Source organism: Pipistrellus hanaki (assembly GCF_964339955.1).
Source record: "Pipistrellus hanaki genome assembly, chromosome: 16".
Taxonomy (NCBI): Eukaryota; Metazoa; Chordata; class Mammalia; order Chiroptera; family Vespertilionidae; genus Pipistrellus; species Pipistrellus hanaki.
The window spans coordinates 39,403,193-39,510,324 of NC_140518.1; the positions used below are offsets into that span (position 1 = coordinate 39,403,193).

Consider the following 107,132-nt stretch of genomic DNA (forward strand, 5'->3'; position numbering starts at 1 on the left):
GGCATGTATTTTGGTTGCTGTAACCAGATGGTGTGTCTCTCTCACATGGATGTTTCTCTCTCTGTTTATCTCCCCCTCCATTCCACTATCTCCAAAAGTCAACGGAAAAACATCCTTGGATGAGGATTAACAAAAAACAAACAAACAAACAAAAAAACCACACATACACAAAAAAAGAAAAAAAGAAAAGAAAAGAAAAAAGAGGCCTGAAATATAAATAATTTGCTCTATGCCTCTGCTTCCCGCCCACATGTACTGTTCTGTCCCCTTTTGTGTGACTGGATTCACATTCCATTTTGCATCTTTGTGTTCTTAGGGGTTCTTAGGTCACATGTCTGCCTCGCCCCTCTGGCCATCCACGGTGACTTCTGGGAAAGCAGAGAGGAAGTCCTCATTGCTGTACTCAGCACAGGATAAGAGCACGTTAAGAGAACGCTGGGCCCCTTGGATAAAGTCAATGGGTGAATGGATGAATGGGTGAATGGAGGGAGAGAGGGGTGGAGGGAGAGAGGGGTGGAGGAGGAGGGAGGGAGAGGTTGGGAAGGGTGAGATGAATAAGGACCGAGAACTCAGCCCCCGGGTTCAGGACTGAGCAGAGGCAGGCAGTGTGGCCATTCTTATCAGCGGGGGCCTAACTGAATCGGAAGTCACAAGCCGGTGATGCCTCTGTGGCCGCCCTGCTCCTTATCAGCTGCCGGGTCTGTAACTGCACGGGTGTGGCGGCCACAGAGGGGGCTTGGTGCCTGTCCACACTCCAGAGCTGTCCCCTGCAAGGAGCAGAGGCTCCTGGGCATCGGGAGCTGCTCCTGCAGCTCGGCCTGGGACTGTGAATTACTGATCTTTCCTGGCCCAGCCTCATCCTTCTTCCCAGAGAGCCCCGTCCGGCCCCCCCTATTCAGACAAATATGTCTCAGCTATTTTCTGGACTTTTTTTTTTTTTTCAGTTACAGTTTACTGAACTAAAATTACTAATAATTCAATATCATTCTGCATGAGTGTCAGGTGTACACTCATGCACAGTCATACACTTTACAAAATGGTGTCATCCTCAATATTTCAAGTACCCACCTGGCCTCAGGCATGGTTAGTACAATATTGTGGATTTCATTCCCTGTGCTATACTTTACATTCACCTGACTATTCTGTAACCCCAATTTGTACTTCTTAACCCCTTCACCTTTTACCCAGTCCCCAGATCCCCTCCTCCCTGGAAACCATCAGTCTGTTCTCTGTACCTATGAGTCTGTTTCTGTTTTGCTTGTCATTTATTTTGTTCTTTAGATTCCACATACATGTGACATTCTAGGCCCTAGGGTATTTGTCTTTCTCTGTCTGACTTATTTCACTTAACATAAAACCCTGTTCCATTGCATGTATGTGCCACAACTTTTTTACCCATTCACCTGTTGATGGGCACCTGGGTTGCTTCTATAGCTTGGCTATTGTAAGAAGCTGCAATGAACACAGGGGTGCATGTATTCTTTCAAATTAGCACTCTGGGTTTCTTTAGATATATACACAGAAGTAGAATCACTGGGTCATAAGACAATCCATGTTTAATTTCTTGAGGAATCTCCATACTGTTTTCCATAATGGCTGCATCAGTCTGCATTCCCACCAGCAGGGCAAGAGGGCTCCCTTCCCTCCACATCCTCTCCAACACTGGTTGTTTGTTGGTTCATTGATGGTGTGAGGTGGTATCTGACAGGTGTGAGGTGGTATCTTATCGTGGTTTTAGTTGTCGTTTCTCTGAGGAACCAGTGTCAGATTTGAACTTGGGTTCATTTAGTTGCAGGTCTTGAGAACGGAAAAGGATCATCCACTAGAACTTTGTCTATTTCTGACGAACTCGTAGCTTACAGGGGCTGTTTAAACGTGTAGTTCGGTTACCTATCAGAATACTTACACACGAAATCAGGAGTCAGTTTTTTCTACTGCCCACTGAAACCCTCTGTTTCCACATACGGAGTAAAAGCCAGTGCTATTTGGTATTTTGGATGTAAAATTCTTGTTGTTTGTGGCCCCAGTGCAGTAAATGCTAGTGGTGCTCCCTAGTGGTTGGACGAATGAAATCGCCCCTTACCCCCCAATCCTGTTTCCAAAGGCTGCGGGGACCCCCCCTGGCCGAGCACCAGTCTTCATTTCCTCTGCTTCTCATAGGCTCGGCCTTATTTGTGCATCCACGGTTCTCAGATGTGAAAACTCATGTTTGTGAGATGCGCTACCTTTGAAAACGCCATGGATGTGTGCATAGGCTCTTGTATGAGGAACTGGACTCAATCACTAATATTGAAGAACCTACTGCTCTCAAGAGACTGGATACCAGTTCTGCAGGGTACACATTCTTGGTGAGATTGAGCATGAAAATCACAATGCCAGCCTATCAACCCAACCGTGACTTCACACAAAGAGTGCGAGTGTAGAGAGCCAGAGAGCAGCCAGGCGTGTCCAGTTCAGTGGTTTAAAGTGCATTCATATTGTTGTGCAACCACCACCACCATCCATGTCCAGTCTTTTCATCTTGTAAAACTGAAACTCTGCCCCCATTGAACAATGACACCCCCCATGCCCTTCCCTTTACCCTCGCCCTCCACCAATCTCCTCCCTGTCTCTGTGAATATGACTATTCTAAGTACCTCATATAAGTAGGAACATATAGTATTTATCTTTTTGTGTGTGTGTGATTGGCTTATGTCACTTAGCATAGTGTCCTCAAGGTTCATCCATGCTAAGCCATGTTGCAGAATTTCTTTCCTTTTTAAGGCTGAAAAATAATCTATCTTATGTACATGCCGTATTTTTCTTATCCGTTCATCTGTCAATAGACAGTAAGAACTCTTTATTCTTAATGTTATTCTTAAAACATTAATAACATCACATCTAAAAATTGATAATTCGCCAAAGCCGGTTTGGCTCAGTGGTAGAGCGTCGGTCTGCGGACTGAAAGGTCCCAGGTTCGATTCCGGTCAAGGGCATGTACAGTGGTGCCTCGCATAAAGAACGCCTCGCACAGCGAACGCTGCACACAACGAACTTCATTTCATGATTCATACAACGAACTTCGTTTCACACAACGAAGTCGCCCGAGCTTCCACGACCGCTTTGCCCGAGCTTCCACGATCGCTGCCGATGTATTGCATCCTTCCGCGCAGGCACTGCAGGCAGTCGTTAGTCACTGCGCTTAACTTAAGCACGTATCGCGGCAATCGTTCTTCATTACGAATTAAATCACGCACGTATCACGGCAGTCGTCCTTTTAAGTTAAACTCAATATTTTTTTTATATCATGGCTTCTAAAAAAAGCAGGAAGGTGATTTCTGTTGAAATGAAACAGGAAATAATTAGAAGGAGTGAATGTGGGGTAAAACAGTGTGACCTCGTCAAAGAGTTTGGCCTCAGCAAGACCACCATTTTCACCATTTTGACAAATAAGGATGCAATCAAATCAGCCAAAGTAGCCAAAGGAGTATCAAAACTATTTCATGAAAAACATAGGTCTTCAATCCACGAGGAAATGGAGAGGCTATTAGCGATTTGGATTAAGGACAGGCAGGTGAAAGGTGACGTAACAACCCAAGATATTATCTGTCACAAAGCCAAGAGAATTTATGACGATCTAAAGAAAAACGTCCCTGGAAGTAGCAGCAATCAAGATAATGAAGAAGAATTCAAAGCCAGCAGGGGGTGGTTTTTTAGATTTAAGAAAAGGTGTGGAATCCACAGCATTACTATGCATGGTGAGGCTGGCAGTGCTGACAAGAAAGAAGCAGAAAAGTTCTCTATTAACTTTCAAAAATGTATTAAGGATGAAGGATACTGCCCACAACAAGTGTTCAATGCTGATGAAACGGGTCTTTTCTGGAAAAGAATGCCGAGCAGAACCTTCATTACAAAAGAGGAGAAGAAATTGCCAGGACACAAAGCCATGAAGGACAGACTTACCCTTATGTTTTCGTCTAATGCCAGCGGAGACCTCAAGATCAAACCTCTATTGGTTTATCACTCTGAAAATCCAAGAATTTTCAAGAAAAATAACGTTATAAAGTCCAAACTGCCCGTCCATTGGAAGTCCAATCAAAAAGCCTGGGTGACCCAAGTTATCTTCAACGAATGGATTCTGGAAACCTTTGCTCCTGCCGTGAAGAAATTCTTGCTGGAAAAAGAACTGCCGCTCAAAGCCCTTCTGATACTTGACAATGCCCCTTCTCACCCAAAAGACCTAGCGGAAATATTGCAGGAAAATTATCCTTTTATCAAGGTGCAGTATTTGCCACCAAACACCACATCCATTCTTCAGCCAATGGATCAGCAAGTTATTGCGAACTTTAAAAAACTCTACACTAGAGCCCTCTTTAATAAGGTGTTTGAAGAATGCGAGTTTGGTGGAGACAATATGACTGTCCGAAAGTTTTGGAAGGAGAAATTTGATGTCCTTATGGCAATACGACTTATACAGAAGGCCTGGGAAGAAGTGTCACAAAGGACCCTCATTTCTGCTTGGAAGATGCTTGTGCCTTCGTGGACCCAGGAAGAAGCAGTAGTTGATGACACAGAAGTGGTGAAGGACATCATCACAGTGGCCCAAAGGTTGGAATTAGAGGTAGAGGAAGAGGATGTAGAGGAGCTTATTGAGGAACACGAAGAAGAGCTGACAACTGAAGAGCTCCAAGCACTTCTGGTCCAGCAACAGGACAATGCTCAAAGGGAAGCGTCATCTGATAACGAGGAGCAACAATCAAACAATCAACCAATCCCAACTGCTGACATCAAGAACATCCTGGTCAAATGGAAAGCAGTTCAGGAGTTTACCAATGCCCACTATCCGGATTCAGCTGAAGCAAACAGGATCAACGATCTTTACTCCGATACTCTTGTCCGTTATTTCTGGCAGATGTTGGAGAAAAGAGAAAAACAAACGACTTTGGACAGGTTTTTCATGAAACCATCGGCCAAAAAGCAGAAAATGGATGAAGATGTGCAAGATTCGGTAGACTCTACTTAGTCTGTCTTAAAATTAAAAAAATGTGTGTTTTTTTTTTAAAAAAATTATGTTTTTAGATGTATCTAAATAAAAATAATAACAAAAAATTTATCTTTTTTTATGTCATCTTAGCATATTTTATGCTACAGAACGAATTATTTTTTTTAACATGTATTGTTATGGGAAAACGCATTTCACATAACGAACTTTTCGCATAACAAACTTGCTCCTGGAACGAATTAAGTTCGTTGTGTGAGGCACCACTGTACATTGATTGTGGGCACATCCCTGGTAGGGGGTGTGCAAGAGGCAGCTGGTTGATGTTTCTCTCTCATGGACGTTTCTAGCTCTCTATCCCTCTCCCTTCCTCTCTGTAAAAAATCAATAAAATATATTTATAAATAAATAAATAAATTAATTAATTAATTAATTAATAAAAATTGATAATTCCTCAAAATCAAATACCTTGTCAATGATAAATTTCTCTGTTTGAATCAAGTGTTTTAAACATTTGATTTATTTGAATCGCCATCCAAAATAAAAGCCCATGCATTGCATTTGGTCAATGTTTTATATCTTAGAGTAGGGGTGTCGAACTCAATCAGAGAAGGGGCCAAAATCTAAAATCCAGCCTAAATCGCTGGCCGAATGGTTTACTGAACAGTCATAAACTGACAATGTCATAAACTGACAGCGGAGTGCAGTGATGACAGAGCGGTGCGGGCCACATTGCAAGGCCTGGTGGGCTGGATTTGGCCCGCGGGCCTTGTGTTTGACACATGTGTCTTAGAGCATTTTGAACAAATCTCTGGTCCTATTTTTTTAACTTGATTGTTCAAAGTATTATAAATGTTCCCCTTTTTTCCCAGTTGACCCCTGACACCCCACTCCCACCATCCCTATTTTTATATTTAACACAAATTTAGTATTTTATTTGTTTTGTGTACATCTATGTTTTTATAGTCCTTACAGATCTACTAGTATTAAGATCCTATTCTGATTGTTATCCTATCCTAGTAATGACAGTCTCAAAGAAGACCCTTAGCAGGTAATAAAAACATCCCATCTGTGGCTTCAATTGGAGAAATTGTTCCAAATATTGACTAGCAGGTGATTAAGGTCAGAGCCCTGCCTCCAGCTAGGAGACAGCGCCCACAGGCCAGCACCCCTGTGGTTTCAGCCCAAGTCTCTTCTTATTGCAGTGCTTCTCAGTCTTGGTGGCACCTGCCTTTACACAAACATCTAGGTCAAGGTTTCTCTGTGGAAGTCTCCCGCGGAGAGCCTGGCTGCTCGCCACAGCCGGAGAGGCTGGCACACGACCCCCGTGAGCATGGCCGACGGCTGGCATGACTCTGTGGCCTGTCACCTGTGCTGGAACAGGAAGGGACTGTCTGTGGAATGGCAGTGCTCCTGGGTAGGTTTATTTTCTTAATGCTTTTGCTACCGTCGTGAAGTGATGGCTTGTTTTACTTTGTTGCTGTTATGAGTGCTCTGGGCTGTGTCGGATTCACTTAGGACGGTAGTCACCACGGGAACCCTCCGTTCTGGGTTGCAATGAGATATGAACTTCGCACGCTCAGCACTGTGCACGGGATGTATTTACACGTCGTGGCTTGTTTTGCGCAAATGTAAGTCGTGCAAAACACAATCAGATGGGTGAGCTTTGTCCTGCGGCCCGGTGCACTCCGCAGCTGGGATCTCCAACGTGTGCTAGACCCAGACTGAGGTTCAAGCAGGGTCAGCCCCCACTTCTGAGCAGTTCGTGTCCAGAATGAAGGAGAAACTCCGATAGAATAAACTGATGCCAGCCGTATGAACAGCCCCAGTTATGCTCCTTCCAAAGGTTGATGGTTATTTTTGTTTGGTTAATCCTCACCCAAGGATATTTTTCCATTGATCTTTTAGAGAGTGTGGAAGGCGGGAGTGAGGGGAGATATATAGATGAGTTGCCTCCCACACACATGGGATATGCTCTTGACAGGAATGGAACCTGCAAGCCTTCAGTCCTCAGGCAGACGCTCCATCCACTGAGCCAAGCCTGCTAGACCAGTGGTCGGCAAACTCATTAGTCAACAGAGCCAAATATCAACAGGACGATGATTGAAAATTCTTTGGAGAGCCAAATTTTTTAAACTTCAACTTCTTCTAACGCCACTTCTTCAAAATAGACTCGCCCAGGCCATAGTACTTTGTGGAAGAGCCACACTCAAGGGGCCAAAGAGCCGCATGTGTCTTGTGAGCCGCCATTTGCTGACCACAGTGCTAGGCCAAGGTTGTTGGTTATTTTTAGCAAGTGGTCTCTGATCTTCGTTGCTAGGGTAAACCTATACCAGGTCACACGGGATATCAGGAGTTAAAGGGTCAAGTCAATCTCTGTCGGGTTTGGGTTGAGCAGAACCATGTTTGGAAACAAAGGTGCCTTGTGGGTAGGTTGGGCAGGGGAATTATACAGAAACCAGAGGCCCGATGCACGAAATTTGTGCATGGTTTCATCCAGAAGGTTGTCTGGAAGGCCGTCCGGTCTAATTAGCATATTACACTTTTATTATTATAAATAAGCTTGTTCGTCATAGGGGTGCCATAAATTTCCCTAGTGTGTGCCTTCTCGGGGTTTTTCATGGAAGCTTACCTCATTAATAGGTCTTCGTTTAAGCTGGCACAATGTATTAATACAAATCGGGCTTTTGTGAAAGGCACCTGATTTCAGGTTACACTAGTGCAGGGGTCTTCAAACTACGGCCCGCGAGCCACATGCGGCCCGCAGAGGAGTCTGATCCGGCCCGCCAGGTTTTTTGGGCAGTGAGCGCAGCCGAGGTGTTACAGTAGGAATTAGTAGTTCATATAGTCCGGCCCTCCAGCTCTCTGAGGGACCGTGATCTGGCCCCCACTTTAAAAAGTTTGAGGACCCCTGCCTAGCGGAAGCATTCCATCCACCCCCAGGACGTACCAGACCTATTGGCTTTTTATTAGCCTCCGAGTACCCAGAGTGACAGAAGTTTATCTCCATCAGATTGGGACAGACTTTATGAAATGAAGGGAAGTATTTTAAGCAAAAGCTCTTGCTTAGTTGTCTGTTATTGCTTGTTTTTGGAGAAATCAGCTTTGCGTTTTCTGCTTCCCCGCCCTGGCCCTGCCTTCCCTCACCAAGACCTCCTCCTGCGGAGGCTCTCGGGGGCTCAGGGGTGAGGTGTTATTCCAGGGCTCCTGGTACCTGCTCCCAGCCATCTCTTCCTGTCTGTCTGTCCCACCCCTGCTTCTCCTCGGTGCTCCCTACCCTGTCCTTGTGCGTTGCTTCAGCCCTGAGGGACTGTGCAGGGCCTGGCTGTGCGGCCAGGCCAGCCTCCCGCTGGCGGGAACTGCTACTTGTTTTGTTCTTTCTCTTTGTTCAGATGCATTGCTTCAGCCCTCACAATGCTGAGTCAGTTTTCCTTGCATGGTAAGTGTGAGGCTATGGAACCAAAAAGGTGTCGTTTTAAGGCTTTATCCCGTTCCGACTGCAATCCTGTGGCCATAAGCATGATTTTGGACCCTTGTAGTACAAATCGTTGGCAAATGGAGGCTATGCAATGTTTTAAAGACTAAAATGAGCAAAATGGACTTAAAAAAAAAAAAAAGGTATTTGCGCAGCGGTTGAGTTACATTTCACAGTTTTGCACACAGAGGCCGTTTTGAAGGTGCCATTCGGAAAGTCTGGAAGTGAAGCCTGGGGGTCTAGGCTTGAATCTCACAGACTCCCCTCTTGGGCCAACCTAGCCGTTCTCAGCTCTGCTGGGGAGGGAGGGGCGGAGGGATGCTGCCCCCTAGTGGTGGCACACGGCTCACCTTGCTGACTTGAGTCTGACCTGAGGTTGCTTCCCTCAGGAGGCTGGTCCCCATTTTAGTTTTTCCTCTGTGGGACGCTAACCATTTTGTGCGTCGTGTTAAACAAGTTATTTTTAAGTACGCCGTATTTTCCGGCGTATAAGATGACTTTTGAAACGAAAAAAAGTCAACCGAAAATCGGGGGCAAAAGACCAAAATTGCACAAAAATTACCTGCAGATCTTGACGGCAGAGTAAGTCTTTTCTTTGAAGTCGGTGGCAGTCCTATACAACGAATATAGGCCTAAACCTATGTTTTAACTGTAAAAAAAATATATATATATATATATATATATTAGGGGGTCGTCTTATGCGCCAGAAAATACGGTACCTACAGTCAACTTGACAAGTTTTCAAGTTAGAGGACATTTCCTCTGTGACGCCTATCCTATAATTTAACTTTAGTCCACTCTTGTTTTCTTCCTTTAACTGCTTCATTCTTTCTTCAATTACTTTATTCAGGTATAACTTACACACCACAAAAGATCCACCCATCCCAAGGGTGAAGCTTAATGATTTTTGGTAAATTTAGCGAGTTGTGAAACTATCACTATTCTATGGTTTTACAACTTTCCTGCCACCCCAAGCAGTCCCTTTGGTCCTATTGGAGCCACGCCCCATGCCCACCGCTCGCCAGGGCAGCTTTGGCCTCAGTAGCTTAGCCTGTTCTAGACATTTCGAGTAAATGGGATCATGCTTTTACTTCTGGCTTCCCTCACTCAGCACAGTGTGCTTGCGTTCCATCCATGTTGCAGCTTGCATCAGTAGTTAGTCAGCACCCAGTTCCTCTTTCGTGTTTGTTGAGTAACAGTCCGTTGTCTAGCTGTATCACATTAGTTTCCCCAATCACCAGCTGATGGCCACTTGGATCGGTTCCACTTTGGGGCTATTTTGAGTGACGCTGCTGGAATACTTGCCTATGAGTGCTTGTGTGGATACATCATTTCATTAGGGGAGGAGTGTGTGGGGATAAATACCTAGGAATGGAAATGCTGAATTATATGGCCGATTTGTTTATCTTTTTTTTAAAAAAAGTATATATATATATATATATATATATATATATATATATATATATATTATTTTTTTTATTTTTTATTTTTTTTACAGAGAGGAAGGGAGAGGGACAGAGAGTTAGAAACATGGATGAGAGAGAAACATCGATCAGCTGCCTCCTGCACACCCACTACTGGGGATGTGCCCGCAACCAAGGTACATGTCCTTGACCGGAATCAAACCTGGGACCTTTCAGTCTGCAGGCCAATGTTCTTTTTTTCTTTCTTTTTTTTTTTAATATATTTTATTGATTTTTTACAGAGAAGAAGGGAGAGAGATAGCGCTAGAAACGTCGATGAGAGAGAAACATCAACCAGCTGCCTTTTGCACCCCCCCTACCGGGGATGTGCCCGCAACCAACGTACATGCCCTTGACCGGAATCGAACCTGGGACCTTTCAGTCCGCAGACCGACGCTCTACCGCTGAGCCAAACCGGTTTCGGCTGCAGGCCGATGTTCTATCCACTGAGCCAAACCAGTTTCAGCTTGTTTACCTTTTGAAGAAACTATCAAACTTTCCCAAAGTGGCTGCACCGTTTTACAGTCCCATCAGCAATGTATAAGGTTCCTAGTTTTTCCACACTCACGTCATCACTTGATATTGTCTATTATAGCAATTCCAGGGGCTGTGTACTCATTGTGAAACCTCAGTGAGTACCTCATTGTATGTGTTTTGTTGTTGGTGTTTTTACCTTAGAAAGAGGAAGGGAGGGAGAGAGAAACATCAATGTGAGAGAGAAACATGGATCAGTTGCCTCCCATATGCACCCTACCAGAGGTCAAAACTGCAACCTGGGCATATGCCCTGACTGGAGATCAAACCCATCAACTTGCATATTGGGCCACACTGGTGAGGGGTCTTTGACTATGTTTTTAATTCTACACGAAGTTTTAAAAATATTTAAGATATTCATAAGTCTATTACAGAATCTCAAGCACTTGGCTATCAAATGTGACAGAACAATATTGATGCGTTTCTTTTTTTTCCTTTCTTTTCTTCCTCTTTCTTTCTTTCTTTTTAATTTTTTTTTTTTTTTTTATTAATCCTCACGTGAGGGTATTTTTCCACTGACTTTTTTTAGAGAGAGTGGAAGAGAGAGGGAAAGACAGAGAGAAACATCGATGTGAGAGAAACACATTGATTGGGTGCCTCTTGCACATGCCCTGACCAGGGCCTGCAACCAAGATACGCACCCTTGACTGGAATCCAGCCCGGAAAGCTTTGGTTCACAGGCCAAACTTCTATCCACGGAGCCAAACCGGCTAGGGCATGAATTTCCAATTATCTAAAAATTCATGGACTCTTATCTCCTCCAGGATCTTATATTCAGTTGATCCCCCTCATTTCCTTCCCTTTACTACAGTTGCATTATAAAACAGATGGATTACAGATGGATTACATTTTGTGAAAGCATGTGTCCACTCACATTTGAACCCATCTCTATGCAAGGGAAAAGCAAACACGTTATTTGCTCTTGGCATCATAACATGTCATGTTAACTCAGTCATGTCAGCACTCACTGTACATAAGCCCATCGCTGTCCTGGAAAAAAATCAAATCAGGGTCCTCTTATTAAGGAAGAAGGGGGGTGGAGGAAGGAGGAAGCGGTCAGAATAATCCTAGCACTGTATTCCTGCGCCCCGTTTTCTGTAGGTGTGAGGATTTCTGAAAAGGGTGGCATGCATGCATGTGATACGCTCAATAAATGTGGATAAAATCACGGAGAATTAATGTCGTACGGTGGATAAGAGAGTTGACAAAGAAATAAAACCCAATAGATATTTTTAATGCCCCAAGAATTATGTTTTTCACGTCTTAAAAGCTTTTTGTGTCTGTATCTAAGGATTCAGAGTGAGTGCTAGGCTATTCTGCTTCAGGGTCGTCCTGGCCATGAGGGTCAGTGGGTGTGAATGCCGGCAGGTTCCTGCAGCAAGCAGGGCGTCTGTTGTATGTAGTAGATACTCTCAATGCCCCGGTGTGATTGCCGGATTTGGGCAGAGAAGTGTCCAGGCCAGAGCCACCTGGAGGTGCCTGAGGACTGCGAGGGGTCCTGCCCCTCCTGGGGAAGCTGGTCAAGCTGACCAATGTCAGCGTGGACTGGGACTGCTGGAAGTGCTGCCCGGAGACCGGGGCTGTGTGGCACTCCTTGTCCCATCCTGGAGGGTCAGGCGCCCGGCCAGCCTCGGACACACGCCCGGCTGCAGAACCTGCTGTTTCCACTGCCCCTTTCTCTTCCTCCCCCCACCCAGTGGCTGCCTGAGAACCAGGCGCAGCCCCTGCTCCGCCCCAGACCCAGGACGGCGCCCAGACCATGAGAACATGCTCACCGGCTCTTTGCTGTCCCAGGCCCCCCAACCAGCCTTGAGGACAGGGCAACGGAGCAGCCCATCTGAGGCTGAAGTGACCTCCTGCTCAGCTGAAGCAGAGTCATCAAGTCCTGAAGGCCCCTCAGGCAACAAAGACACGGGGTGGAGGTTCGGGGCCCAGGGGAGGGAAGAGGGGTGGAGGGAGGAGTCAGCTGCCCAGAAGCAGGGCCTGCAGCATCGGCCACACCTCACCCAGCAGCTCAGGCCACCAGCATGGGTGTGGAAGAGCATGGGAGCGAAGCCTGCAGGGTTCGGCCGGGACCTCCAGATGGCGAAGCTGAGCAGCACCGCGGAGCCCTAAGCCGGCCATGCACAGCGGTCCCTGTTCCCCCAAAGCAGAGAGGCAGAGAGGGTGCGCTGGGAGGGTGGCCAGGATGACTCACCGCTCCTTCGGAGCAAGTGCCAGGATGGACGAAGCAAGTGTGGGCCCCTGAAGGGGCTGCCCGAGCCCCCCCACCCCCCACCCACCCCTTGGAAGACCTTGACCCCCAGACCAGCACCTCCCTGACGGCCTGTCCGTAGGTTTTGCTGAGGAGCTGGGGTCCTTGGAACCGTCTCAGAGGTCAGTGGTCGGCAAACCATGGCTTGTGAACCACATGCGGCCCTTTGGCCCCTTGAGTGTGGCTCTTCCACAAAATACCACAGCCCGGGCGAGTCTATTTTTGAAGAAGTGGCATTAGAAGAAGTTTAAGTTTAAGAAATTTGACTCTCTTGCCAAAACCGGTTTGGCTCAGTGGATAGAGCGTCAGCCTGTGGACTGAAAGATCCCGGGTTTGATTCCGGTCAAGGGCATGTACCTTGGTTGCGGGCACATCCCTGTAGGGCGTGTGCAAGAGGCAGTTGATTGATGATTCTCTCTCATCAATGTTTCTAACTCTCTAGCCCTCTCTCTTCCTCTCTGTAAAAAAATCAATAAAATATATATATTTTTAAATGTGGCTGTCAAAAGAAATTTCAATCATTGTGTTGTTGATGTTTGGCTCTTTTGACTAACGAGTTTGCCAACCACTGTCCTAGGCTTTCGCCAGATGCCCCGGGCCCCGGGGAGGTGACACCGCACAGCAGCTGCTGCCCAATGCGGCCAGGACGCTGTGTCCTGGGCCCGGCGCCCTCCTAGAGGGTCGGGGTGCCTCCCCTGACCTTGGGATGGGGCCCTGCCAGCTCCAACACCACCCTCACCCAAGTCTTCTAATTTGGGTGTTAATATTTTAAAGAGATTCCTCAGGAGTTCTGGCCACGGATGAACTGCACCCTCCCCAACCTCTTGGCAAGAGGTAACTAGTGATGTTTGTACAACAAACACTGTTTTGTGGTTTAAGGAGAGTAAAACTGACAACGTTTACCTTCAAAAACAAAAGAAATGCTGCTTGCGTGATTTTGTTCCTACTCGGTGCAGGTCAGGTGTGAAAACCTGATCACGTGCCTCCCAGAGGTGACTTCCGCCTCCCTGTGGGGTCGGGGGGTGGTCTCCTGCCAGCCGAGGCCGGTTCACAGGCGCTCAGACAGGGACCTCAGGTGTGCCCTGCTCCAGGGGACCGCTTCTCAGCAGCAATGTATCCTCTTTAAGAGCATTGTGGTTGCAAGCCCAGCCGCAGTGGCTCAGTGGCTGAGCGTCCACCTATGGACCAGGAGGTCACGGTTCAATGCCCGGTCAGAGCACATGCCCAGGTTGGAGGGTGGGGCAGTAAAGGGTGTGTGTGTGTGTCGGGGGTCATTAGTGGGCATGCAGGAGGCAGCTGACTAACGATTTTCTCTCATCTTTGATGTTTCTATCTCCCTCTCCGTTCCTCTCTGAAACCAATAAAAATATATTGTAAAAAACGTGGTGGATGCCGTCGAGGTGGACTGGAGAGACGTCCTACCGGCGTTGGTGCGTCCACCCCTCTTGCCTAGAGCTTCCCTTGTCTTGACCACTGCTCCCCCACCGGTTAGCCAGGCTCAGCAGGAGGACAGGGGACCTGGGAACCAGGACGCTGTGGGCCCGACACTCAGGGCCTTCTTTCCTGGAAGTGCAGATGGCCTCAAGAGAAACAAAAACTGTGCATTTTCTGGGTCAGTCACTTCTGGAGGGAAAAAACAAAAACAAACAAAACCCCAGATGCTGAGAAAGGTGAGCCTTCCTGGCCGGCTTTCAGAGCCTCCCAGTCCCGGCTTTCGGATGGAGTGAGGACTCATCGTGCAGCGAAAGGAAGTACCTTTCTGGACAAAGACCTGGCGCCATGTTTCTACAGGCAGCTGTGTTCCCTGTAGACAGTCCACGTTGATGTCATGGGGGTGGAGTAGGTGAGCTGACGTGGTGTGATTGTATGCACATGTGTGTGATTGTGTGCACATGTGTGTGATCATATGCACATGTGTGCGTCTTCCCCCTGGAGTTCCATTCCCCTTAAAGAGCAAAATGGCATAAAAAATCCCATCCCCACTGCTTTCAGGGTGGAGCCGTGTCCTCTTTCCGCCCTATTGGGTGCACTGCCATGTCTGCCCTACTGGGTGCACGGCCACGCCTCTCTGCCATTAACCACCAGAGGCACCATCAGATCCCACAAGTTAGGGACCCAGTCCTTTACAAGACTGTCCTTTCTTCAGACACCAGCCACACGTCGGGGGGTGGGGGTGGGGAGTGGGAGGGGGTCCAGGCCTCCCACATTTCCAAAAGCTGGGCTACAAATCCAGGGCCTCCTATGACATCTTGAGCTTGACAGTCACTATGAATGACTCGAAGGACTCAGGGAAGCTCTGTGCTGTTCCAGTGCTATCGCAAGGCTACGCGTAGGCTGAGGTCTGGGAGGGCCTGGGGCAGAGCTTCCATGCCCTCTCCCTGTGGGTCAGGGCACCGTGCCCTCCCAGCACGTAGGGTGGACTCACCAAACAGGAGTCCCCTTAGCTTCCGCGTCCATCATTTTTATGGTTTCCACTCTGTAGGCAGAATTGATGGGAGTCGGTCTCTGTCTGCCTTCCCCTCTCCTGGCCTTTGACCTTGGTTACCTGATGGCAACGTGATCATACCTGTCTGAGCATCTGCACGGGGTACAGCATTTACATAACAGATAAAGCAAGAGTAGCAACATGCATATACCTAGCGTGTGGAGGAGTGAGTGTGGGGTCCATATAGCAGGTTTTTAGTTTAAAAGTACGTCCCAGTATTTGACTCTCAATATCGGTATTATAATTTTACCAACAATGGCAGTGATTGTTAGATCCTATTGCAACGATGGTAGACGGAACCTGAAAAATGAAGGTCGTAGGTCCTGGCGCATTCCTGGAGTTCCTTTTAGTCATCAATAATTAGTGGGTCCGTCATCATAGCGTGTGATGAACATGGCCCCCGGGGCAAGGCCACACAGGTGTGCAGGCTTCACCTGAGGCTCAGGTTCCAGAGGAAGGAATGGTCTCAGCTCCAGCCTCTCCTAAGAGAGCTCAGAGCCTTTTGTGACAAAGATTGGATTTCTCTCTGCGTAACCCGTGGCTTCATTCCTTTACCCTCAGCTGTTAGCTCCCCTTCCCCCCACCCGTACAGCACTAACGGGTGATTTCTACCACTAGGCCATACGGCTACATTCATCATTAACCCCATTTGCGCCAGATGGAGTGAAAGTACAGCCCACACAGTCAGGGCCGCAGGAATTCTGACATAAAAGGTAAAAGCATATTTACAATTTTTAAAAAAATATATATTTTATTGATTTTTTTACAGAGAGGAAGAGAGAGGGATAGAAAGTTAGAAACATCGATGAGAGAGAGACATCGATCAGCTGCCTCTTGCACATCCTCTACTGGGGATGTGCCCACAACCAAGGTACATGCCCTTGACAGGAATCGAACCCGGGACCTTTCAGTTCGCAGACTGACGCTCTATCCACTGAGCCAAACCGGTTTCGGCCGTATTTACAATTTCTTGCCTGCTTCTGACCATTGTAGTTGCAGCCCAGTCCTAGAAGTACTGCCTCAGGTAGGAAAAGGTTGTGATGTGGGGAAGAAAGAAAAATATACAGTCTTCCCTTTGGTGGGAAGAATGGCATAGTCATACCAGCTTCCTTTCCCCCCACCCCTCACCCCCGGATCCATCAGAAAAGCAGAGGGATCTCTCTGGTGGGGGACCTCCCCCCCTCAGCACCCCCATGGTGAGTGTGAGCAAACACTCCTGAGGACATGTATACAAGCCCAGCTGTTTGATGCACGTATATCTCCAGCTGTTTTAATTGCTTGAATTGCCCGGTCCAGTTACCCATGCAACCATTACTCTGGGTATGAGGATGTGTCCCTGGGTCTAAGAAAATGTAACTTGGTGTCTAACTTGGTTCAGGATCTTCTGTGCTGATTCCTTTGCTGTGCTCTGAGCATGCGTATCTACCACCTGGGACACGCCCGAGTCAGTCTATTCCCCTCAGCACCCATGCCTGGCCCTCTGGGGCTGCAACATGGTCTAACGTCCCCCACTCGCCAGTCTTCCCCCACAGCCATCTGCAGTGTCTGTCTCTCTTGTTGGTACAGGACACTTCTTTTTTCATTAATCCTCACCGGAGGATATTTTTCCATTGGTTTTTAGATAGACTGGAAGGGAGGGGGTGATTTCCATTGGTTTTTAGATAGACTGGAAGGGAGGGGGTGAGACAGAGAGAGAAACACCAACATGAGAGAGACACATCGATTAGTTTAGTTGCCTTGCACATGCACCCCGACCAGGGCCAGGATTGAGCCTATAACTGAGGTATGTGCCCTTGACTGGAATCAAACCTGGGACCCTTCGTTCCGCAGGCCGATGCTCTATCTACTGAGCCAAACAGGCTAGGGCAGTGGTCGGCAAACTTCGGCTCGAGAGCCACATGCAGCTCTTTGGCCCCTTGAGTGTGGCTCTTCCACAAAATACCACGGCCTGGGAGAGTCTATTTTGAAGAAGTGGCAATAAAAGAACTTTAAGTTTTAAAAAATTGGCTCCTGCTGAAACTGGTTTGGTTCAGTGGATAGAGCATCAGCCTGCAGACTGAAAGGTCCCAGGTTCGATTCTGGTCAAGGGCATGTACCTTGGTTGCGGGCACATCCCCAGTAGGGGGTGTGCAAGAGGCAGCTGATTGATGTTTCTAACTTTCTATCTCTCTTCCTCTCTGTAAAAAATCAATAAAATATATTAAAAAAATAAAATAAAAAATTTGGCTCTCAAAAGAAATTTCAATCGTTGTAGTGTTGATATTTGGCTCTGTTGACTAATGAGTTTGCTGACCACTGGGCTAGGGCAACAGGACACTTCTTTTTTTTTTTTTTTTTTAATATATTTTATTGGTTTTGTACAGAGAGGAAGGGAGAGAGATAGCTAGAAACATCGATGAGAGAGAGTCATCGATCAGCTGCCTCTTGCACACCCCCTACTGGGGATGTGCCCGCAACCAAGGTACATGCTCTTGACCGGAATCGAACCCGGGTCCCTTCAGTCCCCAATCCGACGCTCTATCCATTGAGCCAAACCGGTTTCGGCAACAGGACACTTCTTACTGGCATTTTGTGCCTCAAGGGCTGCAAGAGGAATGCATCTAGATTCTAGATTGAACCCATTTCTGCCTTATTGCAGCCCATGGACCAAGGAGGCCACCGCAAGCAAACACACTGGTATATACACTCAGCAACGTCCATCACCTCATGAATCTGATTGACATGCCCTACTTTAATGCATTCTTCAAATTTCCCTAGCGACATCCACAGCGCCATGCCCCATTGGAGCATCTTAGTAAGCCAATTTCCCATGGCCCTTCTGCCCGACTCTATGGCCAGGCCCTCGGTCTCTACCCACAAGCCAGTACAAACGCAAACACAGAGGCAAACACCACGCACTTGGGCCCAGGGACCTGATTTGTTTTTACCTTCTTTGTTCAGCGTGGTGGTCTTCTACACAGGAAACTATTCGCTCACCGTGGAGGTCAGCCATCCCAAAGCTAAGCAGGATGGTGTTGGTCAAAGGAAAGCTGTTTATAGCTCACTGGTCACTGTCCATGTGGCAATAAAACCAGGCAGCTCCTGGTGTGGTCCCAGGGTCAGCCAGTAGGGGGAGACGTACCTGCTTAGGAAGATGCCGAGGAGCCCTCTGCACCCCCTCCTGGCATCCCCCTCCTAGCGTGCTCCTGGGCAAGCCTTTTCCATGCTTACTGTGGGATGCTTCTGGGCACTGCCCGTGCCCTCCCACCCCCTGCCCCGTAGACATCAGTTTCGTAGTTATAGTATCTGCAGATACTGTCTTTGCAAGCAGTAGCTGGGTAAGGTGACCAGACTTCCTGCTTCTGGAGGGACAGTCCCGACTTTTAACAATTTGTCCCATGTCCCGCGGCATTTTTAAAAAGTTCAAAAGATTTCAAAGAATCTTTTCAAAAATCGGGACTTTTTTAAAATGCCGTGGGACGCGGGACAAATGGTTAAAAATAGGGACTGTCCCGCCAAAAGCGGGATGTCTGGTCACCTTAAGTTTGGGGCATAGTGCTGCGTTAGGGCCGGTGCGGAAGCTACTGTGCCCTGTTTATCATTCAGGGGGCTAAGACTTGCAAGGCATTTCCTCTGGGATGGCAGCTCCATCTCCATTTATTTTCATTTTACAGTGTCTTCCCAACAGTCATATGTTGAACCCCAAGGCGACGGTACTAAGAGGTAGGACCTCTGAGGGCAACGAGGCTTAGGTGACATCATGAGAGCAGGGCCCCCGTGATGGGACCCGGGTCCCTGTAAGAAGAGGGAGACAGAGCTTCCTCTCCGCACCTTGTGAAGACACGGCGAGAAGGTGGCATCTGCAACCAGGAGGAGAGCTCTCCCCACAGACAGCCTGCCAGCACTTTGGTCTTGGACATGCCAGCCCCCAGGACTGTGAGAATGAATGGCTGCTGGCTAAGCCCTTGCCCACCTGGTACTCTGCTATGGCAACCTGAGTTACGGCCGGGGGCTGTGGTCCAAGCTGGGACACAGGTGTGTGCCTGCTGCACAGAACGGAGAACTGAGGTGACACAGGTGGGGACAGTCTGCCACCTGCCTGTTATCAGCCTCAGTAAAGAGGTAAACGGAGCTGAAACCGGTTTGGCTCAGTGGATAGAGCTTCGGCCTGCGGACTGAAATGTCCCAGTGTTCGATTCCGGTCAAGGGCATGTACCTTGGTTGCGGGCAAATCCCCAATAGGGGGTGTGCAAGAGGCAGCTGATCAATGATTCCCTCTCATCGATGGTTCTAATTCTCTGTCCATCTCTCTTCCTCTCTGTAAAAATCAATAAAATATATATTTTTTTAAAAAGAGGTAAACGGAGACAAGCTCAAGACTAAAAAAGGTGAGTTTATTCTGTGATAGTGAGGAATTGCAATTTGGGCCGTGTGAACTGTAAAGCTACAGGCCAGTCTGCGGAGGGATTGGGGAGGGCGGTATTAGTGAACAGAGAATGGAAGGAGGGAGAGTTCAGGTGGAGCCTGTTAAAATGGAGAACAAATGGAGACCAGCCTTGAAAACTTCCTGCAGACAAACAGAGTTCCATTCAGTGTTTTGTGAGATTAACCCCACCTGGGTGGTGTTTTGTTCACGCCTCTGGAAAACTTAAGCAAAACTTCCCGAGGTTGATGCCAGGCAACCCCTGACCAACTTCCCCTGAGAAAACCCCGGGGTTATCAGTTCCCAACCAGGCATTTATGGGAAACCAGTCTCTCTTGGTCCTTAAGTTCTGTTTTCCTGACTCTGCCTGAGGTTTCCTGTTTCATGCTTCTGGTCCCATTGGAGATGGAGAGTCTGTCGCACTGCCTGGGCCCCCAGGGCGGTGGGGACAGTGCCCTTCCCCGGAGGACCTGATGTAGCGGCAGGGATGAGGGGGGAGGGGAAAATAGAAGGGTTCAGAAAAGGGAAAGGAGGGCGTGGCTTCCTCCTGGAAAAGCGGAAGCCCAGTGCTGGAGGGGTGGGGGTGACAGGGAGGATGGGGGTCTGAGCTCTGGAGAGGCACCCAGCTGCGGGCCCACACCCGTCTCCTGTGCCGGTGAGGCTGCGGGGGCTGGATCCCGCTCTGGTGCCTCCACTCGGAGCAGACAGGGGTGGGGAGGTGCCTCTGGAGGGCTCGTGGAGCCCAGGTCAGGGACTGCAGGGAGGGTCTGAGGAGGCTGACTGACCACGGCACTCTGAGCCCCAGAGGAAGCTCTGAGCTGCCAGAAAAGAACAAATTGCTAAATGGGATGTCATTAAAACAAAGACCATCTGCTTGGCAAAAGGCACTGCTTCGAAAACGAAAAGACAAGCCGCAGACTGGAAGACGTATTAGCAAAACATTTACTGTGTCTGCAAAAGGCCTGGTACCCAAAACACACAAAGAAAACAGGATTTGACATTAAGAAAACAAACAAACTTAAAAATGGGCAAAGCATCTGCACAGACACCTCATGGAAGAAGGCATGCACATGGCAAATACACACACGGGAAGACGCTCAACGCCACAGTCACTGGGCAATCGCAGGTTAAGACCACAAAGGCATCGCTGCACACCCACTGGAAAGGGGGAACCCAAGGTGCTGGCAGCACCAGGCACTGATGACGCTGTGGAGCCACGGGAACTCTCCGCCCCCGGGGAGCGTGCCCAGGGCCATGGCACTGAGGCAGGCAGCCTGGCATTGGTTTTACAGCCAAACATGCTTACACCACGTGGTGGAGTAATTGTGCTTTTTGGCATTTGCCCAAATAAGTTGGAAATACACATCCACATGGAACGCAGTACAACGTTTATAGAGGCTATATTCGTAACTACCAAAAACTGGGAATTTCACCCGTTTTTTCATTAGTATTCTCTTTCTGTTTTCTGAGCCAATCCTTCGTGCCACATTGCATCTCCTACGTCTCCTTTGGTCCTTCCTTGTTTTTTTTTTTATGACACCGACTGTCCGAGGAACTGGCCAGATTATCCTGTAGAATGTCCCACCCGGGTTATCTGACATCTTCTCCGATAGACTAGGGTTGTGGGATTTTGGAAAGAATTGAAGTGAAGTGCTCTTCTCAGGTAGTTTTGTTTTTATTCTGTGTGAGATCTGCTGAGTTAGGAGTTGTTGTGCCTCTTCCCTTTTGGCCAGCTGAATGTCAGGAGGCGATGCTGCGCCAGGCCCAGGCCCAGGCCCAAGGAGGCAGCACCTGTCTCTGCTTCCTGTCTAGTGCGAACATGCCGGCCCCAGGTGCCTGAGAGACCCGCCGAGCAGACCAAAGCCCAGCCTGCAGCCCGAACCCAGCCACGCGGAGCCCATCCTCGGTCCAGGGACCGCTCGATGTCCTATAGATGTACGAGCTAGACTACCGTGTTTCCCCAAAAATAAGACATCCTCCGAAAATAAGACCTACTTAAAGGTTTCCTTCTGAGTGAAATATAAGGCATCCCCCGAAAATAAGTCCCCCACCCCCCCCAGGCTAAACATGAGAGATCTGGTCCACTGATTCTGAAAGAAATGGAGTCACAAGAAATTCACCAGGAAATTCAGGAATTGGATTGTTATGATGATGTTTCAGAAGATGATGACATGATTGTCATTGAATAAATGAGTAAATTCTTGATACTGTAGGATTCAGTTTGTCTGGTTTGTGTTGACAACTACCGTACTACCGTACCGTATACAGGTAATAAATTTCCTTTATTTTCATTTAACAATAAATACGTACCGTATTCTTCTTCATGGAAAAATAAGACATCCCCTGAAAATAAGACCTAGCGCATCTTTGGGAGCAAAAAAGTAATATAAGACACTGTCTTATTTTCGGGGAAACGGTAAATAAGCACAGTTAGTGCACAGAGTATCAGGTGTGCATTACTGTTGGCGATAGCGGGCCGGCGCAGACCCAGAGCAGCTCACGGCTCCTTCTTCCTCCGTGTCCAGCAGCTGGGTTTGGTCCACGTACCTCTCCCAGGTCACGGATGTCCCCCACCATCCCTTTGCCTCCTCTTCTCTCCCTGCCTGTGCCCCAAGACCGAAAACACCCCCAGATCCGGAGGGCCCGCACGGAGCTGACTTTCCTAGCTCTCAGCAGCATGATGAGGCTTAAATGGAACAGTGTCAGGGAAAATGTAAGCACAAATACATTTTCTACAGAGAAGAAAATTCTCCAAGTAAACAAAACAACTCCAAGAATCTTAGATGTAAATGAAATAACTTATGTAAATTGCCCAACTAGCAGTTAGTTGACATACAACAAAAATAATTCCAGGTCTTTAAATACAAGATTAATGTTTTATTTAACAATAATATTAAATTCATTTATTCTTGGATGTCCCTCGCTCATACAGTAGGTCATCCTAGTCACACAATAAAAAAGACTGAAGGTATACAGCCGACCGTCCTCTGGTGCCTGGCGATTCCGGATAGGAGCCGGCTCTGTCCACTTCTCTCCAGTTGTGAACACTCTGGGCGCCTATAGGCTCAGAACCTTTCGATCAGGATGAAGCAGGAGGAGAGGAAGGAGGGGGTCTGTGCACCATACAATTGTCTGCTAGCAAGGTTCCCTTCCCCACCTCCACCAGTTCGAATCCTGGCCCCGGCCCTGCCCTCCACCCTGTCGCCCTAGTCTGTCTTCCTTTCTTCCTTCCTTCCTTCCTTCCTTCCTTCCTTCCTTCCTTCCTTCCTTCCTTCCTTCCTTCTCTTTCTTTCCTTCTTTCCTTCTCTCTCTCTCTCTCTCTCTCTCTCTCTATCTCTATCTCTATCTCTATCTCTCCCTCCCTCCCCCCTTTCCTCTTTCCTTCTCTCCCTTCTTTTCTCCCTCCCTTTCTTTCTCTTTCTTCTCCCTCTTTTCCTTCCTTCCTTCCTTCCTTCCTTCCTTCCTTCCTTCCTTCCTTCCTTCTTTCCCTCCCCTTCCCCTTCCTTCCTTCCTTCCTTCCTTCCTTCCTTCCTTCCTTCCTTCCTTCCTTTCTTTCTTTCTTTCTTTCTTTCTTTCTTTCTCCTCACCTATGGATCTTTTTTCACTGATTTTTAGAGAGTGGAAGAGAGACAGGTAGGGGGAGAGAAAGGGGGGGACAGAGATGGGGGCTAGTCTGAAGGTCAGGAATGAAAAGTCTCATCTCCACTTCTGGAGTCGAGGGGACTGAACTCCAGACACAGAGTTTCCCCGGGCCTTTGGCAAAGGAAGGAGTGGGCGCCCCTGGACCGCAGGTTGGGAGAGGAGGCCGAGCCCAGACCCCAGAGCACAAGGGCCTCCGGACCTTTTTCTAGAAAGGATGCTGACCATGTTGGTGGGCGGGGCTCTCAGAGGTCAGCTCTCCTTCCTGCCTCAGGAACCACAGGGGCTGTGTGGCCAGGCCCCTCTCCGTAAAGCCTGTTTCTGTCCCAAGCAGAGCCCCGAGGCCCCAGAAACCACCGGCACCCTGCCCTGCAGGGCCTCAGCGGGCCCTGACCCAGCGCAGGCCCGTGTGGTTCTCCAGGAACGAGACCTGCACAGCCGACCATCTGGAAAGGCTCGGAAGAGGCTGCTTCTGGTCGTCCGGTCGGGGTGAGCAGGTTGAGGGTGCGGGCTGTGGGCACAGGGCCTCGCTAGGGCAGAGCTCCGCTGAAAGTCATGATGGGCAGGCAGAGGAGGGAGCAGAGATCGGGCGTGGCCTGGGCTGGCGAGTGGGGCGCCCTCTGGGGCTGGGGGCAGGGGCTGCTGCTCTTCTCTGGCTTGTAGCAAGGCGAGACCTCACACCTGCGGGCGGGGCAGGCGCCCGGTCAGGCTCACGTCCCTCCGGCCACACCCGGGCCCCGGGGAAACACACAGACTGACCCCTTCCCTCCCCCTCTCGGCTGGGGCGAGCGGCGCCGCCTACCTGACCACACTCTGCAGGATCTTCCTCTCGTCCTGGTCCAGGCACACGGCGAACGGGCAGCTTTTGGAGCCGATGATCTGCACCTTGTCCACTTTGATCTGCGAGGTGCTGATCTGGAAGGAAGGCCCCGGTCAGTCCCGGGGAAGTGCCCGCTGCCCTGGGGTGGGGTGGGCGTTTGTCTGTCCACGGCTCAGGCCCTGGCTCCGCCCCAGCCCCTGCCCTTTCCTGAGCCTGGAAGAAGCAAGTGCCCTGGAGGAGAAGCTGCATTGTGCTCTGTCCACCACCCTCATCCCCTGCCGTGAGAGCCCTGGGGGTCCCATAGCCCGCAGCCCCCTGCCTCCGGCTTAGGGCAGAACCCTTGCACACCACATATCCTCTCTCAGCACTTCCTCCTAACGCCCCCCAACACTCCACGTGTGTGCACATCCCAAACCTCACCCCTCACCCTGCCCCTCCTCCCACCCACACCCCCGCAGCCTTGGACACCCCTCCTCTCACGCAGCGTGCCCACGTGCACACACACCGGTGCATTAACCCCGCAGTGAGCCTCCTGAGGGTGTGGCTTCGAGGCGAGGGGAGCCCTTACCTGGTTAAAGCCCTTCTTGGATTTGGGGTTTTGCCTCTTCACCACTTCCGTCAGGTTTAGCGTCAGGGACTCGACACCGGAGTCTGAAGGGCAGGGGTGCTCAGGCCCGGCTCAGAGCCCCTCCCTGCCCCCCCCTCCCCCCCGCACGGCCCACCTGACCAACCTAGCTCCTCCTGCTTCCGGCACGCCTTGTTGAGGTTGATGGAGGTGCAGACCTTCTCCATGTTACACCAGCGACTCCGTCCACTGATGGCCCCCTGGAAAGGCAGCGAACCGGGTCCTCCCTCAGCTCGGGGCCCCGTGGCTGCCCCCTTCCCTTCAGAGAGGAGGCCCAGACTGCCAGGGCCTGGAGCAGCCTGTGGTGGGCACACCCAGGGGGCTCTCTCTCATTCACAGGGTCTGCCGGCTCCTTCCCTGAGAGCCCCGGCCCCGTGCAGACCGTGCTGACTCTGGAAAGGGCATCCTGTCGCTGGCTTGGTCCATGGATCAGCCTGTGGCCAGGTCATAGGACACGGGAGCTGAGAGCACCTTAAGGGGTGGCCTTGGTGACCTCCTGCTGAGCCCAGAGTGAGGAAGAGAGGGGCCCGCAGGCCTGGGGCTCCTGGCAGAGTCAGCCTGGCACTCCCTTTCACTGGGACCTCCATGTTGCCAAACCCAAGCGGGTTTCTGGGTCCTTGGTCAATCTCAAGGTCAGCTCACTTGCCCTTGCAGGAGAATTTGCTTCTGTTCACCCCTCTCCTCTCCTGGGCTTTTGCGAGGGGCTCCTGGCTCCCCACCACCGTTCGGCGGGGCCTCTGCTCAGCTCTACACCCTCCTGTGCCTGCGGTCACACAGCACAGGGCTCAGGACCCTCTCTGGGCTCCTCTGCTCTTTGCACTTGTCCGTTCTCTGTTAGGGAACCTCGACGACCTATGCACCCCTCCTCCTATGTCATGTCTGAGTCCAGGGCCATCCATCCGACTGCCTGCTCTGACTTCTTCCTTCTCCCTCTCAAGGGCACTGCAAACTCACGTTCCTGATCTGCTGCTACTGGACCTGGGCTGCTTCTGAGACAACGCACATTAGTTCCAGAAGACTGAAATCCGGGAGTCCGGCCCTTCTTTTCCAACCCACCCCTAAGCCCTGCTGCTCACAGAGTCCACGTATAGCCCCCGTTCCTGTCCATTCCTGTCCATCTCCACCACCACCAGCCTAGCTGGCTGCCACATTTCCCTCCTGGAAAACCACCGGAGCCTCCTATGGGCCTTGCTATGCCCCGTGGGCCCTCCAATCTGTTCTCCACAGAGCTGCCGGAGGGAACTTCTAACCCTCAGATCTGATCATGTCACACACATTCCCAGCTCCTCCCCGAACTTAATACCACTGCTCCTGTGACTGGACAAAACTCCTCTGGCTACAATTAAGGCCCTTGGCATTCTGGCCCCGCCTCTCTCTTTAGCCTCACCTCATCACCTGTGCTGTTGATGCTCTCTTCTACCACAGGGCCTTTGCACATGCTGCCTCCTCTGGGGAATACATCCCTCTCTCTTTTTAGCTTAGCTAACTAACTCCTGTTGCTCCCTCCCCCTAATATTGACCCAATGTGCCTTCTCTAGGAAGCATCTAACTTTCCTGACCGGGTTGAAGAATCCCCTGGAGGTTCTCCCAGTACCATGTACCTCTCCTTCATCTTTGTGTCACAGTTTTGTGGCTCCATCTAACCAATGCCTGTCATCCCCCAGGCTGTAAGCATTTTGTTCACTCCCCCCCCCCAATGTTTTTATTTATTTATATATTTTATTGATTTTTTACAGAGAGGAAGAGAGAGGGATAGAGAGTTAGAAACATCGATGAGAGAGAATCATCAATCAGCTGCCTCTTGCACACCCCCTACTGGGGATGTGCCCACAACCAAGGTACATGCCCTTGACCGGAATCGAACCTGGGACCTTTCAGTCCTCAGGCCGACGCTCTATCCACTGAGCCAAACCGGTTTGGGCTTGTTCACTCTTGACAACACTACCTGTGCCCAGAACAATGCCTGGGACTCGGTAGGCGCTAACAAACACCTGGCACACAGCTCTCAGGGTCAGTCCCGCCTGCCCACCTCCATGGCCACCCAATGTGAATTAGTAGCCCACGATCACCATCCCGTCAGCCCTGTGACTGCCTGTCAGACATCACCGTGGCCATTTCCTTGTTTCCTGTCTGTCTCTCTCTTCTGAAAAAGCCAAGGGCAGGGCCCAGCCCCCCTGCTTACAGCATCCCCCCTCGCCCAGCACAGGGCTGGCAGGAGCTGGTGCTAAATAAATATCTTGTGAATGGTTGAAAGAAGGAAGGAGGGGAAAAAAGGCAGGAGAGGCCCCCATTGGTGAGGTCAGGGCTCTCGTGGCCTGTCCCCCGAAGTGTGACATGCTCAGAGACTCATGCTCACGGGCACCCCTTCCTCTCTTACTTCAGATATCTCTTCACTCCCTCTTCCTCTCATCCCACCCCCCATGCTTCCAGCCTGGCACACGGGCCCCGGACCGTGGCAGCTCCCTCGTGGTGCCTCTGGATGCCCCAGCCCTGCCCCCCTCTCCACCCTCACTCTGCTGCCAGGCCCTGGCACAGCCTGGGAGCCGCTGGCACCTTCAGGAGGGGCGGGGCCCAGGGGAAGGCCTTCTGGGGTCTCCAGCGTGAAAACTGGGGCCCGGAACCGAGTCTGGCTCCGCGTGAGGAGGACGGGGAGCCGACCCCGGAGGGCCGGGCCCGGCGCCGCCTTACCTTGCTGTAGATTATCTGTAGTGTTAGCGGGACGGCCTCCCGGTCCCCATCGATGCCCAGCCTCTTGCTGCCAGGACCTGTGCCACACGCACACAGACGCTTCACTGGGTGCCACGTGCAGCCCTGGGGCTCCATCTCCCGGCCCCCCACCTCTGGCCCTGCTTTCCCGTGACCCTGCCTCCCAGGGCCCTCCCTCCCCAGGGCTCCCCCTCCTGGGCCCCCCTGCCTGCCTCTGGGGACTCAGGCCGCTCTCACCTGAAGCCTTGATGGCTCGCGTGGCAGCGGAGTGGCCCAGCTCCAGGGAGTGGATGAAGATCTCCGTGGCCTGCTCCCCGGTGATGAAGGTCAGCTGCGGAGGGCGAGCCAGGCCTCAGTGAGGCCCCTGCAGGGACCCACCAGGCCCCTCCGGCTCCGGGCTGGGGGCTGCCGTGGGGTGGGGACGGGGCCCAGGCTGGGGCTGTGAGTCTGAGGGGGCAGTGGTTGGGGCGGCGGCGCTCACCTCCGTCTGGTAGACCTGCAGCAGCACCGGCCGAGCGGCGAAGCGGCAGTAGTAGAGCAGCATGTCGGCCAGGATGGGCAGCTGGGCGGGCGAGCCCTCCAGCGGCCGGGAGTCCTCCTTCAGGGACTGCTGCGTCCGGGGAGCCAGAGCCGGGAGGGAAAGGGGAGACGAGAGGAAGAGGCAGAGGAGAAAGCCAGGAGGGGGAGGAGTGGTGAGGCAAAAGCAGGAGACAGAGGCCGGGGGAGCACCCACAGCCGGTCTCCACACCGCTCCCCGGCCTGGCCCGGGGCTCAGGAAGGCCCCTGGCGGAGCTGGGCAGAGTGGCGCTGAGGACGGGGGCGGAAGCCCAGGTCCCCCGGATCCTTCTGAGGAGCCTCCCTCGCCCCCAGAGCCCTGTCCCGCTTCTCGCCTACTCCCTCTGCTCATCCCCAATGCACCCTGGTCCTCCGTGGAGTCCTCGAGCTGGATCCCCCCAAACCAAGGCCTTCTGAGCCAGGCGGGTGGCCCCAGCCCCTGGGCCTTCTCTCCCCTCCCAGGGGCCACCTACCTGGCACAGGACCTCGGGGGGCAGGTGCATGAGGCCCAGCACGTTGCGCTCATACCAGGGGTCGAGCATGCCGAGGTAGTGAGAGATGTCGTTGGTGCTCTCCTCCCACTGGGCGGGGCCCAGCTCCTGAGACAAGGGGCAAGCCAGAGTCATGCCCAGCGACCCAGGAGGCCTGCCAGGGCCCTGGGAAGCCCTGCAGCCCTAATCTGAGCGCCCCCTGCCCCCTGCCCCCTGCCCCCTGCCCTTGGACACGTCTGTGTCACACAGCAAAGCGCCACCCCCCTTTGAGAGCAAGGGCGAGGCGGGAGAGGGCGCCCCACAGTCAGTGATGGCTTTGGTGGCCTCAACCTGCCCTCTCGGACGACTGCCGCCTGCTCACGTCCACCTGCTCCCACTCCCCCCCCGCCCTTGGTGCAGGGCCGGGACGTACTGTGGGGAGGGGGTGCCTCGGGGACTCGGGGGGCAGGGGCGGTGTCTGGCTCCGGGGGGCCTTGCAGGCGGAGCTCCGCTTCATGGGCACGTAGAAGAACTGCAGCTTGAAGAAGCGGGTGAGGAGGGGGCGGTTGCTCTCCAGCAGCCTGGCGACGAGAAGGTGGTGAGAAGGTGCCCCGGGTGGGTCCCCGTGGGACCTAAGCTCAAGCCTGAGATGCCACCACCACCACCACCACCACCACCACCGCCATTGCCACCCGCGGGGACGCGCCCAGCCCCGGCTCTCACCGCAGGTTGCTGTAGGCCCGGGCGACCTTCCCCGAGATCCGGTCGGAGCCGAAGACCACCACGCGGAGGGTGGAGGCCTTGGGGTCCTCGTCCCCGCTGAGGAAGGGGCGGCGGCGCTGGTGGCGCGAGGCGGGCGCCAGGAGCCAGCTGGGCAGCTGGGCGCCGAGCCTGGGCTGCGGCAGCGAGCGGGAGCGCTGGGCGCGGGCGGGGGGCGGCGCCGGGCCGTCCAGGGGGCTGCAGAGGCTGCCGGCCCGCCGCAGGGGCGGGGCCGCATCCCGGCCGCCCTCCAGGCCCCGGGAGTCCCTCCGCAGCACCAGCTGGCTGGTGCTCTTGAACAGTTTGTAGATGCGGTTGAACTTGGGCCCCGGCCTGCGGTAGCCCCGCCGCCCCCGGCCGCCGCCCGGGCTCCGGGGCCACTCGGGGGAGCTCTCCTCGCTGTCATCCACGTAGCCGCTGTCCACGCCGTCCGACAGCCCCGACACGAAGGAGGTCAGCAGCTGGCTGGACAGGGTGGCCCCCGAGGCCTGGGAGGAGGCGAGGCTCAGGGCGGAGTCCCGGGAGGCCTCCGAGCTGGTGGAAAACAGCGAGTCCCTCTGGGCGCACTGCCCGTCCGTTTCCAAGTCCTCCTCCTCCTCCTCTTCCTCCTCCTCCTCTTCCTCCTCCTCCTCCTCCTCCTCCTCCTCCTCCTCCTCCTCCTCCTCCTCCTCTTCCTCCTCGTCGTCCCCCAGGAGCCCGGGCTGCAGCAGCTCCTGTTCCTTGAGCAGCATCTCCGTCAGGACGTCTGTGGGGGGGGGGGGGGCGGGGGGAGATAAGGGAGGTGTCGCTGGGTGTGCGGCCCAGGAGCCCTCTCCCGCTCGCCTTTGGGTGGGGGGGGAGACAGGTTTAGGCAGAAAGGACTTGGGGAGGAGATGGCAGAAGGTGGATCAGGTCCCCCAATGGGACTCAGAGCGCGGCCTCTGCCCTGCCCGGCGCCCGCTCAGGCCGGCGGGCCAGTGGGGAGCGGAGGCTGCGGCCCAGACGGGCGGGGGAGAGAGCCCCGGCCCCCGGGGTGGGCACCGCTGGGGTGGGCACCGCGGGCCCCGGCCGGCTGCTTACCGAAGCTGTCCTGCTTCCAGCTGTAGGTGTAGCACCTGGCGACCGGGATGGGGATGGTGCGGAGCTTGCCGGGGTTCGCCGTATCTGCAAGAACGGGCAGGGCGGCCCAGGTGAGGCCCGGGAGGGAGCCCTGAGCTTGGCCGGCCCTGGGCCCTGGCTTAGGGAAGAGGGCAGAGGTGGAAGAGGGTGGGCCCGGCTGGGAAGCTGGGTGGCCCACGGCTGAGCTGGAGCTGAGAGCTGGGGTCCTGGCGCTCAGCCAGCGGGCACTGTGGGGGTGCCGTGCCCTTTGCATGCTGTGCCAGTGTGGCGGGCACACGCTCTGATTCCCCTTTGACGGGGTCCACACGGGAGAACAGGGCACGCCCCCTCCAGATGCCAGGGCACTGCACCCCTTCTGGGGGAACGGGGCTGTGGAGAGGGAGTTTCCCAGGCTCCTCGGGGTGAGGGGCGGCCATATGACTGAAGTGGGCCCAGGGGAGCTGTGTGGATGTGCTGCGTGCCACTTCCGCATTGTCTTCATGCCAGACGACAGGCCCTTGCCCCTGGTGGGCACACGCTTTTCCTCTTCCCACAGCCCCACACGATGCCCCCGGCCCTGACCCCAGAGGCAGGAGCCGGGCACCAGGCACCAGGGTGAGGACGTGGTGAGGACTGTGTGGAGCAGAGCCTCCTGGCCCACTCACGGTGGGAGCCGGAGCAGCCGGCCCGGAGCCTGGGCCCCGTCCCAGGGCCTCACCTAAGACGCCGGGGAAGCCGGCTTTCTCTCCCACCGCCTTCAGCTTGGTCCTGAGCCACTTCCGGGCCTCGGCGGCGTCCCCAATGCCGGCTGCCAGCTCCTGGGCCTCCGCCGTCTCCGTGTAGACGTCCTCGAGCTCGGCCAGGGTCTTGGCCTGGAACCCCAGGAGGCGGCCGGCTTGGTCCTGCGCCATGGCTGGCTGGTCTCCCCGAGGAGGGCGCAGGGCCCGGGCCCGCCCAGTCTCATCACCCGTCTCCACCCACAGACCCGGAGCCAGGCCCGCCCCTGACCGCCCTCTCAGGACACGGTCACGAGAGAAGGGCCCGGGGCCAGAGGGTCTGTCCAGGGCCACCCAGCTGGCCTGTCCCAGCGCGGGGACCAGACACCAGTCTGCCAGCTTCCGTCTGAATCTCCTTCCCTTGAGGTGGGTGCCACCCACCTGGTAGGGCCCCAGCACCACAGGGAGCCTGTTGGCAAGACCAGCTCTTCAACCCCCGCCCGCCGTGCCCCGGGGTGAGGAGGCCCGCGCACCCTGGAGACTGCAGCCCTAAGGCAGGGCAGACCCAGGTCTGCGAGAAGGGGCAGGGGGACCCCGGGGCAGACCCAGGTCTGCGAGAAGGGGCAGGGGGACCCGGGCCCGGACGCGTACCTGCAGGCGGCCGTGCAGCCCCGCGAGGTCGCAGCGGGCCCCGAAGGAGGCCTGGAAGGCGTGCAGGAGCAGCGTGATGTAGGCGCTGTGGGGTGAGGGCCCGGGCGCGCTCAGCTTGTTGGCCACGGCCAGGAACTCCGCCTGCACCTCCACGGGGTTCAGCAGCAGCACGGTGCTGGGGGCACAGAGGACTGGCTGTGGGCACCGGGGCGCAGCCAGGGCCTCATGCTGGGGTCCTGTGTCCTCCCTCCCCCAGGCCCGGCCTCCTCACAGCCCAGGCAGGGCGGGAGCCACGAGCGTGGGGACTGAGGGTCCCGGTTCTCAGAGGAAAGTGTACGGTCTGCTTTTGAGTATTTCCCTCCCAGTGTTTTCAAAGACCTTTTAAACGCTGAACTCATTTTTAAAAATAAGTTTTACCTTCATTTTTATGTAAACATTTTTTTTTTCTACAAGACATCTGAATGGATATGAGATTACTCAAGAGCAGACTGTGTTTTGGGTGAGGTGGCCGGGAGCCAGGCGGCCGTTTTGGGAAGGGGGAGCGGGCAGGCACACGCCGCGGTGCAGGGGGGCTGAGATTCCACCCTTCGCCCTGCTCCTTGAGCCACGGTTTCGGGGTGGGGTGGCATCTGCCAGGAGGAAGGCGGGCCAAGTCAGGGCTGCATCCGAGTCCTCTGGAAGGGGCAGGGGACCCTTTTCTAGCTGGCCGAGCACCTCACAGCCCACACTCGCCGGGAAGAAGGGGTGTGTGTCCAGCCGCCTCTGCCCCTCTCCCCGCCCCACCCCGGCTCCTCCGCGGGGCCAGTGTGACGCTTGCTCGTTATGAAAATTTCAGACACACAAACGTTGAGAACCGTGAACCCCGCGGTGTCGATTACTCAGGTAACGGTTAACAGCCCAGGACGGTTCTTATTTCTCACTTCACCCACACCGACCCTCGTCGCTGCATCTCCTCGAAGGTGTCTGAGCCATCCCCGGGCCAGTGTGCCCGCCTGAGCCAGCTATAGTGCGGCTCCTTCTTCCCCAAACCCCAGCTGCGAGCTGCGTTCCCACCAGCGCAAAGCAGCACCAGCAGGAGGCGCTCCCCCAGTCCCTGTGGCCTCTGCCCAGAGCGGGGCCTGGGCTCAGGGCCTGCGCTGTCAGAGGTATCATCACGGGGAGGAGCTATGTTTGGTTTCTCTCTTTTAAGAAAAAGGGGGCAGGCTCCCGTAAGCGGCCCCCACTGAGCCCCTCTCCTTCACCCTGGGTGCTGGGCACACGTGGCCTCACTCCTCCGCCCGATGCACGGAGTGCAGGACCAGCCGGCCAGCCTGTGCCTCGCCCCCAGCTCGCCATCTCCGCTGGAAAACCCACCCTCCTTCCCACTCACTGGAAACAGAAGCGAGTTCACCCTTAACCCTGAGACCTTCTGCTCACCCCCGGAGCTCAGTTCCCTGGCCTGAAACCTGCCTCCCCCATAAGGGGAGCATGAGGACTGCCGGGAGCAGCGATGCCCAGAGCTCAGTAAGTGCCCGATGAGGTTGGTGAGCATTCGCCAGTGCCCTGCCCCCTGCCCCCTGCCCCGCCCGGGAGGTAGCTATGTATTTGCTAAGCTAGCATTTACAAATAGGTTTGTACCTCGGTCTCGCTCAAAACCTGCTCTGCCTGGGGATGGGGAGGGCGGTGACTACAATTGCTGCTGCTGGAGCTGCATCTGGGCGCCCAGGTGTGCAGGGGAGAGAGCGCCCTCCACCCGCCCCCCCAACCTCCTCTCCACCTGGGGACCCGCTGGGGGGTCCTCGGGATGGAGGCTTCGCCTTTTGTTTGTGGAACTGCAGACCCAGCCCGAGAGAGGGCAATGCAGTCCACTGGGGAGTCACACCCAGACTGGCCTTTAAATGAGGTGGAATAGAAGGGGACAGAGCTCACCTTAGGGGGTAAGGGTATGTTTCAATTCATGAAACCTGTTTTGGCTGCGTGTGTGTGTGTGTGTGTGTCAGGCTGTCACAGAAAATGAATTCTTTATTGTAGGTTGGTTAAAAAAAAAAAAAAAAAAAAAAAGTTTGGCAAATGCTGCTTTAAAAACCGGCAGAAAGACACTGTGGGAAGAGCACGGGGTCTGGAGGAAGACTGAGCTTCGGGCCCTGGCTCAGCACTCGTAGCTGGGTGAGCTTGGGGAGGCTACCTGGCCTCTCTGACCTTCCGTTTCCTCATCTGAAAAGCGGGGTGACGTGAGGTAATGTGTGCCCAGCACCTGGCGCGATCAACGCAGCTGGTTCTTAACCTTTTGTCCTTTTTAAGTCTCAGACGTGTTTAGGAATCTGATGAAAGACCCCCAGCCAAGAAAGCGGCTCTGTGCACAAATCACCACCGGCAATTCCGGGGTCCCAGGTCTAAGCCTGTCTGCTGGGGGCTTGGGTGGGGTGCAGTGAGGGAGGGATGCAGGGGTGCTGGTGCGGGAATGGTGGAACAGTGAGCGCAGTCCCATCCCGACCCCACCCTACCCTCACCCCCAACCCCACCCCTAACCCCTCCCCCACCCCCACGAGATTTCTTCCTCCCAAGAGCACTCACACAGTGGAGCTGCGGTGATTCCGAATGGACAGGCCCTGCTCAGCCCTCACCAGCCGCTGGTAGGAGATTCCTGTGGCCGAAGGAAAAGAACAGATTCACGCTTTACCTGGTCCATCGGCGCTCGTGCCTGCTCCCCACAGGGGCCGCACCGGACAGTTAGGATGAGAGTTCCCGGATGGGGTTCAGCACCAGGGGCAGACCCCACCTGACGCCAACGGGGCCTCTGACAGGAGGGGCCCCAGGCCCCACCGGGCTCCAGCCACCTGCCAAGCTTTGCTTCTCAGAGGCGGCGGGCAGAGCCCCTGAGAGGAGAACCGAGGCCGGCCTCCTGCTGTCCAGCAGTCCTGGCTCCTGTCACGCTGCCCTCTCTCAGTCCGGGTGTCCTGCAGTGGGCGTGCCGGGCACCCTGGGGCCATCCCCTCAGCCTCAGCCCCTCCCACGCTCTCTCCTTCCTCCAGCCTCTGGGCCTGGCCTCGCACAACTTTTCAAGGACCACAGACCCCCTGCCGGGGTCCCTCCCAGACTGAGCCTCTGCCCCACGCCCCCTCCCAGCCTTCCTCCCTGCCCTGTCCAGCTGTCGGCCTCCTTGACTTCAAAAGTGTGGAGAAAGGAAATGAAGTGTTTCCTGCAACTTGGCTCGGTTCTGCAGCTGGAAACAGACCCTCCGCAGTGTGTCTCCGGGTCTGTGCCACCCTCGGGAGGAGACCAACGCCCAGGTTGCTCTCCTCACTGACAAGGGTGACAGAGCAGAGGCTGGGCCTCGGGGGACAGCGCCCTTGTTGGAGCTTGGAAGTCTTTACGGGGTCCCTGTCTCCCGTCGGGGGCAGGGCCAGCCTGGGCCCGTGGGAGTGGGGAGCGGAAAGGCGATCCACCCGGGAAGCGTTGCAGAAGGCAGGAAGAAAGACCCCGACGTTTGTCTAGCCCAGTGGCTCTCAACCTTCCTCATGCCGCGACCCTTTGATACGGTTCCTCATGCTGTGGTGACCCCCAGCCATAAAATGATTTTCGTTGCCACTTCATAACTGTAATGTTGCTATTGTTACGAATTGTAACGTAAATATATGTGTTTTCCGATGGTCTTAGGCGACCCTGCTAGCGGTTCTCAGCCTGTGGGTCGTAGAGCCTAAGCGACCTTTAGCGGGGGAAGGGGCTGGAGACTGAGGTAATCGTCAATAGCCAAGATTTAGTCCATCATGCCTCCTCAGCAGGATCTCCATGAAACCCCTAACCCAGGTGTCGGCAACCTACGGCTCCAGAGCCGCATGCGGCTCTTTTGAAGCTTTACCGCGGCTCCAACAACTTGCAAGCCTGTGTGAAAATGAAGGTAACGTCTTACAGCCCTGATGTGCAGACACTGTGCACTGAGGTTCAGGAGCAAAAATCCCATTAACCAGGTAAATTAAATATTTTAATTAGCTATTAATTTGCAAAAATATATTTTACATTGTTAAGTAAAAAAGTCCTTTTTTTCTTCAGATTGACAGCTAACTGCACGATCTGGTATATAGCATTAAGGTAAGAAACAATATATGCAGTGTTATATTTGTTTTAAATGTCGCAATGGTTTTGCGGCTCCCAGGTTTTTTTTTCCTTCGGAAACGGGTCCAAGTGGCTCTTTATGTCTTAAAGGTTGCAGACCCCTGCCCTAACCAATGGCGTTCAGAAATCTCCCAGGGTGGGTGCCAGGAGGGCGGGGCACCCCAACGCCACAGGGACAGAAGCTCCTACACTCAGTGAAGAATGGTAGCAGCCACACTTAGGTAAAAACTGCTGTTGGAATGCTAACGCTGCTATTCTGGCTTCTGCACACACGTACTTGCTTTTCCTGTGCCCGAGGACCAGAACCACAGGAGATTGGTTTCCATTGACTCAGTAGCTCCAGGAGTTGAAACTATAGATAACCTTTAGAGATTATTAACTCTGCTTAATTCTGCTTCTGTAAAAACTGCATTGGCAAGATAGGGCCACATTCCAATGTCCAGCAGGATGTGGCTATTCCCAGCATTTAGACTTTAGAATTTATTTATTTTTATTTTTATTATTTTTTAAAATATGTTTTATTATTATTTTTTTTTTACAGAGAGGAAGGGAGAGGGATAGAAGCTAGAAACATCGATGAGAGAGAAACATTGACCAGCTGCCTCCTGCACACCCTCTACTGGGAATGTGCCCACTACCAAGGTACATACCCTTGACCGGAATTGAACCTGGGACCTTTCCATCCACAGACCAACACTCTAACCATTGAGCCAAACCGGTTTTGGCTAGACTTTAGAATTTATAACAAAGGAAATTTTTTTTGTGTGTGTGGTTTAGACCTTTTAAAAGAACTGCTTACACCTGGAGTGGTGTGGTGGTGAGGGTGGACTCCACCTGCGTGTGGTGCTCCCGTGGCCGTCGATGACCAGCTCAATAAATCCTTGCCTGCTTTTTTAATCAATTAGAAGCCTACGGTGGTCTTATTTTTGACTCCAGGGTTCGAACCCACAACATCAGGACCCCTCTAGACCTCACCTCTGAACCCCTTCACCCAGCTGTTCCTCTGTATCCTTCATAGCATCCTTGCTAGTAAACCAGTGAACGTAAGTGAAGTGCTCTCCTGACTTCCAGGAGCTGTTTTAGCAAATTACTGCCCCTGCGGAGGGAGCTCTGGGAAACGCCGATGTGCAGCGAGCTGGTTGCTCAGGCGTAAGGGAGACCTGGGCTCACCCTTAGCATCTGAAGTGCGGGCGGTCTTGCGGGACTGAGCCCTCCGCTGCGGGGTCTGTGCTGGCTCCAGGCGGTTAGTGTCGGAATTGGATTGAATCTGTGGACACGCGGCTGGTGTCTGGGGAGCTGGCACGGGCGAGTGGGGGAAAGACTCCCGTGTACCTGGGGTCGGAGTGTAAACAGCACAGACCCTCTCCTGCTAGTCCGTGTTGGCTGACTGTCCTTTATGAGCCCTAAGCCTTTCCTTCCATAATCAGAGGCAAAAGGTAGAAGATGCGCATGTTTATGATCAGTGGCGTCCCAAGAGAGACGTGTTGCCGCTGAAGAATATTCACCGTCCACCTGCCGCCAGCCGGTAGGCAGCACTGACCCCTCCGGGTTTTTTTCCTGATTGGCAGGCGGCCCAGGGTGGGAGGGCACTAAGCGAAAGGAAAGGGACGGGAGAAACTGCCCGAGGGCAGAAGGTTTCTTTCCCAAAGACCCAAGCCAGGAGCGCCCAGGGCCTGTCAGGCAGGCAGTCCCCGGCCCGGGTCTTTGGAAAGAAACACGGCATTTTGCAATGTGAGAAGGTGGATTTTTTTGACTCAAGCAGACATGGGTTCAAGTGGCAGAGCTCTTGTGAGCTATGTGACCACGGAAAAGCTCCTTAACTGCCTGGCCTTCTGGCCTTCCAGCATCTGAAAGATGGAAATACTAGTAAGTATCCAGGGGGCTGCTCTGAGGATAGATGGGGCGGACGCTTAGCAGTGTTTAGCACTGTAAGCACACAGGTAAGGCAGCCATTGCCACCGCCACCACCACCACCACCATCACCACCAACCACAATTTCAGCCCTGCTTTTGTCAAGGAAAACGTACATAACCTGTCCCCAGGTCACCAGCTAATACGTAACAAAGCAGACGTCTTTGTCATACCAAGGCTCGCATCTCCTCTCTCACACCTGGCTCTATAGCTTGGGCAAGAAGCAAACTTCTCCGAGTCCTGGTTGTGTCATATACCAAATGGGAATAAGAGTGCTCCTCCCTCTGACTTCGTGGGCCGTGGTCTGGGTGAGAGGCAGGCCTGGAGGCTGGGGCACTCTGAGTGACTCACGCCTCGGATGCCCACCGTCACCCCTCAGGATGACAGATAAATGCTTTGCGGGCGAGTATTATGCTGAGCGCAGCCATGTGGCCACGGCGTAAACATCCAACAAACATGTGGCTCAGCCCCGGAGGGAGGCTGCGGTGGGCAGGACCTGGCAGCACCGAGGTGAGGTTTCCTGCCTGCCAGGGCGCAGCCGGTAGGCACCCCGGTGGGGGGTGGAGCCAGGAAGAAGGGGGAGGCCCGGAGCTTCATAACCTGCCCACTTCCTCTGCTACCCAGCCACATCAAAGCGGAGTCAACTGTTTCATTCATCACCAGGGCAACGCGCCCCCTGAGGCTCCCTGGGTGGAGGGTCCCTGGTCATCTTCTTCCTGTGACCTTGCCAGGGCCTCTCTCTTAAGCCAGCACCCCACACACCCTCCTGCCCAAGCCATGTGAAGTCAATGCAGGTCAGCGTTTAGCCTCGCAAACGGCTCTGAGAAAGTGAGAGCCTCCTCCCGTTTTATAGATGGGGAAACTGAGGCCCCCAGAAGTAAAATGTCTTTCCAGCGGCCCCAGAGCCCCAGGATGTGAGACCACGGAGGTCTAATACCGAGGACTGGTCATTGCCAAGAGATTCAGCCTCAGCCTCTCTCCCAGGGCTCATTCCTGGCCTCCATTCCAGGCCCTTCCCCACCCTCCCTCTCACTGCCTCTCTCTGCTGGGCTCACAGGGGTGGGGCCCTCAGCCACAGGCCTCCACAAAGCCACACGGAAGCAGCTTCTAACAAGCCCACTTAAGGCTCCTGCAGATGAGGGTCGTTTTGTTAACTTACTATGTGCTGTTGCTGAGGGCTCAGCTTCTGTGAAATTAGAGGTTAATGTGTGGATGTGAGATGAATGTTTTGTTCCGGTCAAGAGATACCCTCAAAGGTAACAACAGTTCTATTCTCCTAGATGATATTGACTCATTTGGCACCTAATTCTGCAGCCTTACTCCAGCTCGCATGAGAAACGTGTATCCGTGTCTCGCGCCCTCCTCTGCACCAGCTCCGTCACGTCGCTGGTTCCCTCGGTGATGGGCCGGACACATCTACAGGACACGGGCTCGCTCTGCGCTTGTCGGAGGGCTTGGTTTTTGCTTGAAGACGCCTCTCCGACATGAGAAAGAGATGGTTTCCTGTTTCAGTTCTGCTTTCCCTGGAAGAGAAGTCCCTAGCACGGCAGCCTGGCCCGAGTCCCTCTGCACACATCTGCCTGCTCCTGGGTCAGCGGGTATCTGAGGCCTCGCGTGGTCCCTGGGCACTGCCCCTCGGAGTGCCGAAGGTCCTCCCTGCTCTGAGTCCAGCTCCAGTGGCTGCTCTGCCTGGCTTTTGTCCCCCAGGCTTAGAACCCCGTGTCCCGTCATCTGGGCCTCGCCGCAGCCCGCCCCTCGGCTCCCCATCTGCTTGCTGGGCGCCCAGAGCAGAGTTCCTGCTCAGCTGCCCACAAACGCACTTCCAGGCAGAGCGTGCCTCCAGCGGCGGAGGCCAGCTGGCTCCACTTGAAATTGGGAAGCGGTCGCCCCACATTGCAGGTGACAGTCCTCCCCAGCCCGACATCTCCCCCCGCCGTTTCAAAGAAAGAAAGAGTTGTTTACATCTTTGGTAGAGACCAGCGGTCGGCAAACTCACACTAGTCAACAGAGTACAACGATTGAAGTTTCTTTTGAGAGCCCAATTTTTTAAACTCAAACTTCTTCTAATGCCACTTCTTCAAAATAGACTCGCCCTGGCCGTGGTGTTTTGTGGAAGAGCCACACTCAAGGGGCCAAAGAGCCGCATGTGGCTCGAGAGCCGCAGTTTGCCGGCCACGGCTATAGGCAGAAGGTCCTGCCAAGGCATTTGCATTTAAGTATTTTCTGTCTAAATCATAAGCAGGAATAAAACTTTGCATTATTTAAAAAAAATATATATTCTATTGATTTTTTATAGAGAGGGATAGAGAGTTAGAAACATCGATCAGCTGCCTCCTGCACACCCGCCACTGGGGATGTGACCGCAACAAAGGCACACGCCCTCGACTGGAATCGAACCTGGGACCCTTCACTCTGCAGGCCAACACTCTATCCACCGAGCCAAACAGGTTTCGGCAAAACTTTGCATTCTTGTTAAAGGAATTCTGGTCACCAGTGAGAAGCCCAGAAGTGATCTAGATCCACTTCCTTTGGGGACAGTGGGAAGGACCGGAATGAAAGAGGTTAACCTTAAACTGGTCTGTTCATTTAGGGCGCTTTGGAAAGTTGGGTTGGCAATTTCTCAATTCATCATGTGACCAAGCACCTTTCCCAGTTCAACACCCTCTCCTCAGGGTCTTCCTGATTTCTTAATTCTTCCATCAAGTCTCTCCCATGAAGGGAGGTCCATGCAATAGACAGACTTGGGTGGTGGCCAACCTCAGCCTGTGCCTGCTCTGCTCTGTAACCACACGCAGCTGATTGGCTGGGGGCAGACAGATCCAATAGATGATTGGTTGGGGAAGGAAGTCACGAATCCCTCCAAGAAATCTACAGACAGAGCTTCAGCCCTGAGCTTCCTAAGTGAATTGTTAGGGAATAAGATTTGGTACTTCTGTTCTCTGTGTATAACGTGTACAATGAGAATGAAACACTGTCGGTACTAAATAGGGCTTGGTGTGTAAAGATTTAAAAGAAAAAAATGGGATTACAACATATGTAGTATTTTGGGGCCTGCTTTTTTAAAAATTCAAGTTACTCCACATCTTCTGATCTCAGTAATTACATTTCTATATCATTTTAAACAATGGGCTAGCATTCCGCCAAACAACTTTGACACAATAGACTCAGTCATGTACAATATTTAGGTATTTTGGAATTGGTTGATGACTAGCAAGAACTCCTTGTAGGAACATCCTTGATGAACATCCTTGTAGGAAACATCCATCGATGAACATCCTTGTAGGAAAATCTTTGCATAGCCATAATTGTTCAAATTTCTAGGAATGGAATTGCTGGGTGAAAGGATAAGTAATTTAAAACACATGTTGCTAGATTGAGTCAATATTGTAATAATATCAAGTTTTATCATGATCTTCTTTTTAATGTTTTAGAGAACATAGCCCCCCCTTTTCCCAACAAATACTGGCTTTTTAAAAAATTTTTATCTTTGCCAATTTGCTAGGGAAAAATGGTGTCTCATTATTAAGTTTTGCATTTTCTTTATTACTAATGAGGGTGAATGTCTTGGAAGCTGTTCCTCAGCTGTTGTTAGTTCTTTTTTCTTTTTTTTCTTTTTCTTTTTCTTTTTTTTTTTTTTTTTGATGTGTTTAAAGCATGCTTTATTCAAATTTTCACTGGTGTGTTGGCCTATTTTTAATCGACTCAAAAGAACTCTTCTTGGGTTTCAATACTATTAATTTTTATTGAAAATATTTTTCTTAGTTTGTCATTTACCTTTCACTTATAGTGGGTTTTGCCAAATTAAGAGCCTTAAATTTTATGCTCTCAAATCTGTTGGCCTTTTATAATTTTTGTCTTGCAGGGACAATCCTCCAGCAGAAGCTGGCTCAGGGACAATCCTTTTCCATTCTGAGCTCAGGTAACCTATTTTTCTTCTATTACTTTTCTGGTTTTGTTTTCTACACTTCAGGTTTTAATCCATCTATAAGTTATTTTTATAAAACTCAATTTTGTTTTTTGGAGATAAAATTCTAACTCATTTTTTTATGGTTTCTTCATTATCCTGATAGCATCTATTAATTGGCCAAATTTTTTTTCCAGGACCCATATGAGAATGCCACTTTGTTATATAACATTTTTTAAAAATATTTCATTTGTTTCTAGTTATTCTATTTGTTCCATTATTCATGTATTCTTTTCCCAATAGTGTATGATTTTCATAAATACATATAGCATTAGGGTACCTTCAAAGACATAGTAAGGAAATATCCATCCTTACTCTTCTTTAAGAATGCATAAATATATATAAGATGCATGGGTAAATGCTATTGTAGAGCACTGATAGGCCTCTCTATTTTGTTAAATTGTAAAAGATGTTGTTGGTATTTTGATCATGGTAACACCTGATATTATTACAATATTGACTCAATCTAGCAACATGTATTTTAAATTACTTATCCTTTGGTTAAATTTATTTCTTCTGTAGGTTAAAGCCATTAGCTCCCTGTTTACAAGTCTGACAGTCCTTCAGGTGATTCTCTTAGTCTTAATAAATAAGCAATTGTTTGATTTCTACCTATTAAAATTTTACCTTCTCTGGAAAAGGAAATATTCTTTATTTTTTTGCATAGGCAAAATAGTTGTAAGCATGAAGAGAAAGATTATTGACTAAATGGAAATGCCTCTGGTATTGCACTGGGAACTGTTGCCTTATTAAGAACATAGTGCACTGATATCTCAGTCTGTCCGAAACCGGTTTGGCTCAGTGGTAGAGCGTCGGTCTGCGGACTGAAAGGTCCCAGGTTCGATTCTGGTCAAGGGCATGTACATTGGTTGCAGGCACATCCCCGGAAGGGGGTGTGCAAGAGGCAGCTGGTCGATGTTTCTCTCTCATTGACGTTTCTAGCTCTCTATCTCTCTCCCTTCCTCTCTGTAAAAAATCAATAAAATATATTTTTTTAAAAAGAACACATCTGTATATTAAACATTTTCATATATTAGAGGGGTTTTAAATATTAGGAATGGATATTGAATTTTATCAAATGTTTAAAGGGGCCTATTCAGTTGTTTACTGACTTTATTCCTTTGAACGACTGATGGGAATGAATTACTCTAATATCAGACTACCTCTCAGGACATCATACTTGATTATATTTCCTCTTGCTCTACAAAATGTTTTCCTCTTCCTCTTTTGCATGTGTGTGACAGCACCTGCAATTTCTCGAGAATTCCTACTTTGCAGACTCTACCCATGAAAACTTAGACAGTCCCAGGCCTTTGTCCACACCTGTCATGGCGCCCACAACCTGTCCGTTCCCACCAGCCACCTTCCATGGCCAGACCGAACCTGTCCACACACACATTCCCCCACGTGCTCCTGAGGCAGAGAGAGCAAGCGAGGGCCTCATGTCAACGTGGACTTCGCGGTGGGACCTGGGCGGCCTCAGAGGCCACTTGCATAACCAGAGCAGAGGCACAGGCCACCTGGTGTGGTCTCCTTGCCCTGACCTCCTGCTCAGCCTCCCCTAAATATCCCTCTGTTGTTTTTTTCCCCTTTCTATCCTTTCCCAGGGACATGTTCTGATTTTCAAAGAGAGGGGAGGAGATGCAGACAAAGAGAAAAATCGATCAGTTGCCTCCCACAGACTGGGTCGGGATCAGGGATCAAACCCATAACCTAGGTATGTGCCCTGACTGGGAATCGAACCCACAACCTTTTGGTGTACGGGACGAAACTCCTACCAATTGAGCAATACGGGGCAGGACAAGGATTCTTCCTTGAGTCACTGCCTATGCTCACTGCTTTCCGCCATCGGATGCTGGTGCATATATGGTACACACAGCGCCATGAAGAGGAGACGCTGAGGTTCTGGGCCATGGGCAGAGAGGAGCTGGAGGCTGAGAGGCGAGGAGGTTCGCAGCCAAAGGGCAGCTCCAGAAGAACCCCCTGCCTGCATGGTCCCTGCTCCCCGCGCAGGCCGGCTCAGCACTGACCTGGGGCCTTGAGCTCAGCGTCGATGAAGGTCAGCAGCTCCTGGCTGATGCTGCAGTAGGGAACGGGCCAGGTCAGGAACCGGTGGTAGGTGCCGGCCGCTTTCAGAAGAAGGTCCGAGTCTGGCGGGAAGTGCGGGGTCTGCAATGCAGAGGGGGGTGGCAAGCAGAGACGTCTGAGTGCGGGAAAGTGCACTGATATCTCAGAGCAGAACCTGCTGCTTTTCTGGAACGTTCCACAAAGGGCACGCATTTCCTGGCAAGCCGCCATGTCCCGGAGCAAGGCCAGGAAGAGCTGGAAATAACCCACAGGCAGTGAGCTGTCCGTAGGCAAGAGGGAACCAGGAAATGCCTTGGTTTTGTTAAACGTAACACGGTTCACCCAGGTCAGGGGAGCGGCGCTCTGAAAAGTTGGAGTCAGCCTAACGGGGCGCTGCTGCCTCCTCTCATTTTGTGGGATGGCTTTCAAGGTCTGAACCAGGTTTATCCTCACAAGAGGGGCCCGTTTCTTCTGTGACGTGAACTGACTCCGTGGACATGGACTCACCTGATGTCCCCGGTCTGGCCAACAGGGGGTGACTACATTGGGAAACACTGACCACGGGGGTACAAATGAGGTGAGCGTGGGATCTCCCTAACGGGTCTCTTTCATGGCTTGTGAGAGGCTGGGACTGGCTCCTCCGTGGGCGCCAGATGTGCCAGGCACAGCGGCATCCACGTGAGTTACTGGAGGCTCCCAAGACGGCCAGGCGGAAGCCATCAGAAGGTTGACATGCATCTCGAGTGTCACTGATGGACAGTTTCTCTCTCCTGTTTATCCTCCGAGCTTGTGGGGCTGTTCTCTCACCTCCCACCCCCTCCAGCTCCCGCCTGGCCCCCCTGGAACTTACAGAGAGGACAGTGGAGTAGAAGAGCAGGGCCAGGGGCGTGAAGAGGTCATAGGAGCCCTTCTCTTGGACCTGTGGAGAGGAGAGGAGGGTGAGGCTCATTCACGGGTGTTATATTGTTGTTGTTTTATTGTTGTTGTTTTTAAATACATTTTTATTGATTTCAGGGTGGAAGGGAGAGGGAGAGATAGGAACATCAATGATGGGAGAGAATCATTGATTGGTTGCCTCCTGCACGCCACCCCTGGGGATCGAGCCCACAACTGGACATATGCCCCGACTGTGACCACCTGGTTCACAGATCAATGTGCAACCACTGAGCCATGCTGGCTGGGCTAGTCTGTCTTCCTTCTTTTCTTTCCTTTCCTTTCCTTTCCTTTCCTTTCCTTTCCTTTCCTTTCCTTTCCTTTCCTTTCCTTTCCTTTCCTTTCCTTTCCTTTCCTTTCCTTCCCTTCCCTTCCCTTCCCTTTCCTTTCCTTTCCTTTCCTTTCCTTTCCTTTCCTTTCCCTTCCCTTCCTTTCCTTTCCATTCCTTTCTCCTTCCCTTCCCTTCCCTTCCCTTCCCTTCCCTTCCCTCCCCTCCCCTCCCCTCCCCTCCCCTCCCCTCCCCTCCCCTCCCCTCCCCTCCCCTTTCTTTCTTTCTTTCTTTCTTTCTTTCTTCCTCCTTTCCTTTTCTTTCTTCCTTCCTTTCTTTCTTTCTTTCTTTCTTTCTTTCTTTCTTTCTTTCTTTCTTTCTTTCTTTCTTTCTTTCTTTTCTTTCTTCTTTTTACAGAGAAAAGCAATGCAACCACCAGACAAAATTTGGAAAATAGAAATGAGAAAAAAAATCCACTCACAATGGCCCCTTCCAAACTCACCCACTGCTAATGTTTCAACGTACTTCTCCTAAACTGTCTCTCTGTGTATTTCCCTCTGCAAAGCCATCATGGTGTGCATATTTTTATTCTTGATGTGTTAACATATAATATTATAGATGAATTTCTGTTTTGTTACATGATCTCTAAGCCCACCTTTTGTTCCCCTTCTGGTTAGACATTTACCTGCTACCTATATTGTAACATGTTTTTGTGTTTGTTTGTTTTTTCCAGTTTATTGTTTGCTTTTAAATGTATGGGTTTTTTGTGTACATGAATTATGTGTTAATTTTTTCCTCTATGGAATTTTGCTTTGTTGTGCACCGATCATGTGATTACTCATATATTTTCTTTGAAACTTTATTTTCTTAAATTTAAGTCTTTAATACATCTAAAATTCCATTTGCTGTATGGTATGAATTAGGATTCTCACTCTGTGTTTTTCCAAATGTATAATCAATTTCCCCTAAACCATTTAATCAATATTACTATTGTAATAATATTACATATTAAATTGTGTTAATACCCTTAGATAATATTCATTATTTTTATTAGCGGTATAAAGTTCCTTCTTATAGATACCTATAATGTACTAGTTTCATTTTAGACATTTGAGATCATTTCTTGCTATTTACTTTTGCAATGAAAACCTTTGAGCAAATTTCTTTTTCGATAATTTGTATGATTTATCTAGAAGACAGTTCAAGAAGTGGAATCAATCAAGATTACAAACATACGTATCATCTTTTAAACATATTGCCCATTGCTTTTCAAAAGGATGTTGCCATTTATAAGACCTTATATGTTTGAACATGCCAGTTTCACTACAAGCTTCTCTGCATTGCTTATTATAATGTTTTGCTAATTTGCTCGGCAAAGGCTGTCTCATTATGGTTTTAATTTGCATTTGTTTTATGATCACGGGGGCAACATTTTTCCTGTATATGTTTAAAGTTCTAGCTATTCTTGAGGAGGATCCAAGATGGCTGCTCGGGTATACACCTAGCCGCAGCAGCTCACAACAATTTCAAAGGAATACAACTAAAATGTAGAGTGGACATTGCCCAGAGCTACAGGTAGTCGACTGACTGAAAACTCTACAATAGGAAGGAGGGAGAAAACCAGAAGGAAAATCAGAGGAGCTGAAAAAAAGCCTAAGGTACGGAGACATGCTGCGCGCTCGCACGCACGCGCGCGCGGAGAGGTCGCAGCCGGAGAGGAGGAGAGGGCTGGGTGCTGCCTGGCGTTCCCTAGCAGGAAGGAAATAGAACCCCCAGCCTGGGCTGAACCCCCGAACCGGCAGCGCTGAGCCCCAAGTTATGTGCCAGACCCTGGGGACCCAGGCTCCGGCAGGGGGAGACAATCCCGGGGGACGGCGAAATGCGGGGCCCCCGGAGTCGCGCGCACATGGCGCGCAGAGGACTGAATGTTGACTCTGATGCTGGATTACCCTAGCCGGAAGAAACAAAGCCTCCGGCGGCAGCTCTGAGCCTCAGTCCAGACCTCCCCGAACTCCAGGTCTGGGCCAGTCCCTGGGGACCCAGGCTCGGGCAGGGGGAGACGGGGCTGTGAGGTGGAGTCCTGGGAGCGCGGCGAAAGGCCGAGCCCCCGGAGTCGTGCACACTGTGCGCAGAGGACAGTCTGTTGACTCTGATCCTGGACTTCCCTAGTGGGAGGGAGAAAGAAAGCTCCAGACTGGAGGAACGCCACGAGGAGCAGGAGCCCCTGCCGGACACCGGCCAGCTGGGCGCCAGCAAGGAGCCGGGCGACGGGGCCCCCAGTGGGGGGGGTGCCCCTGAGCCTTCGACTGCTGAGCGCTGGCAACGGAGCCAAGGACGGGGGCTGCTTCCTGGGCGGCGCCGACCCCGGCAACAGGCTGGAGCAGCGCGGGAGCCCGCGGAGAACAAAGGGGTGCCACAGGCCAACCTGCTGAGCTCCCAGGACAAGGAGGAAGAAACCAAAGAAGTTCTCAATGTGAAGAAATCAAGTGAGAGCAAATGATAGTAAAATTACTTAAGAAAGAATACAAAGAAGATCTTGAAAAATCAAAGACTAAGTCAGAACTCAACGCACCAGCCAACATTGCAACATAAATGCGTTTTGTTGTTTTTTTTAAAAAAAGAAAAAAAAAAGAAGAGAAAAAAGGGACAGAATGTTGGAACAGCGGCGACCAGGCCTAGAGTGGCCAGGCACAAGGCAGTGGCAGCTGGGCCCGGAGCAGCAGTGGCCAGGCCCCAGAACAGCAGCAGCCAGAACAAGAGCATCAACGGCCAGCACTGGAGCAGCCAGACCTGGGGCAGTGGCAGCCAGGCCTGAGGCAGAGGCGGCCAAGCCCAGGGTGGCCAGTCCAGGAACACCCAGACACGGAGTGGCTGGGCCCGGAGAAGCCCGGCCCAGAGCAGCCGGGTTGGGAGCAGCCAGGCCCAGAACAGCAGTAGACAACCACGAAGAATCCAGGCTGGGAGCGGCCAGGCCCGGAGCAGCTGGGTCTGGTGTGGCCAGGCCTGGAGCAGCGGCTGCCAGGCTAGGAGCGGCCAGGCCCGGAGCAGCAGCTGCCAGGCTGGGAGCAGCCAGGTCCGGAGCAGCCGGGTCTGGTGCGGCCAGGCCCGGAGCAGCGGCTGCCAGGCTGGGAGCGGCCAGGCCCGGAGCAGCAGCTGCCAGGCTGGGAGCGGCCAGGCCCGGAGCAGCCGGGTCTGGTGCGGCCAGGCCCGGAGCAGCGGCTGCCAGGCTGGGAGCGGCCAGGCCCGGAGCAGCCGGGTCTGGTGCGGCCAGGCCCGGAGCAGCGGCTGCCAGGCTGGGAGCGGCCAGGCCCGGAGCAGCCGGGTCTGGTGTGGCCAGGCCCGGAGCAGCGGCTGCCAGGCTGGGAGCGGCCAGGCCCGGAGCAGCCGGGTCTGGTGCGGCCAGGCCAGGAGCAGCGGCTGCCAGGCTGGGAGCGGCCAGGCCCGGAGCAGCCGGGTCTGGTGCGGCCAGGCCAGGAGCAGCGGCTGCCAGGCTGGGAGCGGCCAGGCCCGGAGCAGCAGCTGCCAGGCTGGGAGCGGCCAGGCCCGGAGCAGCCGGGTCTGGTGCGGCCAGGCCCGGAGCAGCGGCTGCCAGGCTGGGAGCGGCCAGGCCCGGAGCAGCCGGGTCTGGTGCGGCCAGGCCCGGAGCAGCGGCTGCCAGGCTGGGAGCGGCCAGGCCTGGAGCAGCCGGGTCTGGTGCGGCCAGGCCCGGAGCAGCGGCTGCCAGGCTGGGAGCGGCCAGGCCCGGAGCAGCCGGGTCTGGTGCGGCCAGGCCAGGAGCAGCGGCTGCCAGGCTGGGAGCGGCCAGGCCCGGAGCAGCCGGGTCTGGTGCGGCCAGGCCAGGAGCAGCGGCTGCCAGGCTGGGAGCGGCCAGGCCCGGAGCAGCCGGGTCTGGTGCGGCCAGGTTAGGAGCAATGGCTGCCAGTCTGGGAGCGGCCAGGCCCGGAGCAGCGGCTGTCAGGCTGGGAGCGGCCAGGCCCGGAGCGGCCGGGACCGGAGCAACCGGTCCCAGAGCAGCCGGGTCGGGTGCGGCCAGGCCTGTAGCAGCAACAGCCAAGTCCAGAGCAACTAGGTCGGGAGCGGCAGTGACCAGACCCGGAGCAGCTGGTTGTGGAACGAACCAGAGCAACAGAGGCCAGGCCCGGAGCAGCCAGGCCCGAAACAGCTCGCTCCTCGCCTGTACCTGCCCACGGCTGCCTCTCAGACATGGCTGGAAACTTTTGCGGGAACTTGAGGGTCTGCTGAATCAAGTGATGAAGGCTTAGATCTGGATGTGTTGAGTTAGTATAGCGCTGGGGTGTTGATCTGTAAGTGCCTTGGGTGGGGCCTGGATGAGGCTGGTTGACCTATTTGGAAATGTCTTTTGTGTGAAGTGTATCATTGGGCATGTGGAGGTATTATTGATATGAGATAATGCTAAGTAACAGATTTACTATCTGAAAAGGGATTTACTATCGGGGAAAGGGAGGGAGGAAGAGACTGAACATAAACTGTGCACCTATGGATGAGGACAATGGGGGATGGGGAGGGGGCGGAGGGTGGGGTGGGAACCTGGTGGAGGGGGGAAGAAATGAGGAACCTTTGTAATAATATGAACAATAAAGATTGATTAAAAAACAAAACAAAAAAAAAAAAATAAAGTTCTAGCTATTCTTTTGTGCACGGTCTTTTTCCTAGCGCTCACCCACCACAGCACACACATACCTGAGCGTGGGATGTAGAATTCTTCCGCCTTTCAGCCCCGCCGGGAACTCCTGGGCCAAAGCCCAGAGGCAGCCCCACACCTCCCCTGGCCTGTGACCCCCAAAGGCTCAACTGTAAGGGCCTCCTTTCCTTCTTCCTGAATAGACCGTGCGCCTGCTCCCCGTCACTGCACAGTAGTTGATCCTTTACACCTGGGTTGTGCGGTGAGCATTCCCGGGGAGGGCTAGCTCTCCAACCTGGTTTGCGTATAAATGCACCTGGTAAATGGTGGTGCCAGAGCTGGGACCTTGGAGTCTTGATAAACCAATACTTTCTTCATATACGTAGGGTCAGCTAATAGAGAAAGGCAAATGTTTTCCAACTCAGCCATGTATTAAAAAAGAAAATTGGCTCAGCTGGTGTGGCTCAGTGGCTGAGTGTTGACCTATGAACCAGGAGGTCACAGTTCAATTCCCAGTCAGGGCATATGCCCAGGTTGCAGGCTCAATCCCCAGGAAGGGGTGCGCAGGAGGCAGCCGAACAATGATTCTCATCCTTGATGTTTCTATCTCTCTCCCTTTCCCTTCCTCTCTGAAATCAATAAAAAAAATTTAAAACACACACACAAATAACAGCAATACTGATAATTAATAAATAAAACTTTGAAGAGAATGCCATAGAAAAGAGCCAGAATCCCCTTTAGGGACTCAGCTGTCCGGGAACCCCAGCCCCGCTCCGCTCTAACTGCACTCCTCCTTTCAGACACACAAGCCTCTATTGACCTGATGGAGGAGGTCTCCGTTTACCTCTCCAGTCACCTTTGTTTTCTTTTCTTTTTTTCTTTTTTTTAAAATATATTTTATTGATTTTTTACACAGAGGAAGGGAGAGAGAGAGAGAGCTAGAAACGTCGATGAGAGAGAAACATCGACCAGCTGCCTCTTGCACACCCCCGACTGAAGATGTGCCCGCAACCAATGTACATGCCCTTGACCGGAATCGAACCTGGGACCTTTCAGTCCGCAGACCGACGCTCTACCACTGAGCCAAACCGGTTTCGGCTCACCTTTGTTTTCATGGGTCTTTATCAGGAAAGGCATTCAGCAGGGCTTCCTCCCCCTTTCTAGTCAATACCTGGACATACACGCAAGCAGCTTAAAGGACCCTGGTCACGTACCACGTGTTCTCATTGCGAGGCCCACACCTCCTCCCAGAAACCTCCTGTCCACGGCTGACCCAGAGCCCGGGGTTCCCAGAGCCTTTGCCACGACCCTCGGCGGCCCAGGCGCCCAGAGCTGACATTCTGTGGGGCCGCTTTCGTGACCACGTGGCCGGTCCCAGCTCTCCGTCACCCCTGGCCGGCCTCACCTCTCGTGTCTTCTGCAGGATCTGCTCCAGGAGGATGAGGAAGTGGCCTGGGTCCCTGCTGACCAGCTCCTGCAGGCTCCAGCAGTTCAGACACAGCCCGGCTGGGGAGGGAACGGCCAGGGGTCAGATTGGGGGTGGAGAGAAGTGGGGACCCTGGGTCTGCACGGGAGCATTCCTTTATGAAGTGAGAGGCCCCGAAAACGGTACCAGCACTCCGCCCTATCGTGCCCGTGAAGACACAACGACAAGTTTCTCATTCTTGGAAACTGAAGAGACACAGAGAGGGGCTGGGGTCCCCCTCAAGGGCCAGTGGGCGGCCACGATTCTGGGCCCCTGTACCTGCAGAGGGCACCGGGTCTCCCACCGCCACCCGCCCTGCTTCCTCCAGGGGGAGCTGGAGCCCCCGAGATGCCGGGAAGGAGGGCAGAGGCAGCGATGGCTGGAAGAATAGGGAGAGGAGCCACGGGGACCCCCCCCCACACACACACCCCAACACAAGGCTGAGCCCCTGCCAGCAGGGCCTTCCCGGGACTGCTGGACGGGAGCCCAGGACCGGGAAGCAGCATTCGTTTCTATTTTGAAAGTCAGAATGAACACTTTGTCATCCTGACTTCCCCACACTGTCTTATTGTGTCAATAAGAATTCTAATTTCTATTTTCCCTGCAGTCAGCGAGGGCAAACCCCTAAAAATTAAAGGGGTAGTCGTGGAGGCGCTTGTGCATGTGTGTGTATGTGTGTGTGGGTGTGTGTGTGGTGTGTGTGGTGTGTGTGTGTGGTGTGTGTGTGTGTGTGTGTGGGGTGTGTGTGGTGTGTGTGTGGTGTGTGTGTGGTGTGTATGTGTGTGGTGTGTGTGGGGTGTGTGTGCGTGTGTGTGTGTGTGTGGTGTGTGTGGTGTGTGTGGGATGTGTGTGTGTGTGGGTGTGTGCGTGGTGTGTGTGTGGGGTGTGTGTGTGTGTGTGTGGTGTGTGTGGGGTGTGTGTGTGTGGTGTGTGTGTGGTGTGTGTGTGTGGTGTGTGTGTGTGTAGTGTGTGGGGTGTGTGTGTGTGTGGGTGTGTGTGTGGTGTGTGTGTGTGTGTGTGTGGTGTGTGTGTGTGTGTGTGGTGTGTGTGGTGTGTGTGTGTGGTGTGTGTGGTGTGCATGTGTGTGTGTGTGTGTGTGTGGTGTGTGTGTGTGTGTGGTGTGTGTGTGGTGTGTGTGTGTGGTGTGTGTGTGGTGTGTGTGTGTGGTGTGTGGTGTGTGTGGTGTGTGTGTATGTGTGTGTGGTGTGTGTGGGGTGTGTGTGTGTGTATGTGTGTGGTGTGTGGTGTGTGTGTGGTGTGGTGTGTGTGTGGTGTGTGTGTGTATGTGTGTGGTGTGTGTGTGTGTGTGGTGTGTGTGTGTGTGTGTGTGGTGTGTGTGGGGTGTGTGTGTGTGTGTGTGTGTGTGTGTGGTATGTGTGTGTGCGCAGTGTGTGTGCAGGGAGAGCAGGCGGGGCAGCAGTGGCTACACCAGGGGTTTCATGGGGCTCCAGCCCCCTCATGGCGGGGCCCCTCCCAAAGTCCTGGGGGCCCGAATAGTGTGCTTCGTGTGGTCACGGGATTTTGTAAGTGTGTAAAAGTCAGCTGTTTTTGTGTGATTTTTCTTAACGCTGGCTCTCTCAGTCCTGTGAGCTTACCTGGGACAGAGGCAAGAAGACAAACACCACCTACTGACCAGCTGCCACGTGCCAGGCCCTGCACACACGTCTCCTCGGAGCCGCCCCCCTCCCTTCAGGCTGGTGGTTCCTGTTGTCGTTATTCTCACTTTACAGACAGGGCAGCGGAGGTCCCGTGAGGTTAAGCGACACACAAGTGCACAGAGCCAGTGAGAGAGCGTTCAGTCCAGATCGGTGTGATGCCAAGGGCCAAGGAGAGCCTCCCAGGAGGTGGCGCCTGAGCTGAGACCCGGATGAGAAAGAGCCGGCGGCACAGTTCTGAGGGAGGCATCCCAGGCAGCGAGTGCAAAGGTCCTGAGGTAGGAACGAGCGAACAGATGAACCAAGCTGTGTGCAAGGACCAGTGGGGGTCTCTCTCTTGGGGCAGCGAGGGAGGCAAGCGAGATATGGAATAGAAAAAAAAAAAATCTTTACAAGCATCAGAATGGTTACAATTGGCCACCAGCCTTCGGAGAAAGAGCTGCCCCAGCCTGCAGATCCCTCCGTCTCTCGGTCCTGGGCAACATGGAGCACGGAAGCCTCCTGCTCCCTATGAGCGGGACTCTGCGGAGAGCTAGCTGCCTGTGAGGTCCCAGCTGCTCTTTCAGAACCAGCCGAGCTGGTATTTCCAAGCAGGTTAGATAGCAACTGTGCTTTCAGCGTCTGCTGAGGAAGCAGGGTGAGGGAGACGGCCTGGGCGACAGGAGAAACGGCTGCATATGGAGGGCCTACCCCACCGGGGGCCGCGCCAGCACCTGCCCGGGTGAGGCCCAGGGGTTTGCAGAGTCACGCCGGCCTGGAGCCAGAACTGCCCGGTCCGGGGCTCCCTGGGGCCCCCGAGGCTCCCTGGGGCCTTCTGAGCACCCGGGCTCTCGCGGACCTACCTGACCAGGAGGTGGAGCGGCGGCGGTTGAGGCTCAGGCCATGCAGGCAGCGCTCCAGGGCGTGCTGGATGCGGTCCTCTGTGCACGTCGTCGCCCCTGGCTGCATCCTGAGTCATCGCCTGCGCGGACACGGACACTGTCAGCCCGGGGCCCCCGGCGGTGAGGCGCGCACAGCCACCAGTGCACATGGCACAGACAAGCCCCCCTGCCCCCCAGCCCGGTGCTGCCAGCTTTGCGATGGCCTGGGTGCTGCGGGCACAGCAGGAGGGGTCAGCTGCCCCAGGACTGGAATGGCTCCCGGGGGGCGCTGCTCCGAGGGCTCCCGCAGCCAGTGGTGCGATGCGACAGGAAGCCCGGGGTCAGGGACAGGAGCAGAGACGTGTCTGCCCCAAGGCGGGCGGTCGTGTTTGCAAGTGCCTGGGGCAGGCCCGGGGCGTGGCCAGGCCCCAGGAGGCCAGGCCAGAGGAAGGACCGCCAGGAACACGCAGAATGGCTTGGGGGTTTTTCTGAATTTCCAGGCCTGCCTCCCTCAGCCCCAGGGATGAGCATGGAGATCCCTCTCAGGGCACTGGGGGCTCCAACGCCGAGGCCTGGTGGGGGCTGGCCCATGTGCCCCCCACCACTCTCTCTGCTAGGGTGCCCAGTTCCCGGGCACCATCCCTCGCCTGCCCTCACCTCTGCTTTGGCCATGTTTCCTTGCTCTCTCTGAAGCATCACAGTGCTGCCAGTTACCCAAAGACTCCGCTTGGTACCCCCTCCCTTGTCCTGCTGAGAAACGGGGGTGCTCAGCTCAGGCCGGAGGGCATGAGGAAAGGATCTAAGAGGGGGGTCTCAGCCGAAACCGGTTTGGCTCAGTGGTAGAGCATCGGTCTGCGGACTGAAAGGTCCCAGGTTCGATTCCGGTCAAGGGCATGTACCTTGGTTGCGGGCACATCCCCAGTGGGGGGGGTGCAAGAGGCAGCTGGTCGATGTTTCTCTCTCATTGACGTTTCTAGCTCTCTATCCCTCTCTCTTCCTCTCTGTAAAAAATCAATAAAAGAAAAAATAAAAAAAAAATAAAAAGAGGGGGTCTCAGCACCCGACAGGGAGCTGGGGGAAGGGCCGAATTCTAAGTGCCTCCACAGGGGCCAGCCCGCCTCTCGGTGATGTATGTGTGAGGCCCCCAGGTCCCTCGGAGCCACAACAGGTAGGTGAGCCAGGGAAGACGCCTGGCCTCTGGGTCATCAGACTTGGACTCGGATCTGGACTCTGCTATCTGCTAGCCATGCGATTCCAGACACACTTTTTCACTTTCCCAAACCTCAGTTTACCTATCTGTAACATGGGATCACGAGAGCACTGCCCCCCCCAGGGCTGCTGGGAGGATTAAACGTCACCGTGGTGGAGGTGCTGGGTAAGCTTCCAGGACACGAAAGCTGTGGTCTTACCACCAGCCTCTCCCTCAGGAATCCCACTGCGTCCCCCCACCAGGCAGACCACGCCGGCCAGGCCAGGGAGGGGAGCCGAGGAGGCCGCGGGCCAGCTCTGTGGAGCCAGGGACAGACCAGGAAACCACAAGCAGAAGCACCCAGAGCTGAGCCATGCAAACAACATGCAAAGAGCTGTGGAATGCAAGGCTGGCTCAGCGGCATGACCGGCAGTCAGCTCCCGGGCCTCCTCCTGCTTTCCCGGCCGGGGAGGAACCGGGGGTCCAGGGAAAGTAGCCCCCGTGCGCTGTCCAGCAACCAGTCACTCCGCTGCTGTCCTGGGACGGCGCAGCGGTCTGCATGCCTGTATTCTTTCATGTAATTAATGACCACCTATGTGTGGCAGGCGGTACGGACACGGCGCTGAGTGACACAGGCCATCTCCTTGGTAGGACAGAGACATTAACAAACAATTTAACAGCCCTGGACAGTTTGGTTCAGTGGATAAAGCCCACGGACTGAAGGTCCCGGGTTCCATTCTGGTCAAGGGCACATGCCCCGGTTGTGGGCTCGATTCTCAGTAGTGGGCATGCAGGAGGCAGCCGATCAATGATTCTCTCTCATCATTGATGTTTCTGTCTCTCCCTCTCCTTTCCTCTCTGAAATCAATAAAAACGTATTTTTTTAAAAAAATATATATTTTATTGATTTTTTTACAGAGAGGAAGAGAGAGGGACAGAGAGCTAGAAACATCGATGAGAGAGAATCATCAATCAGCTGCCTCCTGCACACCCCCTACTGGGGACGTGCCCGCAACCAAGGCACATGCCCTTGACCGGAATCGAACCTGGGACCTTTCAGTCCGCAGCCTGACGCGCTATCCACTGAGCCAAACCGGTTTCGGCAAAAACCGTATTTTTAAAAAAGAAAGATGAATGAGGAAATCAGCAGAGAACGTTTGGGGGAGCGGGGAGGCAGATGTTCTAGAAAGAGGAGCCAGCGTGTGCACAGGTCTGGGCCCACCACGGACTGAGCCCGGGGCACAGACGGGCCTCCAGGGCCCCACGCCTTCCCGCTGCCCGGGTGGCGGGCAGAGCTCCACACCCCGCTCACCAGCCACCCAGGACACGGACCTCGGGGGCTTCTGTGAGTGGCACCTCCACGCCTGAAGATGCCCGTGGGCCCTCCCGGGGCCACCTTCACAGTCACCTTCGGGCCTTCGTCTGCTCAGCCCTCAGGCTAGTCCGGGCAGGGAGTCCTCGGCCCTGGACCAGCAGGCAGTTTGCAGGCGGCCTGGCCGGAGTGTGCATTGGGGGGTAGGGGTCAGGGTGGGGGGTGGGGACACCAGGAGCAAAAGCCGGACCTGAGCGGTTTGGTTGACACTTCACTCCCGGGGGCCCCCCGGCAGGGGAGGGGTGCTTAGCAGCAGAGGCCTGAAGGCTAGGCCACCTTTGGGGGAAGCGGGAGGGGGAGACCTGTGGCGCAGAGAAGCTGAACAACCGGCCTAAGGTCACAGGGCGAGGAGGTGGCGAAGCCGGGACGCGAGCTCAGGGAGTGGCTGTGGCCCCAGCACATGCCGCGCCTCAGCACCATCTTCACATGCAGCCACGAGAAGAAAAACAAGACCAGTTCACACTCCCGCCTGCAGCGGAGCCTCAGCCGGCGCTAACATGGTCTGCTTTTGGTGGCCCAGGCGCCCGCCTGCTGTGAACCCTGAGGCCACCACGTCTGTCCACATGGCGGCCGCCTCCAAAGAGAGGACGGGGCTCACGGAAGCAGCATTCTTGGCCGAACAGGGCGATGACCCTGGCCGCCCTCCAGTCTGGAGCACGGGCTTTCCCGTGGGAACTGGGGTGAGACCCCTCCACTCAGCCCCGCTGCAATGGGCCCAGCCCCCCTGCCATGGGCCCAGCCCCGCTGCAATGGGCCCAGCCCCGCTGCAATGGGCCCAGCCCCCCTGCAATGGGCCCAGTCCCCCTGCAATGGGCCCAGCCCCCCTGCAATGGGCCCAGCCCCCCTGCCATGGGCCCAGCCCCCCTGCAATGGGCCCAGCCCCCCTGCAATGGGCCCAGCCCCCCTGCAATGGGCCCAGCCCCGCTGCAATGGGTAAGGCGCTTGTGTCTGAGCAGGAATGAGTCACCAGCTCTGCCGTGCCCCATTGTAACTATGCAAACGCAAGATGCAAATGACAGCCTCAGCCAACGCCCCTGTGCCGCAGCCCATCCCTGTGGGTCAGAACACACTGCTCTTCACGAGGCTGCAGGCTGCTCCCCGCACCCCCCCCCCCCTCCCTTGCAGGCCGGTGTCCTTCCTTCTCCTGGCCTTGGGGTCCCTGGATGCTCACGGGAGGCAATCAGGGCTTCTGCACAGGTGGGCACTGGGCAGAGTTCCCGGTGTGCCAGCCTTCCTGGCACCTAGGCCATCTAGAGCTGGCCAAGTCTTGGGGGGCCCAGCAGAGATCCTCGGCCGAGCTGCCCTGGGGGTTCACCCGGCGCACTGCCTGGTCCCCTGGCACACTCGTTTCCGTTTGGTGAGTCAGTCACCAGCCGTTTCTTCTGACTCGTCAGCAGAACCCAGTGGCTTTGGGGTGGGGATGAGGGGAAGAAGGTGGCAGCCACTGTCCCCAGGGATGATGCTGTTTTTCAAAGGCCTGGCGAGCAAGGCGCGGCTTCCTGGCACCCGCTCCCTGCCCCCTCTCCACGGGGCTGGAGCCGTTGTGAAATTCAGTGGCTGCCGGAATGGGATTGCCCCCGATCCGCGGCGGGGGAGTGTGGAAACAGTCAACAATGGGGTTTGCCCTCACCCCCAGTTCCTCTTCTGCGCCGGTGAGGATGAGTCTTTACTGGGGACCCTGAACAGGACATGAGCCCTTGTTGACATGAGCCCTTGAGGCAAAACAGGGGTTGTCTTCCCTACGGTGCAGGACGGTCACAGGGTAGGGGTCTGCCTGGGCCCATCTTCCTAGGCAGCCCCCCGGGGCCAGGGGAGAGGGCATCTTTTCTTGGGGGAGATAGTGTCAGCCCGCAGAAGGGCCCCAGGTTTGATTCCAGCCAACGGCCCATGCCTCAATCCCGGGAATGATGTTGCTGTCTCTCTCTCCCTTCCTCTCCGTGATCAATAAAAATATACATTTTTAAAGTAATAATAAATGGAGCGTAAGAAACAGGTCTCATTTACAAAAGAATTCCAATTAATAAATGAGAGAAATACAAAGTCCCCATTAGGCCAACACCACGGTAATAATTTTACAGGGAAGAGCCACCAATGTATGCTAAAATCAATGGGCTCTCCTGGCCGGTGTGGCTCAGTTGGCTGAGTGTCATCCCGTGCACTGGAAGTCACCAGTTCGATTCCTGCTCAGGTTGATGGTTCGGTCCCCAGTCAGGGTGCATATAGAAGGCGACCAATTAATGTTTCTCTCTCACATATATGTTTCTCTCCTCCCTCCCTCTCTCTCTCAAATCAATAGGAACCTATTTTTAAAAATAAAAAGTAATAAAATCAATGGGTGAAAATTTGAGAGGAAACAGAATATTTGCTTAATCTCAGGGTATTTCCCCTATGAAATTGAGCAATTATAGAGGGGTAAGTACTAACTTTAGAGTGGTGAAACCCAGCACCACCTAAACCTCACAATCGAAGTTAATATCACCAATAAGAAGGCATGTATTCCCTGATAGGATGCACTGAGAGGCTCATAACATCACTTCCCTGGGACATATCCCAAAAATGCATAACTGCAATCTAATGAGAAAAGATCATCCCAACCTAGATGGGAAGAAATGCTTATGACTGACCAGAACTCACCCAAGTTCAAGGTCACAGAAGTGAAGGAAAGACTGAGAAACTGTCACTGATTGGAGGAGACTAAGGAGACACAAAGAATAAATGTGATGTGGGATCCTGGGCTGGGTTCTGCAATTGAGAGAGGACTTTAGGGGGGAAACAGCTAAAACCCAAATAAAGTCTGTGGTATTGTACAGTATCGTACCAGTTGTTCAGGGTTGTGATACTGCACCACATTACGTGAGCTGTAAACGTTAGCGGAAGCTGGCTGGGGGGCATGCATGTCTCTAGGACTCTTTACGTAGGTACCTAACCTCACACAGCCTTTCTGTATCTTTCTGGGTGGTGATCCAATACCTTTCTGTCCTTCGTGAACTTGTTTGAAGCTGTTATTTCATAAATACTCATTAATTTCTAGTTACAGGCAGGTAGACCGCTTGCAGGACTGGCTGCCTTAATATCCTCTACATAGCCTAAACTGGTTTGGCTCAGTGGATAGAGCGTCGGTCTGCGGACTGAGGGGTCCCAGGTTCATTCCAGTCAAGGGCATGTACATTGGTTGCAGGCACATCCCCTATCGGGGATGTGCAGGAGGCAACTGGTTGATGTTTCTAGCTTTCTGTTCCTCTCCCTTCTTCTCTGTAAAAAATCAATAATATATATATATATATATATATATATATATATATATATATATATATATATATATATATATATTTTTTTTTTAATCCTCTACATAGATGTTCCTAAATTGGGGTTGAAACACTTTGGGGGTTTTGAGGGGGTCTGAGGGCTCTTCGTGAGAATGGTTAAGTTGTGTTTTCATTTGGAAGGCGGTCCATGAAAAGTTCGCAGTTAGCGTATTCTGGACCATCTTGATGACACCTATGACCGAATGTTACCATAAGGTGTGGACGCCCAGTTTGCATTTGTGTCTATCGCTGACTTGGTGCCACCTCAGAGGACAGAACATGCCAGGTGAGTTTTGGGGGTCTGCGAGAGCTCAAGGCTGATCAGAATGAATGACCAGGAGGAAAATGTTTGGAACAGTGCCTGGCACAAAACAAGCATTCAACACTGCTGTCTACTGACCATCAGGGCACGTTCCTAACGCATACAATCCTGCTGCCCAACTCCAGAGGCCTCTGAGACTGGGCCAAGAAATACAACACTCCTGGGTGGTTCTGGTGCACAGTCAGGCTGGAGAGTAATGTTTTCTAGTTCTCAAATCCTACACATATACATCCCCGTAGACTGTGAGGTCATCCCGTGCACCTCTCCCATTCCAGAGAAGTGGAGACTCTGCAGTGAAGGACCTGCTCTGATTAGAAAGTGGTAAATCCACACCGGAAACTGAGCCTAGAGCCCAGGAGAGCCATGGCGCCTCCTGCTCACCTGGGATCGGCCTTGACTGTCCCACAGCGAGTGGTCTCCGTGCCTCCCCTCTAAGTTATGTCAGGGACCCTTTTGCAAATGTCTTCTGGAGTTAGGTGTTCCCCTTCCTCATATGTCAATTTCGTGAATTTAGGTTTTTGACAATATCATTCTCTTTAATCATGGCTTTTAAGTTTATTAGCAAAGATCTGAATCTAGAATTCCTAAATAATTTTTAAAATTACATCTGAATCAGTGATTTTAGCCATTCTTTTAAAATGTTGTAATATTGTATATAATTCTCACCTGAAGATACAATTTATTGATTTTTGAGAGAGAAGAAGGGAGAGGAGAGAGGGGGGAACCTTGATGTGACAAACATCCTTTGGTCGCCTCCTGCACGCATCCTGCCCGGGAATCAAACCTGCAATCTTTTGGTTACAGGATGATGCTCCAACCCACTGAGCCACCTGGCCAGGGCTTAATGTTATAACATTATGTTTTCTTTTAATCCAGGTCTGATTTCTAGTAAATATGTTAATACTACAGCACAATTCTTTAAGTATTTATTTTTGACACTGATAGTCAATGTAATACCTATGGTAACAGCAATGTTTGTTTTGGACAGTGGCTTTAGGTTTGATTTATTTCATTGCTCACTGTTTTGTTTGCCTGCTTTGTGCCATGCCACCCCTATTTACAAGTTCTTTGCTGTGACTCATTTCTTGCTCAGCTGGGGCATTTCGAGTAACCTCAGGAAGGGTGCGTGGGCAAGGTACTTTCTAAGACTATATGCCATGTCACCACTGAGCTATCATTTCACTCGAAATGATAGCTCTGCTAAACATAAAATTGGCATAATTCACTTTTTCACCCTCAACATGTTCATAAAAACCCAAAAACAATTCCTAGGGGGAAAAAACTGGCTATAACAAAAAATGTATAACTAGGTAAGGTGATTTGGCACAGATTAAAATAAAAATGTATATTATTCAATTTTACAAATAACAAAACGGAAATTATGTTAGAAGAAGACCCCATATATAATAGCAACAAAAAGAACAAAGAAGAGAAAATGAACTTCACAGATATACAACACCTGAATGAAATAAAAACTTCTGAGGGACATAAAAGCAGGCAAATCACTGGAAATGCATACCCTGTTGCTAGACAGGAAGATTCAGTATCACAAAGAATTAACTCAGAGTGGATCAGAGACCAAATGTACAGAGCTTAAACTATAAAATTCTTTAAAAATAAAACAAAACGAGGTGAAAAGCTTCATCACATTAGACCTGGCCATTGTTTCTTGGACATGACACTAAAAGCACAGGCAACAGAAGACAAACTAGATAAATGCGGCGACATCAACATTTAAAACCCTGCACATCAAAACACACACACACACACACACACACACACACACACACACGCACACACACACAAAAACAAGAAACTGAAAAGGAATCTACAGCCTAGGGAACATATCTGCAAATCATACATCTGATAACAAGCGAGTCCCAGCGTATACAACACATGTGTCAAACACAAGGCCCGCGGGCCAAATCCAGCCCGCCAGGCCTTGCAATGTGGCCCGCACCGCGCTGTCATCACTGCACTCCGCTGTCAGTTTATGACATTGTCAGTTTATGACTGTTCAGTAAACCATTCGTCCCGCGATTTAGGCTGGATTTTAGATTTTGGCCCCTTCTCTGATTGAGTTCGACACCCCTAGTATACAAAGATCCTCTATAAACTCAACAGCAATGAAACAAGCACTCCAAATTAAAAACAAACAAAGGATGTGAATGGACGTTCCTGCACGGAAGACACACAAATGACCAATCAGCACAGGAAAATATGCCCCATATCACTAACCATTAGGGAACTGCAAATCAAAACCACAACGAGCTCACTTCTGCCAGAATGGCTACCGTCAATAAACCAACAAACAACGAGTGTGAGCGAGGAGGTGGAGAAAGGGAGCCCTCGCACACGGTTGGTGAAAATGCAGCCCCTGTGGGAAACAATATGGAGTCTCCTCCACGGGCCTGCCTTTGTCCAGGGGTCCCACCTCCGGGAATATATCCTAAGACGCCCGAAATACCAATCGGAAAGAATATATGCACCTCTGTGTTCGCAGTAGCGTTATTTACAATAGCTGAGATCTGGAAACAGCCCAAGTGCCTATCAGTAGATGAATGGTTAAACAGCTGTGGTACATTTACACCACGGCTGTAAGAAAGAAGCATCTCTTATCCTTTGTGACAGCATGAACAGACCTGGAGAACACTATGCTAAGTGACATAAGCCGGTCAGACAGGATCTCATTTATATGTGGAATCTAATGAACAAAATAAATTGATGAACAGAACAGAATGAGAGGCATGGATACATGGAACAGACGGATAGAGGTCAGAGGGAAAGGAGGTGGGGAAACTGAATAAAAGGTGAAGAGAGTGCCCAACGAACATACAGACTCAGACAACAGAGTGGGGAAGGCCAGGGGAGGGGGGCAGGAGCTGGGTGGAGGTGGGCAAAGGAGGAGGAAATGGGGGACATTTGTAATAGTGTCAACAATTAAAAAAATAAGAAATAGTTTAAAAAAAGAAAGAAAGAGTAAAAAAGAAAACTCACAATGAGATAGAAGCTCACACCCCGGGTGAGGGGAGAGGGGTGTTATTGTTGAAAGGGTACCAGTTTCAGTTTTACAAGATGAAAATAGACCAGGATGGCTATTGTCAAAACCAAGATGAAACAAAAATAAGTGTTAGCAAGGACAGAAGGATGTTGGATCCTTTAGGTGCTGTGGATTGGAATGTGACATGGTGCAGCCACTATGGAAAACTATGCTGGTTCCTCAAGAAATTAAAAAAAATAGAATGACTGCCTTCCAATAATTCCACTTCTGGGCATATATATCCCAAAGAACTGAAGCGGGTACTTGAACAGGCATTGCACACGCGTGCTCATAGTGGCATCATTCACACTAGCCGAAAGGTGGAAGCAGCCCAAGTGTCCATCCGCAGATGAATGGCTAAACCAAACGGGGTGCATACAGACGGTAGAATGTTGTTTGGCCTTAAAAAGAAAGGCAACGATGACACATGCTACAGCATGGATGAACTTTAAGGACACGATGCTAAGTGGAATAAGCCAGTCTCAGGAAGGAAAATATGATTCCACCACTATGGGGGACAGAGCCTCTTAGAGTCCCGGAGAGGTCTAACGGGGCTCACTGGGACAGAAAGTAGGTGGTGGATGCCAGGCGGGGGGAGAGGGGGGCGGGTGTTATCGGTGAATGGGTACCAGTTTCCGTTTTACGAGATGAAAAGAGCGCTGGAGATCAGTTGCACAATGTGAAAGTACTTAACACCACCGCACTGTACACTTAAAAAGGGTTGAGATGATCAATTTCATGTCAAGTGTATTTTACTACAATATTTAAAAAGAGCTAGAAGAAGAATTAACCTGTTTACGATATTACATAGGAATGTCAATTGTCTATAAGTTTCAGCCTAGAAAACAAGAAGAAAGAAAGGGAGGGAGGGAGGGAGGGAAGAAGGGAGGAAGGGAAGGAAGGAAGGGGAGGGAGAGAGGAAGAGAGGAAAGGAAGGAAGGGGAGGGAGGAAGAGAGGGAAGGAAGGAAGGAAGAGGACAGAGGGAGGAAGGGAGGGAGGAAGGGAGGGAGGGAGGGAGAAAAGGGCTGCTCTGGGTGGAAAGGTGCTATACTGGGTACTTTCATTTGATTATCTAGTTTAATGATCATAATTACTCTACAACATAATCACAGTTTTTCACAATCCGCGGCACAGGGAGAGTCGGGTGTCTATTTGCCCAAGTCCCTGTGGTGGCATTCCTGCGGCTGAGCTGGCGGCACATGCAGAGCTGGCCAGACTCCCACAGCCCACGCTCTTCCCTGCGCCAGGTTCACAGGAAACCCTCCCTACGGTTTCCTATACGGAGGCTGGGGGCTGGCTTCACCTCTGTTATAATCTGAGGCTTCCAGGGAAGACGCCTTGCACAAGAAGGTGCCTGCATTCTCACGGTCAGTGATTCACTCCCTGTGGGTTTGGGCTACTCACTTCCTCCGTCCTACCTTATGTTTTAAGATGTAAGATCCCTGGAGAGACAGTTAGCTAACGAATGAGTCTATTACAACAGTGACAGTGGACAGTGGGCGGAGGAAGGATACTAGGGCCAGGAGAGGAGGGAAATACGAAAAGGTAGGTGGAGATGGCAGGGGAGCAGGATGACGTAGAAGTGTGGACAAAGTGGGAACTGCGAAGGGAGCTTAGATAAGCCTTTACCTACTTCCCAACTTTGCTCACGCTCTCCTTTACCAAGGAAAGGGCCCAGGAAAGCTCAGGAAGACAATGCTGTGGTTAAGACCTAGAGCAATGAGACGAGGGGTGGCGGAGGGAAGGAGAAAGATGTTAACATGCACACAGCACTGACTCTACACCGGATTCTGTGCTTAGGACTTGCAGCACATGATCTCATTGATTCTGAACAACACCCCCCCCAAAAAACAAACAAACAAAAAAAAAAAACCTGAACATCCAAGGATGAGGACATGCAGCTCCTGGTGGCTAACTGACTTTCCCAAGGTCACACAACGAGCAAGCAGCCTAAGCAGAATTTGAACCCAGGCACTCATCTGGAAGGATACTGAAAAGAAAGCAGGATGCATGAAGTTGCCTTCGCATATAATAATTATAATCTTAGCAGCTAATGCTACCTGAGAGCTTCTATGTGCTGAGCACCATTCTAGGTGTTTTCTATGAATTAGCTCATTGACTCTATAGAAGCAGATACTCCCTTATTCCCATCTTAAAAATGAGGAGATGGGCATAGAGTGTTCTTGGCTGGTAAGGGATGTATGTCCTTTCTTGGCATGTCTTAGGCAAGTTAGCTTCTAGGCGCATTAAAGGAACCCATAAGGGAGCTAGAAAGGGGAAAACTGAAATGACTGAAAAGAGACTAAGATGAAGGTATAAACTCCAGGCAGCAATGATACATGAAGAATCTAGGGTCTAGGCTAAACCATGGGTACCTGGCCCTGGAGACTGTTTAACCTGCCACCTTTCAAAAGCAGGCTATCGGTCTGGTGCGGCCAGGCCCGAAGCAGCGGTTGCCAGGCTGGGAGCGGCCAGGCCCAGAGCAGCCGGGTCTGGTGTGGCCAGGCCCGGAGCAGCGGCACCGAAGTCCAGAGCAACTAGGTCGGGAGCGGCAGTGACCAGACCAGGAGCAGCTGGTTGTGGAACGAACCAGAGCAACAGAGGCCAGGCCTGGAGCAGCCAGGCCCGGAACAGCTCGCTCCTCGCCTGCCCCTGCCCCACAGCTGCCTCTCAGACATGGCTGGAAACTTTTGTGGGAACTTGAGGGTCTGCTGAATCAAGTGATGAAGGCTTAGATCTGGATGTGTTGAGTTGGTATAGCGTTGGGGTGTTGATCTGTGAGTGCCTTGTGTGGGGCCTGGATGAGGCTGGTTGACCTATTTGGAAATGTCTTTTGTGTGAAATGTATCATTGGGCATGTGGAGGTATTATTGATATGAGAAAATGCTAAGTAACTGATTTACTATCTGAAAAGGGATTTACTATCAGGGAAAGGGAGGGAGGAAGAGACTGAACATAAACTGCACCTATGGATGAGGACAATGGGGGATGGGGAGGGGGCGGAGGGTGGGGGAGGAACCTGGTGGAGGGGGGAAGAAATGAGGAACCTTTGTAATAATATGAACAATAAAGATTGATTAAAAAAAAAAAAAAAAAAAAAAAGCAGGCTATCTTGTTTGCCGGCAAATGCTCACAGAATAACAAGGCCAAAAAAAATGAATGGAGATGTAAAAGCTCCAGAAAGGCCAATTGCACATGTGTTGGCAGCTTTCTGGTTTTCCGGATGTGGAAAAAGATTGTGGTTGTGACAGTCTGCATTCATTATAGGCTGCTCGATTTCTGCAGAATCATCTTCAGTTTGGAAGACAGGCATGAATACTTCATGGTTTTTGGCAAAGGATATTTTATGGAGTACTGTGACTTCTAGATGCTTTACCAGTGGAAAAAATGGGGCACATGCCGGGACCGGTTTGGCTCAATGGATAGAGCGTCGGCTTGGGGACTGAAGGGTCCCGGGTTCGATTCCGGTCAAGGGCATGTACCTTGGTTGCGGGCATATCCCCAGTAGGGGGTGTGCAAGAGGCAGCTGATCGATGACTCTCTCTCATCGATGTTTCTGGCTCTCTATTTCTCTCCCTTCCTCTCTGTACAAAATCAATAAAATATATTAAAAAAAAAAAAAAAAAAAAAAAGAAAAAAGAAAAAATGGGGCACAGACTGGTCCAACCATCATCTCTTCCCTCCACCATCATCCCTTCCCTCCACCATCATCCCTTCCCTCCACCATCATCCCTTCCCTCCACCATCATCCCTTCCCTCCACCATCATCCCTTCCCTCCACCATCTTCCCTTCCCTCCCAGAGAGAAAACCATTTAGCACCCCCATTGTCTCTCTGTTCATTGACAACAGGTAATTGCTCCCAGACACTGGCATGTCCACCTTCTTTAGTTTTCTCTCTTTAAGCTCTTGCCCAGTTATATACATCTCTCCCCTCTCTATATCATTCATGAATACAGTTTATTAGTGCAAGAAAAACTTCTCTAACAAGAAAAGAAACTATCAATGTTTGTGGACAGAACTGAAATCAGACACTCCTCCTGATACTTGGCCAGATGTGATTTATACAACTTTTCATGAGACAGACACTCATTTCAAGAGTCCCATTGAGCACACTTAGTTCCATTTAGAACTCTCTAGGAGCCTACGGGGCTATTTTCTGTGGCTGGACAGCAGGCACCGAAGCAGCCTCTCCCAACATCTTACCAAATATACCCATGAAGAAAAGAACAAAAGAAGGCATACCGAACACCAGTGCTGACAGGCCAGGGTCAAGGACTGACATTATGTCTGAACCAGATGGAAATGGATTAAGAAAATCTAGCCTTCAGCTCAGGCCAAATCTCTCTAGAAGGTAGCATCATGGCTGATCAAAGTTTGATACTCAAGTGGATGGACAGCCTTGTCAGATATTTGGTCCCTGTCCGTCTTTTCCCTCAATGAAGATTGGTGGGTCACGTTCGTGGGGAGGGGGGAAATTTGGGAAGAGGAGAGTTTGAGAGGGGAAAATAAGAATCCTGATTTGGCCAAGTTACATCTCATTTTGACCCCAATGGAGAGTTCTTGGTGGCAGCTCTAAATTTACTCTGAGTATAGTGATCACTGAGACTATGCACTGTGTGACGAGAGAGTGAGGCACCAGCGCTCAGCCCTGAGGCATCCAGTGTTAAGAGGTGGTACATGAAGAATCAGCAAAAGGATACTCAGAAGGCACAGCTCATTAAGTAAGAGGAGAGCATGATGTCACAGAAACTCAAAGCAAGAGTGTTTCGAGGAGGGAGTGGGGACCGCTGCTGCAAGGTCCACAACATGAGGGCAGAGGAGTGGCCACTGTGGTGACATGGAGGCTTTGGTGACCTTGAGAGAGTAAGTGACCTTGGGAGAGGGCGATAAGACCCAACAGAATAGGCAGAGGAGACAAAGGGAGGTGGGAGAGAGGCAACTCCTCTGAGTTTGGCTTAGAAATGGATTGTATGAGATGCTCCAGTATCCTTCTGCTAATTCCTCTGGTTCTTTACGTAGCATAAGTTCATTTCTGGTACTTTGACCAAAAGAACCTTAATATGCTTGCAATTATGTTTTTTAAAGATCTATATCTACGTCTAAAAAAACCCACTACTCTATATGATCACCAGTGATTGTTTCCAAGAGGCAAGATTAGATGTCATTTTTTTTTTTTTTACTGTAAACATTGTAATAACACGTTTTATGTGTTGTTTTTCTTCACAAAGACTACAAGTGTTAAGTATATAAGAAAAGGACAACAGTTCTGGGAAAGTGGACATGACGTACCTTCCCCTATTCCTCCTGCTAAGTACAAATACAAACCTAGACATTATATTAAAAACTAACATAAAAGGCTCTGAATGAAGGTGGAGGGAGTGAAGGCAGACCAGGTAGGGACCTTGGCCCCAAGAAGTAACATGGTGGGAAATCCCTGTGTTTTCTTTCTGCCTTCTAATTCTGAACTTGGAGCTAATGAGCCAACAAGCTGGAAACACCAATGGGGGGCAGACAGCGTGGGGTGAGGGAAGCCCCCAAAGAAAAGCTGCTCTCTCTAGCCAAAGGGCCAGGAAATGGTAGCTTAGCAAGACAGACAATTAATTTAAGACAATAATCTCTCTATTCCAGGCAAAAACTGCAGAAAAAAACAATGGTACCATCTCCACTACAAAGGCCTAGAGGGAGAGCCTAGACTTCATCTGGCCAGGCTATAGTTAATGAGGTTAGGGGAGCCCTCCCCACGGGGGTATCTGAGAAAGCCAAGTAGGGGACCAAGCTTTTCATACCCACTGGCAGTAATGAGTCCCCTTCTATCCTCTGTGATCAGTGGAGACCTATTCGAGCCTGGACAGATATATTATCCTCTTCAGTCCCACCAGACAATAAAGAGCACCCCACACACACTTGCGGAGGAGGGTGTGTCAGAGGAAGCCTAGCCAGGGAGTCAGGCCTTTTACTCCTGCCCAATGGTAATGAGGTCATCTCCTCAACCCCAAGGTGTCAGTGGACAGCAATGAGCACTCCTGTCCGGCCCAGTAGAGGCCTCATGGGAAGCCAGAATTCCCAGTGCACCCAGCAGTGATTAGGAGAACCTCCTGGATTTCAGTGGAGGCTGAGAATGGCAATGTGCACATGCACCTTTACCTGACAGGAATGAGGAGATGTTCCCCACCCTCATAACCCCTTTCAGGGGCATGTTAGGGAAAGCCAGCTAAAATAAAAGGTTTAAATAGACCCAGAGTCTCACAACTCTCATAATACCCAAAATGCCCAGGTTTCAATAGGAAATTACTTGCCATATCAAGACCAAGGGAGATCTCAAACTGAATGGAAAAAAAGCAATCCATAGATGCCAACACCAAAATGACAGCTGTTAAAATTACCTAACAAAGAGTGTAAAGCAGCCATCATTGAAAATGCTTCAATGAACAATCATAAACAAATAAAAACTAGAAAAATCTCAGCAAAAAGCTAGAAGAGATAAATAAGTACCAAATGGAAATTTCAGGATCGAAAAATATATTATCTGAAACAAAAAGCTCAGTGGATGGGCTCAACAGCAGAATGGAGGGGACAGAGGGAATAATCAATGAACTTGAATATAAAAAAATAACTTTATCCAGTCTGAAGGAGAGAAAATGAGCTGAAGAAGAATTAAAAGAGCCTCAGGGATCTGAGGGACTATAACAAAGGGTCTAAAATTCATGTCATCTGAGTCACAGTGGGAAAGGGCAGAGCTGAAAAAGTACTTAAAGAAATAATGGCTGAAAACTTGGCACACTTGGAAAAATACATAAACCACAGATTTAAGAAGCTGTGTGAATCCTAAATAGGATAAATCCAAGAAATACACACCAAGACACATCATAGTCAAACTTCTGAAAACTACAGACCAGAAACAACAACAAAAAACAGAGGGGAAAAACAGAAAACAAATAATAAAATAGCAGATTAAAGTTCCAACATATCAATAATTACATTTAATTGGGCTAAGTTTACCAATTAAAAATAGAGATTGGTAGTGGACTACAAAACATGACCCAACTATTTGCTGTCTACAATAGACTTACTTCCAATTATAATGATATAGGCAAGTTGAAAGTACTAAATGTACAAAGATATATCATGTAATGTTAATCAAAAGAAAGCAGAAGTAGATATAATAATATCAGATAAAGCCAACCTCAAAACAAAGAAAATTACCAGGAACAAAATTACACTACACTAGTATAGTGACAAAAAGGTGGATCCGTCAAGAAGATACAGTAATCCTTAATGAGACTTCACCAAACAAGAGGGTTGCAAAATACATGAAGTAAAAGCTTATAAAACTGAAAGGATTAATAGACAGATCCATAATTATAGTTGGATCAATAGCCCTCTCTTATAGAAAATGAGCAAGGACACAAAAGAACTCTAATACCATTGGCTAACAGGATCTAATGAATATTTCTAGAACACTTCATCCAACAACAGCAGAATATATGTTCTCTTCTAGTACCCAAGGAACATATACTAAGATAGAGCATATCCTGGGTCATAAAACCAACCTCAACACATGGAAAAGAATTGAAATCATAAAGTGTGATCTACAATCACAATGGAATCAAACTAGAAAGCGATACAGAAAGATAGTGGGAAAATCTCCCAATACTTAGGAACTGAATACACAGCTAAATAACAGGGCAGAGAGGAAGTCTCAAGGAAAGTCCAAAAATACATTGAACAGAATAAAAATGAATATACAACATATCAAAATCTGTTGGGCACAACTAAAGCTCTGGGGGAAATTTCTAGCACTAAGTACATACATTAGAACTACCATGTGGCCCAGCAATTTCACTCCTGGGCATTCATCTCTGAGAAATGAAAACTTATGCTCATACCAAAACCTGTACATGAATGTTTATAGCAGTTTTATTCAGAATAGCAAGACAGATGACCATCAGGGGGCGAATAGTGAGACTATGGTACCATGGAATACTATTCAGCAATAAAAATAAAATAATGATTAATGCATACAACATCCAGAAATTTATATGAATCTAAAAGCCAACCCTGAAAGATCACCTACTATATGTTTCCATTTATATAACACTTTTGAAATTACAAATTTATAGCATGATCACCAACTGGGAGAAAACAATCATTAGACATATAAGTGACAAATGACTTGTACCCCAGAACTGAACAGAAATAACAGACACTTTGCAAAAATATCCGATGTGAATAAATAAACACATGGAAATATGTCAGTTACCGCTAGTCATCAGGAAAATGCAGGTGTAGAGCTGTAATGAGACTACACCGCACTGGAGTTGCTAAAATTGAAAAGATGGACAATACCAAGCTGGTGAGGATACAGAGCAACCATACCTGCTTGGTAGAATCATAAAATGGTGCGACCACTTTGAAAATCAGCTTGGCATTTTCACAAGAGTAAGCAAATACCTATCAGTTTGACCCAATAATCCCGCTTCTTTAATCAAAATTAATGAAAACACATGTCAACCAAAAGACTTGTGCAAAAATGTTCATAGCAGCTTTATTTATAGCTAGAGGCCTGATGCACAAAATTCGTGCAAGTGTAGGCCTTCCTTCCCCCGCCTGCCAGCACCGGCTTCCCTCTGGCCCCCAGGACCCGGGCTTCCCTCACAGCCCCAGCTTCGTCTGGAAGGTCGTCTGGAGGACGCCCAGTCTAATTAGCATATTATGATTTTATTGTTATAGATAGCCTCAATCTGAAAGCAGCCGAATCTATCACCAGGAGAATGGAGAAACATATTTGGTATATTCATATAATACATTACTACTTAGCAATGCAAAGGATAAAAAAGAACAAACCACTAATGTGTGGTAACAAGTATGAGTATAAAAAACATAGTGTGTGAATAAAGCTGGACACAAAAATATATTCGATGGCTTCATTTACAGGAAGTACTAGAACAGGCAAAACCAGTCCATGATGAAATAAATCAAAATGGTAGTTGTCCCTGAGAGGCACAGGGAGAATTGATCAGGAATAAAATTTGTACATTTCACTGTATGTAAACCATACCCCAATAAAAAAAAATTTTAAAGAGGCATGCATACTAAGTGTACAGAATAAATCTTTAAAGTTTTCTTAGCCTGATCACTTAGCTGTTCACGTGTGTGTGCGCGCGCGCACACACAAACACACACACACACACACACACACACACTCTCCACCTCAGTTTGGCCTCTTGTCCTTCCAGTCCTTTTTAATGCATTTATATGCCACATACCCACACACATGCATTTTCTTCTTACATACATGGGATCACAACACAGACACTGTTCTATGCAGAGCTGTCTCCCCAAAAGCACATCTGCCATTCCCTCCCTGCCCCTTAAAACTTTCTAGTGGTTCTCCGATGCCTTATGACCATGATGGGCAAACCGCGGCTCTCAAGCCACATGCGGCTCTTTGGCCCCTTGAGTGTGGCTCTTCCACAAAATACCACGGCCTGGGCGACTCTATTTTGAAGAAGTGGCATTAGAAGAAGTTTAAGTTTTAAAAATGTGGCTCTCAAAAGAAATTTCAATCGTTGTCCTGTTGATATTTGGCTCTGCTGACTAATGAGTTTGCCGGCCGCTGCCTTAGGACAAGGTGTGACCCCGGAGCCGGATTACCTGACTCCGAGAGCTCTGGCCTCTTCTTCCCCGGCCAGCCTCAGGCCCCCACTTCGCCTCTCCTTGCTGAACCTCTCCCCGCCTGGGCTCCTGGCCTGAAACATTCCCACGGCCTGCCCCTGCCTTTGATGTGGCTCCTGGCACACATTATTCCTTTTCCCTTTACAAGGTCCCTTTTCCGGGAAGGCCTCCTGACCACCATCCTCCCCAGACTGGGGGCACACCCCGCCCTCTCTGCTTCCTCTGTGCCCGTGTTATAACTTTAATTTTTTAGTTTATTGATTGATTGATTAATTAAATTAATTAATTAATTAATTTTTTTATTGATGAGAGAGAGATCAATTGGCTGTTCCACTTATGCATTCACTAGTTGACTATTATTTTTAACTACATTTTTATTCATTTCCGAGAGGAAGGGAGAGGGAGAGAGAGATAGAAATATCAATATGAAAATCATCAACCAGCTGCCTCCGGCACACCCCACACTGGGGATCGAGCCCCACAACCCAGGCACGTGCCCTGACCAGGAATCGAACTGGGACTTCTTGGTTCCTAAGTTGAGCCATGCGGGCTGGGTCCACTCTGATTCTTGTATGTGCCCTGACGGGGGGTCAAACCCACAAGCTTGGCGTATGGAGATGATCCTCTCACCAACTGGGCTCCCGGGCCAGGCTGTCTCTGTTCCCTCTCCTGGGCTCTCAGCTCTGATGACAGTGGCTCCTCTGCCGCGCGGATGGGTCCGACGCCGGCCGCTGGCACGGGGCGCGGTGGGGATCTCCCTGGACAGTGACATGCATGTACAAATGTGCCCTGCACACTAGGAGCCCCGCCCACACCTGGGGCATGATGCAATGACCACAGAAGCAGCAGGGAGATTCCTCAGGCCTCGAGGGGAAATCACGTCTACGGTAACTTCCCGGTGAGTCAGGCCTCCGAGGTGCCGCCCGCGTCACCACGTGTGGCAGGTCGGCTCCAGGCCCTGCTTCCTCCCCGCTTCCTCTGCCCGAGGCCAGAGGAAGGGATTCCGGTCAGAACCGGGCTTTCTAGGAGCTGCTCCTCAGGCCACAGGGGACAAACACAGACGGCTTCTTTCTCTCTGTTCAGTGTTCCCTCCCCTCCCCGTCCCTGTCAACTAGCGAGGCACCGCCCTGGGGACGGGGTGTGGCAGGAGAGTGAGGACCAGAGCTGCTCTGGGACAGCTCCTGGCAGATGGAGGGGGCGCAGAGGGAAATCCAGAAATAAAGAAATGGTTCTTTATTATTATTATTAACTTTTAACTCTTAGAGCAGTTTTAGGTTTGCTGCCCTTCCCCGCCCTTCCTGCCCACAGTTTCCTCTCTTATTAATATCTTCCACTTAGTGAGGCATATTTATTACAATTGACGGGCCGATATTGACACAGTAGTAGTTATTAAAGCCCGCAGTTCACTGGTTGTAAGTTCTATAGGTTTTGCCAGGCATGCATCCACCATGACAATCCCACACAAAAGTTTCCCTGCCCTAAAAATCCCCTGTGCTCTATCTATTCATCTCAACCCCGCAACTACCGATCATCTTACTGTCTCTGGTTTTTCCTTTTCCAGAGTGTCACACAGCCGGTATTATACATTACGGAAATTCTTTTAGATTGGCTTTTTTCTTCTTCTTCCCACTTAATAATATGCATGTAATGCTTCTCCGTGTCTTTTCATGACTTCAAAGCGCATTTTTCTTTTTTCTAAAAAAAAACATTCTAGGCTACGGATGTACCATGGTTTGCTTATCCATTCACCTACTGAAGGGCATCTTGGTTGCTTCTAATTTTTGGCACTTATGAATAAAGCCGCTCTAAACACACAGGTGCAGGTTTTTGTGAGGAAGCTAATTTCCTATCATTTGGGTAAACAACTAGAAGCACGATTGCTGGATCATATGACAAGACTTCCTAGCTTTCTAAGAAACTGTCAAGCTCTCTGCCAAAGTGGCTGGTGCCACTTGCATTGCTATTAGCAGTGAATCAGAGTTCCTGTTGCTCCACATCCTCGTCAGCACTTGGTGTTGTCGGTGATTGGGATTTTAGCCATTGACAGATATTTAGGAGGATCTCATTGTTTTAACTTTTATTTCCCTAGGGACATACGGTGTCAAACATCTTTTTATATGCTTATTTGTCATCTGTATATCTTCTTTGGTGAGTGATTCAGATTATTTGCCTACTTTTAAAAATTAGATTATTTTCTTACTGTTGAATTTTAAGAATTCTTTGTATATTTTGGAGGCAAGACCTTTATCTGATAAATGTTTTGCAAATACTTTCTCCTAGTCTATGGCTTGTCTTTTCATTCTCTTAATTGTGTCTTTCAGAGAGCAGATGTTTTTAATTTTTCTTTCATGGACTGTGCTTTTGGGGTTATATCTAAAAACTCATCGCCAAACCCAAGCTCATCTAAGTTTTCTTTCTTTTTTTTTTATTTTTAAAATATATATATATATTTTATTGATTTTTTACAGAGAGGAAGGGAGGATAGAGAGCTAGAAATGTCAATGAGAGAGAAACATCAATCAGCTGCCTCTTACACACCTCCTACCGGGGATGTGCCCACAACCAATGTACATGCCCTTGACCGGAATCAAACCTGGGACCTTTCAGTCAGCACACTGATGCTCTACCACTGAGCCAAACCGGCTTCGGCTTATCTAAGTTTTCTTGTGTTATCTTCTGCTAGAGGTCTGGTGCATGAAATTCTGCACGGGTGGGGTCCCTAGGCCTGGCTAGTGATTAGGGCTGATCGGGTTCCGCTCCCTCCCACCTCTCTGTCTCCTCATTCCCTCACTTCCTCAGCATCCCACTGCTGCTGGTTGCCTGCCATGCTCCATGCTAGCCCCTGGTGGTCAGCACACATCATAGCAAGCAATCGAACTCCTGAGGGGACACTTTGCATATTGGCCTTTTATATATATATATAGGTGAGTTTTGTAGTTTTGCATTTTACCTTTAGGTGTATGTTCTATTTTTAGTTCATTTTTGTGAAAGATTTAAGGTTAATGTTTCCATTCACTTTTTTTTCTATGAATATCCAGTTGTTCCAGCACCATTTGTTAAAAAGACTATCCTTTCTCCATTGAATTGGGTTTGTTACTTTGTCAAAGACCAATTGCTTATATTTGGTGGGTCTAATTCTGGGCTCGTTATTCTGTTCCATTGATCTATTTACCTATTCTTTCACCTATATCACACTCCTTTGATTACTGTAGCTTTATAGTAAGTCTTAAAATCAGGTAATAAAGCTTCACTAACTCTGTTCTTTTCCTTCAGGATTGCTTTGGCTATTCTTTATAATAAACTTTATTGGAATCAGTTTATTGACATATAAAAAATAATTTGTTGGATTTTGACTGGAATGACATTGAATATATAGCAAGTTGGGAAGAACTGACATATTAGCAATATTGAGTCTGCCTATTCAGAAACATGGAATAGCTTTCCATTTATTTGCATCTTCTTTGACTTTGCTCATCAAAGTTTTAAAGTTTTCCTCATATAGATCTTGCACATATTTTGTTAGATTTGTGAATAAGTACTTCATTTATTTATTTATTTATTTATTTTTTGATGCAAATGTCAATGATGTTATATTTTTTATTTTAAATTTCAATAGCTCATTGCTGGTATATGGGAAAACAATAGATTTTTTTTTTTTTTGTATAAGTCTTGTATCCTGCAACCTTCCCATAATTGCTTATTAGTTCCAGAAGTTTCTTGTCAATTATTTGGCATATTCTACATAGACAATCATGTTGCTTGCAAAAAAGATAGTTTTATTTCTTTCTTCCCAACCATGTATCTTTTATTTCCTTGTCTTATTGCATTAGCTATGACTTCTAGTTTGATTCTGAATAGGAGGAATCTTGTTCCCATTCTTAGGGAGAAAGTATCTAGTTTCTCAGCATTATATATGATGCTGGCTGTATGGTTTTTGTAGATATTTTTATATCTGTTAAGGAAGTTCTCCCTCAATTGCTAGTTTGCTGAAAGATTTTATCTTGAATATATATTGGATTTTGTCAAATACTTTTTCTGTATCAATTGATGATCATAGGATTTTACTTCTTTATCCTGTTGATGTCACAAATTACACTAATTGATTTTCAAATGTTGAATCAGCCTTCATACTAGACACAAATCCCACTTAGTAGTACATAATTCTTTTCACAGATTGTTGGATTCAGTTTTTTAACATTTTGTTGAGGATTTTTTACATTGATATTCATAAGAGATATTGGGTTATAGTTTTCCTTTTTTGTAATATCTTTAGTGATTTGGGTATTAGAGTAATGCAGGCCTCATAGAATGATTTAGGAAGTGTTCCCTCTGCTTCTATTTTCTGGAATTATATTGTAGAGCAGTGATTTTCAACCAGTGTGCTGCATATCATTTTAAAGCATGAAATTCCTGACTTTAATTTCTTTAAAATATACAGATCTATTCAGATGACCTATCCTGGTGTGAGCTTTGACAAGACTGTTTTTCAAGGAATTGGTCCATTTCACCAAAGTTATCAAATTTGTGAGCACAGAGTTATTCAAAATATTTCTCTTTTATGTCCATGAGTTGGTAGTGATTCCTTAACTTTTTACATTTTTTATATAATTCACATAACCTAAAATTCACCATTTGAAAGTACACACTTCAGTGGTTTTTAATATATTCACTATGTTGTCCAAACATAACCATGATCTAAATCCAGAATGGTTCCACCAGCCCCAACAAGAAACCTCATACCTATCAGCAGTCACTCCCTTCTTCTCCCCCCATCATCTGGCAACCATCCATCTGCTCTCTGCTTCTACAAAGTTCCTTTTGCTGTACATTTCATATAAATGGAATCATCTACTATGTGGTATTTGGCATCTGGCCCTTTTTACCTAGCACATTTTCTAAGTTCATCGGTGTTATAGCGTGTAACTGTACTTTCAGTGATTGAATAATATTCCATTGCATGGACATCCAATGGCTATTTCTTAAATACTCCAATTTATGGACCAAGATTCATACTGGATACCTGGGGCCTACCTGTCCCCAGCCTAAAGCCAAAGAGAAAGATGAGAGGTTTTATCCCAGCGTGCAGTCTTTCCTCTGCAGAAGGGGTCCAACTGGAGTTTCCTCGATAATGAGCAGGAGTTCTACTTGAACCTCCTGGGCTTAAATAAACTGCTGCTGCGGTGAACGTCACCAGCCACTGCCCGCGCTGAAGTTCCCTCTTCCCACCAGGCTGCAGCCTGGGCAGGCACAGCCCATGGAAAATCCCCCAAAGGAGATCTCTTACCCCCGTTGACACGTGAAGAAACGATGGCTCTGAGAGACAAAGCCACCAGCTCCGGGTCTGCGGCGGCAATGCCAATGCAGGTCTGCCTCCTGCCACAGCCCCCTTCGCTGTGCCAGGGGCAGGAATCCTGGCCTTTTCGGGCCCTGGACCCACTCGGCCATCTGAAGAAGTTTGCAGACCCCTCTTCGGAAGAGTTTTTTAAATACCCGGGATAAAATCCACGGGACTCTAACAGCAGTGAGTGACACTGGCATACGGTTATCAATGTTTTAAATAACCAGATTTGTGACATGGCAATGCATGTTCTCCTCATGAATACACCAAGTAACAAAAGCCAGCCATGGGTCCAGACACTCTCTGAAGAAGTAAAAAAGCAGAAATGGCATGTGAGGTACCTGCACAACGGCAAAGTAATACGAAAACACCTGGACCGAGGCACGGGTGCCAGTAACATGACCACAGGTGGTCGCCTACATTCATAATGGAAGGAAACACTCAAGGTCAGTGAGAGGTGAGGGCAAAGAAAGACGTCACAGGTGTCCCAGCCAAGCCCGAGGGTCCGTGGGCAAGTCTCTGCTCCTGGAGGAGAGAAGGGAGACCCCGCCCTCCCAGAGCCCCGGGGCCCCTGGATGCCCGTCACACTTAGCAGTCCTGGTGTGTGTGTGGGGGGGGGGGGGTCCAAGAAGGGAGTAAGGGTCGCCTTCCTGCCCACTGCCTATGCCTTGTCCAGAATTCCTCAAATCCGCTTTTCCGGGAAGCTCCCTAAACAGTGTTTCAGTCTCTCATGCTGTCCCATCTGTCTTAGTCTTATAGTACATTCATATTCTCTCTCTCTCTCTCTCTCTCTCTCTCTCTCTCTCTCTCTCTCTCTCTCTCTCTCTCTCTCTCTCCAGCTTAAAGCCTTTAAAACAACTCCTCTGAGGCTTGGGGAGTTTCTCGCCTCTCATATCAGGCTTCTTATATGACTTCAGAAGGGCAGCCCCTGAGGCAGTTCCCCTGGGAGCCCGGGAGGCCCCACCTGAAGGCGTGGCACAGAGGCGCCAATAAAGGCCCAGAGCGCCGGCCAGCAGGGGGCGCCCAAGAGCACAGCCGCTCCCTGTGCGGAGAGCCACTGGTCTTCTGGCCTCCTGGGGGGGGGGGGGGGGGGGAGGGGGGGGGGCTTGGGCCTGGAGAACAAAAGCCATGGAACCTCTCTGAGCCTCAGTTTCTTCATCCGTGAAATGGGCCTCTCCATAGTGGCACATTATGGGGTGGGGAATGGACAGCAAGAAAGCTTGACCACAGCCCCAAACCTGCTCAGAGGCCACCCCTGCAAGATGAGGTGGGGAAACACCCCCCGGGGTCAGCAACAGCGCTCCCTCACATGTGACTAAAGGCCCAGCACACACGACAGTCCCCACCCCACCTCCTCCCGCCTCCTGCATGCCTGTGTCCCTACCTGGGAAAGGGGGGGGGGGGGTCTGAGCCAGAGCCAGAACTTGGACCCAGACCTCCTCACCCACTTCCCGTTCCTACTCGTTATCAGGCATCTATCTCATCGGGGCCCTTGGAAAGTCCCCAGCTCTCTCAGCCTCAGGGTCTCCTTGGATAAACTGACGGCCGAGGACCCCTCCAGCTCCAGGCTGACCCAGGAGGGACTTCCCTTCACAGCCACACACCCCCCCCGCCCCGTGTCCAGCTGCAGGACAGCGGCCCCAGCTGCTGCAGGTCCCAGTTCTCAGAGCCACTCTGCTTCCTGCCCAGCCACCGCGATAAAGGTGTGTGTGTGTGTGGGGGGGGGGGGTGATGACAGGTGCAGGGGAACCCCACTCCGCAGAAGCACAGACTCTAGGTTGCATCCATCACCAAGACACCACACCTGTTTCCCTGGTCTGGGCCGCCCCCCGCCCCAAGCAGTGATGGTGTGGGCAGAGGGAGAAGGTGGTTGGGGCAAGGGGGACAGAAGGGAGAACGCCCAGGAGGGGGCGGGATGGGGAGGAGGCTTGAAAGGTAGGGCGGGGAGAAGCACCCTTAAAACACCTGAGGCCTAGACAAATGAAAGGGGTTCAAAAACAAAAACAAAAAAGTCAGAGTGTACACCAGCAGCCCCAAGGTTTCCTGTTTTTCTAACAAATCACCAATGATTTCCAAGAAAAGCAAACTGCGCTGCGTGCGGCCTGGGCACAGCCGCAGAATTTGCACATCTGGCCTGTGTGCTTCGAGAGCAGCAGGACCGGGCACAGGATGTGGGGGGGCTGCCCAGAGGTCTGCAGCCTGAGGGGGCGCTCCGGGAATCCCGCGCTCAGAGGGCCCTCAAGGAGGACTCGGGGATGGGCTCCCCGGGGGAGTCACAAGGCGTGGGGGCGCAGGGAGGCCCAGGGGGTCTCGCAGGGCCCTGGGCTTTTCAAAAAACCCCTGGAGTGATGGGCAGACCCCAGAGCGGGTCCTCTGCCCAGGACCCCCACCCTTCTTCCCACGGCCACCTGCTCCTCCCTCAGTCACCCCAGGAACCACATCCTGCCCCAGTCTGCCAGACTGATCACTCTGACGGCTCACCCTCCGGGAATACCCAGCAGCCCCCTGCAGAGCCCCTCGGGGGGGGGGGGGGGGCTGACCCAGGCCCTCTTCTCTCCATTGGTAACCGGAGCCTCCTCAGTACTGCCTCTCCCTCTCCCGCCGCTGGCCGGCTCACCATCACTTTCCCAGCCGGCTCTTTTAGGCCAGGGCAGGGAACGTCCGGTCCACGGGCCACATAAGGCCCACAGGGAAACTGGAGGTGCTATAAGAGATTGTCTTTTCCAAAGTTGGTCATAACATCTGCCATCCCACGGCCTCTTCTGCATTCAGCTTGGCCACTTCCTGAGGTGGAACCTACTCCCCCTCCCATGAATCTGGGTGGGCTTGAGGCTGCTTCAACCACCAGATGACAGTGGAGGTGACCCTGGAGGGGACACTGTGTGGCTTTCCCAACTAGGTCATTAAGACCATGCACCTTCTGCCGAAACCGGTTTGGCTCAGTGGATAGAGCGTCAGTCTGCAGACTGAAGGGTCCCAGGTTCGATTCCGGTCAAGGGCATGTACATTGGTTGCGAGCACATCCCCAGTTGGAGGATGGAGGCAGCTGGTCAATGTTTCTCTCTCATCGATGTTTCTAGCTCTCTATCCCTATCCCTTCCTCTCTGTAAAAAAACAATAAAAATATATTAAAAAAAAAAAAAAAAAAAAAGACCATGCACCTTCTGCCTCATCCACCAGCACTTGGAGCCAGCACTTGGCCGTCCTAAAGTAAGCCGACTGTCCATTGAGAGGTCGGAAGCCCCACCTACACGAGAGTCCATTGTAGGCACGCCGACTACAGTGCCAGTCCCCAGCTGGCCGGGTCTTCCCAGCAGAGGCCCCAACAGGGTTGAAGGCAGACAAGCCATCCCCATTGTGCTCTGCCCAAACCCCTGGCTCCCACAGTCCGTGAGCACACTAAAATAACCAGTCTTCTTCCATGCGTTTTGGATGGTTCGTTGCACAGCCACGGTATCTGGCACATACTAGTATATAGCTAGTGGAGGCCCCACCCCTCGATGGAGACCAGGCCACATGGCCAGAAGCCGTGTGTTCAGAGGAGCACAGGTGGGTCCGCTGGGGACAAAGCCACCTGGAAGCTAAGATCATCCTAGCAGCTCAGAGGAGAAAGGGCTCTCAGAGGTTGGCCAACCTAAATCCATCGATTCAAATAAAAGGTTTTCTTAGTAAGTGAATAGGACGACAGATACTTTGCTGAGTGCTGTGGTAGACCCAAAGATGACGAATACACTGTCCTTCATTTCAGACGTTAAGATTCGCTAATGCCAGCATGGAAGTGGCCAGTTCCGAGGACTAGAATGGCCACAGGAAACACCAGGAACACCCCTGCCCAGAGTGCTCTTCTCCCAGATGTCCATGCGGCTCCCTCCCTCACCTCGTACAGTTTTTGTATTATATGCTCATCAAGGACTTCCCACCCCTCTTATCACCAACTGACACAAAAACACATTACTTATTATTTATTGGGCTCCCTGTCAGTCTCTCTCTTCCAGTCCCATTAGATTTCAAACTCCATGAGGACTTGGAAGAGTGCCTGACACATACTCACTGGGTGAATAAGTGAATTTTGAATGAATAAGTGATACAGAGGTTTGAAAAAAGATAAAAGAAAAAAAACCCACTAAACCCACACATAGTTTAACTGAGATATGAATGCTGCCTTTCTCATATGAATCATAAAACTGACTCACAGCAAAGTCTAGGGATGTCGCATTTCACCTTGACAATACGTGGAAGACAGTACCTGGCTCCCCCGATCACCTCATCTCTTGGAAGGCTTAGGAAGCAGAAAAAAACTATTCCATCTTGTGTCATTGATTATGACCAAGAATAAGGAAAGGTTTGTAAAACAGGATGGCTTAAAAGGAAAAGAAAGCTCTGAAAATAAATTCTGAAGGCACAGGCCCAGAGCCTCATGAGAATGGGGTGGGGTTGGTGAGGTTTTCTGGGCCATATACAAAAGATGCAAGTGAGGTTCCCAAATAAGAATGGACACAAAAGAGCGGCAGTGAGCAGGCATGAAAGGAAATCTTGAAGGGGGAAAAAAACACTGAGGACATTCATAAGGGCCCATAGAGATATTTTCAGAGCCTAAACTTGGAGAGATTGAGCCAACCATGCAGGACAGGTGGGCAGTAGTCACAGATACCCAAGAGAGAGCAGAACTGCTCCACTGCTATTTCTTCCATCTTTTTCCTCCAGGAAGATGGTTATCTTTCTGGAAAGCATGGATCAAAGATGGCTTATTTAGTCAACAGCAGATATATATGAAGGGTCTATTATTAGAGGGGTTTTACTAAGGGGCGGTCCAGAAACCTCAAGGAGCTGGCAGCCAGAAGGGCAGGTGGGCCCGTAAGAGGCACATCATCTCCATTCAAAGTGTGAGGAGCTGCAACAAATAAAAAAAAATTAATAATAATAATAATAAAAAATACGGACAACCCAATAGAAAAATGAGCAAAAGATTGAATAGACCCTTCACAAAAGAAGATATCCAAATGACCAATAAACATGAAAAGGTTCTCAATTTCATTAGTCCTAAGAGACATGCAAATTTAAATCATGATGCAATACCATTAAACACCCAGAATGGCTCAAATGGAAAAGATGGAAAACACTATTTGTAAGCACCTTGAACCTCAGGGCTGCAGGTGAGAGTGTAGACAGGTACAGCCACTTTCCAAGCAATGCTACTAAAGCACAGTCTGGGCATGCCCTACGACACTGCAATCCCGCTCCTAAGAATGTACTCAAAGGACATACGCCAGAAAGTTCACAGCAGCACCATTCAGAATAACCTTCAAATCAGACCTTGCCCAGTGGATGAGCTGTCCCAGTGGAGGTTAATACGGGGCTGGTGCACTAGGAACTTGGAAGAGGAAGAAGGTCAATTAGGAAAGCTTCTCCAAGAGGGTAGGTCCCGAGATAACTCTACAGGCAGGAGCCGCTGCCCTGGGTTTCGGGCATGGTGTTGGGAAAACAGACAGAGGCAAGAGGTGTGAATCAGAATGGTTCCTTCAGGGAACAGCCAGGCACTTAACCCCATGGCAGGATAAAGTATGGCACAGGGCATGCTGGGAGATGAAGCTGCATGAGCTGGGGTGGCAGATGGCACACGGCTTTATAGGCCAAGCTAAGTGCTTAAGGATTTACTCCAGGGCCATGTGGAGCCACTCCCAAATTAGCCGCTGGTACATCTATTGTCCAAGTGGAAAGGACACATCAACCTTGCATTTCGAAGACCACGGTGGCAGGGGAGAGGGGGAGGCTGTGGGAGAAGGGACCCACAGGGAGGGCTCTGAAGTCAAATAGAGGGTTGGATGAAAATGAGTTGAGGATTGCATGAGGATAAATACATCTCAGAGTCATACGGAAACTTGAGGCTGTGAAAGGGGACTGCTATTAGTAATCTTTGAAGGATCGGAGAAAATGAAAGATGTACAAAAGAGACAGAGCGAGACAGAAAAAAAAGCAGAGAGAGAGAGAGAGAGAGAAAGAGACACTAGAAAAGGCTGTCCTAATTTTTGAGAACATGAACAAGGTAGAATCTTGGAAACTACAGTCTCTGAGCCCACTAAGCCGCTGGCAATGTGCTCTACATGTAACTGAGAGGCGGTTCATGAGCACGCAGCAAAGGATCTAGGAACCACCAGGTGTTAGAATGGACTCAATAACAAAGCAGGTATGGCAGCAAAATGCCACAAAAACAGCATATCTGCATTTTGTGTAGAAAAATGTGAGCTGGATGGCAACACAGATGGATGCACTCACCACTGGCTTCATAACCTCACCACTGACTTCATAACCTCACCCAAAGGGTGTTGAGCATCTTGATCAATAGGGACATTTCCCCTAAAATGCCAGAGAACTCTGCCTTCAGATCATTAGAACATGCCACTTAAAAAATTGTGGCAAAATGTAAAGAACATAAAATTTATCACTTTAACCATTTTAATGTACAGTTGTGTGGCATTTAGTGCATTCACATTGTTGTGCAAACGTCACCACCATCATCTCCAAAACTTTTTCATCTTCCCAAACGGAAACCGTATCCATTAAACCCTAATTCCCCATTCTGCCTCCTCCCAGTATACTAATACTCAGTAAACACTGAGTTAATCTAAGAAATAACATTATGTTTTGCTAGAACCATCATTCTACTTTCTGTCTCTATGAGTTTGACTCATGTAAGTGGAATCATACAGTGTTTGTCCTTTTGTGTCTGGTTTATTTCACTCAGTCTAATGTCTTCAAGTTTCTTCCAAGTTGCAGCATGTGTCAGAATTTCCTTTCTTTTTAAGGATAAATAATATTATTCCATTGTATGTATATGCCACATTTTGTTTATCTATTCATCTATAGACAGACATTCGGGTTGATTCCATCTTTTGGTATAGCATGCCATTTTTTTTTAATGAACAATTTCAATGGGACTTAGAAGACATGCTTACTATATGACAGAAGGGATGAAGCATATTTATATGCTTGAAGATTCAGTAAGATCTCAAACTAATCGTGTCTAGATATGGATGAGACTCATAATTGTCCTGTGGCCAATCTCCCTTCTTCTATAGTAATATAATTTTTGGAAATTTTAGATTACATTTCCCAGATTCTCTTGTAATTAAATGTGGTCATATGATAACATTCTGGCCAATGAATTGTGAGTAAACATTGACAACTGTGAGTTCCAAGTATCTTCTCCTTTCTCCTCCTCCTGCTAGCTGGAAGGAAGATGTAATTGTGATTGCTAGAGTAGCCATTATGGGCTATGAGATGAAAGCTACATGTTGAGGGAGGAGAAGCAACAAGATAGGGGCATGAGCAACAAGATAGAAGGGGCATAGGCTCCCATGTAAAGTCTGGATCGCTTATTCTCAGACTATTACATGAGAAAGGAATTAACCTCTATCTTATCTAAGCCACTGCTGTTTGCATCTCTCCACTACAACATCAAACCAATATACCAACTATATTTATATATGAATATTAAGGAAAGTTATGGACATTGGGTGGTTATGATGTGAAAATGCAGGTTTATCCTTAGTAAAAAAAAAAAAAAAAAAAAAAAAAAAAAGTACAATTCTGGTGACTAATACTTCGGTCAACACTGAGTTAATCTAAGAAGCAAAATTATGTTTTTGTTTGTCTGTTACTATGTCATTTAGATACAGCTGATGGGATTTCCCTCCCAAGTTATAGAGTATGTTTTATGGTTTGACCTTAAATAGAGACCACACGATGTATACAAAATTCCCTTGTAGGGGGACACCTCATAACAACCAAAGTCATCCTTCAGAGAAGCAGTGTATTCCTTCTATACGGCATGGCCACCTCTGGGTATCCTACTCTGGGGCAGCAACAGCAGAGATGAAGTTATTTAAAGGTTAGATATTCTTTGGAACAAACTGGGTAGGCCAGCTAATGTAGAAGCAATTCAAGTTGAGAGGGTACCATTTTGGTAAATGAATTAGAGATCACCTCTTACTGGTCAGTAAAAAGGTACTTAAAAATGAAGTATGGACATTACAAAACTTTTCCTCTTTAAATGAGATAAAATAGTTCAGTAAAATATAATGTTCCCAAGCAAACTATGGAGACAATAAAACAGGGGTGGGGAGTGGCCGGCCTGCAGGCCATATAAGGCCCATGAAGTCATTTGGTCTGGCCCTGCCAAGGCATTAGGGGTGAGTTAATTAAATGTCTGACCGAATATAGCAGGCTAATTTTTAAATTGATAACTTTGTATGGCCCTCAAATCCTCCTATAATATAAAGAGGTAATATGCAAATGTTGGTTACACCCTGATGCATGCGTAAGGACCACACAGCAGGAGGGCAGGGCAGCGAGCTACGAGCTACGTGTAGCAGAGAGCTATGAGGTGCAATGGGCCAGGAGGCCCCGTGAGGCAAGCAGCAGTGAGCTACTCATGCACGAATTTGTGCACAGGGCTACTAATTATGTTATAAATATCCACATGGCCCTTGGCCGATCAAAGGTTCCCCACCCCTGCAATAAACAGGTCAAAGACTGTGAAGGGTAGGGGGCAGAGAGATAGATGAGTAGATAGGCCACAGAGGAATTTTAGGGCAGTAAGAGTACTCTGTGCTATTATAATGATGAGTATGTGTCATTACATTACTCATTTAGTGAAAGCCATAGAATATTAAGGTAAGTAGTTATGGACATTGGGTGGTTATGATGCAAAAATGTAGGTTCATCCTTGGTTAAAAAAAAAAAAATGTACAATTCTGGTGAGTAATATTATAAAGGGAAAAGCTATACATGAGTGGGGATAAGAGATCTATGAGAAATCTCTGTACTTTCCTCTCAATTTTGTGGTAAACCTAAATTTTCTCTAAAAAAATAAAATTTCCTTTAAAGAATAATGATGATGTTCTCACCTCCATCTACTGAGCAGGTCTTAGGAATAATGCAGCCAGATGAGAAGTAATCCCTCATCTTTGAAGGGAGGATTCTCTGAGGGCACTGAGCTCTGGACCCAAGGTGGAATTCAACTGTGGTCCCAACCCAATCAATCCCTTCGAAATTCCCTAGATGGAAACCCAGTGGAGTTCAGCTCTGACCCAAGAGGGGGCATTCTCAGTCTGCCACGTGCATCTCAGGGAAGAATGTTGGCCATAACAGTGCCTTCCCTTGGGCCAGGGGTGGGAGAGGAATGGTGCCTCCTTCTTTCTACATTGCACCCCATACATGGCCTTGCACTGAGAGCTGCTTCTATCAACTCCCACAAATCCCCATCACCTTGCTTTTCTAGCGGGTCAGGTAACTTCTAGAATAACCTCCTGTCCAAACCCCTAAAAAGCTCATATGCCTCGGGCCTGAGCTCCTTAGCCTCCTCACTAGTTCAGAAATGCATTTTCTTGATGCTACACAAGGCTCGGTCCTACCCGTCATCACTCTTCTCAGCCCCACCCCTCAGGCCAACCTCTCTCCCTTTTAAGTAGGGTTTTATGATCAGTTTCTTTAAAGGGCCCTGCCCTTATTTTAGTTCTTCCTTTGCAATGTATAGCAAATCTCCCTCCACAAACCAACACTGTCGCACCATGACCCACAGGCCCGTGTGTGGCGGTCAGGGGAGTCCTTTGCACCTCTGCCCTGCAGCTGGGCAGCTCTCGTCCCACATCCTTTCTCTAATGGGTTCAGAAAAAGAATTCGCCACAGAAAACAACCTCAGGTCTTTGAAGTCAGGTGGTAAGGCTGAGCCCCGAATTTGAGTCACCCGTGCATGGATCACCCACTCTCCAGAAAGGGAATATGGCATATGTCTGTCCCCGGGGCCAGGAGAGCCTGAGGCACGCCACCAGACCTTCCCAGGGACCAGAGAGACAAGCTCCAGTTCTTGTGGGAGCCATGGGGGTGGTTCCAGGCTGGTGGGCGGGTGGGGGCCCCAGGGCTGCCATGGCCCTTTGGGGAGGCAGGTGAGCATGGGCAGGGCACCACGCTCCATCTTTGGGGGAACTCTACATCGGAATGGGAGGTTCTCTCTCACGGGGAGGAGTCCTCTCTCCCTCCCTCAGAAAGCCCTCTCTCCTCTCCCAGCATAATTCCCCTCCAGAAAAACAACAGCATCCTGGCTGACCTCGCACCTGCTTGGAAGCAACAAGAGATTGTCTTTCTGCTCCAAACGGCTCCACCTCAAACTAGCAGGGCCACACTGCAGAGCACGTGTGCAAGCTGCGAAGGGCAATATGCAAATTAAAGCAATGATGAGTAATACTTTCTTTTCTCCTCATTTAAAAACCTGAGTCCTACGCCTCCCTGGACCTCCTCCAGGGTCTGCTTGGCCAGGTATCCCCTGGGGATGTCTGAAGAATCCCCCCAAATCCTCCAAGCATTTCCTCCCCCCGCCCCCCCCCCCTGAAAGCACAGCTCCTGATTGCCCCACCGCTGCCGGGCAGGGCAGGCGGGACAGGAAGCCCCTCTGCCCTGTAAACATCGTGTTGCAAACACACTTCCCCAGGCTCCTGTGAAGCAGAGGTCACCAGGCTGGGCGTGGCTCCTCTGGGGCCAGTTCCCCAGGTCTTCCCCTGTCCGCCTCAGAGAGATGCTCGTCCTTAAATCGGACTGATGCAGAGGGCGCTAAGATAAGGTGACCGGACATCCCGCTTTTGGCGGGACAGTCCCAATTTTTAGCAATCTGTCCCGCTTCCCGAGGCATTTTTAAAAAGTCCTGATTTTTGGAAAGATTCAATTGTCCCGGGACGCGGGACAAATTGTTAAAAATCGGGGCTGTCCCGCCAAAAGCGTGACATCTGGTCACCTTACTAAGAGGACTCCAAAAGTGGAGTCAGTCTGCCGTCTGCCAGGGGTTATGGGGTCTCAGCAGCTCAGAGGAGGACACCTGGCTTGCCCATACTGGAGGGCAAAGACACATGGTTTTTGCCCCTTCAGGTGCCCACAGAAGGCCAGTGAGGTGCCTGCAGGGTGCAGACCTTGGGGAGGAGGATGACTGAACCCCCACAATGATCTCGGATGGGGGACAGCCCAGCCGCCAGGTCAGCAGCCACCGTTGGCTGAGGCCCAGGTCTCCCAGACAGTCTTCCATTCAGCAAACACTGACTGAGCACCACCCAACCCAGCCCCTCCAGGCACTGGGGAGCCAGTGCTGAACACAATGGTGGGGAGAGGGATGGGGGAGGCAGGAACACACAATAGGCCTTGGGGAAATTGAGTCAGGCAGTCCGGCTGGAGGAGAGGGTGAGAATTCCTGGAGAAGACTCAAAGAGCGGGACTCACCTTGGAAACTTGAACAGAAGATGAAAGGCTCGACTCTCCCTGTGAGGTGGGGTAGGATCGACGATTTCTAAACACGATGAAGGAGCTTTTGTAAGAAAGATCTCCTGGTGAAGCGAAGAAGAGACCGTGGCCCAGAAGCACCATGAACAGCTAGGCACAGGGTGACGAAAGCCGAACGAGATGGCGGAGGGAACGATGGGGAAGTGAGAGAAGCAAGAGCTCCAGGGAAAGGAAGCGCCATCAACACCGAGGGGAGGAGACCAGATCCGGGGTGATGAGCTCACAGGGCGATAGACCGATCACGTGTTCTGGAGCTGTTCTCCTGAAACTACGTGTTACTCGTCGACGTGACCCCAAATAAACGTAATGTCTGAAAACCTGGCTGGAGGATGAGAGCGGGAAGATAGAAGGAGCTCAGAGATGACTCCAAGCTTGCAAGAGCGGGAGTCTGACTTCACGCGACACAAAACAGGGAAGTCCGCGGAGGAAGCTGCGCGGAGGACGGAGACGTGGGCCTTGGACACGTGGTAAGGGCGAAATAGTGGAAATAGCAGCGTGGGCATGGAGAAGAGTGTTTGGGGAGGGAGACGGGCATGTTGGGAGGCAAGAGGAAGTCTTGCCTCAGGAGTCTGCAGAGGAAGGAGGAGGGGAGAGTGCTAAGAGAAGAGGCTCCAGGGGAAAACGTTGGGCATCAGATGCTACGGAAAGAGAGATGTGGGTTGGGAGCAGGCCTTTGGAATTTGCCCTTCCAAAGCCACCCATGACCGTAGAGGAATACGGGCAGGGGAAGGCGTGGCGCCATTGTGGTCTGAAGAAGGGTCTGGAGTCCTGGGAATCCTGCCAAAAGATGGGCACCACGAGCGAAGCAGCAGGTCCCCTCTGCTTGGCCCATCAGAGCAGCTCCCACGATGGAAGGGGAGACTTTGAAAACTCACCGGATGTCAGAACACTAGATCCGCTCAGGGGGGACGCGGAGGTAAGCAAGGGACAGCTCAGACTAGGGATCTCATCTCCTATTCCTATCCCGCAGCCTGATCAGCACAGCACAGCCCTACTTTCTCTTCAGCACCGTAGCAAGCCAAGGAAAGCTCTCCGAGCATTTAGTTCTCTCGAAACCAAACCCCCAACGTGTCAGTATAGACGTGAATGCAACATGCAAAGGCCTAGGAAACGTGGGCTCAGAATCCCCAAGAGCAAGAGGCCATTCACCCCCAGCTCAGTCTGCAGGGTGGGAGGTCAGCCACAGAGGAAGGTCATTCTGAAGCAGAGCTCCATTCGTTTATTTCACCCAGAGTCGGGACGGGAGATCCCAGGAGCAGCCGGGGCTCCAGCCCAGGATGTGGGCCAGGGTCCCAGGTCAGGGATGGCCCCCGGCCCTTCCCCATGGGTGACCACCAAAGTGCTCCTGCTCTGGGGCATGGGCTGTGAGCTGTGGGGTTTGGGAGGCAGCTTCCCAGCTTTGTGATTTGTTTATTCAAGGCCAGGGAACTTCTTGAATTCAAGGTGTGTTCTCAGAACCACCAGTTTTTAGCCCTAACTGGTTTGGCCTGTGGACTGAAAGGTCCCAGGTTCGATTCCAGGCAAGGGCATGTACCTTGGTTGTGTGCATATCCCCAGTAGGAGGTGTGCAAGGGGCAGCTGATCGGTGTTTCTCTCTCATTGATATTTCTAACTCTCTATTCTTCCCCCTTCCTCTCTGTAAAAAAATCAATAAAATACATTTAAAAAAAAAAAGAAGCACCAGTTTTTATATGACCAGTCGGACACAGGCAGCGTGATTTGGAGAACGAGCCACTCTCAGAAACGGAGTGATCTTGGTCTTCACCCTCACCGCTATCCTTTCCACCTCCAACATGTATTTTCCCTGAACACTCCCTCCGACAGGGAGCTCACTACCAACCACCAGGCCGCCTGTTCCACTGCCGCTCTGCTCTGATTTCTCCAAGATCCCCTCACAGCACGCTGAAGTCTATTTCCTTACAACGTCCCTTCCCTGGGCCCTTTCCTTCTGGAGAGAGACGGCCGCCGAGCAGGTGTCCGGCTTTTCTGAAGGATGCGGCCCTTCGAACGTGTGAAGAGAGAGATCACTCCGTGGGTGCTCTCCTTAGAGGAAAACATCCCGCTTCCTTAGTCATTTCCTGTTATGGCACCAGCATCTCGGGAACCTGTCTCTGGGTAGAAAGTGGTTTACCAGCATTCCCAGAAAATGCAGCGCCTGGAGTGGAGCTGCCCTCCAGCTGGCTCTCAGCAATTGTAGGACCAAGAGTCAAAGGTGGGTCCCCAGGGCGGGTGTGGGGGGACAGGCGTGCACCTGGAGAACTAAGGAAGAGAGAAGAGGAGAGGGAGGCCCAGGGAGTGGGTGAAGACCAGAGCCGTTCTCCTAGTTTTCAGGGACGGATCGGTTGGCCTGCAGGACAAGCTGGCCCAGGGCGCAGGAGAAAATCAGATGCCTCCCAAACCACGTGGCAAAGCAGTACACCAAACCCTGACGATGCGGTCGGGAAAGGAAAACAGGCCGAGCTTACTTATGAGGACGGGTGTACAAACCCTACAGAGAACCACCTCACCGTATTAAAAGAACAAAACACCTTGGCCAAATGGAGTTTATTCCAGAAGTGCAAGGAGGGTTCCATAGAAGGGTCTATACTAATAAAAGCATAATATGCTAATTAGACCAGACAGCCGAACGACCTTCGGATGACCTTCCAGAGGAAGCCAGGGCTGGGTGGGCCGAGCCCCTTGCACGAATTTCATGCATCGGGCCTCTAGTGTTGATATAATGCACCACATAAATCTATCTCGAGGTGAAAGAATACAAGAATTGCCGAGTAGATGCTTAAAGGAGAATTTGACACACTTAACGTCCATTCCTGCTTTTTAAAATCCTTAGAAACGAGGAGTTGAAGCAAACGTGCTTCATACGTGGTGCCTGACTCCAGCACCTAAAGGGCTGTGACCACACCAGAGAAACAAAGCCCCAAGCCCGTGCCAGACCCTGGAGCCCGGCGGGGCGAGTACCTGCGCAGGGGCTGCCTCTCTGCCTCCCAGACCGGCTCCAGGGGAACAGCCACAAACACACATTTTCTCTGGCTCATTCCTGGCCTTAAACCTACTTCTCTGGTTGGGGGGAGGTGGGCGGTAGGGTAGCGGAGGGCTTCTTGTAAGGACACCCCCAACAAAGTGATGCTCCTTAATCAACTTGGGAATGGGTTGAATTCAAGACTTGAGAGATGCAGAAAGCGGATGCGAGGCGGTGGCCCCGTGAGTGGTCAGGGGGCTCGGCCCACCGCTCGCCGCCTGAGGTCTGCCAGGGAGGCCAGCGCCTCCTCTGCAGTCTGCAGGCTTCTGCTGGCCAGCATCACCCCCACTGGCCTGTGATGACAGCCGGGCTGTTCAAAGCGATCGCAGTAGAGAAAGTCCTGTTTCCTAGAGCAGAGGATGTTATACTGGGCTACTCGGTGGACTGCAATGTTTAAGAAGACCCTGACGTGTTGTTTTTTTTATTCAAAACTTTGAGAGAGGGAGAGCAATTGTGCACACACACATGCTTTTTTGGGGACGGGAAGAAGATGACCTATCACTCTGATCAGTTTCTCAAAGAGCTGCGTTATCTAATAGAGTTTGAAACTCTCCTTTGAGAAGTATAGCCCGGCCGGTGCGGCTCAGTGGATAGAGCGTCAGCCTGCAGACTGAAGGGTCCCAGGTTCGATTCTGGTCAAGGGTGCATGCCTGGGTTGCAGGCTCAATCCTCAGTGTGGAGGAGGTAGCCAATCAATGGTTCTCTCTCATCATTGATGTTTCTTTCTCCCTTCCTCTCTGAAATAAATAATTAAGTGTGTGTGTGTATATATATATATATATATATATATATATATATATATATATTATTTTTTTTTTTTTTTTTTTTTTTTTTTAAGAGCTGTAGGTGTAGATGTGATCTAACAAACCCAAAAAAGCAGAGGGGAGGCAGGTCGCCTCTGCTTCAGCCGGGCTGGGTGGAAGTGGCTGTGTGAAGATTTGCCTGACAAGCGTCAGAGCCACCACGCCAATTCAGGAACAGATGCTCAGACCCCAAACCCAGAGATACGTCTGCAGAGACTCTGTGGTTCCGGGGCGACAACTTTGGATGAAGAAGGCTGTGAGGGCTGAACGGGTGTCTTCGTAGGTGACAGAGAACACCAGAGTTTCTGAGCCCTGCGAGAGGAGCAGCTCTGGGGAGGGACGTCAGGCAGGCCCAGCAAAGGATGCGATGGTGGTCTGTGAGGGGGCAACCTCTACCCGGACGGCCAGCGTGAAAGCCGCCTGCAGAGGACGCCTGCATTGAGCCGTGGCAGCAGCGTGGAAATGTGCTCTCGGGTGCTGAGCAGCGAAAGGAAAGGGGAGACACCCTGTCACGGCATGTGTGGCCTCAGCGTGGTCACCTGGCCTTCGGAGCAGGGGGGAGGGGGAAGGAGGAGGTGCAGGGGAGGAGCCCTGGCCTGTGCCAGGCACTGGGCGAGGTACTTGCCAGCAGTTACCTCCTGTAATGGTCACAGGACAGGAAGTCTACAGAGCCCCGCAGAGCTGCTAAAGGACCGCCTCCGAGCGTGCACCCAGAGAACACTGCACGTGCCTGCTCAGTGCGAGGCGTTGCTATTGCTAGCGTTACCGCTTCTTAAATTTCCTATCTCAAGTCTCAACTCCAACATGATTTCTTTCTTTTTTGCTTTGGTTTGTTTTGTTGTTGTTCATCCTCATCGGAGGATATGTTCCCATTGACTTTTAGAGAGAGTGGAAGGGAAAGGAAGAGACAGAGAGAGAAACATGGATGTGAGAGAGACACATCGATCGGTTGCCTCCTGCACGCACCCCGACCAGGGCCGGGGAACCTGCAACCAAGGTACCTGCCTTTGGTCGGAATCGAACCCGGGACCCTTCAGTCTGTGAGCCAACTCTAGTCACTGAGCTAAACCTGCTAGGGCTCAAAAATGATTTCTTCTGGGGAGCCTTTCCTTGATTCCCCAACTGCATTGGGCTCCTTTAACGTAATCTCACAGAACTCCGTAATTCTCGTGACTGTAATGAAGTGATAGATGTGCCTAGTGCCTTGTCCACTTGACTGTAATTTCCAGGAGCGGGAGCACGGTATGTCCTGCTCAGGAGTCCAGCACACGCGTGGCACACAGGAAGTGCTCCGTGTTGAAATGCTGAGCCAGTGTGTGCAATGTTGAGGTTAAGGTGTGTCACAGAAAACAGCTGGTGCCACGCTGCCATGCCGATGGGAAAACTGACACCCGGAGAGACACATGGATTCGCCCAAGGTCACGTGCTGGGAGTCAAGGACTCAGGCAGAAATGAGAGACCCTCACTCCAGGGGAAGCAGGAGCCTGGAAGCCACCTTCAACCCTCATCCCCAAGCTCTGCCCTACTCCTTCTCTCCCCCCCTCCTCCCCCCTCCCCCCCCCCCCCCCCCCCCCCGCCACACACACACACAAACAGAGAAACCACACAAGCTTATTTGCCTAGATCAACAACAACAGCAAGAAGACTCCGGAGGACACGAAAATGAAAAGCACACCACTCCCTCCCGACCCCGCCCTCCTGCCCCCACACCATCCTGTCCAGGCAGCTCCCACTGTTCATGTGCATGGACCTCTTGCCTGTGAGACCCTAGAGGGTTCGTGGTGACAGCTTCACAGCCACACTGAGCATCAGTGAGCAAGCCACTGAGCCATGGATCAGACCCTGTCGGCCAGGGTGGTCCGTGTCCTGGTAGGAGGACACCATAGGCATGGCGAGGACAGCAGGAGTGGGTGCTCAGTGCTGTGGAGTGCGGAGGAGGTTGGGGAACACGCCGAAGATGATGTTTGGGCTGGGAGTGCAAGGATGAACGCGTGGTCCCCCGGGCAGGTAGAGGAAGTGAAGGGCAATGGGGGAGAAGGAACAGCACATGCAAAGGCACGGAGGTTTGCCTGAGCGTCAGCGGGTGAAACCGGCTGGGTGGTGGAAGGCCTTCCTAGTCATGCTAGGGGGTATGGGTGGCAGCTCTGCAGGGTTTGCAGTTGAAAAGCAACTTCTTTCATTTGTTGTCTTACATCACCATGGCAACAGGACAGGGGCGGGACTGGGAGTCGGGAAGGCCAGAGGCTGGAGGCACTCCAACTGAGTCCAAACTCTAAAGCCCAAAGCCTAGTAGCCCATGGGTAATTCCCTAGGCTCAAGAAGGACCCAATGTCTGCTTTGTGTCACCCCTTTCTTCCTGTCCTCGCCCTCCTATTGGGTGCACTTTGCTATAGCTACATCTCGCTTATCCAGAGTCACTTAACCGGTAATCCCAATTATCCAGAACCTAGCTGCTAGCCTGGAAGCAGACAGAAAAGTCATGTGGACAGCCACAGCTATGCCCAAAAGTAATGCCCTAGAGAGCATGCACTTCACACTCAATAGGAGGTGGGGAAGCTGTCAGTTTCCCCATCTGCATGCAGGCTGCCACTCGAGCTTAATCATCTCTGCTCGAGAGTAGACACCAGTGTCGGGCTGGCTGTGGCTCAGTGGTTGAGTGTCAACTCAGGAACCAGGAGGTCACGGTTCGATTCCCAGTTAGGGCACACGCTCAGGTTGCAGCCAATTGATGATTCTATGTCTCGCTCCTTTCTATTCTCTCTTCCAAAAAAAAAAATCAGTAAAAAAAATTTTTTTAAAAAGAGTAGACACCAGCCAAGGTCAGCCCAGCTCTACCACTTTCTAGTCACGTGGCCTGGTTCCTCATGCATAAAATGGGGGCAACAGTTGCGGCTACCTCAGAGCGTGGCTGTGAAGATTAAAGAACATGATATACTGGGGAGAGAGGGCAGAAAGAAAAAGGCAGAAAATGTGTCCTGAGTGGATTCACCCAAGGTACAAAAGAGAATGGGGGGGTAGAACCGTGTGATATTTTCAAGATATTAAATCCGACACAATGTGCTACATTTATAAACGCAAGCAACACATTTTTACAAAGATTCCTTTAAAACTAGACACATTGAAAAGTTTTTGGGTGTTTAGAAGGCAGAGTTACTGGAAAAATTAATGTATACAAATTTACTTATGGGAATGTCAATTCTGTGTGTACATCTGAAGTGTTCCTCAGATTTTGGAAAACAGACATCGTGTTGAACAGAATCTAAGATGCCATCGACTGTATGTAAGGTGCACCATTATTTTGTGTGCTACTAAAAAAGGAACACTGCTATCTATGCTAATGGTAAGATGCTAGAGATGGCAAGATGCATCTTGATTTCTGAGCTGATAACATGTGAAAGTATGCACTGTCTTCAAGTCAATGGAAACCCGAATATGCAACACGTTTGCTGCGAAAGTGTCTCTTCTCCTTGGGCAGAGAAGTGAGATCTATTCTTTCCTTCACCCGCCCGTGGATGCCAGAGAGACTCAATGCCAAACATAACACCTCTCCTTGGACCTTGTGATGATCACTCTATCTTGTCCTTCCAGATGCTTCCTTTTTCAAGAAGCTGATCCAGGCTTTCAGCCCACCCGTAGCTCAGACAAACACGTGTTCAGGTGTCCAGAGGTCAGGGTGCACCTCTCTGAGCCAAGGCCGTGTGCACAGCTTGAGAGCTCCCTGAACCCAAGCTGGGGCCCCCAGCACCAGCTGCCCAGGCTGAGAAGCTGTGGCTCTCCTTCTCCCACGTCTCAGCCCTTAGGCCCGTGGCCAGGGGGTCACCCCAGAGCCAGCCTCCCCAGCCTTCACCGGGGAGCCCCCAGCATCACCACTGCGGAACTCCCCAACACACTGGAGCCCAATGCCACCGTTATTCTCGAAAGACACAGGAGAGGTGCACGGGGGAGAGGGGGCCCGAGGGGGCGGCTTACACCACAGCTTGTTGTGAGAAGACATTACTCACCCCCCACCCAAGCTAGAGATAGGGGGAGGGGGAAATTCTTGAAACCATAATGAGGCGAGCACACAGACCAGGCGCCCTCCTGCCCCATAGTCCAGGCCAGTTATGCTTTAAAAAAAAAAAAAAAAAAAAAAAATCGAAGGAGGGTTTCCTGAGGCAGGAAGAGAGAGCTTGGTCATCTTACCCCAGTGACCAGCGGAGGGAGAGGTGAGCCCTGGCCCCGCTCTTGCTCTGCAGATACCCAGGGAGGAGCTCCATGTGCAGCCGCTCTTATCACACTTTCCCCACCTCATATCCCCACAGCCCCGGAAGCCGCTGTTGGAGCCCATTTTATGGTCAGGGAGACTGGGAGAGGGGCGGCAAGATCTCAGCCCGGGGCTTGGCTGGAACTCGGGTGCCCTTTCCACGCAACAGGGAGTCCCCAGGCAGTGGCTCCAGCGTCATCACCGAAGGTGTTTGTTCAGGTTGTAGAATCATCTGGATTCCAGAGCCCACCCCTGAGAGCTGTGCTGTGGGGCCAGGGGGTCCAAGGCCAGGAGGAAGGAGCCCCGGATGGAAAGATACTGGGCCCAGAGGGAGGGGCGGGGGAGGCGGGCCATCCTGGGGGGAGGGGGGGCGGGCCTGGGAGGCAGCTCTGGCCTGCTTGGAGTCCTCATTTTGCCTAACACACCCCTCCTCTCTGCACCGAGGCTGGTGAACTCAGTAGATACCACATCCTGCTACTTTCATCTCATCTTCCTTTTCCCTCCGAACCATCTCCTTCCTCCTCCGGACTGAACTTCTTGCTTATTTACCCCAGGACTGGGACGGGCCAGCCCCGACGCGCACGCGCAAACACACACACACACACACACACACGTCACGCAGGGTGTGTAAACACAAGTCCTCTGACAGTGCCAAGCGTGCAATTCTCCAGAAGAGAGAGCAGCCCCTGTCTGGGGCCCACGCTGGCTAGGCAAGCTCTTCCACGACCCCCAGACCCCAAGGTCCTGAGGGCAAAGGAACCCCCGAGGCCAGTGCCGGTCGGGAGAGCTCCCAGGCCGGGAGGTGCGGGTGCCGTGACCCCAGGACACAGGCGCACGCGGCCTGAGTGGGTGGCAGGAAGCCTTGGCCGCACTCGGACCGCACGCACCCAGGCAGGCGGTCCGGCTAGCGGCCACCTAGACAACCGTAGATGATCCCGGAATGCCCCCCAGCCTCCGGGATCATTGGGACCGCGGATGTGTGCGGAGCCCGCACCCCGAACGTGGCTCCTGTCCCCAGAGCCCTAAGGGAGCGGGACCTGTCCAGCCACCGCCGCCGCGGCCGCCGCGGAGCCCACCGCTCCCCCGCGGTGCCCGCCCGCCCGCTCGGCGCCGCCCGAGCCCCAAGCCGGCCCTCGACGGCCCCCGCCCCGGCCGCCCGGCCGCCCGGCCTCCCGGCCACGCACCTGCAGTCCCCGTCGGGCGCCACGCCCCTCTCCGGTGACAACGCCCTGCGGCCCGGGGTACGGTCGGGACCCCGCACCTGGGCTGGAGCCGCACGGCAGGTCCCAGCATCAGCCCAGGCTCCGCTCCTGGGACAGCTGTGGGCGGGGCCTAGCCGTGGGCGGGGCTTGCTCGGGGGCGGGGCCTGGGCGGGGCCGGCCGCCCAGCGGGCCTGTCGCGCCACCTTGCGGCAGAGGCAGGGATTGCGAGGCGCTAGGCAGGTTCCCGAGTTCTCGGAGTCCCCGCGGCAGCCGCGGCTGCTTCGAGCCGCTCCGCCATCGGAAGGAACCCGGCGGGCGGCCGCGGGGTGGGAGGTGGGAGGGACGTCAGCCCTGACCGCCAGCGCCCCCCGCAGGAGCCAGGCGCGGTCCCGCCCGCGGAGCGGAAGCGGTTTGGGACCCCGCAGGGGCAGTGGGCGGGGCGGGGAGCGGCTGGGGTGGGGGCTTCGGGGAAGGAGGAGAAAGGGGAAGCTCCGGGGCGCTGCTTCCTTCTCTCGCGGGGACCCAGCGCCCCACTTCCTTTTACCACTTCTATTTTCTTTCGTGGCTCTTCGCATGTACCATGTGGGCGCCGCCTGCCTCCGTGCAGGAGGACGCCTGGACCCCCACCCTCCCGCGGGGACCTGGGAGCACCGGCCGGCCCGGGCTCCCCGCCTCCGGGCGGCCTGTCCCCCTTCCTCCCCGGCGGCTGCCACTTCCCCGGCTTCTCGATCTCTCGTCCCCAAAGCGAGAGGGGCCGTCTCCAGAGTCCTGGCCCTTCTCTGGCCCCCCTTCTCTCCCCTCGGACGACGGAGCAGATGGGGTTCTTCCAAGAGCTGGGTCACAGAGTCCTGGAAGGCAGAGCACACCCCGTGCCTCGGTTTCCTCACTTACAACACGGTTTGCTGCCGAAACCGGTTTGGCTCAATGGGTAGAGCGTCAGTCTGCGGACTGAAAGGTCCCAGGTTCGATTCCGGTCAAGGGCGTGTGCCTTGGTTGCGGGCACATCCCCGGTGGGAGGTGTGCAGGAGGCAGCTGGTCGATGATTCTCTCTCATCGATGTTTCTAACTTTCTATCCTTCTCCTTTCCTCTCTGTAAAAAATCAATAAAATATATATTTTTAGAAAAGAAGGTTTGCTGCAGGGCAGGCCGCCCCAGCAATGCCAGGCCGCCCTGTGTTCAGAGTCAACCCAGGGCAAGGCTGGCGTTTTCACTTCCACCTCTGGACCCGGCCATGTCCCGGCATCTGTCAGGAGCGCTCAGCGTGGGCCGCAGGGTAGTCCGTTATTGTGGGTCAGAAGCCACAGCCCTGCCTGAGGCCTGAGAGACGTGAGCACCAGCGGCTTGTCTCTCCCTGACTCCCTAAATAACAGAAAAAGCAACTTCCCCAAAAAGGCCTAGAAACAGAAAGTCCCTGGGTGAACACGGAGGACTGTTCCCACTGACAGGAAGAGGTGGAAAGGGGGCTCAAAACCATCTGGCCCTTCTCCTCGTTCACCAGGAGCCCCCAGTCCCACCCCCACCCCAACACACACACACACACACACACACACACACACACACACACACTCTCTCTCTCTCTCTCACACACACACACACCACCACCACCACCACCACCACCACCATGTTACAAATAAGGAACCAAAGCCATGACAGAGTGAGAGGCTACGCCTAAGGTCATGGGACCTGATGAGGGTGGGCAAGGACTGTAGTCCCCCCAACTCCCACGAAAGGAGAGGGGGTGGGGGAAAGAGAGCCCAGAGATCGCAGGACTCAGGGGAAGCATGAGGAACAGAGTAGCGAGAGTGACACGGTGTGTACCAGAGTGGCATACTGCATCATGAGATCGCTTTGAACGCTGAAGAAACCGCTAGAGGGGTGATGGCATCCTTGACTTCTGCCAGGTCCTTGGCGTCCCTAAAACTGCAGGTCCAGGAAAGCAGAAGCAGAGTTGCCCCTCACAGGTCACCACCCCAGGAAGCTGAGCATCCTAGAAAGCCCTCTCAGGCCCCGCCTGCCTCCCCTCACAGGTGGTCGTTTTCTTCTCCATGAGCTGGTTGAGTTTTCACGTTATCCCACCCCCTCCGCTAGCCCCACCTGTGTCTCCTTGTCCCCAGAGGGCAGGCCGCTCACCAGGAGAGCTGAGCAGCGCCTGACACCTACTGGCGGAAACTTAGAACTGCAGCTGCTGGGTCTCCCACCTCCCCGAAGCAGCTGTTAAGACTCAAGGTGTCTTTCTGTCACTCATGTGGCACCTGATGTACCACTGTGGACAGCTCTGATGTTGCTTCATTCAAAGAGACGTCTATTTTGGTCTCTCTCCTTCCTTTCACTCTGAGGAGTCCCGTCGTCTCAACTTCCTCATCTTACGTTTGTGTTTTTCGATGCTCTGAAAACATCACCAAGGAAACGCCAACTGCCAAACCCAGTGCCCTCCTTACCTCGCTACCCCTCCTGGAGGATTATCTCCCTTAACTTCTCCCCTTCTGCCTCCGACCAATATTCCTGTTTTCTTTTTCTGGCTTCATTTTATGGCAACCCTAGGCAACATTTTTTTGTGAAATAAGCCAGTCAATGAAAAAACCCCACATGATTTCACTCATTTATGGATAATAGGAACATTATAAACTGATGAACAAAAAGATAGATACAGAGGCCGTAAAGCAACAGACTGTCAAATTACAGTGGGGAGGGTAGGAAGATATGGGGGAGATAAGAGATCAACTGAAAGACTTATATGCATGCATATAAGCATAACCAATGGTCCCAAAACTCTGGGGAGGGAGGGCATGCATGGGAGTGGGGGGGGCCGGAAATTGGTAAGATATGTACACATATAATACCTTAATAAAAAAATGAAAGAAAAAATGTGTTTTTTTTATTTCAGAGAGAGGAGGGGAGAAGAAGAAAGAGAAACATCAATGATGAGAGAGAATCATTGAGCAGCTGTCTCTTGCACGCCCCCTACTGGGGATCAAGCCTGAACCCAGGCATGTGCCCTTGACTGGAATCGAACCTGGGACCCTTCTTTTATAGACTGACACTATATGTTGAGCCAAACTGGCTAGGGCTGCAACATTTTTTTTATAACTCCAAAATCACTGCAAAATATGCATTTAAAAAAAAAGCAAACATTAAATGTTGCAACTCTTTCGAAGTGTTGAAGAACTTCCCATTTCATTTTCCTTGTTACTAAAACTCAAAAAAGAAAACTACAGACCACTCTTTTCTACGATACGAATATAAACATCGGAAATAGCATAAGCACAGCCTGGTTGAGCATCGTCGTGTGGACCAAAAGGCTGCCAGTTCGTTTCGTGATCGGGGCACAGACCTGGGTCTGATCCCCAGTTGGGCACATACAGAAAGCAACCGATCTCTCTCTCCCTCCCTCTGTCTAAGCAAGTCCTTTGGTGAGAATTAAAAATGAAAAAGTAAGTACAAATTATAATCAGCCTTTAAAACACTGATATGCCTTGATAAGGTAGTGTATTCAAGGCATGCCAATGTTTGGAGGAGCCTAAAGCAGTTCAGGCCTATTCAGTGGCTCAGCTGGATGGGTTGCCCACCAGCAACAATGGTGCCACGTCAGGGGCCTGCCAGGAGGGGTTTATGGCAGGTCCTGGTTTGCAAGATGAAGTGTGGTCTCCAGTGAAAGCTCTAGACCTGTGGTCGGCAAACTGTGGCTCGCGAGCCACATGCAGCTATTTGGCCCCTTGAGTGTGGCTCTTCCACAAAATAACACGGCCCGGGCGAGTCTATGTTGAAGAAGTGGCATTAGAAGAAGTTTAAGTTTTAAGAATCTGGTTCTCAAAAGAAATGTCAATCATTGTATTGTTGATATCTGGCTGTTCACTAATGAGTCTGCCGACCACTGCTTTAGACGGTCAACATAGGAGACTTGGGACCTGACTGATCAAGTGCCACTTTAAAGTTCAGAAAGGACACTTTGGGCCGAACTGATGAAGGTGAGGGCCAACTTTCACCACCCCCCAGTCCCTCCCAAGCAAGTCCAGTGATGTTTTACCGGTAGGGGTGTGACCACTGTCCCAGGTCAGCCTCACGGATGGGCATTTGATCCTCATGGAGGAAAGAGCTTCAGGCAACAGCAAAAGAGGCGGTTTCCATTGGGGTCCTGGAGAACAATGGGGGCGGGGTAGGTTTGGGGGAACAACGAAGGAAGCTGAGCAGGGGTCAGAAGAGCAAATTTCTCCAAACAGGTCCGAGTCCTGGGCAGAACTGGTGAGATGGAGTTCACTTACCCGTCTTGGGCCACTTCCTGGCGGCTTCCTGTCCACTCTGTGCCTCCGGACACAAGCCCTGCTGAAATGCCAGTCCCTTCTTCCCCAGCTCCGTAAGGTTTCCTCTCCCCACACAGCTTTTCCACGTTCTCCTTAGGATTCCTTTTCTGGAGGCATTGTGCATTGCACTCTTTCAGCAGGCACACTTCATATATTATCCATCAAGGGATGTTCTTCACTCCAGCAAGAAATACGCCTCTTGGCCTCTTTTATTTTTCCACATTTGCTAGACATGATTACAAGAAATATTTCACTCTTACCTCATTCCAATATAAAAAAAAAAAAAACAAACCAAAGCAATTGCACCCATACAAAAAAACTGGCAGCTGACCCCTGACCTTGGTGCCTGGGAACAATGAAGCTGGGAGAGGATGCAAATGAGAAGCACGCTGAAGGAGCCCCCTGGGAAAAGCCCTGCTGCGGCCCCATGGAAATGCAGAAGTGATGTGGTCAGACTTCATAATGTTTAAAGAAAACCAAAATCTGGAACGCTTGATCCGAAATGGCCTGGTTTTCAAAATGCTAGAAATTCAAAAGGAGCTATTTTAAAACTCCTCGCAGGTCAAACCAGATGCGGCCTGCTGGCTTCCGGTGCGTGACCTCGGGTCTGTATTGCTCAGGCGGGAGCTGCAGCGGTGAGCTCTGAGTTATTTCTGTTCGTGTGCGCTAATTTGTCCCTGCTGGCCTGGGAGACTGTTTATGCGAGGGAGGGTCAATGTTAAGAGTTTATTAATGTTGTTCATCATATGAATGGGGCACCGGAGGACAACTGCATAATTATCCTAATAGGATGCACCCTGATGAAAACCCTGAGGGACTAGGAATAAAAAGACTTTGTCAAGATGACAAATGTTATCCCAAGCCAAGAGACCATATGATGCCTGGTGATGACCGGGAAGGGAGAGCAAACAGTTCTTCGGGACAGAGGCAATGCTACAAAACACAAGGAGCAGAACAAGGATGGCATACTGTGAACAGTGTCAACAATATTCTGAAGTTTAAGGGAAAAAACAATAAGAAACATAAATTTGACAAGGAAGAGTCAGGCTTATGGTTATTTGCAAAAGATATGATAGCCTACCTGAGATACCCTTGCTAATGGATTAAGGGATGTTTAGAAAGAGTTGTGAAGTAGCTGTATACAGAAATATATTAAGTCATTCAATAGTTTTCTATACACCAGCAATGACCAAACAAAAAATAAAGCTCATTCGCCCTAGCAACAAAATACCAAGGATTAGGAAATTTAAGGAACCCAGAATAGGCAAAATATTTAGAGAAAGAAAAATTGGAGGACTCGAATGCTCTGATTTCAAAAACTTACCTCAAAACTACAGGTAGACATATAATCAGTGGAGTATAATTGAGAGTCCAGAAATAAACCCTCACACTTACAATCCAGTGATTTCTTTTTAGCATGGTGCCAAGACCATTCAAAGGCAGGAAAGTTGTTGCTCAGGTAGTTGGCTATTCATATGAAAAAGAGTGACATTATATTCCTAATTCACACCACACATAGAAATCAATTCAAAATTGATCAAAGACCCAAATGTGAGAGTTAAAACTATAAAACTCTCAGAAGAAAACAATGGTTTTCTTGAATTAGACGATGTTTTGTTAGATAAAACCTCAAAATCACAAGCAACAAAAGAAAAAATAAATAAGATATGCTTTATCAAACTTTAAAACTTTTGTGCTTCAAGGACACCATCAAGAAACAACAGACACCCCACAGAATGGGAGAAAAAATTGCAGGTCATTCATATGATTGGGGATTTCAATCTAGAATATATAAGTATCTTCTGCCGAAACCGGTTTGCTCAGTGGTAGAGCGTCAGTCTGCGGACTGAAAGGTCCCAGGTTCCATTCCGGTCAAGGGCTTGTACCTTGGTTGCCGGCACATCCCCGGTAGGGGGTGTGCAAGAGGCAGCTGGTTGGTGTTTCTCTCTCATCGACGTTTCTAGCTCTCTATCTCTCTCCCTTCCTCTCTGTAAAAAAAAAAAAAAAAAAAAAAAGGAATATATAAGTATCTTCTATGCCTCAATAATAAAAAGACATAAATACATTCCAAAATGAACAAACGACATGAACAGAAATTTTTCCAAGGAAGATATACAAATGGTCAACAAGCATTTGAAAAAATGCCCAATGTCATTAGCCATCAGGGAGATGCAAATCAAAGTGAAATACTACTTCACATCTCCTATAATAAAAAAGTCAGATAATAAGAAATGTTGACAGGAAAGTAGAGAATTTGGAACCCTAATATATACATTGCTGATGGGAATGTAAATGGTGCAGCTGCTTTGGAAAACAGCCTGGCAGTTCCTCTAAAGGTTAAACAAGAAAACCATATCACCTAGCAATTCAACTCCTGGGTATATACCCCGCAAAAAACTGAAAACATATGTGCACACAAAAACATATACACAGGTATCCATAGCAGTATTATTGACAACTAGAGGTCTGGTGCACAGATTCATGCACCAGTGGGGTCATTTGGCCTGGCCTGCACCCTCTTGCAATCCAGGACTCCTCGGGGAATATTGGACTGCTGATTTCGGCCCAATCCCACAGACCAGGCTGAGGGACCCCACTAGTGCACAAATCCATGCAGTGGGCCTCTAGTATGCATATAGATCTTTGCTTAATCTCTTCCCACCCTCCCACCTCTCCCCATCCCTCTGAGATTCATCAGTCTGTTCCATGTTTCCATGCCTGTGCTTGAGTGTCTGCCCCCTGGCAGTCAGTGTGCATCATAGCTACCGATCGAATGGTCAAACTGCTGCTTAGGCTTTTATATATATAGATAAGCCACAAATGCCCATCAACTAATGAATGGATAAATAAAATGTGGTATATTTATACAATGGAATATTATTTGGCCATAAAGAGAAATGAGGTACCAATACATGCTACAACATAGACGAACCTTGAAAACATGGTAACGAAAAGAATCCAGTTACAAAGGACCACATACTGTATGATTCCATTTATATGAAATGTTCAGAATAGACAAATACCTAGAGACAAAAAGCAAATTGGTGGTTGCCTAGGGCTGGGATGGTTGGAGAAAAGCAGGGAGTGAATGCTAGTGAGTATGGGATTGTGTGTGTGGGGGGGAGAGGGGGTCGTGGAAATGTTCAAAAACTGACAGTGAGGATAATTGCACAACTCTGAACATACTAAAAACCAATTTATTATATTTTCTAAATGGGTGAATTGTATGGTGTGTGAATTATAACTGCATAAAGCTGTTATTTAAAAACTATAAGCTTTATTATGGGAAAGAAAAGATCCCTGCATAAATATAAGACACTAATGCTCTTGGATTGTAAAATTGTATTATAAAAGAGACCCATTCTTCTCCAGTTGTGTATATAAATGCAATATAGTTACAATCAATAGCCAAATAAGCTTCTTTTTTTGGGGGGGGGGGGGAAGAAGAATATTGACAAAATGGTTTTACATTTCATCATGAAAAAGAATTATGTGAGATTAATCAAACCACAGAGTTAAAACACGATAGTACTGATGTAAAAAGTGTAACAGCTCAATGAAGCAACTTGATCTGTCAGAAACAAACACAGTATCTGAATAGGCTTAATCTATGATAAAGGAGATAGGATTGGCTGTCCAATAAATGGGCTACGACAATTAAATAACCATTAGGAGAAAAACACAATTGTGGTTTCAACCTCAAATCTTGCACAACAAAAAATTCCTAGCTACTTAAAGATTGATCTGTAAAAATTCAAATAAAACAAGAGATGTTTAGAAGAAACAAAGGAAATGCGTTTGTATTTTTGGAATTCTGGGTAGCTTTTCTTTGAAAAGTAAATCTTTATTGTTGAAAGTTTTACATATGTTCCCTTTTCCCCCATTGACCCTTTCTAGCCCGCCCCCACCCTCAGAGGTGGTCTTTTAAAACATGAGACCAGCCGAAACCAGTTTGGCTCAGTGGATAGAGCGTCAGCCTGTGGACTGAAGGGTCCCAGGTTCGATTCCGGTCAAGGGCATGTACCTTGGTTGCGGGCACATCCCAGTGGGGGGTGTGCAGGAGGCAGCTGATCGAAGTTTCTCTCTCATCGATGTTTCTAACTCTCTCTCTCTCCCCCTTCCTCTCTGTAAAAAAAAAAAAAAAAAAAAAAAAAAATCAAAAAAAAAATATATATATTAAAAATTATATAATTGGATGCCAAAAAGGCACTTGGAATAAGGCATCTACCAAGTACCTGTAATAAACAACCAGTTTTAGTGAGGAAGCATCCTCTTTAAAATCAGGCACAAGCAACAACATAGATGAAGCTTGGAAACTCTATTCTAAGTGAAAAACAGCCAGGTACGAAGTCTGGCTGGTGTGGCTCAGTGGTTGAGCACCGACCCACGAACCAGGAGGTTCCTCATCCTGTGTACTGTGAATGAATTTATGTCAAATTGGCATTCTTTCTTTCTTAAACATTTGAAAGAGTTCATGTGTAGTGTCATCTGGGCTTAGGGGTTTCTTTGTAGGATTTTATACAGCTTGTGGAGGT

The 107,132-nt window shown here is 50.8% G+C and overlaps 1 protein-coding gene across 4 annotated transcripts; it reads right to left on the minus strand.

The window, feature by feature from the left end:
• Positions 1-22,428: 22,428 nt before the first annotated feature.
• On the minus strand, positions 22,429-98,421 carry PIK3R5 (phosphoinositide-3-kinase regulatory subunit 5). 4 transcript variants are annotated; one of them, XM_084863917.1, is made up of 19 exons: positions 98,281-98,421; positions 53,449-53,567; positions 50,892-50,992; positions 44,494-44,562; positions 43,607-43,745; positions 34,163-34,232; positions 31,610-31,784; positions 30,961-31,114; positions 30,225-30,308; positions 29,130-29,910; positions 28,840-28,987; positions 28,410-28,535; positions 27,863-27,988; positions 27,619-27,712; positions 27,364-27,440; positions 24,782-24,875; positions 24,619-24,701; positions 24,033-24,145; positions 22,429-23,911 (listed from the first exon to the last, which is right to left on the minus strand). In XM_084863917.1, the coding sequence occupies exons 2-19, from the start codon at positions 53,552-53,554 to the stop codon at positions 23,761-23,763; spliced, it is 2,691 nt and encodes an 896-aa protein (XP_084720043.1). In that variant the 5' UTR covers positions 53,555-53,567; positions 98,281-98,421; the 3' UTR covers positions 22,429-23,760. The 4 variants fall into 4 exon arrangements, with proteins under 4 accessions (XP_084720043.1, XP_084720040.1, XP_084720041.1 ...); XM_084863914.1 differs by having other exon boundaries at positions 27,863-27,991; XM_084863915.1 differs by lacking the exon at positions 98,281-98,421 and adding an exon at positions 88,972-89,357 and having other exon boundaries at positions 27,863-27,991.
• Positions 98,422-107,132: the final 8,711 nt, after the last annotated feature.

Bases quoted from the DNA above. Each gene is read 5' to 3' on its own strand.
- PIK3R5 (XM_084863914.1), bottom strand. From the start codon at position 53,554: ATGCAGCCAGGGGCGACGACGTGCACAGAGGACCGCATCCAGCACGCC. The intron at 31,115-31,609 runs GTACGCGTCCGG...CTGGGGTTCCAG, and splicing joins GGCTGCACGGCCGCCTGCAG to GCCAAGACCCTGGCCGAGCT. The intron at 24,876-27,363 runs GTAAGGCGGCGC...CTGCCTTTCCAG, and splicing joins TACAGATAATCTACAGCAAG to GGGGCCATCAGTGGACGGAG.